The sequence below is a fragment of the Thamnophis sirtalis genome, unplaced genomic scaffold (genome assembly GCF_051295495.1).
Source record: "Thamnophis sirtalis isolate CommonGarterSnake01/CBP01778 unplaced genomic scaffold, rThaSir2_p1.2 scaffold_1, whole genome shotgun sequence".
Classification (NCBI taxonomy): Eukaryota; Metazoa; Chordata; class Lepidosauria; order Squamata; family Natricidae; genus Thamnophis; species Thamnophis sirtalis.
Genome location: NW_028261381.1, coordinates 114,909,367 through 115,017,497, shown reverse-complemented (window position 1 = coordinate 115,017,497; position 108,131 = coordinate 114,909,367). Strand labels below are relative to the sequence as shown.

The 108,131-nt window shown below is 38.6% G+C and overlaps 3 protein-coding genes across 4 annotated transcripts; all 3 read left to right on the top strand.

The window, feature by feature from the left end:
• Window positions 1-37,110: 37,110 nt before the first annotated feature.
• On the top strand, window positions 37,111-61,475 carry DISP2 (dispatched RND transporter family member 2). The gene is made up of 8 exons (XM_087704500.1): window positions 37,111-37,166; window positions 39,465-39,920; window positions 43,068-43,097; window positions 45,953-46,076; window positions 47,240-47,352; window positions 48,646-48,764; window positions 56,137-56,234; window positions 57,555-61,475. Exons 1-8 carry the CDS (start codon window positions 37,111-37,113, stop codon window positions 60,960-60,962), a joined length of 4,404 nt encoding a protein of 1,467 aa, XP_087560626.1. The 3' UTR covers window positions 60,963-61,475.
• A 4,148-nt stretch (window positions 61,476-65,623) lies between these two features.
• KNSTRN (kinetochore localized astrin (SPAG5) binding protein) lies at window positions 65,624-76,805 on the top strand. Its single transcript, XM_014061251.2, has 8 exons — window positions 65,624-65,702; window positions 66,656-66,791; window positions 67,594-67,665; window positions 68,929-69,028; window positions 70,798-70,912; window positions 72,814-72,875; window positions 74,485-74,559; window positions 76,331-76,805. Exons 1-8 carry the CDS (start codon window positions 65,633-65,635, stop codon window positions 76,469-76,471), a joined length of 771 nt encoding a protein of 256 aa, XP_013916726.2. The 5' UTR covers window positions 65,624-65,632; the 3' UTR covers window positions 76,472-76,805.
• Window positions 76,806-79,400: 2,595 nt separating this feature from the next.
• IVD (isovaleryl-CoA dehydrogenase) lies at window positions 79,401-104,144 on the top strand. Of its 2 annotated transcripts, XM_087722745.1 has the most exons (13): window positions 79,440-79,567; window positions 79,692-79,872; window positions 84,848-84,937; window positions 87,146-87,197; window positions 87,366-87,535; window positions 91,849-91,942; window positions 93,387-93,523; window positions 95,141-95,237; window positions 98,383-98,476; window positions 100,415-100,496; window positions 101,316-101,420; window positions 102,618-102,690; window positions 103,548-104,144. In XM_087722745.1, exons 3-13 carry the CDS (start codon window positions 84,860-84,862, stop codon window positions 103,679-103,681), a joined length of 1,116 nt encoding a protein of 371 aa, XP_087578871.1. In that variant the 5' UTR covers window positions 79,440-79,567; window positions 79,692-79,872; window positions 84,848-84,859; the 3' UTR covers window positions 103,682-104,144. The 2 variants fall into 2 exon arrangements, with proteins under 2 accessions (XP_013916878.2, XP_087578871.1); XM_014061403.2 differs by lacking the exon at window positions 79,692-79,872 and having other exon boundaries at window positions 79,401-79,567.
• The last annotated feature ends 3,987 nt before the right edge of the window (window positions 104,145-108,131 follow it).

The following is a 108,131-nucleotide window of genomic DNA, read 5'->3' as shown; positions in this document are numbered from 1 at the left end:
TACATATAGCAATAGCAATAGCAGTAGACTTATATACCGCTTCATAGGCCTTTCAGGCCTCTCTAAGCGGTTTACAGAGAGTCAGCATATTGCCCCCAACAATCTGGGTCCTCATTTTACCCACCTCGGAAGGATGGAAGGCTGAGTCAACCCTGAGCCGGTGAGATTTGAACCGCTGACCTGCTGATCTAGCAGTAGCCTGCAGTGCTGCATTTAACCACTGCGCCACCTTGGCTCTTGTATGAAGGTTAGTTACATGCAAGAGTCATAGATAATATAGACATTTCCCTAGTTCACCCAACACCCTAAGGGATAATATATGGTTATGATCTTCATTAATCAACTAAAAGCTTCACAAGATATATGATTTTTTCTAGATACCTTCATTAATCAACTAAAAGCTTCACAAGATATATGATTTTTTCTAGATACCTTCATTAATCAACTAAAAGCTTCACAAGATATATGAATTTTGCCCCTTTCTTTTAAAAAAATAAGTTTCTCAAGAGGCATTTGTTTCTAAACCAAATAGTGTGTGCATAGTATCAGTTGTATTCTTCCCTGCTAACTGATGTTATAAACATCATTCTTTGCATATATTCTTGCTTTTCTTTCTTTTTCTTTATGCTTTTTCATCCTTCTAAATCTCCTTTTACCCTTTATCTTTTATCTTGAGTGTTAGTTCAGGTTGTTTTTATGTGCATGCTTTGCAAACTGTAATATAACTATTTGAATGTTACTTTTATATCTTTGTTTCTCATTTCTTTATTCAGCCTTGTTCTTACGATATTGCATGGCTGACAAGAGTGCCACAGAGTCCCCCAGGATACATGGGGGAACAGCAGAAGCCTGCTTAACCCAGCCTTGCACAATTTGTATTCCAGATGCATGGGGGGAGGTGGTCCTGGTTGCTAGACACTGCAGCCAAGGACTGTATTGGCTGCAAATTAAAGTAGCAGTAACCAACATGGCAACATGGCTGGAAGTCACTAGATTGGAGGAAGTTGGCTTGTTTTACCCTTCTCAACCTTATCACCTCCATCAGATTTTCTACTTAGAGAGAAGATGCGAATCTTCATATTGGTTCCCAGTGGAAATATGGAAACAGAATGGGTGAGTCCAAAGGTGCTTTTTTAAGAGGCAACTGGACTTTCTGGTTTTTCTTTTGATGAAAGAAATGTCCTTCTGGGTTCAGCTTCAAGTGGGGAAAAAGACACTGGAGACATGGAGGCTGCTTGGAAAGATGTTTATTTGTGGACAGGGCCACATGGCTTGAGCCCTGAACAGAAAAGGTGATCACATGCTTCAATGTTGGTGGAGAAGAAGAGAAAGGGCTGAAGGAGGGGCTTGCTAGCTTTTTATAACCTGTTCAGTCCCACCTCTCTGTTTCATGTTCCTGTGTAAGAAATGTATTCTGATTGGTTGTCAGACTCCCATGGGGCCATGCAGGGGCTACTCTCTAGGCTGTGTTTTGAATCTAGATTTGGTTGGGTTCTCAGATGTCATGTGGTCAGTTAAGGGCCAATATTATCATGATTTTACTCCCATCCCCCCTGGATCTGCAGTGGAGAAGTCTTTATTATATAAAATGGACTAGCTTGGCCTTCTCAATGGCCCATTAACAGTGGGGATGGGCAGGAATCTACAGACAACTATTCTGTCTTTTAAAACATGTTTCTTTCTTTTCATATCCAGAGAAATATTCTGCCTTTTCAATATTTCCTAGGATATTTCATTTTTCTGGGAGAGGGCTGGATGATAACTTCCCACACTTTGAAGACATTTTGCTTCTCATCCAAGAAGCTTCTACAGCTCTTGGCTGCCTGCTTCTTGGATGAGAAGCAAAAGGTCTTCACAGAAAAACCAGAAAGTCCAGTTGCCTCTTGAAAAAGCACCTTTGGGACAACCATGACCTGGATGACTGAGAATCTCCACAGACAGAATGGGTTAGGTTTTCCCTCTCCCTGCTTCATTCGTCCACTAAAATTTAAAACTCAACTCAAATATATCACCAGGAACTTCTAGTTAGCTTAACTAACTAGCTCTAAGGGATTTTTTTCCCTATTTCTCAGGAGATTTCTTTCTGTTTTTATTTTGCTTTCAGATGACCAGAACTGATCCTATGTACAGTCACATTGATTTTCATTTTATTATAGAATGACATTATGTCATTTTCCAGTAACTAAAAGGATCAGAGGATGGAAGCAGAAATGTTGGATTTTCAATCCTGCAGAAGCAACCCGGTGTTCAAATTCAGACCCAAGGTTAGACACCCTTACTACTCTCCTCCCCACTCCATCTGTATTGGCAGAAACAGGTGCAGGCAGGCAGTGTATTCACTCTTCAATCCTGCAAGGGGCAGAGGAGAAGGCTCCGATTACATTTCACCCGGGGCAAGTATTTGGATGGAAGTGTTGACTCTGACTTTCAGGCAAAAATTTTAAATGTTACTTCATGTCCTCAAATGGGGAATCTCACTTGAGACCTACATGAATACATTTTTTATAAATCTCTATCCTTTCCACTGCCTTATTTATTTCTTAGTTCAGTTTATTTATGTTCACCTGCTTGCCTGGTAGTTCACCACAGTCATGGTGATAATGGTGGTGATAGTAATAGAAATAGCACTTAGACTTATATACTGCTTCACCGTGCTTTAGAGCAGTGGTGGGATTCAAATGTTTTTACTATTGGTTCTGTGGGCATGGGTTGGTGGGCGTGGCTTGGAGGGGGTGGCAGGGGAGTCCAGGGGAAGGTTACTGCAAAATCCCCATTCCCTCCCAATCAGCTGGGACTCGGGAGGCAGAGAATAGATGGGGATGGGGCCAGTGAGAGGTGGTATTTACCTGTTCTCTGAAATACTCAAAATTTGTGCTACCGGTTCTCCAGAACTAGTCAGAACTTGCTGAATATTACCTCTGCTTTAGAGCCCTCTCTAAGCAATTTGCAGAGTTTGCATATTGCCCCCAACAATCTGGGTCCTCCTTTTACCAACCTCGGAAGGATGGAAGGCTGAGTCAACTTTGAGACTTCGGTGAGATGCAAACTGCCAAACTGCTGGCAGCCGGCAGTTAGCAGAATTAGCCTGCAATACTGCATTCTAACCACTACACCACCACAGCTCCTGGTGATGATGATATAGACATCATCTTTAGAAAAAGAAAAACAGAATTTGGAAGCATTGTTACAATCTGGGTTCCTTTGGACACTTATTTGCTTGTTGCCCTCACTTGCCCTCACATAGTCCAGACTGGCATACAGCCATGCGCTACAATGAACATCTACGCCACCAAGGTCTGTCTCATAGCACAGTTGCCCCATGGTTCTTGCTGAAAGCATTTAGACAATCTGTATCTTGATGCATACATTGGGTGCTGAGGTCTAACTAATTAGGTTCTGACTGGTAATAATAGGAAGAACTACATCAGATTCTAACGAAGATAAAGAAAAACAGGATGAAAGGTAGTTCAAAGAAATATAGAATTAACTTGATGAAATGGTCAGGCAGATGGAAACTAAAAATAATCACATACACAAACAAATCCAGAAAGGAAAGTGGTCCTGTAGAATTCCCCTTACAGTTAATATGAGGATTTCAAAGCTTAATCATTAAATTATATCCCAACTGTGCTATATTTTAAGCAAATCAGAATATGCTCGCTAAAGTATAAAAACAAAATTATTCCACATTTTCAAAAGGGCTGCTGTGCTTTTAATGAACCTCTAGTTCCAGTGTTGATTATGTGTTATTTTTAATTGCAGTCTTCATAAAAGCCTTATGGCTTTTAGTACCATTGATAACCATTTTCATTTATTTATTTTTATCCCATTGTTATTATTATTTATAAATAACTCAAAGGGATGACCATACCTAATATTCCTTCCTCCTCTAATTTCACCCACAACAACCCAGTGAAGTGAGGTGGGCTGGGGCAGAGTGGCTGGTCCAAGGTTACCCAGCCAACTACTTCATGTCTAAAACAGGACTAGAATGCACAGTCTTCTGGTTTCTAGCTTGAAGCCTTAACCATTAAACCAAAGTATGATCACTAGGCTAACTCATGATACCTCTTGCTGGGCCCCTATCAGAGGTGGGTTGCTGCCAGTTCGACCCGGATTTGGCGAACTGGTAGTAGCAGTGATGGGAGGCTCCGCCCACCCACCCAGACACTTCTGTGCATGCGCAGAAGTGTCACGAGCATGCACAAGTGCATGCAAAAGTGCACCCAAACTGGTAGTCAAAAAATTAGCAACCTACCTCTGGCCCCTATGTTTTTCTTTAAAAATGTACTCCAACAGTGCCCTAACTCTGATGTAGCTTTGGGTGTCATAATATGTTGTTGCCATGAAGTCAAACCAGAGAGAGAGCACAATTCTTCATGTGGCAACTAAGAATGCAACTCCAGTTATGGCTACTCTCCTTTTGTGCTGATGCTTTGTTCCTTGTAAGCTGTCAAATGTTTCCAGTTACTCAATTCTAATTGCAAAAGAAAATGGGAATGATAAGGGGAGGAAAAACCTTTAAATTGATTTTCTTGTAAATGCTGCTTGTACCTTGCCTAACTTTGCTTCATTTACAGTAGCTAAGCTGTTGTTAGCTTCTTCTGCCAAATCGACTAGTTGTAGTTAATTAAGATTCCAGTCCTACATACATTCTTCTGAGCAAGCTATACTTCTAATTACCCTAGAGCAAAAATACCAAGAACTAAGTGTATTCAGAAGAAGATCCAGAAAGTCTAGTCCCAACCTTAGGAGCCTGGCTTTAATTATACATATTGCAAATGAAAGGTGGGAAAAATACATCCACCCATTTAAAAAAATGACATCATTGTATCATATAGAATGCAAGTAGAAGGGAAGCAGCAAATTTTAAAGTCTGTAGGTCACACTATGTTTCAGAACAACATTGTTATTCTTTTGGGATTGATTACTGCTTGCTTGTATTAAATACGTCAAAAGAGCTCTTCAGAAGGCAAATCAGAAACAGAGAATCCATCCCAGGACCTCAGGAACAAGGTCAGGGCCAAACTCTAAAACCTAAGAAATAAAATCAGGTTCGAGCCCTAGCTTTGCATAATCCCATCAGACCTGAAGACACTATTCCCACCCTAAAATAAAGCTGCCAAATTAAAAAAGAAGCACAGGTAGCCCCCACTTATTGATTGCAGTCATGAAGTGAATCACCATGATTATTATGCACAATACCATGTGATCACAACTTGTGACTCCCTGCCAGCTTCCCCATTGACTTTGCTCGTTGGCTGTGGAGGTCGCCAATAATGATTACTTGATCATGGGACACCATGACTATCATAAATGCGCACCAGGTGCCAAGTGGACGGATTGCAGTCACTTGACTGTGGGAATGCTAGGACAGCCACAAGTTCAGAGAGTGGTCATAAATCTCCTTTTTCAGTGCTATTGTTACTTTGAATGTACGTCGAACAAGCAGTCAGTAAATGAGGACTACCTATATCACTCACCAGGGCAAAGGAAAGACAGTGAAGAGTCAGTCTCTGCAGTCACCCAGCAAGAGAACCAACTAAGGAAATTGCAACAATGTGCTAGGTGGAAAATCACAGATTTTCTCGTTCTAGTTTAAGATGCGTTCTAGCCACACATCTAATCTCCCACCATTCGTTAGCATGGGAAACAAAGGGTATTTCCAAGCACTGCTCTCTCTCCTTTGAAAAGGTGTGAAATAAATATTATTTGACCCACCCTATATCGCCATAGAAACCGGAGCCTGAGAATTTCCCACTCCTATAAGTGTCCTTCTTCTTTTGTTCTTGTTCCTCTTTCTTTTATGAACCAATGATCGTTGCTTGTAATAAGGTGCCATTTTTTTGTCTCAGTGTTGCACTCCATCTTCTGAATCTGCAACATAGCTTCTAAAACAAAGCCTTTGCTAATTCCTTTGCAAGTCTAGCAACAAAGAACAAACAGCATTTTTCTCTTGAAATGGTCTTTCGCATGAGAAATTGTTAGCCAGACTTTCTCACCCAAGTAAATCTCCAGATGTGGGAGTTTTAACTCAAAGGTTTGAGTTTATGAAGGCTGAAACTTCTGGGGGGCATTAAACTGGAAAAGGTTGGATTAAAGTGTACAGTAGCATTTTCTAATGCCATCTTGTCATTACCTGTCTCCTGCAGGTAAATAGCAATAGCAGTAGACTTATATACCACTTCATAGGGCTTTCAGCCCTCTCTAAGCGGTTTACAGAGAGTCAGCATATTGCCCCCAACAATCTGGGTCCTCATTTTACCCACCTCGGAAGGATGGAAGGCTGAGTCAACCCTGAGCCGGTGGGATTTGAACCGCTGAACTGCTGATCTAGCAGTAGCCTGCAGTGCTGCATTTAACCACTGCGCCACCTTGGCTCTTAAATGTGTTTCTATTGTGTAATAAGACACTTCGAAGACAGCCAACCTAATTTTGCAAAGCTTCTTCTCTTCTCCAGTAACATAGTACTTCTAACTAGGGCATACAAAACCTTTGCTAGACCAATTCTTGAATACAGTTCATCTCCCTGGAATCCACACTGTATATTGGACATTAATACGATTGAGCGGGTCCAGAGGTACTTTACACGAAGAGTCCTCTACTCCTCTACTCACAATAGAATTCCCTATGCCAACAGGCTCAAAATTTTGGGCTTGAACAATCTGGAACTGTGCCGCCTGCAGTATGATCTAAGCACAGTACACAAAATTGTCTGTTACAACGTCGTACCTGTCAATGACTTCTTTAGCTTCAACCTCAATAATATACTAGCAAACAATAGATACAAACACAAGGTAAACTGCTCCAAACTTGATTGCAGAAAATACGACTTCGGCAACAGAGTGGTCAATGGCTGGAATGCTCTACCTGACTCCGTTGTTACATCCTCAAACCCCCACGGTTTCAACCTTAAACTGTCTACCATAGACCTCATGCCATTCCTAAGAGGTCCTTAAAGGGGGCGTGCCTAAGCGCACCAGCCTGCCTAATGTCCCTGTCCTACTGTCCCCATTTATTTGATTTCATTTCTTTCATTCATGTCCATGTTTATATTTATATCTGCTATCTTGTACATGTTTGACAAACTAATAAATACAAATACAAACAATCCTGTTATGGAAGATAAACTTCATCAAATCCCTACGCCCTCTTTAAAATCTGCTCCAGAGATTTGAAAGACTCTTCAGAATAGCAGGAGACTCAATCCCAGGGCCCACATAACAGTGGGAATACATGGCAGGCCCAGTAACGCCTGGGAATAATTGTGTAGGCAATGCTGCACATCTCAGGCTTTTTGTATGGCTGCTTCTTTGTAGCTTAAATCATGCACGTCAGACCGTGCATCACATCAGAAGCTCTGGATGATATGTACACTGCTGTTTTGTTATTTTATGGCACCAAGAGAAATAAAGTTCATTCAGTTGTAAGGGGTTTAATTATAAGGTTCCAGAAGTCTAAGGACATTCTATTTAGCCTCCCCAGTTTTGAAGAAGCTGAAGAAGCTTCTTGGATGAGAAGCGAAATGTCTTCGAAGAAAAAAAAAGTTTTGTTGCCCCTTGGAAAAAGCACCTTTGGAACAACTACAACCTGGATGACTGAGAATCTCCATAGACATTTAGCTCCCCCAGTTTTCTTTTGCTTTGTTTTTGCCTGGGACACATTAAGGAAAAGATAGCACAGCTCATATCCTGATTGATGATTCACTTTATTGCTTGATGGGAGGAAGATCGCAGTAAACTCTCTTTTTTCTCCAGTGACTGAACATAACACTACTCTGGGAATAATTCCAAGCTGAATCTGATCTTCTCATTCTGGAGGCTCTAAGATGCCCTATAAAGCAGAGGACTGTAAATCAATTAGGTTGATGGGTCGTCCATTCATTCCTTATTGCATGTATATCCTGCTTTTTGTCTCAAAAGTTCAAAATAGTCTCCCTTCATTTTTATTCTCATCAGCAGAAGTGAGTTCCTACCAGTTCAGACCGGTTTGGCTGAGTAGGTAGTAACTTGGCCTCCCACGCCCCCGAACTGGTTCTATCGGCAGCGCCATAGGGGCCGCCATCTTGATTTTCACTACTGCGCATGCACGCCCAGTGAGTGCCTGGAGCACATCCCTGAGTGGACTGGCAGTCAAAGAATCCAGAACCCATCCCTGCTTATCAGGTACTTTGCACTGAAAAAAAGTGTCTGGCCCACAATCATCCGGTGAACTCAATGGCCAAGCAGGGAACCGAACGTGGATCTTCCTTTGATGCTCTTTGCAGATGCACAATGCCTTCCTGCAAAAGGCGGACAAATATTCTAAAAGAGGGCTGAAGAGAGATTTGGTATCTTTCTTTTGGGGGGAGAAAAACTTTTGGGTGAAAGAAAAATATATGGAGTGGTTCTTGAAATACGGGCATCTTGTCTAGAACTGCAGAGATTTTTAATTTTGATGAAAACAAAAGCTGCCAAAAATCCAAGAAAACAAACCCCACATTTCCCTATCCTGGTTTGCTACAGGACAAAAAACAAAAACAACTTGTGCCGTTGCTGAATACTGACTGGAAAAGGTCCAGAGAGCATCCTGTCATATTGTATTACTGTCTGGTTTGGAAGCATTACTGCTTCAGACAGGGAGATGGTGCAGAGAGTGGTGTGGATGACAGAATAGATTATTGGTAGTTCACTACCCTCTATCCATATAGCAAATAAGCAATATTTGAGTAGAGTCCGCAAGATTGTCTGGGATGCTACACTTCCTCTTCACGACTTGTTTTCCTTGTTACTTTCTGGGAGAAGCTTTGTGGAATCCAAAGCAGAACATCTTGATTCAGTCACAGTTTTGTCTCATATAGCATCAACCTTGTGAACGCTCAAGCTTCCTCTTTCCACTACATATTCAAAATGGACAGTGATTTTAAAAAGAGTGTGTGGGGAGGGATAGAGATAGATAGAGATAGAGATAGAGATAGAGATAGAGATAGAGATAGAGATAGAGATAGAGATAGAGATAGAGATAGAGATAGAGATAGAGATAGAGATAGAGATAGAGATAGAGATAGAGATAGAGATAGAGAGAGAGAGAGAGAGAGAGAGAGAGAGAGAGAGAGAGAGAGAGAGAGAGAGAGAGAGAGAGAGAGAGAGAGAGAGAGAGAGAGAATATATGTGTATGTATATAGCATGTGTATCAGTTGTGGGATTCAGCCAGTCCGCACCTATTCGGGAGAACTGGTTGTTAACTTTCTAAGCAGTTCGGAGAACTGGTTCTTGGAAGAAATCTCCTTTTTTTTTACACTTTATAGGGCTAATCCTGTAAGGAAGGCAGGAAGGAAATATTCTGGTGTTTCTAGCCTAATCTTTATTGCCCTGCTTACAAAAACTGCCTCTCTGGTTAACCCTTATTACATTGTTACAGCTAAGACGAAGCGCCCATTGACCTGAGTGATGTTGAGTTGGCCATGCCCATCCAGTCACATGACCACTGAGCCCTGCCTACCCTGCTAGTCATTAGGGCAAAGAACCGGTTGTTAAATTATTTGAATCCCACCATTGATGTGCATGTTTGTATGGGCAGATGTTTGTTTGTTTGTCAAATATGTACAAGATAACAAGTATAGGTATGAACATAAACATGAACAAAGGAAGTAAATAAAGATATAAGGGGACAGTAAGACAGGGACGGTAGGCATGCTGGTGCGCTTATGCAAACCCTTATATACTTTCTTTTGAGAGCAGGCAACAGGTTTTCATTTTTAATGTGTGCCTGTGTGCTCACAGTTAAAAAATGTCAATAAAGCGGTGAGGATTACGGTTGGTGAGGCAAGAGTGCGGCAGTGGCGAGAAGCAACATCCCCTCTGCTGTGTCCGACAGGCGTCTCGTGTTTATGGTGGACATAAACGCAAGATGCCTGTCAGACACAGCGGCAGGGATGGAGGAGGCGGGGAGGCCGATGCGGCGGGCAGTGGCCGTGATGGTGCCCGGCGGAGAGACGTGTACCAGACTGGGCTTCATCAGCTTCTCCCTGCCGGAGACGCACAGTGGGCCCTGAACGAGATCCGCATCTTTGGCGGCCGCTGGGTCAGCCTGGTGCTGGCGTGGCCCAAGAAGAAGCAGAGGGTGGCAGGAGAAGGCGGCAGCAGTGAAGAGGCTCCCGGGAAGCGCCGGAGCCCTCCAAGGCCAGGGGGCCCCCCAAGAAGACCCTTCGCTGCCTTCAGGACAGTCCTGGAAGCCTCCCTGCCCAGGAAGCTCGATGGGAAGCCCCGGGGCTTTGCCTTCGTACACTTCAGGAATGTCCTGGAGGCGGGAAAAGCCCTGAAGGGGGTGAACATGAAGGAGCTCCGCCGCCTCACCCGCCGCCTCCTCCAACCCTGCCACTGTGTCCGACAGGTGTCTTGCATTTATGGCGGACATAAATGTGAGATGCCTGTCAGACACAGCAGCGAGAACGTCCCTGCCTCTGCCGCGCAACGCCGCCTCACCCCCTGCCTCCTCTGACCCTGCTGCTGTGTCCGACAGGCATCTTGCATTTATGGCAGACATAAACATGAGACGCCTGTTGGACACAGAGGCGGGGATGGAGAAGGCGGGGGGGCGAGGTGGCAACCAGCAAAGAAAGGAGAGAGGGGGAGGAGGAAAGAGAGAGGGGAGAAGGACGGGGCTCCCGGTGGGGGAGAGGGCTGCCCCTCTCTTCTCAAACAAGGCTGCCCTCCCTGCCTCTGCCCCTTCCCTGTCTTCTTAAACAAACTCTCTCTCAAATTGAGAGAGAGTTTGTTTGAGTGAAGTGAAGAAAGAAACACACACACACACACAAAAAACTCACAATAAAAAATTACTTACAAATTAAATTACAATAATTTTGAATTCCCCCCTCCCTCCGTCTGACCCACATACCTTTTCCAGCTGTGTCACAGAGGATTTCAACTCTCTTCTTGCCCACCTGCCATGATGAAAATGTAAAAAATGTAAAAATAAAAAGGCAAGACCTGCTGCTGCCAGAGCAGGAGGAGAGAGAACCGCGTGCCTCCTTTGCATAAGGAATTTTTCATCTTTTAACCCTTGCTCAGAGTTAAGCAAGGGTTAAAAGTTGAAAAATTCCTTATGCAAAGGAGGCACGTGGTTATCTCGCCTCCTCCTGCAGTTAGCACTAAGCAGAGTCATCCACTGTGACTCTGGCAGCAACTACCTTAGCCTTTTTCCTTTTAATTTTTCTTTTCCTCATGACACTGGTGAGGCCTGCCTCCCCGGCCTCCCCTGACTGCACGTCCCTGCAATAAAGGTTATCTATTCCCCATTTCATCCAGAATTCTCTGTAGCTGTCGTTCATACATCTATTCAATGCTTTCTTATGGGAAGACTGGAGATCGGGCAGCAGTTAAGAGGTTACAACATGGCGGAGAGAGCAGGAACCATGGGCAGTCCTCATATTAGTGTTTTGTTTATATGTTCGTATGGAATGTTAGGGGAATGTCTAGGTTGCCATCTACCTGGATTGAAACTGTATTGGGCCATGGACTGTTTTTGACCTGATTGAGCTATGGTACTGGAGGAGAAGCATTCCATTTTTTCTGCTGCAGACATTTTTTTCCCCCTTTAAGTGGGGGTTTGTCAGCAGCTGTCAGATCTTACACAAGTCCCTATAAAAGAAGCCTTGATAGCTATCCAGAACAAACACAACCCCTGCTATAGCATCACAAACATCGCGCTTGAACTGCAAGTCCAGTTTAGCACATCATAAAACTGCAACTGAAGATATTTAGCTGAAATTTAACCACGTGAACAAATATATTTCATTTACTCATTTATTTACAAGATTAGATGTTAGGAACAAAAAATATCATTAACAAAACAACTAAAAGGTTCAATTTTAGGGGAAATGTGCTCTTTCAGCAAATATAATTCATGACAAGATCTAGGCAAGACCACTTCTTCCTATATTATTCTTCAATAGGACATTTTAGCTCTCCAATGTGGGTATCTTTCCTCTACTCCATGTAGGAATGTAACTATTTCCTATATCCTGAAATGACATATTATAGCCACAAGAGGGAACCCAACTGAAGGGAGTGGAATTTACATTTGGTTCCACCTCCTATTTATTAGAAAACAAACAACATGCAGGTGCTTACCAGGTTTTCCAGTTCAGATTGCACTTTCTGGCATAAAATTAATGAATTTGCATTGAATGTGTGTGTGGAATCTCAAATGCTAGTATGGTTGCCCAATTCTTCCTATATTCAGATTCATTAAATTGCAGTTCAAGATGATTTTCTGCAGTCTTCATTTCTGTTAGATATTTGAGATCTATGAGAAAACTAGCTTAGAGAGATCTTGTTTTGTATGCAGACTATTCTATGCTCAATTTCTAAAAATCTTTACTTTAAAGGATCAGGATGCAGAGGATGGTACCAATAGCTTTCCTGGTCAACCAAGACCAAAGTCCACAGTTCAGAGCTGGGGAATTCTGGGAGCTGAAATCCACACATCTTAAAGTGGCCAAGAATGTACTCTGTAGACTACTACAAAGTGATGTGAACAGAGAGGCTGGGTTCTCACAATCTGCAAAATTATAAATATGATTTGTTTGATTTTGATTGTGTGTTTTGGAAATCCAGATACTGTGTTTTATAAATTATGGTATGCTGTAACAACTCAGATAATTGTGGTTTATTCAACTTACAGTAATAAAGTTTAGAAAAAGCAGATTTACATGCTTACAGAAGGGAACAATATACAATTATGTAATGTACTGTGGAATTGTTTGTTACCTGAATTATTAATTCAGATCTCAAAGCAAATGCTACTAATTTCCCAGGATAACACTCAAATTAGTGAAGCTCCTTGAACAGGAGTTATGACAAATTTGTTCATACCACCACTTTCTAGTATAGAAAGAATCCAGAGGATACAACATAGAGAAAAAGCTCCGTCTGTAATGTATCGAATTCAACTTGTTCATAAGTAAACTTTATAATATTAACTTCTTCACTGGGCATTGTTGCCTCCCTTCATTTTCAATTTGGTTTTTGAACCATTGGCTTCTTCTGTGATCGAAATCCACATTGAATGTAGTTCTTTTTATTAAAAAAAATAACAGAATACAAAATAAGGTTAAAAAAAGAATATGCTGGCACAAATGAATATACTGTTAAATGTACGAAAATATGTAAATAGTAAGAACATTTTCTGTTAACACACTTTCTCCATCCTTCCCATTTGTGTGCCCAACCGCTAACCACAGTTTAAATATTTATGCTTCACATTAAATATTAATTGTTGACGTCTGTTTAACGCCTAGAAACATTATTCCAAATATCTGCCTTTCTATGGTATACAAGGTGCTGTAGTCATTCTTGCTTGAATTTGGTTAACTTCTGTTGTAGCTTTATATTGTCACTTTTGCCATTGCAGCCACTTCTTTGATTTTGGTCTCCCAGTTTGATATTATCAGCAGTGTTTCTCTTTTCCAATGTTGTGTCAGTTTTGTTCTTACTGCTGTCAATGATCTTAGAATAAATTATATATATATTTGTATTTGTGCTGATAAATAAATAAAGGGAGACTAGTATAGATCTATTTCAAGCTATTTAGCTCTCATCAGCTAGCCATACCCTTACTGGGATTTGAACCTGGGCTATCTTACATACTAGGCAGACTTCTTAGGCTAAGGCTTTATTTATTTATCAGCACAAATACAACAAAATGTAACAAAAAGGCAACAGTAAAAATATTGGGTTTCTGCCTGGATGGTCTCTTGTGACGAGCCGAAGGACAGAGAATGGAAGTAGTGATCTTCCTCCCATATGTGGGCATACTGGGGGTTGTAAAAAAATCTGATATATACTTGGTGACCTGATATATATTTAGTGTCACAACCCCTGGTAAGTCCCAATTATGGGAGGAAGCTAACAGCTTCCATTATCTGTCAATCAGCTCGTCACAAGAGTCCATCATGACAGAAACCCAATATTTTTACTGTTGCCTTTGTTACACATTTTGTGTTATATTTGTGCTGATAAATAAATAAAGGGAGACTAGTATAGATATATAGATATATATACGAAAATATGTAAATAGTAAGAACATTTTCTTCTATATATCCATTTGTATTTTCTGGAATTACATCTAGGAAGAATAAAAATATCTCAACAATTTCAATTCAAATTTTATTTTTAGGGTTTTAAAAAAAATATTTTGTTGCATTTCTTTCCAATATTTTTGAGAAGGCTTTTTCTGCATAGCCCCTACATATAGGGTAAACTGTTTTGTTCTTTGTCATGGCATTTCCAACATTTGTGGAAACTGTCTTTCCTGATAAAGGTTGATGGAGTTATCAATAAATGCATCCTAATACATTATCTTGGTTTTGTATAAGATTTCAAATTCTTTCTCAAAATTTCTCCTTCTTTCTTGGGATTCCTTTTTATTTTTCCAGTTATATGAAGACATATTAACTTTCCTTCATTGAACAGTTTTTGTTCATTTTTAGCATGTCGTATTGGCATAAGTATGGTAATTAAACCTAATTTACTTTAGTTCTCTTTGGAGTACAAAGTTCTTGAAAGTGATGCTAATGGTGGGATTGCCCTGCTTATCTTGCTTTTAAATGATCCACTGTTTTGAAACAGATTTCGTCTTATATATCCTTTCAGATTCCTTTCTTTCTTTGTACCAGAAATGCCTGTGAAGTCCATTAGGCAGGCATGTTATTATTGATTAATTGATTATATGTTATCAAGTCTCTGGCAATCACATAGATAGATTTTCTTCATGACGATCTATCCCTAAATTGTTCTTTCAAGTCTCCCAATTGTGCCCTCATCACTATTGTTGGTCTACTTTACTGCTGGTTGTCCTCTTCTTCTTTTTCCTTCCACCTTTCCGGAGGAAGAAAAAGACACACACACACACTCACACCAGGAAACTGGAACTCTCCTGCACCAGAGATCAGAAGCCTCAATACTCTTCCCATCCTGCTTCTTCAAAGTCCAACTTTCACTTCCATAGAGTGTGACAGATAACACTATGGCTTTCACAATTCTAACCTGTGTAGGTATAGATGCATGGTTGCATTTGAATAGCTTTTACAAGGCCTTCACAGCAGCTCTCTCTTCATTGCTTGTTCTTTAAAGGTAAAGGTTCCCCTCACAGTAGTCATTCTCAGCTCTAGGGGTGGTGCTCAACTCTGTTTCCCAACTGAAGAGCCAGCGCTGTCCAAAGACGTCTCCATAGTCATGTGGCCGGCATGATTAAATGCCGAAGGTGCACAGAACCCTGTTACCTTCTCACCAAAGGGAGTTCCTATTTTTCTACTTGCATTTTTACATGCTTTCGAACTGCTAGGTTGGCAAAAGCTGGGACAAGTAATGGGAACTCACTCCATTACGTGACGCTAGGGATTCAAATGTCCGAACTGCCAACCTTTCTGGTTGACAAGCTCAGTGTCATAGCCACTGAGCCAGCACATCCCTGTAGCTTGTTCTTTACTGTTGATAATTAAATCTAAAAGGCAGAAACTATCCATCCATTTAATATCATTATTGTCCATTCTAAAGCTTGTTATTGTCATTAGTTTGAACTTCTTTCTATTTAATTTTAATCCAATCTTTTTCATGTGCTCTTTGACTTTTAGTATTAGGGTTTGCAGATCCATTGCATTTTCAGTTACCAGAGTAGTCCCATTGTTATTATTGATGCTCAGCTACGTGGTGGGGGGGATATATTCTGTACTCAATAATAGGCAATTTGGTCTATAAAGCAGTCTCAGATTGGGAAGTGATTATCTGCCTCTTTCATTCAGGTCTGGAAGTTTTGAATCATATTCTCATTTTCCCCCCTCTTCCTTGTAAGTCTAATTCTTTGCCAGTCGTGTAGGTTTTTATCTGAAATTGGGGATGGTGTCATATGAATTTTTAAAAATGTATGTTGGCTATTATAGTCATATTTGTTATTGTGATAGGTGTCACTTAACCAGTAAAGTTTTTAATATTACTACCTTTCCAGGTTTTGTTTTAGTTTTCCCCATAATTTTTGTTTTTTTTATTAAATTTTTGTTTTAATTTTAATTTAAAACAAGTACAACATCTTTCTTTACATGCTATAGAAAGTGTATCAGTCAGTCACAAATAAACTTTCATACATCTCCTCCACAGTCAACAAACATAACTCATGTTAACTCAGGCATTTTAACTCAGATATTCATACATATCACCATCATCATATATCCATTTTCATTTGATTGTAATTATTATTTAAAAATATTGATAATAATACTCTTGAACAATACATGCCCACACCAGTGGGAAAAGAAAAAATCAAAAAAGAACAAAAAAGACAAAAAGAACAAAAAACAAGGCAGGGAAGAAAAAACAAAAAAAAAGAAAAAAGAAAAAAAGAGTACAGGTATATATTATTTAAAAAAAAGTATATCAGCTGGTTACAACATGTTTTGGTGCATCTCTTTCATTAATTCATATTAATTCAAATATCTTAACTCAAATGTTTACCATATTGACATCATTATACCTCCACTTTTAGTTAACTACAGTTATTTAAACATCCTTCAACCTTAACTATGCCAAAGAGTTAATCCATAACCACATGCTGACATTTCATTTACTTGTTTGTAAAATCCTCTATTAACATCAAATCCTCATATCCTATTTTAGCTGAACATCCATAATATTTAATACCAAAAATTCCATCTTCCATGCAGTATAATTTATTATCATTCTCCCTTCTTTATGTAGTTATATCGTATATCATAACATTTTCCCCATATTAATTAACATTTCACTGTATATATTTTATTTTATTTTTTAATAGTGATAATTATTGTAATTAATAACCTTTATATATAGTCCAAAAGTATTTCCAACCTTCCTTTCTCATACCCAATTATTATTTATCATATCAACTCCACATTATATACATTACTATCAATATCAATTATTATTCAGCTATATCTATTACAAATAAGAGTAATTAGATTTAGCTAATTTTAAGTTGTATTCTTCCATCTGTCAGCCTATGTCTCTCCAATAACAAAACCTTCTCAGTCCTATTGCCATTCGTTGAATAGATTTACCAAATGTTTTTATAAGCAAGTCCAAGCAGGGATATCTTCGCACCTTTTTGCTCAGGATGTCTCTGATGAGATAATAATGTTGTCCCAGGCTTGTTAAACTTTTCAAATTGACTTTAATTCTCAAGGGTGGAATTAAGAAATCTGCCAATGATGTTTCATAAAGTGTAGATTCTTTAATATTTCTCATTTCTCCTGTGCTCTGTCTCTTAAAATGAATCTTCTGTACTGCCCCCCTTTCCAGCATTGCATTTCTTTCTTCCTCCGAGATAGACCAGACGTCATTTCTCACATTTTTCATTTGTGTTTCAGGAACATTCAAACATTCAACGTTTTCACCTTTTCCTTCATATTTTAATGTCAAATAATCCAGTTTTTTTTTTCAAATCTTTGATGTGAATCAAACAGCTTTTGAAATGTAGAAAAAAGTATTTGAAATGAGCCCTTGGGAATATAGATCGACGCCATGTTGTGTCACAGTTAGAGACTCTAAGATATTTGCAAGTAAAAACACACTGGGAGCTGTGCGATCTTATCTGATCTTAGACCAACACATCCAAGCAATAAAAGTGTCGGATCGTGAAGGGCCAATTTGTAGTGGGTTAGTTTTACAACCCACTTAGAAAGAGTCAGGGGGGAATGTTGAAGAATTCCTTAAAGCGTTTAAGAAATAGGGTAACCACCGACCATAAATCCATTAAAAAAAAGACCAATTCGCCGCTAGATTCTTCTGTTCTTTGGTTTCAATTAGCTTAAATTTTAGTGCGGACCGTCTCTCTTTGAGTAATAAAATCAGCTTACCAGTTGAATCCACTTTCACCATTCTTAGGGGCAACCTGCAGTTTCGGTTAGCATACAGCTAATCCAGAAAGGAGTTGGCAGGAGGGGCTAATTCCAAGCCCCCCAGAGACTTTGCGAACGTCTCTGAGGTCACTGGATCTCCCCTCACCTTTCACTGTCTCTCCGGGACAGCTAGGGTCCGACGACCCGACCAAAAATTCCTTTGGAATAGGGGAATTTCAGGAGTAGCCTGAAACTCCGTCTTCTCACTGCTAAGCCCCGCCTTCTTCCCCATAATTTTTGTTGTAATTGTCGTGTGTGTGTGTGTGTGTGTGTGTGTGTGTGTGTGTGTGAGAGAGAGAGAGAGAGAGAGAGAGAGAAGTGTGGTCCTAGGTATTTCACCAAGTGTTTTCTTTTCTCACAGCCAGTCTGCTGTTTTGTTTTTTGTTTTTGACAAAGGATTCTTTGTCAGATAGCAAATCCTTTTTTTATTATCCTCGTTTTCTTTTCATTCGTTTTATATCCAGAAAGACAGCCATTTCTTTCTTGCATTGACTATCATATGGAGCTTTGTGACTGCATAATTGTTAATATTTGTTAATCTGCATAGCATTTCATATTGTATTCTTCTATTTGAATTTTTATCGCATGTTTACCATTTTGCATCTTGTTTGCTGGTTCTTCTAAAGCAATTACAAATGATAAATGATAAAGTCAGCATTCTTGCCTTATATCTTTACATATTGGGAAGTTTGAAGACTGTTCAATTTGTTGTGATATTTGATTTTTGCTGATGATATACACTGTCTATCTAGGTTTTAATATGGTGTATTCTTATATGAAGAAGATTTTATGGATAGTCTTGCTAATGATTTAATGTTGAAAACTTGTTGAAATAATATGACAATATGCTTTATATTCTCACTATATTATTAATTGCAATAAATCTATTTTATGCCTCTGCAATATAGCTATAGTTTATTGTAAGAGATTAATATTTACAATTTTTCCAGAAATTGAGATTGCATCTCTGCCAATGTGTATCATATTTGAATTAAATATGTCTATCATATTTGAATTAAATATGTCTGTCATATATGACATTACATATGTCATATGTTTGGATTTCTGCTGTAAGACTGATATCATTGAAATGAACATTATATTTATATTAATGTATATCAATATATATTTTAAGAGGGAGCACAATAATAATTCCTAGTAGATATTTCATGACAGTGATAAATTAGTGAGGGTTTTTTAAATCACAGAGTAATGTATATCCCCTAGAATATCTTTGGCCAAGCAATGGTAGGGGCTTTAACCTACCAAAATTTTAGCTCTAACACTGAGCCTTTATCTTCACTTCAATGTTTTTTGGAATGAGACTTATTGTAACACTTAATCCTCAGACCCATCTGGAAAGACAATGTTTTCATTGTACTCTCCTTGACAACTTGTGTATGCACATCTTCAAGTTAAGAGACCTGATGTAATAACCAACCATAGAGAGAAGGTGCAGATGGATCTTCTGCTTGGCAGGAAATTGTGGTAGAGTGTTCCTGAACTTTCTAGAGAACCAAATGTGGCAAGAAGGGAGTGGCAAGGGGGGGGAGAATGAAGGGGAAGCCAACTGCCTATTATCAGGCCATCAGAGAGTGGCCAACAGCCAGTGCTTTGCTAAGTGAGTCATGAATGAGGAATGAGTAACAGGCTATAAACTCAGAGCTTGCCAGGAGAGAGTGAGTAATGTGACTTTTATTAGATTGCAGAGTTCTGGCATCCATCAAAGTCAGAGAGCTGAGAAATGACATAACTCTGGGCTGAGAAGCAGAGAAGATTGTGTGTCTGCATCCGTTGGTTCCTTCCACTCACACATCTTTGGCGGTGGCTGCTGTTTACAAAGGTTGCTGCAGTTGAACTGACATCTCTTGACACTGTCGGATGCTAAGCAGCCAGCCAAATTTGCGTTGTTCCTTTTCTCCCATGAAGGAAAGTGCACTGCTGGCAATAATGTCAGAGGGAGGATGCCAAATCTGCAGGACTCAAGATTTTATGCTGTAATTAACAGGAAAACCAGTGTCTTCTTTATTTGTGGGTGCTCCATCACTAGGTTTTTAAGAAGAGATTGGGTAGCCATTTGTCCGGAATGATATAGGGTCTCCTGCTTGAGCAGGGTGTTGGACTAGAAGACTCCAAGGTCCCTTCCAACTCTGTTATTCTTTAGTCAGAAGCATAAAGATTATGGAAGACAAAGAAGGAATTACTCAGAATGTGGAAAAGAAAGGAAGGAGAAAATGAGGAAATATCCAAGAATCACTGAATGGCTAAATATATATGATCAAGAAATGGTTGGGAAATCTTGGTATGATGAAGGACATTTAAATAATTATAGTCAAATAAAAATGGAGGTATAAGGGTAACATGTATAAATATTTGAGTTAAAATACTTGAGTTAACATGAATTATGCTTGACGACTGTGGAAGAGATGCACGAAAACCTTTTTAACCAACTGATACACTTTCTACAATATGTAAGGAAGGAAGATTTTATGTGTTGTGTTTGTTTTGAAAATAAAAATAAATTCTATTTAAAAAAAAGAAATGGTTGGGAAATGTTTGAGAGAGTTCTTTGGGTTACATTTGGTGATCTGATGGCCAGGACAGAGATGGAACTATCAATATTTCATTGTTATTGTGAAGGAAGTGCCTTGTTGGGGAAGAACTTCTGCTGCTATTATTTACTATTTTTCTTGACTTTTGGTACATTATCTCTCCTTTGTTTACACTTCTTGGGTTGAGAAAAGAAGATTTTATGATTATTTCAGAGAAACTTCTCATTTTAAAAAGATCCCTTGCCCTTTTAAAAGATCTTTTTAGTATCAAAAGATTTATTATGGCAGATAGTCTTTAAAAATCACTCTTGCACACATTAGCTATTTTTAGAGGAATCAAGTCCAAAACATTTAGCCATTTACAAATTTATTTCAATGTTACTTCACTGGTAGAATGGGAAGGATAGGGGGCAGCCTCAGGACTGGCATGATCATTCCCCTAATTCAACATGTCAGGAAAATAAATGTTTCTCAATCAATCTGTAAAATGCCCTGGGTACTGTGGAGGAATTCATGAGCAAAAATGTAGTTTTTACCCCCCCCCCCAAAAAAAAATGGAACTAAAGAAAACATTTAGGGCTTCTTGACATAATCAAGGAATTGACTAAGGTTTAGTGACCTAATATTACTGATATTCTGAAAAATGCTGAACATTTCAAAAGTTAGCCCATGAAATACAGAAGAAAATAGATGGAAAACTATTAGTTCACAGGCCCAGTATGTTCTCAAGACCTTTTCTGACTCTTCCAAAACATTTGGATCTCCTGAATGGATCAAAGAAGTGGCTCTTCGGGAGAACTTAAGAGCCAAAAGAAGTTCCTTAAACCACACTGATGCTTCCAGAACATATTAAAAATCCTGATATGGATCACAAACATTGGGACATCTTTTCCCCATTTCAGAGGTATCAGCTTTTAAAAAGCAAAATATCAACCTCTTCATATTTGCTCTTTAAATCCATAAAAGGCAAGTGTGTGGGGGTGGGGATAAGGAAGATGACTTTGATGGAGATATGTAAGCTTCTTGCCTGGACAAAAGGGTTACTGGAGCATTTTTTTTAAAGTGTGGAACAACCAGATAACATTTGGAAGCAACTCAGGCAAATGCCTTCTTAATTCACTGTACCATAAGAAGAGAGAGGAGACAAGGCACAATTAGACTTGCATGATTCTGTTTTATTTGACAATTGCTTTAGTCTTCCTATGGAGTTGATTTCCTAGTTTGGTTTACCTAGTGCGGCTGACAAAAAGGAAGAAAGAACCTTCCCTCAATGGTTCAATTACTGTACAGATGTTATTTTGCTGATTCTGTGACCTCCATGCCCCTGCAAGTCTCAAAGTCCTTATCAAAACTTGGTAGCGAGAAATTTGCTGACATCAGTTGCGAAACAAGAAAGGACTCAAAGTAGCATCTGGTAGCTATCTCTAATTTGCATCTGTTAATAACAATATTTAAGATTGACAAGTCATTCATAAGAAGCAAGAAAATCAAGGTCAGGATTCTGGACGCAAGTCAGGTAGTCGATTAAGGTGCTTGGTATCCATCAACATACACATGCCAATTGGCCCCTTCCATAGGAAATAAGAGAGGAGTAAAAGAGGAGTGGGCTTTTGCAGGAAACAATTGGTTCGTTCATTCATTAGTTCATTTCAGGAGTGTGAAGATCTGTCTGTGAATCTCAGGAACTCTGTGCCAAGTCTTTCTTTGCACAGCACCCCATTTGGAAAATATTTACATGGAAGCTTTCCAAGCTAGATAAGTCAATTTCATGTTTGAAAGACTGCTTACCAGGCCTTTGCTCAATGTGAATGAGATTAAATTCATTTAATTTGTCGAGACCAGGAATCTGTTTCATGCTATTTGGGCAAGCCTAGGTCAGAACAGAACTATCTCTAGCTGGCCTAATGTTCCAATACCTACTTTTTGATATTGCTATTTACCCAACTCCAAAGAACTCCACAGACATCTATGCTTTATTACAAAATAGGAATAGGCCAAGATACTATCACATTCCATATACAGGAAGTAAATACCAAGATATCATAGTGGGGTTTTTTTGTTACCATGTTTGCCTGAAAATAAGACAGGGTCTTATTTTCTTTTGCCCGTGAAATATAGCCTTGGGCTTATAGGAGGAGGGCTTATTGTTTTGGGGTTGCCGGGCAGCTGCTCCCTTGCAAACTGGCTCCCGAAGAGCCAGGCACAGCCTCAGTGGCAAAGCAACCATGAGGTGACTACGCTCACGAGCGGCCACCTGGCAAACCCCTTCTACAGCCAGGCAGAGCGCCATTCACTGACCTAGGGGGTATCCCTAAGGTGCCAAGCCACATGGAGTTCTGCCCGCTCCCCAGTTCCTTGGCACATTCAGGATACCTCCTAGGTCAGTGCATGGAGCTCTGCCCGGCTGGAGAGGGGGGTTGCGTAAGTACCTGTTCTGCTCCCGCCGCGCTCCGAGCATAACTTCTTCTCCAGCTTCCAAACTCCAAAACTCAGCTGCCAAGTCTTCCAGCAGCGGCTGCTCTAGGAGTGATCTCTATGGTTGTGGGCTGGCTGCTGGAAGACTGGCCCACAAGCTCCGGAGCTGGGGGGTGGGCAGAGCACCACGTGGCTTGGCGCCTTAGGGATACCCCCTAGGTCAGTGAATGGCGCTCTGCCTGGCTAGAAAGGGGGTTTGCCAGGCAGCTGCTCGTGAGTGTGGTCACCTCATGGCGACTTTGCCCCTGAGGCTGTGCTTGGCTCTTCGGGAGCCCGTTCGCAAGGGAGCAGCCGCCTGGCAACTCCCCCCTCCGGCCAGGCAGAACACCACTCCCCAACCTAGCAGTATCCCAAAGGTGCCAATCAACGTGAGCACCTCCCCCCCCCCAGCTCCCATAGCTTGGTGCTTTCGGGATACCTCTAGTTCGATGAGCGGTGCTCTGCCTGGCCAGAGAGGTGTGTGTCCAGGGGGCTTATTTTCAGGGGTGGACTTATATTTTTGCCCACGCAAAAAAATGTGGCAAGGCGTTAGTTCCAGGACAGGTCGTATTTTTGGGGAAACACCGTACCAGTATCACCTTGTCTTACAATTGGAATGACACCAAGTTTTTATATGTATTCCATCTCAAGAGTAAGATAATGGTTAAAGGATTGTCTAGGAACAGGGAAACAGCTGTAGCTAAAAAAAAGTCATGAAAACATATTGAGCTTAGTACTATTTTTTTTAATCTGTTACTATCTCACAAGGCTGTAGGTGTAGCTTGCATAGATGAAATGCAAGGTATTTTGCCAAACCATCTAGGAGTTTTGGCCAATATGGGAAAATGAAACACAACCAGATTTATTTAATAATATAATGGGAGACCACTTAGAAATGCTACATCTGTAGGCTTGATTGAGAGCTTAAAAATGCATCCTGGAAGAAGCAATAGCAATCCCCATCCCTGTCAAGAAAAGTACATGGACATATTTAGGAAGTCACCCAAAATTGAAGACAAAGGAGACATTCCCTTTTTACTTTACTGGGTCATGCCACCAGAGTTATCTGTGGGATGGGGGAAAGTAAAACAAGTGGAGATTTTGGTTGCAACTGCACAATCAGAACTCCAGTCCTTTGTATGGCCATTGATGACACGTACAGATACAAAGGGATGGGGCTTCCATTGCATGGGCATGACCATCCTCTTGACTGCTTTTTAGCACACACACACACACACACACACACAAACACACATTGAAGATGGCATTTAATTTCATTGTACAAGGTGCAATGACAATGAAGTATAGTAAACTAAACTATACCACTGCATGCCAGCTTGAGCTCCCAAAGAAACACTATGATATCCATCTAAAAAATAATTAAATAAAATGCATGTTAAAGTAACTGTTGGAAAATATTCCAGAGAAATGTGAGCAGAAAAAAAAATGACTCCTGTGGATGGCAATTTACCCTCTAATCCCAAAGTGCAGCATTGCCAAGCCCTGTGGATATGCAAAGGCATGAAAGGGGGCATTTTCAGCATCGACAAATCAGACAACAGAACAACAATGACAATTAGAAAGAATGGCAGAGATCCGCCTTTGGAATTTGTGGCTGCTAGAAGGTGTCTGGCAGGGATAAATACTCCCTGGGCAAGACACAGTCATTTTCTGCTTGGATGCCTCATATAACAACCACTTGGTGCAGCTGCTTGGAACCGCCTTTAAAAAAAAAAGGAAATGCTCACTGGAGCATCTATTTTTGGAATACTTTATGAATGATGCCTCAAGAACAAGAAGCATCCTGGAACAAGACAAGAGATTCATTCTCTCTCTCTCTCTCTCTCTCTCTCTCTCTCTCTCTCTCTCTCTCTCTCTCTCTCTCTCTCTCTCTCTCCCTCCCTCCCTCCCTCCCTCCCTCCCTCCCTCCCTCTCTCTCTGTTACCATGTATGGGTATGGGTTCTGTACAAGACATGTAATCAATTACTTTTTTTATTTTAAAAATATAGCAATAATTATAAGCATCCTTCAAAGAATAGAATCACCTGACAGGGGAGATGGGTGGCATCAAAGTTTTGTTGTTGTTAGTTGCAAAGTCGTGTCCGACCCACCGCAACCCCATGGACGACGTTTCTCCAGGCCTTCCTATCCTCTACCATCCTCTGGAGTCCTTTTAAGCTCATGCCTACTGGTTCAGTGACTCGATCCAGCCACCTCGTTCTCTGTCGTCCCTTTCTTCTTTTGCCCTCAATCTTTCCCACCGTTAGGCTCTTCTTCTCCAGTGATTCCCTCCTTCTCATTAGGTATACAAAGTATTTGAGTTTCATCTTCAGGATCTGGCCTTCTAAAGAGCAGTCAGGGTTGATCTCTTCTAGGACTGATCACCTTTCAGTCCAAGGGGCTCGCAGGAGTCTTCTCCAGCACCGTAGTTCAAAGGCCTCAATTCTTTGGTGCTCAGCCGTTCTTATGGTCCAAATTGCAGCTGGAATGTTGCATAGATTGCAACTGGAATAATAAAGGCATAGTAAATCAGAATCAACAGTAAAAATTGACTCCTTGCTCTTCATTCTACCTTACTTTATTTATGAGCTGCTTAGTGAATTGCACTCCTGACTTCTGTCACAGGATGGAAACTACAGAGCCAGTGAAGTTCTCTCAGCTTCTCAGTCTTCTATCATATTTCTCCCTTTCAGTAGTTCTCAATATACAGTATATACACTGAATTTAAATAAAAAGGAACAGTAAACACTTATTTTTTAACAAAAAATCAGCATTGTAATTCCTTCACTTCACCCTATTATGCACCAGAGAGTAGTATATTTTCTATTCCACATAACAGCATAGGTTAAAGAAATGTATCTTCATGAACTTTCCTGCAGAAATTGTTCCCTGCAGAAGTGCATTAGAATATAGTAAGTGCCTATATTGTGCAAGGCATGTTTGGGGCATATGCTGATGTGTGTAACAAGTAGAATCTCTCTTTAATGGGCTTTATCCATTGTATCTTGTCCTGCCCTTCAGTGCTTTGGACTGCCCCTCAAGTCCTGGAAGATAGCTATCCTGCCTCTCCTAATCCTTTTTGTTAAGGTACACATACCTACGGTAGTTCCCTTAATGCTTCATTGTACAGTTTAGTCTCCAGACTTCTTATCATCTTTATTGCTCTTCTCTGTGCTCTTTCTAGGGTCTCAGCATCTTTTTTGTACCATGGCAACCTGAACTGGATGCAGTATTCTAAATGTGACCTCACTAGTGCAGCTTAGAGAGGTACTAACACTTTCCATGATCTTGATGCCATCCCTCTGGTCCTGCAGCCTAGGAGTGCATTGGCTTTTTTGGCAGCTGCTGACACATACTTAAGTGGTGGTCTGGCCATTAGTGCCATCTAATGCTGTGAAAGATCATCAATCCAAAGAAGAGAACAACCTCCATCTCAGTGTGGTTCAGTTGAGATAGCTGATATCCAATGTTTTATAAGATGGAGTGTAGTGGTGCTTATAACAATGCAAATAGGATCATAATGGAACAAGTGAATCTTTTCATATTAATGATGTAATCCCCCCCCCTTGATTCTGCAGCTGACTTGATTGTTGGCTTGTATATGGAGCTTTTAAAGAGGACTCCACAGCTAGGCAAGCAGTATCTTAGCTTAATTATTAAGCTTTTAGAGTGGATTATAATTTCCAAATTATGGGTCATGGAGGGGAATTAAATTGGCTTCATTTAAATCACTCAAGAATGTTAAATTCAGATTCTGAATTTCTACCCTATTTTTTCCAAATATTTCTATTCTAGTGTTATAATTATGTGTTGCCTTTAATATATAATATTTAATATATAATGTAACACTTAATAAATACAGATTTAATATATTTTATTTAAACTGCTGTATTACTGGGGTAATGAGTGACTGTGTGAAATATACAGCAATTCTGATTACTTTAAAAGCTGATAAAAGCTACAGTAAAAATAATGATGGAAATATGACTGAAGGTTCATTATTATCTACCCAAAGCCCTAATGTAAAATTAATAATAAAAGAAGTTGATTTCTGCATGAGATGGGCTTCTGCAGAAAGCTTGCCATAATTGAAACATTATCTCCAATAAGACCTTAACGTCTATCGTGAGTTCCATATCACAGAAAACGATTGCATACAAATGCACATGTTTCTGCCCTAATGATTTGGAAATGAATTTTAGTGAACACACTAGAGCCAACTTCCTAATGAATATGCATAAAGAAGATTGCCCATATCACATTACCTCTTGAGGATAAGACTTCCAGTGCTTTTTATTTATTTGTAACATATCTCAAGAGAGATATTAATAATGTCCTCACTTTAATTAAAGATGACTCAGACAATGACACATATTGAAATTCAGAATGCCCACCTAGCTAGATTGTTTTTTTTTATTTGTTAGATCCCTGCTGAATTGTTTAGCACTGAATTGCCTAAATTCCCAAATGAAGATCTAGTTTAGATTTTCATATCTATTCTTCATAATAAAATCATCATGATTGATTGCGGGCTTCAAAAATCTGCTGAGTGAAAAATACAGTGACATGTTTATAGAACCTTGTCAAGTCAATTTGCTCATAAACTTCAGCTGCTTACTTAATTTTTGTAACTTCTTTTGAAAGCTTCATAAGAGAACAAATCATTTAACTTCAAACAAATAATCCATTATCTTTTTGTTAGATGATTTATTTTTTCTGCTGGAATACTAGTTAGCTATCTTGGATCTGTCAATTGTTATATACATTTGTAAACCAGCAAACTTACCATGTAAAACCAGTAAGTTTATGACTTAAACAAATTAGAAAGATCCTTTTACTTGAATTCAATAGTTTTTCATTTGTATCTTACAATTTGTGGAAAAGCCATCTTTTTCTCTCCATCATACCAGGCTAGAGTCCTATGAACACTTACAGGGGAGGGAAAATTAGGTCCTGTTGAACTCATTGGGATTTGCATAGAAGAAATGCAAAAAGATGCTCTCTCAAGTAACTTCACACTGAAGAAATGTACAATGTGTCATTACAGAAGGACTTCTGTTCTTTGCTCTCTTAAGACTTTATCTAGAAGGGGTGGGGCTTACTTGAATTGCAGTGAATTACCTAGTAAGTTTTCATAGCTCCAAGAGTTTGAAAAATATTCCTCCATGAGTTGTGGATTCTCAAGATATGAGGAACAAAGGCTTTGCCCTTGACATTAGAAATTAGTGCCAAGTACCCAAAAGAATGTTATGCAGTCTATGGAGATTCTCAATCATCCATATCATGATTGTCCCAAAGGTGCTTCTTTTTTTTAGTTGCCTTTTGAGGGGGGGGGGAAAGAAAGCACCTTTGGGACAACTACTATTATGATATAGAAATGGTAAAATCAAGGTGAGTTTTGCTATTATTCTCAGAGATATCTATATTACCCTCATGCATTGTGAGGCCATGCTTATTTGTTGTTTATTCTTGGTAGAAAACTACTATTTTCTGCTTAGACTGCCATTAGCTCTTATATTTTGTTTCGTTTCATTTATATATTTATCCAGCAGTCTTACCTGCAGTTCGAAAATATTGAAAAAAAGTATGAAAACATTTTAGAGATTGAAATAAAAAAGATATCACAATAATTGAAAATGGCAGGAAAGTATTTATGCTTTTAAGCTGTACTTGTTACACAGTTTGCATGAAATGGAACATGGGTTGCTTGATAAGAAGCTTGGATTACTTGGTGCCTTTCAAATGTTTTGGACTATCAACCCCGTTACCCTAGTCAGTACCGACAATGTAATCTGAGGCCCATAGAAGATGTCCTTTAACACAAATAGAGGATTGGGACCCGTCAACGGGGCCAAACGGTCCCTCTTTCTCTTGACAGGCGTCGGACCACGTGGCCGACTCGACCTGGTCTCCTCCTCGATCCGGTCGCCTAAGATTAGCGCACGCGCTGTGTCAGTGGCGAGAGTCGCCGCTGCAGCGTTGGAACGAGCTTTCAGCACCGCGGAGCTGCGGACAGCGCCTTCCACCCGCCCTCAGCTGCAGCCCCCAAGACTCCGTAAGAGCGGAAAAGGGGTGTGTGTGTGTCTGTGTGAAGGGCCATGGAGGGCGCGGCTGGCTCCCAGGCGCTGGTCCAGGCGACTGCCAGCCAGAGGGCAGAGGCAAAGCTCCCAGAGAAAGGGTGCTGCTCCTCCAGGTATGGCTCGAGTACAGGGCATGGGCTTTGCCTGCTAGGCGGTCAAGGAGGTGGTGGGTTTGCACCCTCCATTTCCTGATTCCCCCCCCCCCGTCTCTCTGGCGTCCGACTTTCCTTCCCAGGGTTTATTTATGCTTTCTTGCCATCCACTCCTTCCCTACATCCGTCTGCCAATAGCATCCCCCAAGCAAGCCGTTCATTTCCCAGACAATAGAGGCATCTCCCTTGGGAGATGGAAAATGGTGGAGGTGGGGGGGGGAGATAATCTGTTTGTTTGTTTTTCCCCAACAAGCCAAGCATCCAACTGATACACCTTTCCTGTCGTGGTACCCTCCTCTCCACCCCCACACACATACTTCATCTAACCAGACCACCCTTCCTTCAAAAGTTGCTATTGTAAGATGTGGAGTAGCAATAGAGAACATGCTGTCTTCCGCACAGCTGGGCAGTAAGGGCCACTGAGAAGGCCCTGAGATTGAGCACAGCTGATCCATGGCACGATATCTCTTTCTTTTGCTCCATTCTGTAGGTATGGAAGAATAGATCGCTGCAGGAGGCTTTATCTGAAATGCATCCTATGTGCCTTTGGGAAGCCATATGCAAACTAGCCTCCTCTTGAGTCAGCTAATGCCTAAGTGTATTTTCTTGCACTAGCAAATGAGTCCCTTTGCTTATTTAACTACAGGGTGACGCCTGCTTTCTTATATCTTCAATTAACATGATATGATACATATATCCTTGAGGTACACAACTGCCGTTTGTGTATCAGAGAACACTTCTTCCTACAATCCAGCAAACAAAAACAAAAAAAGTGGGGTGAAGCCCTCTGCTGTGGCACCACAAAGAAACAAGACAAATGTTTTTTGCACATGCTTGCTAACTATTTAAAAAGTGGTGCCAAGGCAGGACTGGACAGGGGGGGGGTCCTTCCTCTGCCACCCAGAAAAATTGCAAACAGTACTTAAAAATATCTTTTCTTTTACAAGAAAGAAATATGTGGGGTTTGAAAACATTTCCTGTTGGGTCACATTTGTGAAGTACTCAGTTGCTCGTTAGGGGGAATTGTTATTTTCATAATCAATAAGCATTAATCTTAACAGCTGGGACAATGTAAATGTCATTTTTCCCAATCTGATACCTTCAAAGTATCTTGGAAAAAGTGCAAAAATTCCGAGCCAGTTTGGGTGGGGTTAATCTTGGTACAGTATCCTCATCTGATTAATCATGTTATAATTAGGCATAATGGAACCCTCAAAAGATTCTCAAAGCTATTTTCCAACCTGGGTGTTTGTGAATAATTTGGGCTGATGTTCTGGATGACAGAAGCTGCACAATTAAAAAGGGTTGTCAGTGGTTTATCATTGTCTCAATAATTTGTTGGCCCCAAAAAATGGGTAGTCTGCTTTATTGTTTTTTTCTTTTACCACTTCCAAACTGGACATTGCATTCTATACTTTGCCTCTTTAAAATCTAATGCTTACAGTTTGGTGAAAACCAGTTTGGTGTAGGGATGAAGGTATTGGGTTAAAAATTACATTGGTAGAACCCAAAAGACTGTAAACTGCCCCAAGTTAGGTAAGATGGGCTGCCAATAAATTTTATAAATAAATAAATAAAGTTTGAATAGTTCCTTCCTCCTTATACAGAAATATGTTCAATAAAAACAATTGTTGTTGGATTATTACTTATTAGAAAGCATTTCAGGGCAAATATGAGCAATCCATGGGGTCTCCATGTAACCCCATATACCTTTTGTGAGGCCTTGGGATCCCCCAAGACCACCTTAGAAAATTACAGAGCAAACTTGAAAACATGGAACAATTTTCTACTCTTTATTTTTTTTGAAGGAATAAAATGTGTGTTAAGTGTCCAACCAATTTTATCCTGCCAATTTAACTTAGCCTTGCCCCCTTCGAGTTCACTTAGTGATACCACTGTAATATCACCAAGTGTATTCTGGATGGAAGCATTGAAAATGTTTAAAAAGAACATCCTAAGAATTTCTACAACATGGTTATGTCTTTACCCTAACCTGCTGCACATTCTTACAATAAAATCATTATTGAAGCAGCCTCCAATGTCGCTACTGTTGGCTCGGTCCGTGACCCGTCAAAACTGCGCTCGACTAAACCGCGCCTGATTAAACCGCGTCGCTGATGTCATCAACAGGGCGACAACAGCCAGCGCGGAGAAAGAAGGGCACTTTAAATAGCGCTTTGAAAGCAAGCCGATTCAACTTAAGGTAAAGGTTAGGTTTAGGGTTAGCTTTAGGGTTAGGTTAAGGGTTAGGGTTAGGTTTAGGTTTAGGGTTAGAGTTAGGGTTAGGGTTAGTTAAGGGTTAGGATTACGTTTAGGGTTAGGTTAAGGGTTAGGGTTAGGGTTAGGTTTAGGGTTAGGTTAAGGGTTAGGTTTAGGGTTAGGTTTAGGGTTAGGGTTAGGGTTAGGTTTAGGGTTAGGATTAGGTTTAGGGGGGTTAGGTTTAGTTTTAGGGGTTAATTTTAGGTTTACGGTTTACAGCGTGCTTCTGTCTCCGCGCTGTTGTCGCCCTGTTGATGACGTCAGCGACGCGGTTTAGTTGGGCGCAGTTTAGTCGAGCGTGGTTTTGTGGGTGAACCAGCTCGGTCTCCATGCCAATAGCAATAGCAATAGCACTTAGACTTATATACCACTTCAGAGTGCTTTTGAAGCCCTCTCTAAGTGGTTTACAGAGCTAGCATATTGTCCGCAACAATCTGGGTCCTCATTTTACCCACTTCAGAAGGATGGAAGGCTGAGTCAACCTTGAGCATGTGAGATTTGAATTGCCGAACTGCAGCTAGCAGTCAGCTGAAGTAGCTTGTAGTTCTGCACTCTAACCACCATGCCACCTTGCCCCATCAGGCTCCCTTAATTTTTTACATGCTTAATCACAACTTGATTAAAGTTTGCCAGTTTAGTGTGGTTGTTAAAGTGCCTAGAAACTAGGAGATTGTATGTTCTGGTCCAATTTTAGGCATGAAATCCAGCTGGGCCACTCTCTCTCAACCCACTCCACCTCACAGGGTTATTGTTGTGGGGAAAATAGGTGGAGGAAGGAGTGTTATATATACATCTTGAGTTATTTATAAAATAATAAGGGTTGGGGGGGAATCAAAAGCATAAAAATAAATAAATGAAGTTGGACAAAATTTGTCCTACTGATTAATATTTATATTAATATATTTATTAATATTTATTTATTAATATTTACCCAGCAGTTAAATACTATGAGGTTTTTGTGAAATGAGTTACAGTACTTTTTTACTCAAAGAAGAATTTTCAAGAAGCATGTTCACGAGATGCAATAGATTGAGAAGAAGTGGATCAATCTTCAATATAGTAAAAAATATGTTCTAGATGAGCATTATACTATAATATTATGAGTTAGATCTTATTATGCCTTGGCTGTTTCCAAATGTTGTAGCTGTGGATAATTTTGCATGCAGAAGACAAGCCAAATCAATTTGGTCTTGGTCTTGGGAGCATTTTAAGTCTTGGCAGATATTTGTCTATTGCCTTGTGGAAATCTAAAATTCTATGTTCCAGATATTCCTCAATTATAATTGATTTGGTTTGAATTGCTCTGTGAAGTTTCAGGTCTAACCTCCATCCAAATATAATGAAAAATTGATCTGCATATTCTTATAACTTTAAGTACCACCGGAGAAACAAAACTGAGAACTATGGCTGTACAGTCAAAGCAACTCCACAAAAGGTTGTAAGTACTCAACGTACAACTACAACTGAGCCCAAAATTTCCATTGCTAAGGAGATAAATTTGCCTCATTTTATGACTTTTCTTGCCACAGTTGTTAATCACTGCGGTGGTTAAGTTAATCTGGTTTCTCAATTGACTTTGCTTATCAGAAGGTCCCAAAAATTGATCACATGACCTCAGGACACTGCAACTGTCATAAATACATGCCAGTTGCCAATTGTCCAAATTTTGATCACATGACCATGAAGATGTCACAATAGTCATAAGGGTCATACGTCTTTTTTGTAACTTGTCTCTTTGTAACTAATTTTTTTGCCATGGTAACTTCAAACAGTCATGAATGGTTGTAAGAGGACTACCTGTGTAGAGATAGCGGGCCATATTGTTAGCATAATTTATTTTGCAAATCAGTTTTCACTTAATGCTTAAAATATAGAGCCATTTTTTAATTTTTGCTCAGCTGTTGTGATTATAAAACTATTGTCAGTGTTTTAAGCCTAACAATTTGACAGACCAGAATACATCATTTTTTTAAAATGGAGCTGCCAGAAATTAAATAATCCAAAGTTTCTAAAATATTATATCTGGAAAAAGATATTGTGGTGAAAATTTAGGAATTTCTGGATATTCTATTTACCAGACTGGCCTGAATATTGAAACAGTCCTTCTAGTATTGAATGGTTGGTTCCACCACAAATGCACGCACATCAAAAGCACGCCTGACTAAACCGCGGTGACTAAAGCGCGGTGACAAAACCGCACGACGAATGAGCGACTAATTAGCCCTAAAGCGCGCCGACAAAAGCGCGCCGACAGAAGCGCGCTGTAACGGAACCCCAAACCTAACCCTAAACCTAACCCTAAACCTAACCCTAAACCTAACCCTAACCCTAACCCTAACCCTAACCCTAAACCTAACCCTAACCCTAACCCTAACCCTAAACCTAAACCTAACCCTAAACCTTACCTTAAATTAAATCGCGCTTCTGTCGGCGCACTGTTGTCGGCGCGCTGTTGTCGGCGCGCTTTTGACATCGCGGTTTTAGTGCCGCGGTGTTGTCGGCGCGCTTATGATGTTCGCGCTTTTGTCGGGTCACGGAATGGTCGACTCAATTGATTATCTTGACAATCTGGATGTCAGTTCCATTGTGACCATCTGGCCAATTAGACGAGGAACAAGAGCCGAGGTGGCCCAGTGGTTAGAGTGCAGTAGTGCAGAGTACTTCAACTGACTGCTAGCTGCAGTTTGGCAGTTCAAATCACATCAGCTCAAGGTTGACTCAGCCTTCCATCCTTCCAAGATGGGTAAAATGAGGACCCAGATTGTTGGGGGCAATAGGCTGACTCTGTAAACCACTTAGAGAGGGTTGTAAATCACCATGAAGCGATATATAAGTGCTAGTGCTAAGAGAAACCGTATTATGAGAGATCTACAATGGTACTTTGGTACTCATCAAATTTGGTACTCAACACATTTCAATGTGAAAATTTTGGCCCAGTACTAGTGTGTTTAATACTCAACGCACAAGCCAGAACCTGTCAGTGTCAGCTGCCTAGTGACTCACTACATTATTCCTTATGGGAAAAATTTATTTGATACTCATCATTTTTGGTAGTCATCACATCTCCCAGAGCAAATTAATGATTAGTACCAAGGTACCACTGTATCTCTACCATTTAAAAAAGAGCTAAAAGACTATAGCCTTGCCCTCAGAAACATGCTTTAAGAGGTTCCACAGAGTTTCCTTGTATCTTTCATGATTTTAAAATATCTATACATGAAACTAGAGGCAGTTTGGAATGATGCACTATTTTATGTTCAGCTTTATCTCCTCGAATAATAAAAAAAAATAGTTGTCATGGTAGGAGCCTTAAGCATGAATAGGCTAAATGGTCCAAACAAGACAGAGATACTCAATTATGGGAAGGTCCTGTAATATGCTGCTTTCACACTTTCGTTTGTCTATGATGGCTCATGCACACAATTTGAGGATGCTTATGGATATGGCACTGCTGCTGGTTCAGAAAAAAGAAACATCTTAAAAGTTCCTTTCATTGACAGGTTGATGCAACACTACAACTTCTTAGCAAATTGTGAATTAACTGCCATGGCATAAGCATGAACAATGTCTAGGTTTGACAACCACAGCATGTTTGATCTGTCTTTAAATACTGTTCAAAAATTTCAATTAATTCATACTATGACAGCCTTCAGGCTTAAATCACTGGGAATATTTAAAGGAGTATATTGAAAAATTAGAATTGCTTCTCATTTGGCTTCAGGCGTTCTTGTTCCAGTGTATTAGCTTTTGAATGAGCTCCTAAAATCTTCAAAGGAAATCCTGTATTGGCCTTTTTTCAGAAATTGGGGGAACTAATGAAAATGGGGAGAAAAACTCAACAGAATACACACAAAAAAGTTATTGGGGGGGGGCTGTGTTATATATTTTATTAGATTTTGAACTCTTTCAATATTTTATATATTGTATGAATGCCAAGCAGTCCTTAGAACTGTAACTGACTATTGGCATATCCTGAACTTGAATTGAGGCAATAATCACATATTATTTCCACAGCAGTTCTGCAATTCTTGTTGTCTGTTTTATGTTTTAAATATACAACATCATCAAGGGAGTAAAAGAATAGAAATGGAAACGGGCCAGCCACATAGTAAGAAGAACTGATGGCAGGTGGACCAAGGTAGACATAGAATGGATCCCACTTGATAAAAAAGCATCCACGAAAGAGACCTAAAACAAGATGGATTGATGACATCAGCAAGTATTGAGGGCCCAGTTCAGTGGTGGGATTAAAAAATTTTTACTACCGGTTCTGTGGGTGTGACTTTGTGGGTGTGGCATGGCTTGGTGGGCATGGCAGGAGAAGGATACTGTAAAATCTCTATTCCCTCCCCACTCCTGGGGAAGGTTACTGTAAAATCCCCATTTCCTCCTGATCAACTGGGACTCGGGAGGCAGAGAATAGATGGGGGCAAGGCCTGTCAGAGGTGGTATTTACCGGTTCTTCAAACTACTCAAAATTTCTGCTACTGGTTCTCCACAACTGCTCAGAACCTGCTGAATCCCACCTCTGGCCCAGTTGGCAAAAGAAAGCTTAGTATCTTATTGGTTGGTAACATGCGGAAGAAGCCTTCATACTGTAGTGGATAGAAAATGGCTAGAGCATAAGGAGAAGGAGGAGGAGGAGGAGGAGGAGGAGGAGGAGGAGGAGGAGGAGGAGGAGGAGGAGGAGGAGGAGGAGGAGGAGGAGGAGGAGGAGGAGGAGGATGTTTTATGCATCGTCCCCCATTCAGTACAATTTCCTTTTTTCCTTGTTTTGCTTCTCAGAATATTTTTGGTTTCTGGTACAAACAGAGATATTTTCTGCTAATGAAAATGATAGGGGAGACAAATCAAGAAAAGCAGTCAAGCAGCTGCGTTGCCAAAGTCGAGCTGTTGTCCCCCCACTTTTTCTTCTGGGTTGTCTGCTTTGTTGACTCTCTTCTTTGTTCCATGGCCGCAACCAGCTGGGCAAGGCAAATGAAGCTGGGAGACTAACATTTGAAAGCTGCTGCTCCTGTCTCTGTGCCATGATTGGGGGAACTACAGCTTGCACTACAGCATCAACATTATTATTACAGAGCTATAATAATGGGAGTCTTCACTGCGCATTAAGATCTTTTTTTGTTGCTCATTGTGATAGATCATTATCCATAAATCAATGGATTAACTTAAATACGGCAATCTGAGAGGGTAATGGAGGCAGTTGTTCTCCTTGGTTAAATGGACTAAATGACTATGTTAAAAAAATCACCTTAAAAATGACACCCAAAGGAAAGAATATATAGATTGCCTCTGACAAATTAGTCTTAATGACATTATTAATTTATGAACTAAAAAGAAAATGTTAATTGTTTTAGTGTGCAATTTAAAAATGGGTTTGAAGTTTCCCTTAAGATATAAGAACATCATTGGCCAACTATTTGTTCAGAGATAAGCCATATAAAGTGTCAACGCTTTTTAGTATTTTTCCCTGTCTCAGTAATTGGTCTGCCCTATTTTTAGCTTAAAAACATGAAGTTAATTGTAGTTTGAGATCATTATAAAAAGCCAAAGTATTGTTTTTTTAAAAAAAAATCTATGCATCATTGCATAAATCCATCTTATGACTCTATAAACAACATGGCATCTTAGCCATCGGGTGTAGTAGTTCATGAGAAGAACAGAAAGAATGTGTGATATCTACCAGTAGATGAAAGATGGTATGATGGCATTTATGTGTAATAGGAATAAACATATTGATCTACAAGGGTCAAATAAAAAGTAATGCATAATTTTAGTTTAAATAAGGATATCTTAATAAATGAAACAGGAAAGCAATCCTTAAAATGAGTTCATGATGATGATGACAGAAACGAAAACTTCAAGAATTGAAATTTGCATCAATACCAAAGAAATATGGAAGTTGATATCAGTACCAAAAGGAAATATATTTTCCTTTTCCGTTTCCTTGTTTGTACCCCGTAATTTTGTTTCTCCCCCCCCCCCGCTCATTCCTTTTTTTCTTTTTATTCATGTCTCCACACAACACTATTATTTACACACTTCTGCCAGCAATGGAAAACTGCTTAAAGTCATCATGAAATTTGTCTCTTCAACCAAGCTCTGACAGTCCTTTCTGCCTCTGTATTTGAGTCAAACAGATGCCACGAAGGCATCCTTAAAATTTAGGGAAAAGGTAAAGTTGCATGACAACAAGTCTGGATTGAATGGTGGATGAGATGAGATGGTGAGAGCCAACTACGCAATTACCTCTTAGGTGACTGGTGAAATACAAGCCCAGAGTTGTTAGTAACACAATCCCATTATTGTGTTTGCAAACTCTGCTTAATCAATGTTTCAAAGATTTGTGTGTTGCAATCTCATGTTCTGAATTGATAGCAGTTCCAGGTTCCAGGAAATCCATTTGTGAATAATACCAGCTGCATCTCAATAAATCTGTAATCCTTATTTTCTTGCCAAGCCTGGGTTTTTTAATTTTTAATTTTTTTTTGCCCGCAGGTGAAGCTTTGTGATGATATTTCATGGACTAATCAGCTGTCAAGATGCTGTGAACAAATCCCTCACTTTAGTTCTAGTAGTACGACAACAATTGCTGGCAAATGTCAACTCTATTTTTACATCTTTATTAAATTTCAATAAGAACAAAGAAAAAAATTAAAAAGAAAAAGGGAATGAGCCGGGGGGGGACAAAATTATGGGGTACAAACAAAGAAATGGAAAAGGAAAACATATTTCCTTTTGGTACTGATACCAAACTTCCATATTTCTTTGGTACTGATGCAAATTTCAATTCTTGAAGCTTTCGTTTCTGTCATCATCATGTGAGGAACCCATCAGGCATGTTCCCTCTAATATTTAAAAATTGCCAGTAATGTAATGAACACATTCCAGTGAAATCCAATTGTCAGTAATTTCCTTTTGAATAATCCACCTATTGCCAGTTAATTAGTTCATCAATATGTCTCATGTGAAATTATTGGCTGTTGTCATGGGTTTCCACTTTGTTCTTGATCACACAAATAAGTTCTTCCACTATTCTTTTAAAGCAATGCACAGGACTCACATCAATACAGTCATCACTATAATCAACCTGAATCAATCATATTACATTGCTTAAAGTGCACTGATAAGTACATGCTGTAGGTTTCTGTTTCACAAACAATAGCAGCACAAACTTTCTTACAGCAACTTTCTACCACCTACTAGAGTGAAAAAAGACAGGTGCTAAAGAAAACTTCAGATCTGTTAGCACTTCAGTGCTGTCATCTGTTGGCACTTACAATATTGGAGGTATTGCTTTTCATTCAGCCCGCTTAGATCATCTTTCTTCAAAAAATGGTTTATTTTATTAATGATCCTTGAATTAATTATCACTATTATTGTATGCTTTCCTTCTAGAAACTTAAAGTGGCTAACTATAAAAAAATATATTGGTTAAACTTATTGCAGTTCATTTCTTCTCCCAATGTAAAGAAATTACAGGAATAAAATAAATATTTTTGGTGTGGCTACTTGAAAAATCTATAAACTGAGCTCATTTGAGCCATCTGTTTCTCTGGATTCGCAATCCTATGTTTTTGAAGCATTGAGAGCATAGGTTTGTGAAAGATAAAAATTGCTAATTATTTTGATTTTATCTCAAAATGAGAGGTGCCTGCAGATTTGAGAAGTCCCAACAAAGCTGGCTTGAGCAGGGCAACAGGACTTGTTTCTTCATTACCCCATCTCTTGTCTTCCCATCTGGATGCTAGAGTATTATTGCTTTCTTCTGCTCCATAGAGTTAAAGGAGCATTTTGTCAGGAACCCTGCTGCCTGCATAATACATGTTTAAAAGATATATTGGTGGAACATGATTTGATGGTACTGCGCTAATTATTATTCAAGTCTGTTGAATTAACTAATAATTCAAGTCTGTTCATTCAGTGTTTACAGAGGTCATGATAAGTTTTGTTTTTACTTAAGGGATAATGTCAGGGACTGTCATTTTACTACATTTTGTGGGGAAAGATTATAGAAACAGAAAGGAAAGCTGCAAAGTTAACGTTTTCTTTTTGCAGAGAAAAAGCAAACCCAGAGCTTGGTCAAGCCTGTCTTAATGTACCAGAGATCAGGAAGGCTGAGTCAAGCCCCAGTGGAATTTCCTGGGGAAGGAGATGCCCAGTCCATCACTGTCTGCTCAATGCTTCTCCCAGCACAGTGAGGTACCATCAGCCCAGTTCCAGTCATAAGCTTGCACCCATCTCCACTCGGTCCAATGGCCAGTTGCCATCAGGCTCTCAGGACTCCTTCCAGCCTCACCTGTATTATCACTGCAACCACCAAGAAGCCACCAGAAGCAGCTATGCCTTGCCCCCTCTGCCAGGACATGGGGACCGAGCTACTTTGTGCTCCCAACGCTCCAGTGGGGATTCATTATCAACTCCCCGCCATGAGACTACTGAGAGTAGATGGAAGCAATGGCCACAAGACCAGCAGCATGTACGGCCAGTGCAACACCATGTTGTAACAGTCAGGTAAGAACCACATACCCTGGGCAGTTTAGCATGTCTCTATAAGAGTGATGGGCTGTGTGGAAGGCATTTGTTCTCCCTTGTGTCTGAAGGCCTGGTAGATAGCTACATAAAAGATAGGAGTCAAAGAACGGGGAGGAAGGGGAAGCTGTCCATTCATGGGTAGTCCTGGACAATGGACTGAGCAGTAGCAACTCCTATCACCTGCTCACTCTCTTCCCACTATGGTGAGCTCTACATTAGTTCTAATGAAATCATAATAGGCGTGTGTACACAGATATTACTCTTTGATCTTTTGGGGAGGAACGGATGATGCATTTCTTTCTAAAATAGCTATTCCATAGCTATACTAATTTTTTTAATTAAAAATTTTAAAAGCTTTTACAAATATTTACCTCCCCTCTCCCACCCTCCCCACCCGAACCCATCTCCCCCACAACCTCCCCCCCCCCAACCTCCCAGAGCAAATACAGGGTATAAATCTTTAACAATCATATTCTAAAGTAAACTAACAGACTTCAGCATCATCCTTCACTTGTACTTTAACTCCCCTTTTGTTGAGCTAACACTAAACAAATTATATCATTCCTTGCTTCTTTAATCATAAGCTATCTGGTATAGCTATCCTAATTTTATATGCTCTTCATCAGTAGCTTAATTTTAGAGCATCACTTTACCTGCACAATGCAGTAGCGATTGAATTTTTTTGAGACTTTGGGCGTTGGTACCTGTTCAAAAAACTAATAAACAACCTGAGTAAATATACTGAATATATTCCCATTTCCTCTGGAAATTAAGATTGGGTATGACTCCATAGCCAAACTAAATTCAATAGCAAAGTGTGAATACAACACTATAAAAGGTATGAAAAGACCCTCAGGATACAAGATGGTTTATAGGCTGGCCTTATTCTCATTTAATAACCTTCCCTTCATTAATTTCTCATTGGACCATAGCTAATGACAACAGACATTTTATTTTTATGCAACAGCAACGTTAGAAGTTTAACGATCCCCTTCCTGGCATCGGGCCAATCTAAGGGTTGCTTGTTGTGTTATTTTGAAGCATTAGTGCACCCTTGGGAGCTAAGCCTAGCTCTAAAACTCCACGTACCATAAATCAATGAATCTGCCTTTTCCAAGTGGGTTTTGCAGTTTTAGTCTGTGTGTGTTTTCACTCCAGAGAAAGTTTTTAAAGATCATATTTTTATAAAGTTTTAGAGGCAGAAACAAAATTATTTTAATCTTTAGAATGCTGTATGATATACGACTAATGTAGGCTTTCCTCCCGACTGGGCGCGCAATCTGCTTTTATTTTAGAATAAACTGGATGGGGAGAGTGACAAAATAAGTTATTTCTCTTGACAAAATTCTAATGAAAAAAAATTCTAATTTAAAAGTAATTTTGAACATTCTCAATTTTGTATCCTGCATGCTGATGTTTTTAAAATAGGTACATATCACAAGCTGGAAATGTTGGTATTTATCACTTTTTATTTTAAAATATTTCTATGTCATCAATATTATTTAGCATTATTCCTGTAACATTAAGGAAATTGGTAAATCTAGTTTTTCACTAGCTTCTTGGCTCTTTCCTAGCACATTCTGCTATGTTTGCATAGTCTCTTATCCATTCATCCCCCTGCTCCCCATAAGCTCTCTTATTTCAAGCAGTATGGGCAGCTTTGAAGGGCATTGTTCATAAAGGCATAGTTTGTGCCCCAGAGAAGTGGTAGATTTTAACTCCTACCCCTATGCAGCCAGCACATTCCCTTACTGGTGTAGAATGATAGGAGCTGCAAGGCACCAAGCTGGTAAAAGCTGTCCCATGCTTTCAACAGAAATACTAGTGTTTATATTTCAGAAGCAGAATTTGAACACTTAATTCATAAATTAATCAACTTGTGAATCAACCGATTCAGTAAACCCTGATATCTAAAAAAAGTGTCTACATTTTAATGAGTATCATATTTCACTTCCATTCTATCATAAAAACTCATGTCCATATTATGGCCCTAGTACACTTACAAATTCTTTGAACTTTCTATTCATGCCTGGCTCTTGGTTGAGTAGTGATCTTGGCAGTGCAGACTTCTTAATCTGGACGTTCTTTGTACTTTTCTTGATCTATAAGGAAGTAATTGCTGGGCATAAGAAGGCAAGGTATTATGAAAGAGTTCATTGTATCCCTTTTCTGAGGAGCAATAAAAGAGTTAATATTTTGCATTCTTTCTGATCTCCACCAGAGGTATGTTGTTGTCTATGGCCTGCTTTGGAGGCAGCTGCAAGCCAAATTTCAATTTGGAAAGTCTTGTAAAGTATTGCCTTAGGAGAGGTGGAATCCTAGAAGTTCTGATCTCTCGAAGGTATAGAACGAAATCCTTGAAAAGATTCTTAACACTCCAAATCTACAGCAAAATTCAACACCATAGAAATTGTATCTCTCAGGTCAAGCAAGATTTGAAAGTGAATGTTTTATTTTAGTTATTTACTTATTTATTTTATTTAGTTTGCCAAACAGGTATAAGTATAAACATAAATATGAACACAGTAAATGGGTACAAATAAATGGAGACAGTAGGACAGGGACAGAAGGCACACTGGTGTGCTTAAGCACGGCCCTTATAGACCTCTTAGGAATGGGGTGAGGTCAATAGTAGACAGTCTTAGGTTAAAATTATTGGAGTTTGGGAATGTAACAACAGTCAGGATGAGTTTGAACATCTAAATAAATTATTTAACGAAGATAACTCAACATAAATATGATGATGAAAATTATGTATAAATTATTTTTAGTTAGCATGACTTTGCATTTAACACAGAGGGGAAAAAATTCTTAGATTAGCCTTCCCCGTGTAAGCACTCACTAGCTTTTTTGGTGGTCTAAAATCTCCACTTTAAACCCACAAACACCTGTTTGAGAAACACTGGTGATTTAAGACACACAATTACTGATCAGATGAATAAATTTCACTCCTGGTTGAAATAAACAATCAAAGTTTAGATGCTACACATTAGGGCTTATTGCCTGTGCTACATGATGGAATTTTGACTCTGCATTTTTCTTGCTCAGAAGGCTAAATGGTCAAATCAATAAAGAACTATGCTTGGCATGAAATTAATAAGCCAATGATTATCTTTCTCCCTACAGACATGACAAAGTGTTCAGGATGCCAAAGAGGTAGGTTAAAATCCATTATTTCATGCCCTTCTATTATTTCACATTTTCTTCCTTCAATCCAGTTATTTTGAATGAGCCAAAATATTACTCTTGCATAATTCCAGGCAGGCAAAGGCCAGCAGTTAGATCAGGGGTGTCAAACCCACATCATCACGATGGTGTCACGTGATGTATCAGGACTTTATTCCTCTTCGCTAAACTGGATGTGGGCGTGGCTAGCGTGTGACACATCCGGCTCTTAAGTCCACAAGTCTTAAAGTTGCTGAGCTTGAGAAATACTGTCATAGTTTGGCCCTCTTTCTCTATTATTCATGCACCATGATAATAAGTATTCCTGGAATCATTTATGATTATCTCAGAGTTTGGAAATGGGAGAGTAGTCATACAGTCACCTTGCATTGGCTGAGTTACATGTGTTTGGTTTTTTTTTCCCAGTTTATTCTAACTAAAGCAGATAAGACCGCAAAAATCAGGCCCATGTTTTTTTAAAAAAACTATTGAATCCACAACAGGTAAATTAGAAGTATGCTTACACAATATATCTAGTCATTCTTCATTGTGTAATAATTACTTATTTACAGTATTTAGCTTGGAATTGGCTTTTTTAATGCTTCAAATTTTTGTTTAAAGAGTCAGGATTCAGCACACATACTGTACGTTACTGACATATTTACTAGCTGACCTTGTTTGGTTTTCTTTTAACACATTTCCTTTCACAGTTTTGTTACATTTTCTTACATTCAGGCTTGAGTTACACTAGATTTATTGACATACAATTTCTTATGCTTCAGACTTTCCCATCTATGTAACTAATAATCCCAATCTGTGCTAGGATGTTTGGAAAATGCAGTCCAGTATACCTGCCCAAAGTCAAAAGTGGCAAACTTGTTATGCTATGATTGTTGAATACGAAGGCTTAGCAGAAAATTTCTGATCCCAAAAATGTATCTCTATTCTATAAACAGGGATTTTCTGAATATTCTCCTGAATATTCCCCAGTATCTTCAGAGTATAATAGCCAAAAAAAAAAAAAAAATGAAGATGGCAGCCATGATGGTGTGTCAGAAGCTCCACATGTTTTTCCTGTCCATCACAACTCCCAGAAAAACCAGATGGAGCTTCAATTAAACTACCATAGCCACATTTACAGTATTCTGCAGATAATTGGATATAATGATTCACTGCATGAAATGAGACATGTTTTGTATCTTACATGCTTTAACTTCAAATTGATGACATTGTTTCAGTGGTGGGTTTCAAAAAAAAATTAAACCTACTCTGTGGGTGTGGCCACCTTTGTGGGAGTGGCTTGCTGCCCATGTGACTGGATGGGAGTGGCTTGCTACCCATGTGACCGGATATGAAGATGCCGACGACACTTGTCAGAACCACCTTAAATTACCTCACACACAGCATTGGCATGCATAAGAATATGATGTAAATTTGTTTTTTAAAAGGCATCTTTGGTTTGCATTAAAACAACTTCAACACACACAATGTTCTGATTGCACCATAAACGCAGTAGTCATCCTTACCTTTCACAGAGGCACTGAGTTTTATAAATATGAGCATGACAGTGTAGAATAATCATATCCAAGGACCAGTGGTGGGTTTCAAAAATTTTTGGAACCTCTTCTGTAGGTGTGGCCTGCTTTCTGGGTCCACTGGTGGAATCTCTTCTAACCGGTTCGGTAGATTTGACGAACCAGTTCTACCGAATAGGTGCGAACTGGTAGGAACCCACCTCTGCATTGTTTATTTATCATGGTAAGGCATCTATTACTAAAATGTAATGCGAGGATGAAGGACTACACCAGTACTTAGATTTCAGGGGGGGGGAAGAAAAACAAATATCAAACCATCTTACTTCAAAATATAAGTGTGTGGAATGTTGGAATAGTGTAAACAGAAACCAAAATAAATCTCATAGAATTTCAATACATTGTAAATTGTAACTAGATGCCAATCTCCTCTATTGTCCATTTGAGGTACCTGAAGACATCTGGTTGCCTATTGTGTGGGAAAGTACTGGAAGAAATGGCTCCTGGCCTGACCTAATAGATACCTTATGTTCTGAGTTTATGTAGTGGGCAGGAGATGCCAACAATTTTGATCAGATGTAGGGAAAAGAACCACCTGTCTGTGAAACCTTTAAAACAAAATAAGAATGTTCCCCAAATTTGGTAAAAGAGTATGTCAAAGGAAGGAAACCCAAGAGATTAGGTTTATGTTCTCCCAATAGTTTTTGCTTCTTTGCCTTTGGACGATTGGACATCAATTGCATTTTGCATGACAGCTTGGTACAATCTTCCTTGATTAACTGGACCCCAGCATGCTGCAATATAGCAATAGCAATAGCAATAGCAGTAGACTTATATACCGCTTCATAGGCCTTTCAGGCCTCTCTAAGCGGTTTTACAGAGAGTCAGCATATTGCCCCCAACAATCTGGGTCCTCATTTTACCCACCTCGGAAGGATGGAAGGCTGAGTCAACCCTGAGCCAGTGAGATTTGAACCGCTGACCTGCTGATCTAGCAGTAGCCTGCAGTGCTGCATTTTAACCACTGCGCCACCTTGGCTCTGTAATAGCCCTCATCCTATGGGAATTATAACACTTGTTAAGTAAAAATAAGATACTTGTGTGAGGAGGCAAATACGAGCAATAGTACCATCGACTCTCTTTGCAAAGAAGTCATCAAATGACATCTCTAGATTATTTTTAAAACCATCTATTTGTTTTGCCTGTTTACTTTTCTATCTTGTGACAGATCATCAAATCAAATCAAATGGAATAGAAAAAGAAAGAAAAAGCAGTTGCTTGAGTTTTTATTTTATTTTATTGCTTCTTTCTTAGTTTATCCCAAGTGATTGCTGAGTGGCCAATTGCTGTCTTAGTGTTCTGTTCGGTGACTGTGTTGATCTGTACTTTGGTGGGCCTACTAGTAGGAAATGTGCCAGATTTTTCTGAGCCCATGTGGGTAAGTTCATACTAATTACATAATTTGGGATTGAGCCATGCCCAATTGGATGGTCCCCAGACTACAACTGAATTGTTTTAACAGAGCTGGGAGATGGTGGGGATATTAGTCTTTTGGAGGACTACTGTTTGAGGGTGCTTACTTTAAAAGTTTGCTATCTGCTCTCCACCCAGTAGCATGCAGAAGCAAATCTCAGGGTGGTAACTGCATTTTGCCGTACTTTCCCAGAAACTTGATTTTAATGAATTTTGAATGCTTTAAGAATCCCTAAGTTAAAATGTTAAGGGAAGGGCCGCATAGTTTGGTGCTTTGTATATAAAGAAGCTAAACTCAATTGCCAGATAGAACTGAAAGTATGTTTGAAGGCTTTTAGTCAGACTAATTAATACTGAACTAGATTCAAAATGCTTAAATTTTGTTTATTGTTAGCTACTTCATTCACTTTTTCCCTCTTCCTATAGGGTACCAGTGAGAATGCTGGGGGGAAAAGCTAGGGACTAACCTTTAAAGTACTGTTTTTAAATTCTGCCCTTTTAGATGGTTAGAAACCATTAAATGATTTGTCCTTTATACATTCTGGGATAAATTGCAGGCTTTTCTAGAATGTGAATGGGCTCCATTCTATATTTAGTAAACAAGATTCTTAAAGATTCCTTACAAGGCAGCATCAACATAAAAATTAGTCAAAACAAGGAAGTGGACTCATTCACATATTACAAAAGGTATCAAAACAGACAAGATGGACGCTAGGCAGCCCAGTGTAAGTCTCTCATATCTACGCACATAAAATGATCCCACCTGGCTTGGATTATGCCACCATGACTGCCATCTTGCCTGTTTTGAACCCTAACCTCTGTAGATTGTTCTTGCCTAAGGCCCACCTGAATGAATTAGAGTACATGGTCTGAAATGAAACTTAAATGGTCTGAAATGAAAGAATTTGAGATTATTCAAAACTGAATGATAACAAGAATGTCAAAAGAGACTCTGAAAATTTTGATTAGAATGAAACAGACCTATTCTAATTTTTCTTTGGGATCATAAGGCTGTACGTATTTTAAAAAACAAGATTGATTGAGACATGTACCAAAATACCTGTTGTAGCTAATAAAATATCACATTTTTAATGTTTTTTAAAATCTTCCTTTCTTCATTATAAATAGGGTTTTGAACCACGAGACACAGAGATTGGCAGAAAGCTCACAGTTTGGAAGAATATGAAAAGCCAAACAGGCTATAAAAAGATGCTTTCCCTTTCTCCCTTCATTGACAACAGGTTGCTATTATTGTTTTTTCTACTATTGTTGTTGTTATTCCAGCAATAAAATAATGACATGCATTAAAATAATGAGAAAAAGATGTTCCCTCCCACCCCTTCTCTATGAATTATTTTTTTGCATCCTGCTTAAACAGTTTTAAGATTATTGCTTGAGAATTCAGTGCCCATTAAAGGAATGCAGATCTTATTGGGGGGGGGGGTGTATGTGTAGGATACTATAGTTTGGAAGACAGCAACTTTTGCATCTCATTTGGAAACCAAGGACCCAGAGTATGGAGGAAAATGGAGAGGCCAATCAAGCACAGTATTCCTACGGTCATTGAACCAGGTTTTGGTGCTTTCGGAAAAAGTTGCTCCCATTAGAAAAGAGGACTTTGGACCAAGAAGCAACAGGACTTTGGACCACTGTGCTTCATTAAGACCAGGGTCAACCCAGCCATCTACCAGGAGATTTTGGAGCATTTCATCCTTCCTTCCGCAGACGAGCTTTATGGGGATGCGGACTTCATTTTCCAGCTGCCCACACTGCCAAAAGCACCAAAACCTGGTTCAATGACTATGGGATTACTGTGCTTGATTGGCCAGCAAACTCGCCTGACCTGAACCCCATAGAGAATCTATGGGGCATTGCCAAGAGAAAGATGAGAGACATGAGACCGAACAATGCAGAAGAGCTGAAGGCCGCTATTGAAGCATCCTGGTCTTCCATAACACCTCAGCAGTGCCACATGCTGATAGCTTCCATGCCACGCTGCATTGAGGCAGTAATTGCTGCAAAAGGGCTCTAAACCAAGTATTGAGTACATATGCATGCTTATACTTTTCAGAGGTCCGATATTGTTCTATGTACAATCCTTGTTTTATTGATTGCATGTAATATTCTAATTTTCTGAGATTGTGGATTTGGGGTTTTCATGAGCTGTACGCCATAATCATCACAATTATGACAAATCACGGCTTGAACTATCTTGCTTTGCATGTAATGAGTGTTATTTCATATATTAGTTTCACCTTTTAAGTTGCATTACTGAAATAAATGAACTTTTGCACGATATTCTAATTTTTTGAGTTTCACCTGTATACCCTGAAATTAATTAATTGAAATAAAAATAAGATACTTAATGGCAATCTATGCATCTATTTATTCCAAGTCAAGGATAACATTGGAATCAAAATAGGAAAGCATTATCTTCCATCTCTGTGTAATGAAATTATGCCAATCAGCTGAGCTGATACAGAACAATACTCAGTTGCAGAGTTTCCTAACGATAGCCTTATTTCTTTTGTTAGCTTTGGAGATCTGGGCATCAACAAAGGGCAGAGAGCTTTACAAGGAGAACGAGAAGCAAGAATCAGGAGGATGGTGGAGCCAGACTATGAAAAAGATGGCTTCTTCTGTAGTCCTCCAGGTAAGATTAATTTGAAATGAGACTTCACAATACAAAACAGCAAGAATGGCAACATTTTATTTAATAAAATAATTGTAGCAATGAAAGATGCCATTTTGTCCACTATGCTAACACACATAAACAAACTACTAGTCTATATAGAAATTCAAGGTAAAGCATTCCCAACAGATGGCTGATCATTCTCTGTTTGAACACATTCTGTGAAGGAGAGCTTAACACGTCCCTCGGGAACCAGTTCTACTATTGAACTCTTCCTCTTTATTAAATCCCCCCCCTTAATATTTAACAGTAACTTGTCTTTTTGAAATGGAAACCAATTTATTCTGCATTCTGGATTGATAGCAAATAGGAAAAAAGGAGAATGGTAAAACTACCATGTTTCCCTGAAAATAAAACAGAGTCTTATTTTCTTTTCACTCCCAAAATAAGTGCTTGGCCTTATTTTCGGGGAGGTCTTATTATTTTTGAGGTGCAGGAGGTCCCTTAATTTTGGCCCATGGCCTGTGGATCAGCTGATCCAGAGAGATCTGTTTGTAGCATCTTTGGCCTGCCGTTCTTTTTGCGGCTCCTAAGAGAAGTGGCACGGTAGCTAGGATTTAGCAATAGCAATAGCAGTTAGACTTATATACCGCTTCATAGGCCTTTCAGGCCTCTCTAAGCGGTTTACAGAGAGTCAGCATATTGCCCCCAACAATCTGGGTCCTCATTTTACCCACCTCGGAAGGATGGAAGGCTGAGTCAACCCTGAGCCGATGAGATTTGAACAGCCGAACTGCAGAACTGCAGTCAGCTGAAGTAGCCTGCAGTGCTGCATTTAACCACTGCACCACTTCGGCTCTATCTGTTTCTATGAGGCCATTCCACGTGGATGGCAGGTGCATGTGGGGTGCATGGGGCATGTTCCCAACCCTTTCCCCCCCTCCAGGAAATGGCAGGGACCAGCTGCACTTGCATTTAAATATTTTGGGGAGGGCTTATTATCCAGGGAGATCTTATTTTGGGGAAACAGGATAGACTCTCAAAAGGATATTTGGGGGGCGGGTTTCCTGGTGATGCACCCAAATAATCTTTTTGTAAATTGGGTGTCCAGATTATGAAAATAAAAGAATGGAGTTCATTTATTTAATGCAAGGAGCTATCCAAGACTTTTATATACCCATCCAATAATGTTTATCTTGTATAAATGCATTTAAATATAGATATAAAACCAAACATACATTGCTCTTTTCTAATTTACAAGGAGCTGGGAAGCATTTGCATGCATACAGAAGAGGTATATCGATATCTTGTCTTTTCCTTAGTTAAAAAAATAGTTATAGTGTTAATAAACTTCTTTTCAACTGCACCTCACATTTGAAGATTTTTACAGGCTTTTACAGACTTTCCACAGAACATCTCCACTAGTTTCCCTGGATTATTTGCCCGCTGTCTCCTGTCCCACCCAGTTGCCCATTACTATCTCCCACACATTACTTTCCTGTCACTGAATTTGCCTCCTTTTGCCTAGCAGATAATTACTTCCTCTGCTGCTGCCATTAAAATCAATAATTCCTGGAAACACAAAGAGCAGATAAATCTTTGGGTTCTTAAAGTTGATGAGTTACTACAATTATTATGGATGGGGCCTACGGCTCTCCCTGTGGACTGATTGCACATCCCAAAAGGTAACATATCAATAATTTAGCAATAAACCATTGATGCCTCCAGGCCCGGTGGTCTGCTATTATTTCTTGCTTTTGGGGTCTTCTTGGACAGGAGACTCCTCAACCAACACCTCTAAAACTAGACATACGTGCATTTGTGATCTTGGTTAAAAGCAGGAACCTTACTTTGATACCAACACATTTCAACAATGTAAGATACTCATTCCACACATACTTCAGATTCTGAATTGTATGTCATCAATGACACATAAAGCTTTTGATGAAGACACTCTTCTTCTTGTGTCATATCTGTCATCGGACGTTGGCGATGATGTTGGTGATCCTATTTTTATCAACAGCTGCATGAAAAAGTGCTGTTAAGTTTTATCCAAACCAGTCCCTTAGATTTTGAAGCCACAATGTTCTTCTTGTGTCTGGACCTCATTTGCCTTCAATCTTTCCTTGGGGGATTAAGTGAAATATGGTGTATTTTTCTGGTTGTCATATCACATGACCAAAATATTCTAACTTTCATTTTTTTATGGTTTCCCTTGGCTTTCCCAGGCAGCTTATCACCTCCTCATTTCTGATTTTGTCAACCCAACTTATATGTAACAACCACCTGTAAATCCACATTTCTGAAGACACAGGAGATTGCATATGTGCATGCTATACTATTCTGATTAAAAACATCATTATTTTAAAATGTAAAAAACTAACCTAATTTACATGAGGCTATTTCATTATTTTTCCATAATATGATCGATGTTCCAACCACCATTATCTAACAACAATTCATTTAGGTCCTCAGTAGCTAATGTACTGGAGGAAAAATGAGGAAGCATCCGCTTATTTAAGAGGACCTCGTGTTTTTTTTTTAGCAGAAATAAAACTCTAAGGAACCATAACAATAAAAATCTTTTTAAAACAGCTCAGTTATGAGTGAAGGCATGCAGTGAGCACAAAATTCTCTGCATGATTCCATATAAATACGGTAGGAAATGGAATAATGTATCCCAGATGAGAGAATGGCTGGTTGGCTGCCATGGAAAATTCCACGATAACATTTCCAAATGTTTCTCATTTTAATTTGCTCAGATTGCTAACACTGCTGTTCTCAAAATATCCTGTGGCAGTTCAGTAGGATCTCATTCCAAAGCTTCCTTCTGATTTGGGTGTAGAATGTATAATTCACTTATTATTAATGCCAAGGTACCAAGGTTTTTTTAGATGTACTTCTCTCATACACATTCAATTTTATGCATGTCTCGGTGGAAATAAATCCTACCAACATCAAGGTGATTTATTTATAATTAAAGGTGTACAGGAACACAATATGCCCTGGTTTCATCATTCATTGTGATCAATTGAAATAGATATAATATCTAACAGCTACCTAGGAAAATGAATGCCAGGAAGCAAGCAATAGGACATATTCTGAACAAGAAATACAACTAGATTTAGGAGTGTTTCTTTCTCCATTATATACACTCCTCTAGACGTTCTGTAGCTGAATCAAAAATGAAATTTAATTAAAAAAACAAGTAATAAATAATATCAATAGAGGCAGGAACACTGACCATACTTTATATTTTGAATATGAAGCAACACTGAGTCATTGCCTTCTAAGAACAAATTTACATCAATAATGCTACATTAGCAGAATAACAGAGTTGGAAGGGGCCTTGGAGGTCTTCTAGTCCTAGTTTTGGCTTAGGCAGGAAACCCTAGACCACTTCAGACAAATGGTTGTCTAATTTCTTTCTTAAAAACTTCCAGTGTTGGAGCATTCAAAACCTCTGGAGGCAAGTTGTTCCCCTGATTAATTGTTCTAACTATCAGGAAATTTCTCCTTAGTTGCTTCTCTCTTTGATTACAAAGTTTCCACCCAATGCTTCTTGTCCTGCCCCCAGGTGCTTTGGAGAATAGCTTGACTCCCTCTTCTTTGTGGCAGTTCCAGACATATTGGAACACTGCTATCATGTCTTCCCTAGTCTAAGGTGACCAGACGTCCCGCTTTTGGTGGGACAGTCCCCCTTTTGAACAATTTGTCCCACGTCCCAGGTTTTTTTTAAAAAATCCCAATTATTTTTAAGTTACGAAAAAGCCTCCAGCAGCCTTGAGGCTCTCCTAGCAACTGGGAGCGTATATTCTTCGAGCTGAGCGCATTCCTGCCCGCGCATCCTTGGGAGCTGTTGCCAATGGCTGAGGGAGGAGAAGACTTTACTCCATGTGGAGACCGCGGGCTTCCCTCACTGATTTTTTCTTCTTCTGTTGCTTTGAGCAGCCCCTCCCTCCCCCCGCCTCTCTCTTTCTCTCTCTCATGGAGCTGGCGGGCTGCCTCCGAGGCTGTCCAAGCTCAGCCCCCCCCCTCTCTCCCCTCCCGGACTGCTGCTTCGCCTTGGCTGCTTGGGGCTTCTAAATTGGCATTGCGTGTTGTTTGGGGAGGGGATTACTGTGTCATAGAAACACAGTGTATGTCTCACGTGGCTGATAACCTGGTCTCTATACAGAAGAGGTAATTTAAAAAACTTCAGAGTGAATCCAAAAAGAGGGGAGAGAGAGGCTGAAGGAGTGTGTGCACAAGAGGTGGAATTTTATAAATGTCCCAGTGAATCCAGAGGAGGGAGGAGGGAGGGAGAGAGAGAGAGAGAGAGAGAAGCGGAAGGAGTGTGTGCACAGGAGGGGGAATTTTATAAACGTCCCAGTGACTCCAGAGGAGGGGGGGAGAGAGAGAGAGAGAGAGAGAAGGAGGCTGAAGGAGTGTGTGTACAGGAGAGAGAATTTTATAAATGTCACAGTTCATTTAGTGACCAAAGTTACAATGGCATTGAAAAAAGTGACTGATGACCATTTTTCACACTTAGCGACTGTTGCAGCATCCTCATGGTCACATGATCAAAATTTTGATGTTTGGCAACAGATTTGTATTTATGATGGTTTCTGTGTTCTGGGGTCATGTAATCGCCTTATGTGACTTTTTGACAAAATATAAAATTTTTAATCAAGCCCCTCCCCCCCCCGGTCAATGGTGTCCCTCTTTACCAATCTGAAAATCTGGTCACCTTACCCTAGTCCTTCTTTTCATTAAACTAGACATATCCAGTTCCTGCAACTGTTCTTCATATGTTTTAGCTTCCAGTCCCCTAATCATCTTTGTTGCTCTTCTCTGCACTCTTTCTAGAGTCTCCACAACATTAAAACAGGTTCTTCTTTTGAAAACGATACTCTCTACTGATAAAGTATAACAGTTCTAATCATTCTTCAACTTTGGAAAAGCTGTGGAGAGTTCTTTTTTTTAATATTAAATATACTATAGAATCTTTTTTCCTGTTTTTGGCAATGAACTAGGCAGCAAGCATTAAAACCCAAGCTTTAATCATTGTCGTCGTCGTCGTCGTCATCATCATCATCATCATCATCATCATCATCATCATTATCAACCTTATCCCAGGTTTATCGGAAAGACCATTAGGTGGATAAAAATGCCAAATCCAGTCTAAACATCTGGCTGACTGTGCAACCAACAACAACAATAATAATATTGGCACACTGCATACTATACCACAGAATCTTGGACAGTGCTCAGAAAATGTATCCATTAACAAATTTTCCATCTGTCAAAAGCAAAAGGAAACATTGCTTGGATCAACATATATATTACATCAATATATTCTTAGATTATTGGGAAGAATGAAGCAACAGAATTAAATTTGGAATGGTTCTGGACAGTGGTTATCTTACTTTTTAAATGCTATCTTCATGGATGGAATTTATGCAAGCCTTTTGAAACGGATGGATTAAGTTTTCTTCTTCTATTTTTTTCTTTTATTGTTCTCTGTAACCTATGGACTAAAGTCTTCCTCTTTCATTGCTGTGGGTGTTTTTCTAACTCATTTAAAGATTGGACTCTTTTCTCTAACTTGAAATACAAAAAAGATACAAAAGAAATAAAATTTGCAACGGTAACACTGCTGCTCGGCTGGGAGGTTTGTGGATTGGAGTTTGTGTATTGAAAATGGAAGACTTTTTTTTTCTCCACTGATTGTTTTGACTTGGCACTAGAAGGTTTCACTGCTTGGCTACAAAGAGTGATAAGAAGTGAAGCACACAGATGTCCCTTTGAAGTATATCTTTAACCAGAGAAAAGTGAAAACAAACGTTTTTGTGAATCTATGTTTTAATTTTATTAACCTTCCAAGCTAGAACAGCTGTGTTTGTTAGCTGAGGGAATGGCACAATTTCAAAAGCAAACAGAAATTTCAAGCTTGCAAAAGATACTTTCAGAAATACAGAAATTATCAAATACATATGAAAAGATAGAGAAGAAACTGGAAGACTTAGAGCATATAACAGCAAAATATGATGAAGAAATTGAGGATGTCTATCAAATGCAAAATGTGGTGCTTAAAACTCAAAAAATTAAAGTGGAAAATGAATATATAGAGATTAAACCTGCTGATATTTGTGGTGATTGGTTTGTCTCTGAAAATGGAAAGAATGGAATACTGAAAGAGGAATTAAATGGAGAGGAAATTTATCCCAGAGGGCAAGATACAGAAGAAGAAAAAAACCAAAGAATCTTTGGATTTAAAGAGAGAAATTATATTAGCAAAAGCATTGATAACACTGCTGACAATCAAAGGTAAGCTGAATAAGGAAACAGAAAGAGGGCATCAAGATTATATGAGAGATCTTATAAGCAAGGAGTTGCTAAGAGGAGTCTATACAAAGCTGATCAAGAAGATTGTTAGACGACTGGCACCACAAATGGCAGAAGATATGAGACTGCTTTGCTATTGGAAAGATATAGGTTGATAGATGGAAGAATATAATTTAAAACTAGTCAAACTTAGTGAAATTTATTGACAATATATATATATAGCTTAAATAAATAACTGATAATGTTACTAATATATACAATGTGTAGTGTTATGATGAGTATAATTGGATATAATATGAATATAGAATAGTACCCATGTAAGGAAGATTAGCAATCCCTTTGGATTATACATAAATGTTAACAATAACAATAAAAAAGAACTAAGTTAGATACTGTTAAAGTTTTGATTATTAGGGGGGAAATGTTATGATATAGGATACAGTCAACTGATACATTTCTATAGCATGTAAAGAAGAATGTTGTATTTGTTTTAAATTAAAAATAAAAAAGAGGGATAAGAATAACAACGTATATATAGATATGGGTATAACATAAGGAAACTGGATGTAAACTTTAAATAGTGACTTGGAAAGGAGGATTAGAAAACTTTGTTATTAAATATTATGGATGTTTAGCTAGAACAGGACATAAGGATTTAGTGTTAGTGGAGGATTTTAGAAATAATAATTGAAAGACCAGTATGTGGTTATGTATTAAATTTTGGTATATTTTATGATGAAGGACACTTTAAAAATTATAGTCAAATGAAAATGGAGATATGATAATGGTGACATGTATGAATATTTGAGTTAAAATACTTAAGTTAATATGAATTACATTTGTTGACTGTGGAAGATATGCACAAAAGTCTTTTTGTAACCAACTGATATACTTTCTATAGCATGTAAGAAGGATGTTGTATTTGTTTTAAATTAAAAATAAAAAATATTTAAAAAATAGCCTATATAGCATCATTATCATTATCATTACTATTACTATTATTGTTCCAAATAATTTATCTGGTCTCTTCACCTTTGTTACTACATGTATTTTGTTTTCCTTTTAGGAAAGAATTATTCTCAGCTGGTTTTCATGTCTACAACTGCTGGGAGCTTGTGGAATTTGCAAGCGATACAATCCATGTGTCAAATGGAACAGAACAAGGTTTGTAGTGTTTTGAGGAATCAACACATTTCCCTAAAGTGAGAGATTCCACTTTCATACTTCTAAATTACTTATGTAATTCTGAGATCATTTATATGCACACAAAGGAATGAGAATCCAGCATCCTCCAATATGGAATTAACAACAAAATGTAATGAAAAAACTCTTTTTTTTTGGTTGATCAAAATAGATTTGTGGGGGAAAAATTGAAAGGGGAAAAGATAAGAATATTATAGTAAAAATGTACTGTAGAAGTAATCTAGTCTAGTTCACTGGAATTGGGCAGTCAAATAAACAATAAATAAATAAATAAATTTCTGTTGTAGGGGGCGCTAAACCCTGTAGTTGTATCAGTCCTGGCAGGTGAATTAACCATCTTCTTTAATAATCTCAGACTAATGCCACAACTCATTCCTACCTAGGGGAGAAGAGGGCAAGGGAAAGGAAATATTCTGAAATAAGATAAAAGGAGTAGCCATTCTTAATCTAGGAAATATCTATTATCAAATAATTATTATATTAAAAGAAACAGATTAAAGAAGATCTGTCTGTCTGTCTGTCTAAAGGTTTCATTGTAAAAGCTTGTGGCTCTAAAAATCAGAAGAGGATAAAATACAAAAAAGACAAGAAAAAGGAAAAGAAGACAAAGGGCAAGAAAGTTAATCCTTTGATTAATGGATGTTTTTAAAGTGAAAGATCTGTATTGGGGTAATTTCAAAATGAAAGTATATTTATGCTTTGTGAAACTATGGCATTTAGGTATCAAAGCTTATGTTATCTTATGCTTGATGAAAAGTTATGAGAATCTGAAAATGTCCACTTCATTAAAATGCTTGATAATTCTTTTTTAAATCCTATTACAGTATTATTATGTTTGACACTACAAACTGCATATTATTATCAATGAAATGTATATGCTGTCCATCTCTGGATGGCTTATGTATCTAGTATAAAAGGTAATTAGCATATGGAGTAAAGGCTGAAGTGATTACCTTTCTTAACTCGGAGAATAAACACATTTTTGGCTGTCATATCATCATCATCATCATCATCATCATCATCATCATCATCATTTGTCTTAATGTTTATGTTATGCAGCAAAAGATAATGATTAGTTCCAGCTCACTGTCCTCTTATTGTCATCAAATAATCTTTTCACAGTTTTTGCACACTGATTTCCAGTTGGCAACCTCATGTTGTCATCAGCCCAACAAAGCCTCAGAGTGACAGAAAATGAGGATATTGGGGGGGGAAAGAAGAAGAAAGGGTGAGAGACACAGAAAAACCTAATGCATTATTTTCTTTTTGGCCGTTTTCCAGATCCGTTCACACCCACAGTTTGGAAACCTGTGTCAACGTACCGAAGCCAACGAATGCTGTCCAAGCTGGTCTCTTGGGAACTATATTGCTGCCCTACACAACCGATCTTCTTGCTTCGATATTACCCAGGCGGATGTTTCCCACACCCTGGCCCTCCTACGTTCTTGTGCCCCTGACTACCATAAAGGCATTCTTGTTCCTTCATGCATTGGTTTCAAGACTGAAAGAGACAAACACGTACAGTGTTCTAAACTCCCGGAGAAATGCACTCGGTTCCACGCAGTTTACGAGCTCCTTCATTTCTTAGTGGACAGAGATTTTCTCAGCCTGCAGACAGTGGGATATCAAGTGCCAACTCTGAAATATAGCCTGTTGTTTTTGCCAACCATGAAGGGAGCTTCCATGCTAGGAATCTACCTAAATAATCTTGAGTCAGGGGACTTGTTTGATAACTACACATCCATCATTGGGATGGACTTGGGCCTTAAGCAGAAATTATTCCAGCACTACCTTTTCCTGGATACCGTGTATCCAATCATGGCAATACTGGCAATATTTCTAAGTATATTTTGTTATTTACACTCGGTCTTTATCACTTTTGTCGTCATAATGATTGTCTTTGGTACCCTGATGATTTCGTATTTCTTGTACAAGGTGGCCTTCCAATTCTCCTACTTCCCTTTTGCAAACCTATCTGCAGTGATCATTCTCAGCAGTATTTGTGCCAACCATACTTTGGTCTTTTTTGACCTCTGGAATCGTAGCAAGAGCCAGAATCCATCTGCAGGGCTGTTGCAGTGGGTGAGAACAACCATGCATCATTTTGGTTACCTCGTGATGGCATCTTGCCTGACAACTGGTGCTGCTTTCTATACAAGCTACATGAGTTACATTACGGCCATCCGCTGTTTCGCCATCTACATGGGGACTTCTGTCCTGGTGAACTTGATATTTATGTTGACGTGGCTCCCTGCTTCAGTTGTACTGTATGAGCGATTCATAGCAAGGAAGTGTGTTTATAAACCAGAACACTACTGGAATAATACTGGGCACAAAAGGGTCATTCTGTCTTTCCATCATCTCCTCCAGAGTATCCAGACCACGTGGTGTGAAACTTCCAAATTATTATTTGAGAAAGTTCTTCCTTGTGGAGTAATCAAATTCCGTTATATCTGGATCTGTTGGTTTGCTGCCTTGGCTATAGGTGGCGCCTATATTTCCTGTCTAAATCCTCGACTAAGGCTCCCAACTTTGGAGAGGTCGTCTATACAAGTGTTCAGGTTAAATCACCCCTTTGAGAGATATGATGCCGAATATTGTAATGAGTTCATGTTTGAAAGGTTAGAACGAGAAGACATGCACATGCCTATCACTATTGTGTGGGGTGTACTCCCAGTGGACAATGCGGATCACTTTAATCCTAAAAGTAATGGCACTCTGGTGAGAGACTCAGCCTTTACCATTGAAAATCCTGAAGCGCAAAGGTGGCTGCTGCAATTCTGCCAAAATGTCAAGAATCATACTTTTTACTACACTGACGTGGAACAAAAATCCACAGTCTGTTTCATGGAGGAATTTCAGCAGTGGATGGACAGCAGGCAGTGCTCTAAGAGGGATCACAGCTTCAACCTCTGCTGTAACCACTTCTCCTTCCCATATGGCAGAGAAGTCTTTCTTCATTGCATCAAAATGATGATAATGGAGCACAACAGAGAAGAAGCCGAAGATCGTGACTTTGGTCTCCGATTCGACGAGAAGGGCAATCTTGTTGCCCTGGTGCTAGAGTTTCAAACCATTTACTACTATAGCTCCAACTACAGCAAGGTGAAACACTTTTACGATGAGGTTGGCTTATGGATAAGACAAGAGATAAAGGTAGCCCCCATGGGGCTTCAAAATGGTTGGTTCACCAGTAAATTGGAGCTCTATAATCTCCAGCATAGCACCGACACAGACACCATGGTGGTGCTGGGATTGTCAATAGCCATCTGTTTTGTGGTTCTCTTGCTCACAACTTGGAATGTCCTTCTTACTGCATTCTCTGTTATCACTGTAGCAGGTACTGCTCTGGTAACTGTTGGACTTTTGGTTCTTCTGGAATGGCAGCTGAATGCTATGGAGTCCCTCTTCATTTCAGCAGCAGTGGGCCTCTCCGTCGACTTCACGGTGAACTACTGCATTGCCTACCACTTGTGTTCCCACTGTGACCGTCTGAGCCGGGTAGCCTTTTCTCTGAAACAGATGAGCTGTGCCACCATCATGGGAACTTCTGCTTTGTTTTCCGCAGGTGTGATTATGTTACCTGCCACTGTGCTAGCATACAGGAAGTTAGGGATTTTTATGATGATGATCAAATGTATCAGCTGTGGCTTTGCCACATTCTTCTTCCAATCTCTGTGCTGCTTCTTTGGTCCAAATAAGAATTGTGGACAGATTCTTTGGCCGTGTATTCATATTTTGAAGGACTACTCCGAGAGCCCTAACTCCTCCAACAGAACTTTCACTTGTGGAGGAAATGAGAAACAGAACCGATTAGCAAAAGATCAGGAATCCAATGGTGCAAATGAACAGTATGAACTCCAGCCTTTGGCCCGGAAACTCAGTGACAGCTTTGACAATAGCACTTCCACAAGCAAACTGTCCAATCGTCCATCTGTCTTATCTGAAGATATTCAGCTCCAGGATAACCAGTGCCCTAGAATGGAGCTTCACTCATCCTTTGAGAGAGACAGACAGAAGCTAGAACAAACTGAGGGATGCCATATATCTCTTTGTCGGTGCCCTGCCTTGCAAACATCTTCTCCTTACAAGCCTGGAAGTAACTCAGGAATAGAAGCAGAAAATCATCAAGATGAGCTCTGCAGTGAGTGCAGGTGCCAAAAATATGATCCGAAAGCCTGGGAACATTCCCAGTCAGCCAGCACAATAGATGACAGACTGCTAAATAAATCTCATTATTCCAGCAATGCCAATCAACAAAAATCAGATTATACCTCAGAAAACAGTAATCTGCCAGAAGCTGAACTGTATGATCTTCACAGATGCCTTTATTCCACTGGTAGCTCTTTCAGTGTTCAGAATATCTCCAGCGAGACCTCTCTCAGTGATTTTGAACCCAGCATAAAAATTGTGGAATCAGCCAGCTCCTGTCCAGATCATTTAGATGTAGCTGATTCTTGCTGTTCCACTCAGAGAGGACACCTGAATGGAAAGAGAGACACCCTGAGGCTGGACCTAAGAGAGACTGTCTTTGACACCTCTGCATCAGCATCCCAGCAAAACAATGGCTTGAGAAAGACACGATTAGGAGGATTAGGAGGCGTGGATCCAGTTGTTCTACCAAACAGCAAACCTGATATGCCTGATGTTTGGATCAAACGGTCTGGGGTGCAAAACTCTGGATACTGAGGATGAAAAATCTCAAAGTAGAACAACTGCTATTTCACGGGCATGGAAAAATAAATTTTCGGCTGAAATAGCAGATTTGAAACCCTTCCTTTTTCAGCATGAAAATGAAGTGCATTAATGCGGAAGTGGAAAAAAAAACACTTTTAAAAAAACACTAAGCCAGCCAATTTGAAGTAGATAAGAAGGAAGTTTTAATGCAGTGTCAGCTAATCAACTGCCTACCCTTGTAGTCAGTGTCAGTCGGTGTTGATTATATTCAGTTATCCTTGTTAAAGAGAGCTGGTTTTCTCTAGTGGTTAAAGCATCACACTAGAAATTGGGAGACCAGGAGTTCTAGTCCTGCTTTAGGCACAAAGCCAGTTCGATGACCTTGGGCCAGTCACTTTCTCTCAGTCCTAGGAAGGAGGCAATGGCAAACCACCTCCGAAAAACCTTGCTGAGAAAACTGCAGGGACTTGTCCAGGGAGACTCTGAGAAGCCAATACAATTGAATGGAAAAGAAGGAGAAGAAGGAGGAGAAGGAGGAGAAGGAGGAGGAGGAGGAGGAGGAGGAGGAGGAGGAGGAGGAGGAGGAGGAGGAGGAGGAGGAGGAGGAGGAGGAGAAGAAGAAGAAGAAGAAGAAGAAGAAGAAGAAGAAGAAGAAGAAGAAGAAGAAGAAGAAGAATCCTGCTTAAGCTTAATCAAGAAAGAGTTGTTTGTAACTGTCTCTGGTGTAAGATGTGTTGCAATATTTTGGAAGCAGCAGAGAGTCCCAGGAATCACAGAAATACATGACTTAGTAGCTACCGAACAATAGAAGGGAACTTTATACCTTGGAGCATTTGGTGTTGAGTCATTAAGATCCTGTATATTGTTGATGTGACAGAAACGTTTTAACTGAATCACTTTCTATGAATTATGCAAATCTCATCAAGAAATTATATTCAGATAGGGACAGAAAAAATATCTCTTGGTAATTTTTCAAATAATTATTAGTACTCTTTAAAAGTAAATGTTAAGAGTATAATTTATTTCTAACCTGGGAATATGATTAAACTCTTTTCTCCAAGGAGAGCATGTTTTAAATTTCATCCAACTTTTTCATTATATATTTTTCATCATCTGATATGAGTAATTTGTCTGTCATCAAATACAGTACAGCTTTTGATTTATATTAATGTTCATGCTAGGTATATTTTATTCAAAACTATCAGTTTTCAACTAATTATTTTTGTTCAAAACTGTACCTATAATTTTAACCTAGTGTTCCACATTTACTTTCCTACATTTCACTTTGCAATGTCACACTTTTTTATATTTTTGTGGTTTATCTTGCATTTAACTATAATAATATCCTAGCATAAAAAATAAACATTTTTTTCTTAAAGTGGACTTTTTATTTTACAATGAATACTATGATTTACAGTACTTTTAATATACAAAAGCTTTGGACCCTGTAGATTGTCTGCCTTTTCACCTGTTACATGAATCCCTCCCTCACTACATCAATAATATTTAGCAGACATGTGTAGATCCAGTAAAAATTGTATCACATCAACATCCTGCACATCCTTTTATTTAGACTGTTCTCCTTAAAAATGTACCATGGTTATACTGAGGAGGGACAGTCTCCCTTTAATTGTATGCAACATAATGTATTGACAAAACAATTTTGTCCAGTATGAACTAAATAAAACTAATTTGAGTTACTTTTACAGTATCTGTCTGGCTGCCTACTTAGAGAAGAATCTCATGAGAATTATATTATGATGTCACTAGCAGTGCAACTTCAATTGGGTTAAAATGAGAGATTCTCAAACTCTGGCTTGCAAGTACCATTCAGCTGATTAACATTATTCAATATTTAAGACTATAGAGACTTGCCTCTCAATTTTGTAATCCCCCCCCCCCAACAACACAAATGGATTGTCCGTGACCCGTCAAAAGCGCGGACGACAAAAGCGCGATCGACAAAAGCGCGCCTTTGACGTCATCACAGCGCGACGAAAAAGATCGAAAAATTCAAATAAAAATTAATAAAAATTAAATTAAAGCAAGCCGATTCACATAAAGGTAAGGGTTAGGTTTAGGGTTAGGGTTAGGGTTAGGGTTAGGTTAAGGGTTAGGGTTAGCTTTAGAGCGTTAACGTTAGCCTTAGGGTTAGGTTAAGGGTTAGCGTTAGGTTTTTCGTTACTTTAACGGTTAGGTTTAGGGTTAGGTTTAGGGTTAGGTTAAGAGTTAGGTTTAGGGTTAGGTTTAGGGTTAGGTTTGGGGGGCTTAGGGTAAGGTTTTCGCTTTATTTTTACATTTTTCGAACTTTTTCGTCGCGCTGTGATGACGTCACAGCGCGCTTTTGTCGAGCGCGATTTTGTCCTACGCGCTTTTGTGGTGGAACCGGATTGTCAGCCAAACTACATTAGGCTCAATAATGTAAGATACTCAAAATACCCACTGAGTTTTATATTACTTCTTCCCTACATCTTTATCTTTTAATTGTGTAGCCGAAAGACCTGAGCTATTTACAATGCAGCACATCTTCTGAAAAGGAAGTCAAGATGAGAAAAAAGTTACCCAGTGCTCCAGCAATATCCCTAATATTTTCTTACTATTCCTACTTAAACAACCATGTAGCAAATAAAAACACAACAGGTGAAGCCTTTAACTTTTAACTTTTAATAAATTTATATGCTGCCCAATCCCGTAGGACTCCCGTAGAAGCCTTCCTTATGACATTTGCCTACCAGGAGAAAAAGGCTTCACTACAACATAAGGGCTTAATCCAGTCTAGAACAAATTAACTAGGGATCATTTATCCTCCAACAGGTCAAAGTTCAGCAGACCCCTCCTGTCACTAATTATATTGTATGTGCATCTTCGGTTTCTAAAAGGTCCCTAAAGCAGCCATCCAACAGCTACATATTCATGCAGTCCTGGGACGCTGCGATGCTGCAGTTTGTTTTAAAGAGAGCGGGTGGGTCCCCGCGCTGTTTTGAATCTTCCCGATTCAAGTGTTATCGGGTCGAAGTCGTCTGGCTCAGCTGATTTACAGGACCGACTTTCTTCTGAACAGAGAGATAATAATCGCTCTAATGTCCCGTTTATACGGAGATTCTCAATCACCCAGGTCATGGTTGTCCCAAAGGTGCTTTTTCAAGAGGCAACTGGACTTTCCGGTTTTCCAAGAATCTTCTTGGATCAGAAGCGAAACGTCTTCAAAAGAAAATCAAAGCCCAGTTGCCGCTTGAAAAAGCACCTTTGGGATAACGTCCCGTTTCTTCAAATAAAGAAACAAAGGCTTTTCAGAACAATATTTTTTTTATTCGAAGAAAAGTCAAGGAATTAAAATTAAACTCACTCCCACTCTAAATGAATCCCGCCCTGTAAAAAGATGCAGGCCAGCTTCTTCTAACGGGGAGCCTCATTTTCCATGCCGTTCACGCGCTTGAACACGGGTCCCCAAACTTGGCAACTTTAAGACTTGTGGACTTCAACTCCCAGAACTCTCCAGCCAGTGCTGACTGGAGAATTCTGGGAGTTGAAGTCCACAAGTCCTGAAGTTGCCAAGTTTGAAGACCTCTGCGCTTGAAGGTTTGGCGGAAGTAGCTTTCCCCATCTCGGGACAGGGCGTTTTGGTTATTCCGCGCATGCGCGCGGGAGACTTCCCGGGGCTTTTAGCTGTCGCGTTATCTTGCGCCGAGTGGAAACGCCCTTTGTGATTCAAATAACGGCGGGACGCTGTTGTAGAAACAGCCTTTGGTGGATCTCCTGGGAGCTTCTCTGAGCGCCTTGTTTCACAGGTTAGGAGTTTCGGAGATCAAATTGGGGTCTCGCCTGAGTGATGGTATGCGCATGCTGTGTGTGTATGTACGTGGTTGGAAGGTTTTCTGCCGAAAGCCTTTATTTATTTGAAATTAAATAATTGTGTATTCACAAGCAACTGAGTTCCTAACTACGTTTCATAGCTTAGAGACCAAAGGACCACAATGCGCTAAACCGAGAGCTGCTCAAGTAAAAAAGTTTTGAAAGTTTAAAGGTTATACTATGAAGTTGTTAGCAATAAAGGAGAATATTTTGTAGATGGGGCTGAGATGGGGGTTGGGGCTCTCTTGAGCTTGGTTGTTTTCTTGCAGTTTCATTACCCAAATTAGGTAGCATTATCAGCCTAGCACTGATGACAATACCTAGTTTGGCTAATGAGACGTCTGCAGGAAAACAACCAAACTCTGAAGTTGCTGGAGTATGAAAAGACAGCACAGTATATGAGGCTGGTCCTTGACATCTTTGCTTGGTCTATAAAAGTTTTTTTTTTTTAAACTCAAAATAGTATGAAATCTCAAAACACTTTAGAAAAATCTTGTTTTCATTCCTTTCTATGAAATGTAATCAAATGAACTTAAAACCCCATAAAATTGGGATGTATTTCTAAACATAGATTACATAATGCATTGCGTCAGAATGTGATTGCCTTATGTGTTCCTGTAATGCAGTTTATACATTAATCATTGCTATTCATAAAATGGGTTGTAAGAAATATCCTTCTGGGTTCAGTTCAGCTTCAAGGCAGCCACCATTAAATTATCTTTCCAAACATCCTCCGTGTTTCCAGTGTCTTTTTCCCCACTTGGAACTGAACTCAGATCCAACAGAGCTATTGATCTGCAGTACTTTATATCTTTCAGACTTTAAATATCATGGAGACAGACAAATCTAAGATCCCCGTTTACATTCCCCAACAGTCCAAAACAACTGGTGTTTTGAAAGGTCTGTTAATGCGTTATCCTACAATTAGAGTAATTATCTTACTTCTTCCTATGTTGCAGTGTCTTTGCAAAGACAACTTCAAATGCTTTTCTTACCTGTCCTAGCTAATCTTAGATCAGCCTGATGTGAATTAGAATTTAATCAAACTTATAACCAGAACTATGTACTTAAATGTCACTCATCCTTTGAAGTAAGAGTCAGGTAAGAGTGGAATTTTATATCAAGATAGTAAGTATGCTGTTATCATCAAATGTTTGGGGCTGCAACCATTATATTTATATTGTTTGTCAAGCTTGCTAGATTTTTTGAGGATAATACTATTTAAAATATCAGGATGGCATCAGGTTCTGTGCATATATTCTGGGTCAATATCAGTTTTGGCTTTGCATTTTAGAGAAAAGGTTAGAAAATCAAATTCAAATCTTCAAATTTGGTGAAATATAAGAATAAGAAGCCGTGTCTATTGAAAATCCAGAAATCAAATCAAGCTTTTGTAAGTGGACTTGAAGAAGTGATGTCTTCTCCCGCTCATACAGAGATTTAAAGATAAAAAGCAATAGAAGATTTTTTTTCTGCTGTCTCTTGCCTTATTCAAAGTTGTGCACAAATTAAAAAAGAGTACAGGACTTCAGGAAGAAAGATACAATCTTTTTTTTTCTTTTATTGCCATGAGGATGCAGGTGGAATAGAGAGATGGGAGAGGCAGGTGGATATTGCCAGGCTTATTGCTTTAATCCATAATATTAAAATTATTTTATTCCTTTACCATCACATTATTCCTCTTATTGCTAAATCATGCAAATTTTTCCATGTACTTCCAAATTTCATTTCACTCTTATGTGTTATAAAACCACCCTTTCAGTTTAGATCTCATCCTCAGCTTTTTTTACTTAATGTTAACCTGAGGACAGAAGTTTTTATTAACTATTTGCCCAATTTTTTCTTATTTGCAGAAGTGCAGCCCTGTGATTATTCAAAGCAGCACAACCAGAACAAAGGGATGGACTCACAGCCCCTGAAAGATCCTGTTTTTACTTTTAGTGCCAACAATCCTACTTCATGTGTTGCCCTCAAAGGCCCAAATCAAAGGTATATATACTTTTGCTATGATCGCCAAAATAGCTATTTCTTTGGCTACTCTCCAAAAGAGAGAATTTGGAACTTTTTTTTCTTCCCTCCCACCAGAAAATAAATTTGGCCTAATGTGTCAGGGCAGCTAAAATTAACATCCCTAATCAAAATGTTTTGTTCTCTCTCTCTCTCTCTCTCTCTCTCTCTCTCTCTCTCTCTCTCTCTCTCTCTCTCTCTCTCTCTCTCTCTCTCTCTCTCTCTCTCTCTCCCTCCCTCCCTCCCTCCCTCCCTCCCTCCCTCCCTCCCTCCCTCCCTCCCTCCCTCCCTCTCCCTCCCTCCCTCCCTCCCTCCCTCCCTCCCTCCCTCCCTCTTTCTCTTTCATTCTCCATATATTTGTTGTATTGAAATGTTTAGATTTAAAATCCTTAAGCTGTTGCAAGAGGGACACGGTGGCTTAGTGGCTACGTTGCTGAGCTTGTTGATCAGAAAGGTTGGCGGTTCGAATCCCTAGCACCATTTAACGGAGTAAGTTCCCATTACTAGTCCCAGCTTCTGCCAACCTAGCAATTCGAAAGCATGTAAAAATGCAAGTAGAAAAATAGGAACCACCTTTGGTAGAAAGGTAACAGCATTCTGTGCGCCTTCGGCATTTGGTCACGCCGGCCATATGACCACAGAGATGTCTTCGAAAGCGCTGGCTGTTTGGCTTTGAAATGGAAATGAGCACCTCCCCCTAGAGTCAGGACCAACTAGGACATATGTGCAAGGGGAACCTTTATCTTACGCTGTTGCAATATCTATTTGTTCCTCTCATATTAAGACTCCCGAAATCATGGAAAAAAGGTGCATTGCCACCCCCGCCCAAGAAAGCAATGCCAACAACTATACGATCGTGAGTATATCCTCCTTTCCCCCCTCTCTCAGTTTGTAGCAGAATGCCTTAGAATGGTTATAAAACGTTTTATGTTTCAAATATACCAAATTTTTAATGTCCTCTTCGAATTTGGAAAAAACTCTTCTAGCCTTATTTCAACTTCAAAACAAATTATGCTGATAAAAATTGGAACAATCGGTTTTGAAAATAGAACAGTTTTAGCAAGATTAGAAAAGTCCAAAGCATGACATGAGTAAGAGTACTCTACAGCCCAAATAAAACCTTTGGACTCTATAATGTTTTATAAGCCTCTAATTCAGTGTTTCTCAACCTTGGCGACTTAAGTCCTGTGGACTTCAACTCCCAGAATCTAAGTCTCCCACAGGACTTAAAGTCGCCAAGGTTGGGAAACACTGCTCTAATTCCTTACAAAAATGTACAGGTATTTCTCAACTTACAACCACAACTGAGCCCAGAATTTCTCTTGCTAACTGAAATATTTGTTAAGTGAGTTTTGCTCTATTTTAAGCCTTTTCTTGCCACAGTTGCTAAGTGAATCATTGCAGTTGGAAAATTAGTAAAACAGTTGTTAAGCGAAACTGGTTTACCCATTGACTTTGCTTGTCAGAAGGTCACAAAAGATAATCACCTGATCCCTGGAAACTGCAACTGACATAAATACGAGTCAGTTGCCAAGAATCTGAATTTTGATCATGTGACCATGGGGATGTGATTGTCACACGTGTGAAAAAAGGTCACTTTTTTCAGTGACGTAACTTTGAATGGTCACTAAATGCACTGTTGTAAATCGAGGACTACCTGTATTTAACTTAAATTATTGAAATCTGTGTTTTCTTTTGGGAAAAAAGTGCCACTGGTGCAGCATTCACTATGTACAATTGCAGGACTAAATAAATTATGAAAATATCATACAGTGTAAAACATTTGTTTAGATTGTATTGTGGATATTGTACCATGTAGGTTTGCATTATTAGTGTGGATGCATATTAACAGTTTACAGACATTGCTCAAAGTTGTTTGATTGGAGCAGCCCACCATATATAAGCCTTGTACATAAATGAATATTTGGATACTGATATAGGCTAGTCAAGTACCGTAGTAGTGCTTCTGGATGAAGGCATTATGTGGTGAATATCTTACATTTTAATAATTTCTCTATATTCCTCTTTTCCGTTTATAAAATAATGAGGGCTCTTGATCCGTTACTAAATGCAAGCAAAATTGCCATCCATGATGCATCACTAATATTTGATTCCATAGCCCTATGAACAGATACAGACGGGAGACAGAACTCAAAAACCAAAACAGGTTGCTGGAGAATGCCAAGAGTGAACTGAATTTAAAAGTGGTGGAAATGCAGGTAGGAAGCAAACTTGGCTTTTTTTTTATTATGCGGTAGACCAGGTACAGTATGGGTGGTTCTTACAATTTTCTAATTCTAATTAGCTTTTTGAATAGGTAAACCCAGTCTTTCCTCTCCTTTGCTATTTTCATCTTTAGAGTAATGAAAGGCTGCTCTAGTTGTATAAAATGACAGGCTGGAACTACTTTAAGGGTTTTAAATGATCTCACAATATATCATTTTATAAGAGGATTAAAGTCTTTCTTCTGTTTGGTGTGAAAAATATTTGCGGATTAATGTCATCTTCTTAGAAGAGAAAATCTATGTGACTATTCTCTAGTATTTCCCTCTATAGACCCATTTTCAATTCTTTCCTGTTTTGGCTTAGTCCAGAAAAAGAATTAAAAGTAGAGGAAATAGTCTATGGTGTTTTCTTTTCTTTTTTAGGTTATACATTTAAAAAAATATATTTCTCACAGTTCCACAAATGTAGCATTCTACAGATATGTATAAATTCCATGATTTCCAAAGTCCACATATTTGAAAGGCATCAAGTTTGGGGGAAACTGCAATCTTCTTTCGTCATCTCTCTTGATATAGCTTCCACTGCTAGACATGACCAAGGACAAAGTGAGGAAGCATGATAAAATAGTTTTCCTCTATATATCTGGCTTTTAAAGGAAGTCGTTTGCTTTCTAAGTGCAGTGCCCTAACCTTCCTAGGGTATTATCCAATTTTTGCATAGTTGTCCATTTGGATATCTCCCATAAAAGAAGAAAAGAGAATTTGGTACTTGCCATTAAGAATGCATTTTCATAACCTGGGTCTACCTCAGTGGTGGGATTCATCCAGTTTGCACCTATTCAGGAGAACCAGTTATTAACTTTCTAAACAGTTTGGGGAACCGGTTGTTGGAAGAAATCTTATTTTGTTTTTTTCCACTTTACAGGGCTAATCCTGTAAGGAAGGCAGGAAGGAAATATTCTGGTGTTGTTTCTAGCCTAATCTTTATTGCCCTGCTTACAAAAACTGCCTCTCTGGCTAACCCTTATTACATTGTAACAGCTAAGGTGAAGCTCCCATCGACCTGAGTGACGTTGAGTTGGCCGTGCCCACACAGTCACATGACCACTGAGCCACACCTACCCAGCTGGTTATTAGGGCAGAGAACAGGTTGTTAAATTATTTGAATCCCACCACTGATCTACCTTCAATGCTTAATTACTCCACCATGGGGAATGGCCATTTCTTGCACTTGAAATGTCTCTGTCTGCATATTCAAATATTGTTATGTTCATGGTAATATGTTTCTTAGCACCTCAGGCTAGTTCATGAAATAAGGGAGGAGAGGCTTCCAGATAGGAGAGGAGAAACGGATCAACCTTCCCTTTTCCAGGCTGTAACACTTATTCCCTCAGTTGGCTATCCTATCATACCAAAACAAGAATTGTCTCACCAAAGTTCCATTCTCCCCCATACATTTTTGAAATGATGGAACACTGGGTAGGGAATTAAATTCACCCATAGAGCCAAATCCAGCCACCAACACTAAACTACTATTTATGAGATTAGCGAAATCCTACTTCATGTTACACGTTTTCTAAATCTTAAGAAATCATCATTGCTGATGATGATTTATAATAGCCACGAGCAAATAATATCCCTCCAAATAAAAAGGTGGTTCTATTGCACAGTTGTTCATCTTTTCTTGTGGCCTTATTTATTTCTTAAAGACCTCAGAAAAATAGGTGCTTTTCTTAACCTGCCTTTTGGTTTGGTCTCTGCAGAAGGATATGACAGATATGAAGAATCTGTGCGATAGTCTTCAAAAAGAAAATGAGAAGCTGAAAAATTTTCAGGAAAGCTGCCTCTTGATATTAGAAACCAAGAATTGGGACCAAGGTAAAGCATTTAATATTCTGTGGTAATTGCAAACAAGATTATTACTGTATTTTTCAGAGTATAAGATGCACTGGAGTATAAGATGCACCAAGATTTTGAAGTGGTAATTTTTTAAAAATAGTTATTTCACTCTGCAGACCTCTAAAACCCTCAGCACAATTCATTTTTTGTGAAAAACAGGGCATGCAGAGAGTTTGAGAGGCCTGCAAAGTGCTCCTTGGGCCTGAGGGGGCAAAAACAAGCAAAAACTGCTCTTTTTTGCCCTTTCCAGCCCCCAGGAGCACTTTGCAAGCCTCCCAAGCCCTCTGCATGTCCATTTTTATGAAGGGGGCGAGGTTTCGGGAGGCCAAAAATGCTGTATTCAGTGTATAAGACGCACCCAGATTTTCACCCTCTTTGGGGGGGGGGGGGGAGGATGCCTAGACTAGTGTTTCCCAAAAGATGATCTATGAGCCATTAGTTCTCTAGGAAACGTCACCAGGTAGACTGATACAGCCTGTTTGTCACTATAGCCTACACCTGCTTTTAAACTGTCAGTTACCTGCTCAGTCTTTTTAATATTAAATAATTTTAATATTTAAAGGTATCTGTTGATCATTCTCAACCAGCAAATTGGTGCTAAAAGTAGCCATTGCTATATAGCACTTTATACGTAAAGCAATTCAAATGATTGATAAATTTTTAAGTTTTGATTTTTAATATTTAAAAAATGCTTGAAAATGGGAGAGGATGGGAAATCATACAGAAATGCAACTGTAATAATTATATGCTGAAAACATCCATGTTCTTAGGGATTCAAACATAGGGAGGAAATTTAATTATTTAGTTGGGTGGGCCCCACATTTTCCCGCTGTTTATTTAGTGCAGAAAGTTTGTGCAATGTTGGCCTGGACTATGTGGTGGTTCAAAGTAGAATCTAGGTCCGTGATGATGAACCTATGGCACGTGTGTTAGGGTACACAAGGCGTTGCCCTGTCCTTCTTTTTCCCTGAACCCTCTGGAGGGCAAAGAACAATCCAAAGCGTGAACCAGAATTTCGGGAACTGACTTCCAGTTTGCGCATTGGGCCTTTTTTTGCGCTACAGAGCCTTCAGGAGGCTTCCTAAAGCCTCCGGAGGGCAAAAAATGGGCCTACAGGCAACCCGGAAGTGATTTCCAGTTTGCACATTGGGTCATTTTTCACACTCTGGAGAAACGAAAAATGGCCTTATGGGCAAGCCAGACATTTGGGAACAGACTTCCGGTTTCTCCTTAGGGCCATTTTTTGCCCCCCGGAGACTTCAGGAAGAGCCTCCGGGGGGGGGGGGGGGAGACTGATTTCACCCTCCCCAGGCTCCTAGAAAGTCTCTGGAGCCTCGGGAAAGGGAAAAACAGATCCATCATGCGCAAAAAGCGGGGGTTGTGCACATAGCATTAAAGGTATGGGCACACCTGCGCATGACCACCACCCCGCGCTTCCCCCCACTTTTGGTACATGATAAGAAAAAGGTTAGCTATCACCGATTTAGGTGGTAAAAAAGCAGGGAGATGTTTATTGCACTCTGTTTTGCTTTGTACGGACTAAACCACTTTAAAGTTCAACTGCTGAATAAATTATTAGATAATCAACAATTCTGATAATTAGGACAGAATAAAAACCTTTGCCATTTTTGCTACTCAACTGAAGGTTTGATGGTTGAATGCTTTTTTCACTCAGAACATATGCTCTGCCTCTGAAATATGATCCCTTTGTATAAAAACATTCTGATTCATGTGATACTATTCGGAAACAGATGTTTGGGAATTTCTTACCAAAGGAGGCAGCAGAACAACTCCAAAGTTGTTTGCCTCCTATGCTTCCAGTTGAACGAGAAGAATACAGCCGTATATATTTGAAATACAATGAAATATTTGAAAATCAGTTACAGGTGAACAAATTTTGGAGGAGGAAGAAACGAACAAGAAGATAGAAACTGAGATAATGGTAAAAATGTGATTCTTTTACTATTCCCAAGGAGAAATATGATCTGAGGCAGTCTAAGATTTTGTTACTAACCTAGTAGTTCCAAAGCATGTAAATGCAAGAAGGTAAATAGTTACTACTTTGGTAGGAAGGTAAGAATTCTACGGTCTCAGCATATAGTCATGCCAGCCACATGATCACAGAAGCAGCATTGGACAGTGCTGGCTTCCTCAGTTAGGAAACAGAGATGAGCATCACCCCTTAGAGTCAGACATAACTAGACAGGGAAACCTTAAATTTTTTAAAGCACAGGACAAGGTACAGGGTACAACAACTAATCTAATACCATGTTTCCTCAAAAATACAACATGTCCTGATAATAAGGCTGTGTCACATTTTTCGGGTGAGCAAAAATGTAAGCCCTTCCCCAAAAATAAGCCCCCTGGACACACACACCCCTCCAGCCAGGCAGAGTGCCACTCACCAACCTAGCGGTATCCCGAAGGCACCAAACCGCAGGAACCGGGGGCAAAGGCTCACGTTGCTTGGCACGTTCGGGATACCGCTAGGTCGGTGAGTGGTGCTGTGCCAACTGGAGAGGGGGGTTGCTGGCCGGTTGCTCTCTTGCGAGCGGGCTCCTGAAGAGCCAGCTTCCAAAGCACAGAGGTAGGATGCCGAGTCTTCCGGAAGTTGCCACACTGGGAATACGCTCTATGGTTGTACGCTCTGGGAGTATGCTCTGCCTCAACCAGCCCACAACCATAGAGCATACTCCCAGAGCGGCTGCTGCCAAAAGACTTGGCTGCGGATCTCGGGAGTTTGGAAGCCGGAGAATAGGTTATGCTCGGAGTGCTACGGCGGTGGCACACTGACCCTGCAGGGAGAGCTGGGCCAGGGCGTGGTGAGGTTGGGAGGCACACCAGCTGGGGACGGAACAGGTGCTCCCACAACCTCCCTTTCCAGCCGGGCAGAGTGCCATGTACTGATCTAAAGATATCCCAAATGCGTCAAGCTGCAGGAGCTGGGAGGGAGGGAAGAACACCATGCGGCTTAATGCCTTTGGGATATCACTGGGTCAGTGAGTGGTGCTCTGCCCAGCAGGAAAGGGGGGTTGCCGGGTGGCTGCTGGTGAGTGGGGTCACCTCATGGCTATTTTGTGGTGCTGCAACAGCGCAACACAGCTGGTTGCCCCTGAGGCTGTGCCTGGCTCTTCAGGCGCCTGCTCGCAAGAGAGCAGCTACCCGGCAACCACAAAACAATAACCCCAATAATAAGACCCAATCAATATTTTGGGGGTCAAAAGAAAATAAGACCCTGTCTTATTTGGGGGGAAACACGGTAGTTGAATCTTACTTCTACATTGGCAACTGGCTAGTCTTATCAATTGTTTCTGAGGGTGGTAGCCTAACTGAGGGAGTGTAGAGTTAAGGCTGTGTGATATAATGTGGTTGAATGCCTTTCTGAGTTTGTCCCTTTCCAGTGCTTGTTTCTGAGGTAGCTTCTCTATTCTATGGCTAGCTGCTGAATTTAGTTTTTGTCCCTAGTCATGGGTATAAAATATAAAAGTTTCACTTTTAATTATGAATTTAAAGTTGATAATAGTGCTATTTCTGATGTCTTTGCCTTTCAGGTTTTATCAGACAAACTTAATGCTGATCTTGCATTGTTCATCCAAACAGCTAAAGAGGAAAAAGAAAATATACAGGTAAAACTAGGCTGGATTTTCATCTTTTCCTAGATGGGATGGATGGATGGATGGATGGATGGATAGATAGAAAGATAGAAAGATAGAAAGATTAGATAAGATAGAAAGATAAGATAGATAAGATAGATAAGATAGATAAGATAGATAGATAGATAGATAGATAGATAGATAGATAGATAGATAGATAGATAGATAGATAGATAGATAGATAGATAGATAGGTTCCACCACAAAACCGCGGACGACAAAATTGCGGTCGACGAAAGCGCGTATGTGAAGTCATCACAGCGCGACGAAAAAGATCAAAAAATGTAAAAATAAAGCTAAAACCTTACCCTAACCCTAAACCTAACCCTAAACCTAACCCTTAACCTAATGAAAAACCTAACGCTAACCCTTAACCTAACGCTAAACGTAATGCTAACGCTCTAAACCTAACCCTAACCCTTAACCTAACCCTAACCCTTAACCTAACGCTCACCTTTATGTGAATCGGCTTGCTGTAATTTAATTTTTATTTCAATTTTTTGATCTTTTTCGTCGTGTTGTGATGACGTCACATACGCGATTTCGTCGACCGCGCTTTTGTGGAACGCGGTTTTGACAGGTCACGAGATAGATTAGATAAGATTAGATAAGATTAGATAGATAGATTGGATAGATAGACAGATTGGATAGATAGATTGGATAGATAGATTGATTGGATAGATTGATTGATTGGATAGATAGATTGATTGGATATATAAATAGATTGATAGATAGATTAGATAGATAGATAGATAGATAGATAGATAGATAGATAGATAGATAGATAGATAGATAGATAGATAGATAGATGATAGATATAAAACCATATTTTTAGGATTATAAATCGCACTGGAGTATAAGACACCAAGATTTTGAAGAGGCAAATTTTTTAAAAAAGGTTTTGCACTCTGCAAACCTCCCAAAAACGGGTCCATTTTTTTTCAAAAAAAGTGCATGCATAGCTTTTAGGAGGCTTATAGAGTGCTTCTGGGAGCTGTGTGAGGGCAAAAATGAGCAAAACGGACCGTTTTTCACTCATTTTTTCCTTCCCCAGCCCCCAGAAGCATTCTGGAAGCTGCCTAAAAGCTATGCACAGCCATTTTTGCAAAGGGGGGGGGGGCAGGGTTTCAGGAGGCAAAAAGTGCTGTATTCAGTCTAAAGACGCACCCAGATTTTCATCCTCTTTTTTGAGGAAAAAAGTTGTGTCTTGTACTCTGAAAAATACGGTAACTAAATGACATAAAGTCAGTTCTAGCTCCTAGATTTAGTTTCCTATACAGATAATCCACTATTTACAATCATTTATTTAGCAACTCTTCAAAGTTACAGCAGCACTGAAAACACTGATTTACAACCAGTCTTTGTACTTATAACCATTGGAACATCCCCACAGCCATGTAATCAAAATTTGGGCAATTGGCTCTCCACAAGTATTTACAATGGTTGCAGCATACTGGGGTCATCATTTGCAACCATCCAAGCTGGATTCTGACAATAGAGGAAGCCGGATTCGCCTTAACTGTACATATTAACCTTAATATGTGATTCACTTAACAACCATGGCAAAAAGGTCATAAAATTGCACACAATTCATTTAACAATTCCCTTGCTTAGCCACAAAATTTCTGGTCTCAACTGATCATAAATTGAGTACTACCTGTATATCAATTTTCATAACTCTAGAATTTATTAAATGCAATTGCAATAAAGTAGACATAGCTACTTAACCACCTTTTTCTTTACAGAATGCTCAGACCAGATGGAAGCAGATAGAGGAGGAGAGTACCCATTTCTTAGAGGAGCAACAGTCTTTTCAGAGAGAAATGGAAGAGTTGTGTGCTGCCTTAAACCAGGAAGTTGACTTCTTACACACATCAGAGACCTAGGTTAAGATTTATTAACTTTACCATGGACCATTTAAACAATAACTTATATTTTCCTATTTATCGGGGCTAAAGAGTTTTATATATGTCATGTACAGGCTCTTCCATCAGTCCTAGCTAATATGAATGATGACAAAAGATTGTGGAAGTTGTTTCCAAAATAGGAGGAGCAATGTATATTATAAAATCTTTAAACTGTTCCATTGGCAGGCCATTTTCATGTATCAATGGGCAGCAAACAAGGGGTATTAATTGAAATCAATTAAATTCTGAGTAGTTCTATAATTTGGCTCAATAGATAATGCGTTTATGCTGTTTAGTTGACATTTTGAGTAAGTTCTTGATGTTAATGGCAAATAAAAATTTACTGATTTAAGTTTTACTTCTAATTGCTTATGTTACCTGCAATCTCTAGGAAAGTATAGAAAACATCTTAGGTGGATTGTTGTATTTTAATTTCTTTCCCAAACTATTTTTGCTCTATAGAAGGTTTCTAGTCAGCTAGGCTAGGTGAAAATACCTCAGCATATTTTAGAAACATGTAAGATTTTTGAAGACTTGGACAATCCACTTTCAATTTCCATTTCAGAAAGAAAAGTATGTTATTAAGCTGCGTTAGATTTTATTACTGTACCTAGAAGCCCCCATAATTGTTGCTATCTTCTATAACCATCATCACATCCTCTGTTAAGCACATTGGCTACAAGCATACTTCACAATTCTCTGTCCACAGCTACTGTCTCCACGTCCTTTCATTTAAGATTGATTTTTTTTCTGATCTTCCTAAAATATTTGGCATCAGGTTTTCTTTGGCTTTCCTCATTTTCTCTGACCATCTGGTGATATCCAATTGATTGCAGACTCTGCTGGATGTTGCTCACTCATGCAGAGCACATGTCCAGTAAAGCCCATTCTTCATTTTGACATTATCTCAGAATGTCTTCAGGAATTTGTAAAATTTCCTCATTTGTGACATGGTCCCAATATAAGATATATGAAGAATCCTTCCAAGGCAATGTTGAAAGATGTTATCTTATGAATAATTCTTGTAAATCTCCAGGTCTGACTGGCATAGATGATCAGTATGGCATTAAATAATCTGATCTTGATTACTGTGTTTATTGGGCACGTGGTCCATACTGAGCACATTTGACACCTATTCGGCATTTCATATCTGCTTCAGTTCCCCCACATATCCGTATCACCAAGATAGTTGAATTGTTCCATAAATTTTAAGGCCTGTCCTAATGTTATTGGGGTGTTGTATTGAACATTGCCAACTTGCTTCGACTTATCCACTGATTTCTAAGCCCACTTTACCTGCCACTGCTTCAAATGCCAGCGTCATATCTTTCACCCGTGTCTTAGTGTTTGCTAACAAAGCAATGTCATCAGCAAAATATATTGATAAGTCAATTTGCCTTCTTTAGTCCATGGAATGCCAAAGTCTAATTTATTCATTGCCTTTTTCATGGTATAGCGGTAAAGGTATAGGTTCCCCTTGCACATAATGTGCTAGTCGTTCCTGACTTTAGTGGGTGGTGCTCATCTCCATTTCAAAACCGAAGAGCCAGCACTGTCCGAAGACATCTCCCTTGTCATGTGGCTGGCAGACTAAATGCTGAAAGCACACAGAACACTTATCTTCTCACCAAAGGTGGTTCCTATTTTTCTACCTGCATTTTTTATATGCTTTTGAACTGCTAGGTTGGCAGAAGTTTTCATGGTCCATGGTAATCAGAAATATAACGGGGATAGGACACCTGCCTTACTCCAGTATTAAGTAGTCAGGACTGCCATTTTCAATTCTTACACCTAGTGTAAAAGTTTCTAAAGATATTAATATATCTCTATGAATACAGTGTGTTTGTAATATGTTCCATGATTCTCAAATGCTTTTTAAAAAAATAGTTAATTGGCATCTGTTTTTGGTATTCCTTACTAATGATATGTCAGTGAAAAGTTCATTGCATAAGTCAGTGTTTTTCAACCACTGTGCCGTGGCACACTAGTGTGCCGTGACATAGTGTAAGGTGTGCCGTGGGAAAAACACTTTATATATAGTCAATATAGGCACAGAGTTAAAAATTTTTAACATTTTCTAATGGTGGTGTGCCTTGTGATTTTTTTCATGAAAAAAGTGTGCCTTTGCACAAAAAAGGTTGAAAAACACTGGCATAAGTGACCTTGTTTGAATCTGGCTTGTACTTCATGTATACCTCCTTCAATCTTGTTTTGGAGTCTTTTAAGTAGGACAGTGCATAGCGATTTTCCAGGGACTGAGAGAAGCATGATATGTCTACAATTATTACTTAGGTTGCTTTAGGCATCTATTATGAGACCGTTTAATTATACTTACCGGTATTAGTTTGCCTAAGGATCAACAAAGTAAGTAGGGGGGGGGGGGTGCTAAGATTTTCGATCAAGTTAAGTTGGGTTTTTCTTAGTCAACCTGCATATTGTGCCATTCTACTGTCAGTAGGGGGGGGGGCTCTTAATTAAAACCTATCTTTCTCTATTTGAGAATCTGTCTATTTTCCGGATTAATTTCCCCGTTTCAGTTTTTGAAACTTAAGCCACGGTCTGTGCTACGGGTTAAAAAAATGATACTAGTGGGGGAAATGCTTTGTTTACGATGACTAAGGGGAAAGTGGGAGAAAGGAATCTAAAAAAACCTCGCAGAAAAATCGCGCTGAAAGCTGAGGAGGACGGGCGCCAAATCCTCCTTAATCTATATAGGCAGCGAACTAGCCCCGCGAGGCAGCCGAGAGAAATAGGCGGCTCTACACGTATGAGAGCCACAGCACCGTCTTGCCGTCGATTGGCTGCTCCCCTGGATTTCGAGAGTTCTCAGTGGACAGTTGAGCCTCTCCCCCTTTCGCTGATTGGTCAAAAAAGCGGTGGGAATGCTGCCAGAATCCGCCGGAGTGGGAGGTCGCTGCGGAGTTCGTGATGGCGGCTGTCGGGCTGATCAGGAAGGGCGCCACCAGCTGCTCCAGGCGCTGCTTCCTCGGGGGTCTGTCGTCACTCTGGCGGCGGGGCTGCGCCGGGGTTACGGTAGATGATATGGTGAATGGTTTGAGCGCGGAGCAGCGGCAGGTATACCCGGCAGCTTCTTTTAGCGTTAGAAAACAAGCGTCCTCTGCTTTGCCTCCTTCTTGCAACCTCCGCCGACTTGCTGCTGAGGTTCCTTACCCCTTGTTCGTGTTGTGTGTTCGCGTAGGGATCCTTTTCCACGAGTGGGACCGGACCTATTCTGGATCCCAGAACTCTGCTCTGGAGCACACGGGAATAAGAATCCCAAAGAGGCGGACGGCGGATCCTGCATGCGCCGGCGATGAGGAACGTTCATCTACCCTGTTGGGGTCATTAAGAAAGCGTTCGCAAATAAAATTAGTCAACATGTGAGAAATGGTTACCATGTTTATAGATTTATTTCTTCAGAAAAAGTTGAATAAGCATGTTATGGAATCTGGTGACTGAAACGCTGGTAACGATCTCTAATCTAGATGGCCTTGAAGGTGTAGATCTTGTCCTCGAAGGATACAGTTATTAACATTACTAGTCACAATTCAATTCTGCAGGCTGTTATGCACATTATTAGTTGTTTGCTTGATATTTAAAGAAATTTGAATTGAGCACTGGGAAACAATGCAAGACTATGAAACTGTGGACCTTACTGTCGGCAGATGGGTTGATGAATACCAGCTTAAATTTTTAAAAAGACTAAACAAATGCAAAAAATAATTAAAAGGCAAATTATTGAGCAGTAAATCAGAATAGTTTCCAGATTGAACTACAAAGAAATGTTATAAAAAGTCAAGTAATAAATAACAGTTTTGATATATAAAACGGATATGTTTTTGTGGATGGGTCATACACACTTTTTCTGATTTTAAAAGGCTCTTTTCCTGTTTGTTCTTTCAGTTTAAAAACATCCAAGGAATGTTGATATAACTTTTAAAGAAAAGAAGTTGAATTTTACAGATTCCTTTTTTTCTTCATTGCAAAAGTAGTTTTTTTCTGATTTGTGCCTGGCAATAGAAAGCCAGTTTGATGTAATGGTTAAGGCATCAAACTGGAAATCAAGTGACTGGGGGTTCTGCCTTAAGCATAAAGCCAGCTGGATGATCTTTGGCCAATTATTCCTTGACCACTCGAGGAAGAAAATAAACAACTTCTGAAATCTTGTTAAGAAAAGTCCAGGGACTTGACCAGGCAGTCACAAGTAATCAATAATGACTTGAGTTGAAGCCACCAAAACAAACACAAATCCCACCACTAACTATAGCCCTTGCAACAGATAAAATTGCAAGGTAAAATACAAAATGTCTTCAGATTATTATTATTTTTTTAAATCTGTCTCTAGGGCTGATTACTTTTATTCTGACTTTAGGCCACCCATCAAAATGTAAGGTATTTTAAAACAAACAAATATTTTTTAAGAAAACATCATGTGACAAAAACATACATGGAGTGACCAGTAAAATAAATAAAAGATTGTTGTAATTACTACATTTCAAAATGAGTTTTTGGAATAGATTCTGTTGCTTATATGAACGACCTATATAGCAGAGATGAATTTTATAACTACAAGACAATTTGAGTTGTCATTGTTTATATTCTAAATTCATTTTTGATAGTAGAATCTATGAGTGACATTCAAAATGAACAAGGTTATTCAATGGAACTTTTGGTGGGCATGTGGGCAGCGATGATACATACCTGTTGAGTTATTGCTGGGCTATAATGTGACATTGGTTTGATTTAATGTATTGTCTGAGCCCAGCATTGTGGTTTGTAAAACATAGTTTATGGCTTAGTCAGAATTGTTTTATTAATTAAAGATGATGTAATTACACAGTGTAATCTGCACATCAGTCAAAGGGCATCGCAGGGTATTATAACTTATCAAGTAGCCTACTTTGAGCCAGATTTGAGATGTGGTTTGTGTAATAACTAAGCCTGACAAGCTGCACCATTTCATTTTAGCACATGGCATATTCTTTTTCTTTTGTGGAAATATCTTTGACTGCAAAGGTAAAAATAATAGATTTTTGAATTTAAAAACATTTGGGCTATGCCCAAATTACAGATTTTTGTAATTGGTGGTACGAAATCTTATTTTACAATGTATTTATGTGCTTAAACATATTAGGCATTGAACAATAAATCAAATTTCTCGTATGAAGTATTTGTTTTGCAATCAGTGCTATTATGGATATGTTTAAAACTGCATGGCATTTAGATATAAAATATTCCAGCTGGGTATCTGTAATGTACTACAGTGAAAAACAGCTGCCACATATGGATCTTTTGAAGAACTAGCAACTTCATATGCAGAATTATTTATGCATTTGGCTTTTATGCTGCTTCAGTCTACAGTCTCCAAGCAACTAACAAATGACTGTTTTCATAATTAATTCTAAAGCATAACAGATAATAGAATAGTCAACAATAAACAAACCACTACAAAATCAATAATACAAATACAAAGTAGTCACTGTTAACCACCACTTCATTTTGAAAACAACAATTCCATATTCAACTGCGTCCAAAAGCCCTACAGAAGAACCAGGTCTTAACAGCCCTATAAAATTCTGAGTTGCGAATATCCATGTGCCTAGGGGTAAACTGCTGTATGTGAGTTATTTTCACTCTGTATCAATTTGTTATCTGACTTGCAGTGAATGTTGCTTCTCTCCTTGGTTAATGGAAACTAATAAAGAAGAAAAACAACTTGGAATTAAGGAGAAACTTCATAACAGTGAGGACAATTAACCAGTTCACAGATTGCCTTCAGAAATTTTAGGTTTCATTACTGGAGGTTTTTAAGAAAAAACAGGGCAACCACCTATCTGAAATGGTATAGGGTCCCCTGCTTGAGCAGGTAGTTGGATTAGAAGACCTTCAAGGTCCCTTCCAGCTCTATTCTGATTGATTGATTGATTGATTGATGAAGACAAATGTTCCTCTTAGCAGACTTCAGCTACCTCTTCACATGGCTATCTCTAGAATAGATCTGTAGCTCTGTTGATCTTGTTCGTTTGAGTTTTTTCTAACTAGAATAGAATTCTTTATTGGCCAAGTGTGGTTGCACACACAAAGAATTTGTCTTTGGTGCATATGCTCTCAGTGTAGGTAAAGAAAAATAAAATACATTAATCAAGAATCATAGCATACATCACTTACAGTATTGATAGTCATAGGTTACTAATAATCAAATCATACTAGGAAACAAATAAAACAATATACGTAAATTGTAAAGATACAAGGCTATCTCTAGAATGGCTCTATTATCTTCTTGGTTTGTGGTGATTTTTTTTTTAAAGAAAACATTTAAAACAGATTGCTTACTTTGTTTGACTTTGTTTCACTTTGTTATCTTCATTACTGTGATGCATTGATTGGTTATGTTGATCGCTAAAAATCTCTCTTTGGTTTAATCAAGCATAAAAATTGGATTATAATCTATACTGTAAGAATTTACTGATAATAAGCACTTACCTACTTAACCACTAAGTATTATGAAAGGCAGGTTTGAATTATATTCAACGTATCGGTGAATAAATGCTTTAACAAGCATTTGTCTTCTTTTGATTCTATTTACGGTAATAAGAAAAAAATACCAACAATATGGTGGTGAAAAGACAATATAAACATAGGTAGTCCGTGACTTACAACCATTCGTTTAGTGACTGTTCAAAGTTATAATTACACTGAAAAAAGTGACTTGTGACTGGTTTTCACAGTTACAATGATTTCAGCATCCCCATGGTCAAATCAAATGATCAAAATTTGTATGCTTGGCAACTGGCATGTATTTATGACAGTTGCAGTGTCCCAAGGTCATGTGATCACCTTCCCAGCTAGCTTCCGACAAGCAATGGGAGAAGCCATATTCACTTTAATGACCGCATGATTCATTGATTCAACTATAGTGATTCACCTAGCAATTGCAGTAAAAAAAAAGGCATGAAGTGGAATAAAACTTACTTAACAAATGCCTTGCTTTGCAATGGAATTTTTGGGCTCAATTTTGGTTGTATGTCGAGGACTACCTGTATCAAGTAATATTAACAACCTGATCTAAATTAACAAATAATGGCATAAGCATCCACATATAACAAAAGATGGGGGTAGGGTCATGAAAATTTATATCATAGTTGAAACAACTTCAGAAAACCTAGCCAGTTTGTTCATAAAATCTTATTCCTTTGTCCACTAGCCAAAGAAAGTAAGATTTAGTTAAATGTTGACAAAGCACACCGCAACAACCCTCTACTGCAAATTAGATAAAAATAATCAAGGATGGACAACCCAGTGCCCTCTGCTAGTTAACTCAGGGTAGATGGGAATTAAGATCTAAAACACGTGAAGACCAGGGGTGTTCTATACTTGATTTCACATGTACTGTACCAGTTGTCAACATTGTTGGGCTGAGCCATGCTGTTGAGCTCTTCAGAATCTCTGTTAGAGTCTAAATCATAAACAGTTAATATTGGAATTGCATAGATTCTGTGATGCTTAAGGTACCTGCTGGGAGACCTAGCCTGCCACCCTACTATTCTTTTGTCTGTATGCTTTTTCTCTTTTAATTGAAAACAGTCCAGAATCTTTAGGGACTCAGGCAGTCTGATTATTAAATAAAGTACATAAAAATTGTCTTTACCTGTTGCAACTTTTTTGGAAGGGGGGTGCTTCCTGATGCTGGGTTTTTCTTATGTCAAAAGTAGCCAGCCTTGGGGAATACTAGAATATTAGCAATAGCTCTTTAACATAATTTATTCATTAGACTATTGCTCTGTATCCTAAGAACAGATTAGAAGAAAAATAGTTTCTCCTGTTGTACCTATGACAACATTCCTGAATCCATGGAGTTGAATCCTAAGGAATACTGTGGACAATAATAGAGCTTATATGGTGTTGTCTTGTAGTAAGCTTGTAGTAAACAAATGCAGTACTGAACGCTCTACTAAGACTGAATCATAAGATCAATATCCAGATTTCCTTCAGAGGAAGTTCAGGTAACTACTCAGGGACAAACCCATCCCCCAAAGGATTGTGCAAGGAAACATAGAATTTGGGAATAATAGCAAACTGATTAGAACTATGAAATCATACCCTAACACAGATGTGCAGGTCCCACTGGGATTATTGCTATTCATCACATTTTTTTTTCTTAATGACACAAATTCATTTCATTTGTTAAATAATAAAACTGTCCTTGTTTCAATTCACTCAAGTACAAAGGAGAAGCCTCCTACTCAGCTGATAATTATGTTGTATTGCAAACAAGATTTTTTTTTTAATGTTAAGCAGAAAAGGAAATTAACAATGTTGGTTTCTAATATGCATTTTTCATTGTATTTTGGACAGCTTAGGCAAACTATGACCAGATTCTGTCAGGAACACTTAGCTCCAAAGGCTCAAGAAATTGATCGGGATAACGAATTCAAAGATATGAGGGTAAGTGCTTTCAATAGCCATGCATCTGACACAGTGATACAGCCAGTATTTCCTTAACCTAATGGCCTTCAGGAAGATTTCACAATTCCTATTATCCCTTATTGGCCAGCAAAGCATCAACTAGGAAAAAATAGTTGATTAAATTTTTAGAATGTAAATGTACATACCATAAATAGACAAATACTGTAGAATCAAGTAAGTTGTTATGAAATATTACTTGTTAGAAAGGATGAATTTAATTAAATGCCTAAGTAAAGTGTTTCTTGTAAACTTCTTGTAAACAGTGTGTCATAGTCTGAAAAAATATGGTGTTATTTGATATAGTAGGTTTATGCTTCCTAATATGCATGAGGCTATATTTTTATCACCTTCCATCCTTCCGAGGTCAATAAACTGAGGATCCAGATTGTTAGAGGCAATATGCTGACTCTGTAAAACTGCTTAGAGAGGGCTGTAAAGAACACTGAAGCAGGATATGTGTATCTCAGGGGTGAAATCTACTTACCTTCTCTACCAGTTCGCAAATGTGAGCGCACACGGTCATTTAGCGACCGTTCAAAGTTATAACAGCACTAAAAATAGTGACTTATGACTGGTTTCCATACTTATGACCATAGTCCCATAGTCACATGACTATTCCCATAGTCACATGATCAGAATTCGAATGTTTGACAACTGACTCCTATTTATTATGGTTGCAGTGTCCCGGGAGCATGTGATCACCAATTTGTGACCTTCTTACAAGCACAATCAATAGGGAAATCAGATTCATTGATTCACTTAACACCTGTGGCATGAAAGATCATAAAATGGGGCAGATTTCCCTTAGCAACAAAAATTTGGGGCTCAATTGTGGTCATAGGTTGAGGACTACCTGTACTTAAGAGCCAGTGCAGTGTAGCAGTTAAGAAATTGGATTTGGACCATGGAGTCCCTTGTCCATCTTCATCCCCTGTCGTGAATCATTCGTATTGTCTTTGTTCCATCTGTCTCTCAGGGTGGTTGTTGCACAATAAAAAATGAAATGGCTATGAAAACCACTTTGAGTTCCTGGAGAAAAGGCAAAGTCATAATCATCATCATTCACAAAAGCTGTAAAGCATACCTGTTTCTGCAGCAGCATCTCTGAAGCTCCACTATTTCTATTTTAACAGTGTTTAGAATGTTGTTTTTCTCAAGCATAGACTGGAAGAAGGATTAACCTTCCATGACTCTGTATGTTGGCAGTCTTGCTCAGATCATTGTGGCTAATGCTGTTTGCAAAGATAGGGGTGTGGGTATAAAGCAGCCAGGTGCTGAGATTATGACCCAAAAGGAGGACATCTGAGCTGTGGTGGGGCAGTGGTTTGATTGCAGTACTGCAGGCTACTTCTACTGAGTGCAATTTGGCAGTTCGAATCTCATCAGGCTCAAGGAGATGGATAAAATGAGGACTCAGATTGTTGGTGGAAATATGCTGACTCTGTAAACTGCTTAGAGAATAAAGCACGGTGAAGCGATTTATATATCTAAGTGCTAGGGCTATAGTGCTATTGCTATCTAGCAAACTTCATTTGGTTCCACTTTTCTGTGATGATATATCAAGTGTGATTCCTGGGCAAGTACTCCATCACGTTTCATGTTAAATTGGGCAAACTCAGTCAGAATTAGTAAGCTATATACCAATATTGTAAAAACTTTAGCATTCCACATGCTTGCAAATTAATTATTTGCAGTCCAAAAGGGACTAGGGAAATGACTTTTTAGAGTTTTCCCTTCTAAACCTTTGGCTATAAGCCACTACTGATTAACCTGGAAAGTAACAATTCAGCAAATAAATTCTAAACCTGAAATATAATCTTACACTTCATATTAAAATGATCTTTCAATGCAGAGATTCTACTAACTCAATGATAAACAATGTCAGTTTCAAAATTTAATTAGTTGATCTCACTGCATGGAAAATCTCATTTTTTTTTATCTTAGTGAGCTAATGATTACCTACACAACGATGATAAACTGTTAATTTAGACTTGTACCAGATGGAACAGCAAATGAACCTTTCTTCAGCTGACCAATCCTTTGTTTGTAATGTTGGGCAATAGATATTTTACCCAGCATTTTATATTGGTAGGGAGATTAAACTGGGATACTTAAGAACATTGTAAAACCCGAGTAGCCTTACATTAGACCAAAATCTTGCTTATAGGTTTGTTCCACTCTTTGTAGGAATTCTGGAAGAAGCTTGGGGACCTAGGAGTTCTGGGAGTAACAGTTCCAGGTACGTACATGCATTCAGCATTGAACAAGCCATTCTGGCCTATGGAATTGCAATATGTGGCGATATGGATATTTTGGGCTTGGGGCAATTAGTACTATTTCTAGGCTAATTAGTCTAATGATAAACTTTTCTACCATTCCACCCCCACCCACCCCCAATTCCTTCTAGTTGAATATGGTGGATCAGGAATGGGCTATCTGGACCATGTACTGATATTAGAAGAAATATCTCGGGCTTCGGCAGCTGTTGCATTAAGCTACGGTGCTCATTCAAATCTGTGCATCAATCAGTTGGTGAGGAATGGCAACGAAATGCAAAAAGAGAAATATCTACCCAAGGTTTGTAGAAATAAGCCAATTCCACAGTAGAACAAAAGCACGCAACAACTTGAATTCGATATTCAGGTAGCCCCTACTTACAACACTTCCGTTGAATGTTACAACGGCATTGAAAAAAGTGACTTATGACCGTTTTTCACATTTACAACCGTTGCAACATCCCCATGGTCACCTAATCAAAATTCAGATGCTTGGCAGCTGACTCATATTTATGACGGCCACGATGTCCCAGGGTCAAGTGATCCCATTTTGAGACCTTCTGACAAGCAAAAGTCCATGGGGAAGCCAGATTCACTTAACAACCTTGTTATTAACTTACAGCTGCAGTGATTCACTTAACAGCTGTGGCAAGAGAAGTTGTAAAATGGGGCAAAATTCACATAACAAATGTCTCACTTAACAACAGAAATTTTGGGCTCTATTGTGGTCATAAGTCAAGGGCTACCTGTATTCATTTTGTTTTAGAATACAGCAAGTAACATTATTTTGCCTCAGTTGTTTTACTTAATCTTTATGAAATGTATTTTGTTTATGTATTGTAGGAATTTAAAAAAAACACATTTGGACTAAAAACCATCTTCAACTTTCATGTCTGATTTGTCACTGCAAATTAATGAGAAATAAAGAAAACAATCTTATATCTGCAAATGATATTTACCAAGTCCCTGAAGGTTTGAGAGAGAGCCTGTTTAACACTGAAGTTAGGATAAGTATCTTACATATTTAGGCAGCAGATCTACACATACTTGCCCAGGAATAAGCTCCCGTGAATTTATTAAGGCTTAATTTTGAGTGAACATCTACAGGCGAGTTCTTTCATACATGCACTGCAGTTGAACTAAATTGCAGCACATATGTGAAGGAGAACAAAGCTGCAAAATTCAGAGTTTTAAGTGCATCTCATCTGGTTGTCTCTGAAGACTGATTTTATAGATTTGTTGATCACTTGCAAATGATCCCATCACAGAGCAAGTTCAGTTGGTGCTTCGTATTTTATGTTGTCACTTTTCACTTTGAAGGGAGCCTTTGCCATGAACTAAGTTCATATAACCAATTGTCAGTCTTTACGTGGTGTCCAGGTCTATGTGAGCTTGTTCTGTATGCTTCTCCAGAAGCAGAAACTAGTATTTTTTCCTGTAATGATGAAACATACACTGCAGGCCTCTGTAGCCCTCCCTCAGTTGCTTTAAAGCAAGCTAAATGGTGAGCCACGGTGGCACAGTGGTTAGAGGGCAGTAACCACAGTCTTCTTCTGTTGACTGCTGTGTGTCTGCAGTTTGGCAGTTCAAATCTCACCAGGTTCAGGATTACCGAGGTGAGAGCTGAGGTGGCGCAGTGGTTAAGGTGCAGTACTGCAGGCTACTTCAGCTGACTGTTATCTTCAGTTCAGCGGTTCTAATCTCACCGGCTCAAGGTTGACTCAGCCTTCCATCCTTCCGAGGTGGGTGAAATGAGGACCCAGACTGTGGGGGCAATATGCTGACTCTGTAAACCGCTTAGAGAGGGCTGAAAGCCCTATGAAGCGGTATATAAGTCTAACTGTTATTGCTATTGCTATAGGGTTGACTCAGCCTTCCATCCTTCCAAGGTGGGTAAAATGAGGACCCAAATTGTTGGGGGCAATATGCCAACTCTATAACCCATTTAGAGACAGCTGTAAAGCACTGTAAAGTGATTTCTTTTCTCTTTTATCATGATAAATTTTCCATATGAGTGTATTTTTTAAAACAATATTTTACATCCTAAGATGGTCTCCAGATGATGTCTTTAAAAAATGAAGAATCTGGAACCTGTTTTTTTTTAAGAGGAAGAATGCAGTGCCAATCAAAAAGTTCTTCTGACGTTTACTCTTTCATGATTCCTCAGTAACTTAATGATACTCTGTTATAGCTTCTGAGTCAGGGCTGCCAAATTCCCAGCCCATGGATCAAATGCATCATGTGCTGGCCACGCCCAGTTTAGCAAAGGGGGGAAAAGTCCCAATATGTCATTTCACACAGCTATGATGACGTGAGTTTGATACCCCTGTCCTGGGTGATGCAGCCCCATATAGAACCAGTTGCAGTAATCCAAGTGTGAGAACAGTGAAGTTAATTAATGAGGTCTTCTGTCAACAATGCAACTTTTTAGAGACTAAAGACCTTGCTTGATTTTGAAATATATGTCAAGAACCTTTAGTCTTATATATGGCAGTTGTGTTTTTTGTTGTGAATATGTGAATATAGACGAGGGTTTTCTCTTACTTTTATTGTTTTTTGCTCTTTAAAATGTAAACTATCTAGAGTCCATTTGGAAGGAACTCTTCCAAAGATAGCTTCTAAATAAAATCAATAAAAGGTGAGAGCACAACAAAAACTGGATTTGATTTTATTTAGTTTCTAACTTAACCTTAAAATTTCTCCTAACAAATTAAGCATTTCCATTTGGTGGCAACTTTGAAGAAGCCCCTAAGAATATGCCTTAGATGTTACATGCCCTTCTGCTGGCTCTTTGTGGTCTGGTTCTGTAGCTTTCAGTCTGATCAGCTGCAATTACAACATGAAATTGAATCTAGTCTTTGCAACGAGGGTCTTGTCCCAAAGGTGCTTTTTCAAGAGGCAACTGGGTTTTCTTGTTTTTCTTAAAAGACGTTTTGCTTCTCATCCAAGAAGCTTCTTCAGCTCTGGCTGGATGGTGGGGAATGGGACGATTTGCATTCCTTGCAGACAGCTGGTTATTTGCATTCTTTTAGAGAGTCATTGAGGCCACTTGGAGGTTTGTCTGTGTCCTCAGAGTCACCTGAGTAATGCAATAAAAAAAAAACAAGCAAGTCCAGTTGCCTCTTGGAAAAGCACCTTTGAGACAACCATGACCTTAAGAATCTCCATAGACAACGAAGGTCTACTACCTGTCTTCTGTTGTGCTTATGCATCTATGAAAATATCCATGCAGTTCTGAAGTAGTTACAAGATGTTCTCCTTCTTAATTCATCAGAAAGGGCAGTTTGCAGCTCTAATATGTATGCTACCTACAGGAGACCTTGAAAAAGATGACAGTTTTTCCTCCTTATTTAGAGAATAAAAGAATTGATTTCTGATATGAAGAGGTTTTTGACTTGATTAGTCTCCTATTCTTACCCCTCGGTCCGTGTCACTGATATTGCAGTCAGAACAGTGCAATCACTGCCCAATTGATGCAAAATGAAATATCTTCCATTTGCACCATTACATTTTTCACTTAGAGTAGGGATATTCTAATTTTTTAAAATTATCTTTCCGCAAGTAGTACCCATTATTGCAAGATAGGATTTTGTTTTAAAAAAAAACAACTTTGCATTAAATAGGCGAGTGCCAGAGCTGATGAATAGTATTTTAAATACAAACTAAATAAGGAATAATGACAGTTTCCATATGGCAGACTTGGTGATATTTTAAAATAATGCTCTGACAGTTAAAATTTCATAGTTGTTTTTGATTTATTAAAATCTGGGCTGGAACATTAAGGGAGAACCCAATTTCTGCATTCTGATTCCATAAGGTAAATTTTCCTTATTCTGTTCTACACTTTCTCCAATTACTGAAATTATTTTCACCCATAATGCTGTTAAAATGGGTAAATTATATGGTTCATCCATTTCATTCTTCTTAAGAAATGTACAAGTTTACCCAAGCACCTCTGTGTCTTAAATTGAAAGGCTGAAGTAGTATTAATCTGCAGAGTGTAACTATATTACTTCATTACAGTGTACTGAATGAGCTTGGAAAAAGAATAGATATAAATATGAAAATATCAGGAAGGGAAAGAACAGAAAACAAGGGAATGAGAGGGCTGTTGTGCCAGGGTGGCAAAACTGAATCTTATCTACAATTCTATTGTGAGAGTTAAGGACTATTGCCGTTTTAACATATGGGCTGAGATTTTGACATCTTGTTCCAGAGCCATGGCTCCTGTCAGATTTTCAAACTCTTGTTTTCAACCATCTGATCATTTCTCAAGTGTACATCCATTTGGTCCTGTTTTCAAAAGGCAATCAGGGAGAAGACATAATGCAAAGCTACTAATACTTTTGTCTTGGTACCATTCTCCTAGCTGTAAAGTCCATTCCAAACAATGTTTCATTACTCATTTGTTATAACAGAACTACAGTATATTTTCTTGTTTGGGGTGATGTTCTACGATGTCATTTGTAAAATTATTTGGAGAATTCTGGAGAAAACTTGCTATTTGCAGTCCCCCAAAGCATGAAAACCAGATTTTTGTGAACTTTTTATCAATAAATAAAAAATAGTAATGATAGCAGCAAAATAGACTTCTTTTTCATCTTATCCTCCCAGTTGATTAGTGGAGAGCATATTGGAGCATTAGCAATGAGTGAATCCAATGCTGGTTCTGATGTTGTCTCCATGAAGCTGAGGGCAGACAAAAAAGGTAAAAAATTATTGCGTATACATGGAAACAAATGTTGGTAAAAGGTATCTAATACCTCCCGGACGTCCACTTTAACACATCAAGCTTTTCTAGATATTCTTTTATGTCCACACATTAACCTATATTAGTTCTGATGTACGTCTGAGCAATTCCCATGCCAAAAGGCTGGAGAACAAATGATGCTGCTGCAAAGCACAGGTGAGCAAAAAAAGGCTGATGAGCTGCCAGAGATGTGAATACAACAGTGCTGTCTAAAGCCACTGCTTTCAGGCTAAACGCAGCTCACAATGTGGCTCCTTAATGTCCTATCCTCAGTTTCTCTATTTCCATTGCTGATCACTACCAATCAACCTGCATCCAAGGTTATTGATTGTGAGTGGGAAAATGTGTCCATGATTTCCCCTTTCGGCAACTCTCCCCTGTACCTGTTGCATTCGGTTTAAATAGCCCTATCAAGTTTCTAGCTTTAGGTACAAAGTAGACAAAGCCAGGAAACCCTCATTGCCAGTGTAGAATTCCATATGTCCTTTTCTGGATTCAACCCCCCCCACCCCCCAGTATTGCACCATCATTGCAGTGATGTAGAAGGAGTGGTGTGGTGGCCTAGAGGTGGAGCTCTCGCCTCACAATCAGGAGGCTGTGAGTTTGATCCTAGGTAGAGGCAGATATTTCTCTCTCTAGGCACACTGAGAATATATCTACTGAGCAAAAGTCCTCATTGGCGACAGGAAGGGCATCCGGCCACACTGCTAGCTCCATTCAGTTGCCCAGACTCCACCTCGCAAGGGATTATGGGGGTCGTTAAAAGTAGATGAGGATTGCAGTGGTGTAGAAGGATCGTCTAGTTGAAGTTTATATAGACACAGCTTTGAAAGATATTGCATCCATCCAGGTGTATAATATTGATATATAAAATAATTTCTGCATCTTTCTGATATTCACATTTGCTTTCTCTTGCTTCAGATTTAAGGGTTGGGTTTATTGGCGGCCATGGGGAACACAGAGAACACAAGTTTCTGATTGTTTCAACCACTTGAGGCAAAAATTGTGTGGAGCAGAGTTGTGAGGTGAAAAATAAAATATTGAATGGAGGTATGATTGAATCATAGCTTCATACTGTTTGAGATGCACTGACCTGTGGGCCAATCCTTCTAGCTGACTAATCCTTTGAAGAATGTGTTGTTTGCGTAGGACAACTCTGCTCCTTTTTTTCAAGGAAACTAGCTGATTATGGAAAGAGCCAGCTCCAGAGCTAAGTTATATATCTATATCTAACTATAAAAAAGATCTCATGGACATAGACATAAAAGCAAACAGATATCCAGAATTTGAGAAGAAACATTTATGGGAATTTCAATTGTCTTGGGAAGTATTAGACTTTCTGGAAATACATTGACTGTGAGTGTTTTGTGAACCAGACAATCAGTTCATCTTTCCTTTCCAGGGGATTATTTTGTTCTAAACGGGAACAAATTTTGGATTACAAATGGGCCAGATGCTGATGTTCTAATTGTTTACGCTAAAACAGACCCCAACGCTGTTCCAACTTCTCACGGTATAACAGCATTCATTGTGGAAAAGGTATGTGTCCAAGGTTGTAAAAATGCTTGTTTTCTTGTTCCACGTAAACTATTTTACACATATTTATGGATATCATGTACTTTCAACTAGATGTGAAAGAACTTATTTGTTAGAAAATAAAACAAGCCTTGCTCCTCAATTGAAACAACATTGATTCCAAAATAGAAGTCAGCAGTTCCATCTTCTGTGGCCAATGTTGCATAAGAAACTGAAAAGATCAGACATTCTGCTGGCTTTCCTTGAGTGTTCTGAGCAACAGTGTTAACTTTGGCAGAGATAGAGTTGCCTCTGTCCATATGGTCAGAAGAGTTCCATAAAAACAGCTCTAAACTGGCAAGATTAGGACCTTAAAATAATAATTTACCTTGTGATGCTTAACTTCAGTGAGCTCAAGGAAGTTCTTCTCTGAGTTTCTGAACTGGAACAACATATGCTACGTGATGATGTGAGAAAAGGTATAAACCTATTTGATGGCATTCTTATTTTAAAATAATTTTACGGTGATTCCCATGTCCATCTGCATAAATGAAGAACTATCTTGCCACATCTGATAGCAAACTCTTGTTAGAGGGATTGAGCCATTATGATTTTCTGTATGCATATTCATAATTAGTGAATCACGTGAAGCCTCAACTATATATTGTAAACAGGTTAATAACTAGTAAGAAAAAAATGAAATCAATAACCATCCCCACCAAAATATTTTAAATGTTTAGCAGTTGCAAAACAATTACAGTTTAAGGAGCACAGAGTAAATATGGAAACTCAGTTCTACCAAACTAATATAAGGCTATATAAATAGAATATGCCATACCCATAAAGCCACTTGATTGTACATAGGCTGAGGCTGTAGTTTCACATTTTTTGAAGAAGTTGTTAAATTTTTGGAATAATTATATTTGGAGATTTAATTGTTGTCACCTCAATAAATGTGGAAAAGAAGAAAACAGATTTCATGTTCTTACAAATATTCTGTGGTTCACATTTTTTTAATATAGTAAAGATCCAGCATTGAATGAGTAGAAGGCAAGTTTATTGAATGGAACATCAGAAATCAGGAAACTGGAGCAAGATACCTTCATTTCATATCAGACCCATGAACCCAGTTTCAAATCTTTCAGAAAAAAAAATTAAGTGGGGACAGGCTGTTATGCAGAATAAAAGGAAAAATTCTGCTATATGAACTGTCTTCTGGCATAGGGTTGGATTTCACTCACTAGTAAACCATTTACAGCCATTGTAAAACATCTCATGAAAATCTGACAGATTAACTCCCTGCCAAATAAAGGAATAATTGCTGTTTTTCTTTCAAATTATATAACAACCCTAATTTATTTAGAACCTATGTTACCTTGGGGTTTGGAGCAAGAGTGACACAAACTCAAACTTAAAACTTCTTTTGGCTTTACTTTAAGAACTGGGTACTTGTATGTTGATCTGTGGTCTCTGATTTGCTATCTCTGTAGGTGTTAGACCACTTTCTTTACCATGTTGCCATTAATATACTTTGCATGAGTCATCTCTGTGATTAGCTCCTATTCAGTACAGACTATTCAGTTGGAAGCTTTAAGAATTGTGTTTTAGTCTAGCTTCTAATTTTCTATCTCCTTTCTTCAGAATATGCCTGGTTTTAGCACAGCACAAAAACTAGATAAACTGGGAATGAGAGGGTCAAATACCTGTGAATTAATCTTTGAGGATTGCAAAATTCCTGGTGAGTAACACAGTAGCTGTGCTACTTTCAGCTGTAATGACAACTCCCCTGTTTCTCTCTCCTCAGGTTTCTCTTTCTGAATGTTAAATTAAATATTTTTAAAAATTGAAAAATCAAGTCAAAAATAGTTTCTCTATACTTAGCCTCTTTTTTTCTTCTGAATCTCATTTTCCTTCCATCATTTCCCTTCTCCTCCTCTTTTTTCTAGTAACAATGGTTTGTTTAAACAGACTCCATTTTCTGGACATATTACTTACCCAGCAATGATTTATTGACCTTTACGATAACAATGCACAATCTACAGCAGGGTGTCAAACTCACGGCCCACGGGCCAGATGCATCATATGCTGGCCCCGCCCTCACCCGGTTTAGTAAAGAGTGAAAGTCCTGATACAGCACGTGATGATGCCGTGACAACTCAAGTTTGATACACCTGATATACAGGGTATTTCTCAACTTTGGCCACTTTAAGATGTCTGGATGTCCTAGAATTCCTCAGCCAATTTGCTGATTGGGGAATTCTGAGAGTTGAAGTCCAGACATGTTAAAGCAGCCACAGTTCACAAATGCTGCCTACAATTTATTTATGGCTATTCTAGTAATTCTGTCTCCTGATTTCCATAGCAGTCCTGCCTATTCCTATTCCATTTCCTTATCCTCTAATTCATCCATGTAGACATAAAATTTCTTTGTCATGGGTCTTGCCTCCATCTACCTGATGAAATGTGGAGTAAGTTTTAAAAGTATTAATAATTAAGGTGCCCCTGTCATCTTTATGTTAAAAACATACAATAGAAACCTTCGTGGTTAACATCACCCATTTTATCTTGATGAGTATTCAGCATAGGGTTCAAGATTGTAACTTCCTATATTAGATTTCAGGAGAATGAAATAAACATTCATTCATGTGGATCATTTCCCCACACACACACATGCACATTTGCTCACTGTACATGTTGTTAATAAGGAACTGTAGGAGAGGCCATCTTTATACTCTTAAAAATGGCACCTTATTTTTCAGATTTTATTGTCAGTAAAGTAGATTCCTGGCTTCCATCTTTTTAGGTACAATTGAGAATTTGTCATTTCTTTTTTGTAAAAAATAGATTCCATTTTCTCAGCTCAGTGGAAAACAGCAGTACTACTAAATGCCAGTATTCTTGTTAATCTTCCCTGATCTCCAGGGTCACTTCCATTGTTGTCCAACATTGACCTGTTCCAGTAATTTTCTGAGCTTTTAGAGTTCTTTCACTTGGATCAAAATGTATTTTAGAAATACAACTCTGTCACGCATGGCTTTGTGTCACATATACTCTAGTGGGTGTAACACAGGCTCCTTTGAGCTCCATAAACAGCCACAGAATTATATGTTTAGGCCATATAGCAAAGGCCAAAAGCAGATTCAGACAGCTCATCTTGTATTCTGCTGGAGGTATATTTATTCAAAGTTATTCTCTGAGATTCACTCAGGGAATTAAGACACTGCTCTTTTTATATATGTCACAAAGAATGCACCCACTCCATGTAATTGCATTATCTACAGTTTGCAACTTTTTTTTTTACTTATACGAGGTGGGGGGTGGCATTTAAATTAGGCAAACAGCACACACATGTATATATGTGTGTGTATGTGTATGTATGTATATCATACATACATACATACATACATACATACATATATATATATATATGAATGATGTATATATATAAAATATACATATACATCTACATCATATATACATACATACATACATTTCATACATATACATATATATATACATCATACATATATATATACAACATACATACATACATACATACATACATACATACATATATATATATATATGCTGGTCTTGTTGGATTCGGGTCTTTTCCCGTGTAAGATTGAGATTGTCTTGGCAACATTTCGAAGATAGCGAATGGGACTTCGCTGAATATATATAGAATAACATCAATTGCTGAGCCTTGTGTTTGATTCCACAGTTGTATATCAGCATAAACAATGGGTAAAGGTACCGTATATACTCAAGTATAAGCCGAGTTTTTCAGCCCACTTTTTGGGCTGAAAAAAGCCACCTCGGCTTATACTCGAGTCAGTGAAAAATTTGCCCGAAATGGAGGAGAAAAAGGGGCGGGGCCATGCCGCTGGGTGACGCTCGTGAATGGCCCGGCGCCCCTGTGAGTTTCCCTTCCCTCTTTGTCAGTTTGCTGCGCAGCGCGCACCGCACCATCCCCCCTCCTCACGTTCTAATGTAATGCAGGGCTGTCTTATGATTCCCCTTCCTCCCCCTCCTGCCGCTCTGCAACGATGTCCCACCTCCTCCTTGTTATGGCAAGCAGCCACATAGCGATGTCCCACCTCCTCTGGTACAGTGATCCAATGATAGGAATCACTGTGCCGTGTGTCATAGGAGGCGGGACATCGCTCTCGCGGCTGCACGGGACATCATCATCACAGCGGGACATCAGCATCATGAGGTGAGTGAAGTATTTCATTGAATACACTGGTATTGTGTGATAATAATTTGTTATCCAGAGCAAATTTTTACAATGGCTACTGTATATTTAATGGGCACAGGCAGGCTGTATATGTTATTCAATGGGCAATGGCATTATTGGTATCTATTTTTATTTTTGAAATTTACCGGTAGCTGCTGCATTTCCCACCCTAGGCTTATACTCGAGTCAATAACTTTTCCAGTTTTTTGTGGTAAAATTAGGTGCCTCGGCTTATATTCGGGTCGGCCTATACTCGAGTATATACGGTACATTTCCTTTACTATTGCTGCTTTCTTTGGTATGTTTTTAAAACCAGTTTGTTAGTACTGTAGTTTTTAATATTGGAACTGATTGGTGTCAAATTAGATACAACAGGTTTCCATTATTGATAATTTATTTATAATTTGATTTTATCACCATGACACTGAGATCAAACCTTAAGTTGTGCATATTTAATTATTTTTTTGTCAAGATATGTAAGAAAGTGGGTTTGTAACAGTACTTTTTCTTTGTTACTAAACAATAGTATTGGTTAAAAATGTAATTCTCTCTATAACATATACTGCTGTGTATATGGTGCATTTCTTTATCTGAACCAGTGTTGAAGTTATACAAGTAACCAACTTCCCTTTGTCTCTTAAAGCTAAGAATGTATTGGGACAATTAAGTAAAGGAGTCTATGTGTTGATGAGTGGCTTGGATCTAGAGAGACTCGTTCTGTGTGGTGGACCACTGGGGTAAATATGAGTTTATTTTATTATTCTGAGAACATTGTGATACTTCATCAGTTCTCTCAGCTGGTGGTGTTAATTCCTTATGTAAAGTATTATTCACATGAGAAATTATTCCTGCATTTCAATTAATCTTTTTACTTGCTTTTCTTACATTAAGTTTCCTTATCTTTAAAATTATTTTTAAGCAACCTGTTTATACTAATCCACAGCTGCTCCCCCTCCTCACAATTGTCCCAGGAGCAAAGGGGCCTTCAAGATTTGCTTTGAGGTGATTTATTCAAAGCAATGACTTGCTAGTGTAGTTGTTCTTTTTGCTATTAAGACGCATGAAAACAGTGGCTGAGATAATTGTACCATTACTGGTTATTGCCCACCTGTCAGCATAGAATGTATGTCTTTGTAATAATTTGAGGGGAAGTTCAGTTCATGAATTGCCCATAAATAGTGTCCATTACTTTTTAAGGAGACTGACAACATTGAAGGGTTGCATTTTATATTTTTTAAAAATAAAAAATATTCTGAGGGTTACAGAACAGTATGAAGTAATGAAATGATCATCAGCAGAGTGAGTTTCCACCAAAATGACATTGTCATTTCCAAGTATTATTTTTAAAGGTTTGAATAAAGAGACTTGTGCCGTTATGTTACTGTTTGATTTGAAAGAAAAATCTTTCTGCCAAATGATTAGCCTCTTTTTTGCTGAACTTTGGCAGCATAATCTGAACACCAAAATAAGGGTGTTCAGGGAAGAGGATACCAGAGCAACAGCAGGCAGTATGCAGGTGGAGCCTCTAACATAAGATATTAAAAGTGATGTTTAAACTTTTTAAAAATACAGCTGCACAATACAGAGCACTGTTTCCAGTGCTTGATATCTTTATGCTTTCAAAGAACCCTGCATAAGACACCATAACACAGCATTTGGGTCAAATTTGAATAAGATAAGCTTAATCCAATTTATTCTTATCTGCGGAGTAATGCAGCGTACCATCATTTCTTGCTGCCTAACCAGTGAATCATAAGACAGTAATATTGCAGTTCAGCATTCCATGAGTAGAATCCACAAGAGACCAAGTCTTCTAATGAACCATTATATAGAGAGGCTGGAAGCTATCATTCCCCCCCTCCTCCACCTTGCCCCCCAGCATTTGTTTTGTCTCATTTTTGAAAAATTACTTTGTGTTGCATTTTTCAAGTTTGCATAATAGTTTTACAAATAAAATGAGTTTTTAATGATGCTTACTTAGCAGATATAGAAATATTCTTTGGTTCCAACTTCATGATCTTTTTTAATTACTTGAAATATTTTATATTAAGTTTCAATGATAAAAATGTTAATTATTTGAAATCAAATATCATTATTAAGATTCCCTTCATCCTTCCCAACACACACGTTTCTATCCCCCTAATTTCTGTTTTCAATTCCCCTAATTTATCCTGAGGAAATTGAGTGTTTGCTAATTTGATACATTATTAGCTAATTATAGGAAAGAAGGGTCATACTATCTAGTCAAATAACTGTACATTTTAGTCTTTTGTTTTATAATCTGATTCAGAAGACTTTGCCAACATGAGCTACTTGCTTTTCTTTTTTAATTTTAATGAGGTAAAAGTTATCCTAATACCTCCGTCCTGTTACAATCACTACACTTTCAAAATGGACCAACACAGTTTTGCATACTTACAATTCTTCCTTTTCCAGAATATACTATTTTACTGAAATGCTTAAGTGGGTATAGTAGGTTCAAGGCATTTCTTAATATTTGGTCAATTTCTTTTAATCACTTTCTACTGCTTGTCTGTCTAGTTTTTCTTAATGCCCTTTTAGTTTCATGGTTTTCTGGATTCACTATGTTTTTCATTGAATTTTTATGGGCCACCTTTTCAAAGATATGCTATACATTCATAAAATCAATTTTAGTGCGTTTGTTTCCCTTGCAGAATCATGCAGTCAGTGCTAGACCATGCTGTTCCCTATCTGCATATCAGGGAAGCATTTGGGCAGAAAATTGGCCACTTCCAGGTAAGCATAATGAAAGTGACACCAATTAACTTTCAGGGAAGAATTCAATAGTTGGCTAGTATCTGATCATCAATAAGAACTGTATTAAATAGATTTTGGATTAATTGGCTTTTAATTGTTTCTACCCTAGTTATATTGATATTTGCATTCTAAGATACCAAATTGTATAACCATTGTACTTTCCCCCTTACTTCAATTGCTGGGTGATTCAGAGTGAGAGAATATGGCATTTTACTACTAGAATATCGACATATTCTTAAAATTGAAATTTAGTATCTTTGGGAAGCAATTTTTGGATTAGATTTGCTCATTATATTGCTTCCACACACTCACTACTCAGGATAGCTGGGAATTGGGGACCATGTAAATTTAACAAACAAATAACTATTTTAGTTTGCAGCTCCCTTTTAGAGAACAAGTAGGATTTGGATTTTCAAAGTACTTTGGCAGTATAAAGGCTACTGTGATTCAAGGGATGTTGGATTTCATCCAATTACTGTTATCACCATTTTCCTCCAGTAATAACTGTTCTTCCAGTGACATTTCACTAAGGCTTGCTAATCCAACACAAGTAGTTCTTGCTTCTATTTCACTTTGCTCTTTGATTTGTGGACAGCAGCTGGAAATGTATGTTACTTGTGTCTTCTATATACCAATAATGAAACAGATTTTTAATTCTTTTTTCTTTACTGCTATTATAAGTCTGACTATAGCGATGTTCAGGAATAGAAGCCAATATAATACAGGTTTTTAGACATAACATTTGAAAATAACTTCAAACATTTTGCTTTTTTCGCCTTCTTATGCTGCTGTATATAGTTGATGCAGAGTAAAATGGCTGATATGTACACCCGATTGATGGCATGCCGGCAGTATGTATATAACGTAGCAAAGGCATGTGATCAAGGACACATCAATGCAAAGGTGAGTTTGCAAGAGAATATGGTGGTGCTGTTTTAATTTTATTTTAATTTTATCTTTTCTATTTTATTCTTTTCTATTTAGCACTGAAACTGAAAAACACTAAAAGCACACAAAGCATAAAATTCATAACTCTGCAACTTATCAGAAAAACAAATTTAAAAAAATAAAGATAAAACAATTTAATGTTTGATTCAGTAATTACTAAATGGATCATCTGTTCAAAATAATAACCACTTTTACCCATCCAAATCACATACTGAGTTTCCCAGACTGTGAGCCTACTTATAAAATATTTTTAATTTCCACACAGCTTCTTCTGTATTTTGTTTTGCCAGGAGTATGTTAAGATTTAGTACTACTGGAAATTCAGAGACAAAAAGTATAACATATTTTAAATATCCTGCTTTCCATTTTAACTGCTAGAATATGTTTTCACCTATCTACAAAAGATGTATTTGTAGTATAGCATAAGAAGTCACTGTATTAAGTTTAGTGTCCTTTAAAAGACACTAACCATGGTATGAACAACATGGCTATTCCCTTGCTCAAAACCTGCCACATCTTGTTGCCTTGCTCTTCATGACTACCTGGAGCACTTGTGGCCAATCTTTCATCCTGTATTTATTCGGAAAGCTTTGGGCTCTCTGGATAAAGTTCCACTGGAATAAGTGGATGACTTTGAGAAAACGGGGAAAGAGATGCTCCCTAGGAAACAATCAGAAGAGACAGGCAGAAGCCCTCAGTGGCTTTAACAGTCAGAAAAGGAAACTTAGGAAGGACCTGCCCTAATGTGTCAAACAGTTAAAAGCAGCGGTGGGAAGTCTATACTTTGAAACTTACAAAATTTTCTTAATGTAGCCTTGCAATGAAGTATATTTAGTTCATTTTGTGTTTCCTGTCTGGTTTATCTGGGATGGCTGGCTACTCACTGGCTGTTTGTTTTTTTGCCTTAGTCATTGATTTCATTTTTCACAGAGCTGTCTTTTATCTGCCATTTCTTTTTGGGGGGGGGGGGAAATTCAGCTCTATGACAATTTTTTCATAAGAAAACAATAAATTTTGCTATAATGATTATACCATATTTAAATGTATAATGGGACATGGAAATAAATATGCAATTCCGCTGGGTTATTTTTCAAATTAGAATTGCTTCACATCCTTCTATTTCAGTGCAAGTGATCTTGTCTTCTTCTTCAGGACTGTGCAGGTGTGATCCTCTATTCTGCAGAATGTGCTACTCAAGTTGCTTTGGATGGAATCCAGTGTTTGGGTAAGAGCCAAAATAGCTGACTGTTCCACTAGGAGACCAACTAATTAAAAGTTTGCATATCATTATATAGCTACTTCCATCTCCGCTTTACTGATTACCACTATATCTTATAATTTCATTTTCTTTTCAAGTGAATTTAATATTAATTAGCATGCAAGGTTTCTTTGCGTATGAATACAGTAGTAGTAGTAGTAGTACTAGTACTAGTACTAGTACTAGTACTAGTATTTATGATTTAATCTTCTATTTACCAGTCCCAGAGTTTGAGATTGGTAAAAACTTAACAGTTCAAGTCCTAACCAATGACCTAAGAGCTGTTAAGGTAGCATCTGATTATATAAATATATACAAAGATATATAATATACAAAGATGATAGATAGATAGATGGATGGATGGATGGATGGATGGATAGATAGATAGATAGATAGATAGATAGATAGATAGATAGATAGATGATAGATAGATAGATAGATAGATGATAGATAGATAGATAGATAGATAGATAGATAGATAGATAGATAGACAGACAGACAGACAGACAGACAGACAAATATATATCTGTGTGTATGTATGTATCCTGCCTTTATTATTTTTACAAACAACTCAAGGCAGCAAATATACCCAACACACCTTCCTCCTCTTATTTTTGCCACAACAACACCTGGTGAGGTGAGTTGGATTGAGAGAATGTGACTGGCCCAAGGTTTGGCTTTTGTGGCTAAGGCGGAAGTAGAACTCATGGTCTTCCACTTTCTAACCTGATGCCTTAACTACTAGATCAAACTGCTTCTCTTTTAACCCTCCATCAGGATTTCTGTCCCTCATTTAACATTTAGCTCTTTTCCTTTCATTTCAGGGGGAAATGGCTACATCAATGATTATCCCATGGGACGTTTTTTGCGTGATGCTAAATTGTATGAAATTGGGGCAGGGACAAGTGAGATTCGCAGAATAATAATTGGTCGGTCATTTAATGCCGCATTTGTTTAATAAGACTGTTGTAAAGAAGACTTGAACTTCAAACCAGGATGCCTTTTGCTTCCAAATCTTTAACCATGCACAACTGTTGTTCTGCACCTGGATACTAGGATATCCACGCTATTTATCCTTTTTAAAATTATTATGCTGCTAAATTTAAGAACATGTGAGTGTTAACAGTTACAGTGGAACAAAATAGGCAGTTCAAGTAGAAGATGTGAATAGCTGCTATCAAGCCTTATTGTAGAAGATTGAGATTTCATCCAGTTTGAAACGTTGCCTGTGCGAAAATCACTGAACTACATTTTTCCACCTGACATGACACTTTTATGAATGGAAATAGTGGAGTTCTAATGCATCCTGTTTTCAAAAATGTTATCAGAATGCATGGAGACCTTTGATTACCTGGTTTTGTGAAATTTTAGGTCTATTTGAATATTAAAGAGGCTATTATTAAAACATTGTTAAAATGTGAGGTATGTATTTCTGTGTATTCTGTCTCAGTATTAACTGAAGTATATTACCACCACATGAACCTTGCAGTTATTGATACACTGCCATTTCATGTTTGATTTGTGTCAGAGTGTCACTATCACTCCAGGAGCAATTAAAATATTAGGCAGCTGCTTCACTGAGAGATTGTTGGTTCTCTTGAAAATTTCCCCTTGATTAACACAGGATATATTGCAAGTAGGAAAAGGACCAAATGTTTTATGCTATGCCAGAGTTTCTGTGGAACAGGCAAGAAAAATCTATATTAAACTCAAGAAGGTGTTGCAAAAATTCCATGACAACACAGCCAGTCTGACCAGAGGAAGGGGGGGGGAGACGGGACTGGTAATTCCTTTTCCAAATTCAGGAGTCGTCTTTGACCGAAACCAGCAGCACACAGTATACCTTTTTAAAAAATACCCATATCTAATTTTTCCTTCTTAACTAAGTTGTAAATAAAAAAGACTTGCTTCTATTTTTGATTGCAGTGCAATCCACACAATTGAATTAATTCTACATTCCAGAAATCAGTGCCTGACTTAAAAATGCATTTGAGAATCTCAATGGAAAAATTATATATTTCCCAGTCTGCATATAGGATTCCTGAAAATGTTAATTTTTAAAAGGAAGTATTACTTTTGAAGATGAGAACTTCCAACACAGTACTCTTTTAAATTGCAGCACATATATATTCCACAACAATCCAATTACGATTTTTCCATATCACATATTAATTAGCCTGTGAACTTTGGCTTCATCTTTTTCAAATATTAAATATGTAGCATGGAAGCAATTACTCAGTGTAGAAATGAAGTTTTAAAATGCAACAGTGTAACTTTCTCTATGTGTTGAGCTCAAAAAATCAATTACAATATTTTTTTTAAAGATCATGAAGTGTTATTGTAATATAATTTTATCACTTCTATTGAATTACTGTAATTAATATAGCCAATCAAGCAAGAGATTATTAATAATTCAAATCAAGCTGGAACTTGGTTCCAAAACTTGCCACATGGTATCTAAAGTTATGGAAAAAAATCATTATTAAAAAACATTTAATCAATCATGAGATTTTTCATACTTCACTATAAAGAGTATATTGATCTTTTTTATACAAAGGGTTTGTTCTATTCTTTTAAGCTGCTTTTGCTGTAGTAAAACATAGGGAAATTGCTGGTTAACTAGTAGCTTTGTAAGATAATTAGTATTAATAAACAATTATAAAACAAAGTTATTGCTTCTCTGTTTATGCATCAACTGTTAGCATGTCTGTTTCCTCTAGCAGAAAGTGGGTAAAACTTTCTACATTCATGTACATTATATGATTATATAATAAAAGCTTGAACCAGGGTTGGGATCCTATCAGTTTAACAACCAATTCTCTGAGAGAGTGCTGTGCCCGCTGTGCACATGTGCACAGTTTAGAGAAGACTTACCTTCCGGATTACTGCTTGGGAAGGAAAACAGCTGAGGCGCAGCAATCCACTCTACTGTGTGACTAAACTGAGAAGATAAAGGTAGGTAAAGTGCAGGGGCAGATGGGCCCAGTTGCTAGTGGGAGCGAACCGCTTTGCTCCCAGCTAATCTTCGGAGCTACTGGTTCGTCCCAACCGGTAGAATCCCACTCCTGGCTTGAACCCTCCCTCATCCAGTGGAGGCAAAAGATCAGTGGTGGGTTGCAAATATTTTTACTACTGTTTTGGGCACATGGGCAGAAGCAGGTGGGCGGGGCCTCCTGCTATCAATACTACCTGTTCGGTCAAACCAGGAGCAACCCACCCCTGCAAAAGATGTACCTTTTTAGCTATAATAACTCTTCCTTCAATATTGTCTTACAACCATTAAAAGGTATTGGAATATTGGGCAGATTTTGAAACCTTAAGTTCCTGTGGAATTTCAACTATCGTTTGAAATTACATCAAATCAAATTAATGTTTCCATTATTGCATTGCTTTACAAGGGATATGTGGCATATTCATACATTTAACTCAATCTCTTTTAATTTATTGTTTAGATCTTTTGTTTTTATTCTATGGAGTTGAAGTTTGGCTTCTGATTTTCTTGTACATTATCTTGAAAGCTATTTATTACAGAGCAACCAATTTTAGAATAAATGTATAGATTGATATTCATAAATTCGAAGAGGACCTTGACATTTAACAGGTTGTGGGCTGTCCACGATGTGTCATCAGGTGGCTATTAAGGCCTATACGGGCACAAAATGTTCTGCCACATGTTGGGCAGATGTGTGGGCACCAATGTTGCAGCATTTGCAGCTCTGTATAAATAGACTGGGTTAATCTGTGTCATACTTCACATAATACTCCATAATAATTGCATTCAAAATTATAGGAAGGAGCATAGGGAGTTGAGAATGTCCTGTACTGTGTTTAATATTTTTTTAATTTTATACCTGACATTATACAACATCAAGCAGCAGGTCTGTTGGATTATAAATGCATTTTCAGGTGCAGGTTGATGTTGGATTATTGGCTAGTTCAGAGCCAAAGTTTACAGCCTTGTCATATGAATGAATTCCTTACTTGTAATTTAGTATAGCATTAAAGTCCTTAAACAGGATTCTGAATCAGTTTTCCAGAATCTACTGTAGTGCCAGCAGATAAAAGTGATCCATGAGCTACCAGAATTCATCTATGAATTATGTACTTCACAAACTGATCATAAACTTAGTATTTAGAACACTGTCTAACCAGCCAATTGGTATAATTTTATCAACTTTAAAAATACACACATATAGCTCATAGTTTTGATTCTACCATAGAAATGTGAGATAGAAAAGTCCTAAATCAAAAAGTGGGTGGAATATTGTCTGCCCATCATTTAATCTAATATCTTGTCCTACAAGAACTTTTAAGTGTCTCACCTAAAGCATATATAGTTTCAAAAGTAGTAAGCTGATCCTAACTTTGTAAGGCAAGCTGTGCTTTGTTTTGCTCATGAGAGCAACTATAGTTGTCCAAATGACAATCTTGTATGATTCCTGACATACCAAATATTTGGTACTTCAAGGTTGGATGGACAATCCATTCTCTCAATTAAACAAAAAAACCCCCAACAACTAGGAACCATATTTAGACTAGCATTTTATTTTACTCACGGGAGACCTATTTAAAGAACTATTTAGAATTTTAGATTGCACACGTTTTCCCTATTATGAAAACTGATTTCAATAATGTAATGGAATCTAATGTGCTTTATTTAATTAAGCACTTGTTTTTATGGAATTTCTTCTGTGGTATGTGCACATTTTTAAAAGACAACTGGCAGGCACAGGTTGTGGTTCTTACTCAATTTTTGCAAGAGCAGGCTTGTTCTTTAGAGCAGAGTGCTTGCCATGACTGTAGCTTGAGAATATCACACAGTATCTTTTCTGAGGAATCACTGTGCAGAAAGTTTGGGGAGACATGTCACTTGAGTGTAAAGGAATTAACAACTGTGAAGAGCAAACAAAAACATCTTTCACTGAGCAGACCATATTGTGGAGGTGGGAGGTGGTGCGAGGATTACTGTTAGCAGAGTTAGGATCTTTCCACTTGCACCTGCTGTTCTATGAAAGGCTAATACTGAGGCCCAGTTGTCAGACTGAATGAAAAGGCCTGACCGGTTCTCCCGATGAAAAAAGCAGAAGTCACGCATCTTGTCTGCGCATGCAGGTTGTGAAGCAGAGGAAGAGCAGGGAGATAAGTTAGGTGAAGATGAGATGACCGGCTGACACTACTGTATTATTAAGCATCAGTCATATGGAAAATAGTTATGGAAAGAGGAGGAGAGAGGCTGGTATTGATAGCAGGATCTTTAAGCAAAGATCCTTTGCTTAAATAGCTGCTCCTTTTGTGAAATTAAATAAGCAAATATCCTAACACCTTTGGCATATAAACATAAATGAGGCTGTTGCTATGAATTATCTAGAGAAATTTACACATTACAGTGCAAACATGTTAATTTGCTA

What these genes read in the sequence shown, in the direction of transcription:
- DISP2 (XM_087704500.1), top strand. Translation starts at nt 37,111, where the DNA reads ATGGCATTTATGTGTAATAGGAATAAACATATTGATCTACAAGGGTCA. An exon ending in CACCATGTTGTAACAGTCAG is followed by an intron (nt 39,921 to 43,067) that starts GTAAGAACCACA and finishes TTCTCCCTACAG; the next exon opens with ACATGACAAAGTGTTCAGGA. An exon ending in GTCAAATGGAACAGAACAAG is followed by an intron (nt 56,235 to 57,554) that starts GTTTGTAGTGTT and finishes GCCGTTTTCCAG; the next exon opens with ATCCGTTCACACCCACAGTT.
- KNSTRN (XM_014061251.2), top strand. Translation starts at nt 65,633, where the DNA reads ATGGAGACAGACAAATCTAAGATCCCCGTTTACATTCCCCAACAGTCC. An exon ending in ATGCCAACAACTATACGATC is followed by an intron (nt 67,666 to 68,928) that starts GTGAGTATATCC and finishes TTGATTCCATAG; the next exon opens with CCCTATGAACAGATACAGAC. An exon ending in AGGAAAAAGAAAATATACAG is followed by an intron (nt 74,560 to 76,330) that starts GTAAAACTAGGC and finishes TTTTCTTTACAG; the next exon opens with AATGCTCAGACCAGATGGAA.
- IVD (XM_014061403.2), top strand. Translation starts at nt 79,421, where the DNA reads ATGGCGGCTGTCGGGCTGATCAGGAAGGGCGCCACCAGCTGCTCCAGG. An exon ending in TGAGCGCGGAGCAGCGGCAG is followed by an intron (nt 79,568 to 84,847) that starts GTATACCCGGCA and finishes TATTTTGGACAG; the next exon opens with CTTAGGCAAACTATGACCAG. An exon ending in GCTGAGGGCAGACAAAAAAG is followed by an intron (nt 91,943 to 93,386) that starts GTAAAAAATTAT and finishes TTTCCTTTCCAG; the next exon opens with GGGATTATTTTGTTCTAAAC.